General features: G+C 49.7%; 5 protein-coding genes and 1 long non-coding RNA gene across 11 annotated transcripts in view; 3 read left to right on the forward strand and 3 right to left on the reverse strand.

Annotated features, from left to right (window-relative positions):
• Positions 1-4,917: 4,917 nt before the first annotated feature.
• Positions 4,918-66,372, forward strand: RIMS4 (regulating synaptic membrane exocytosis 4). Its single transcript, XM_075018421.1, has 6 exons — positions 4,918-5,227; positions 41,879-42,020; positions 54,908-55,020; positions 55,681-55,782; positions 56,039-56,178; positions 58,105-66,372. The coding sequence occupies exons 1-6, from the start codon at positions 5,131-5,133 to the stop codon at positions 58,321-58,323; spliced, it is 813 nt and encodes a 270-aa protein (XP_074874522.1). The 5' UTR covers positions 4,918-5,130; the 3' UTR covers positions 58,324-66,372.
• A 2,822-nt stretch (positions 66,373-69,194) lies between these two features.
• KCNK15 (potassium two pore domain channel subfamily K member 15) lies at positions 69,195-75,076 on the reverse strand. The gene is made up of 2 exons (XM_075022557.1): positions 74,768-75,076; positions 69,195-71,499 (listed from the first exon to the last, which is right to left on the reverse strand). The coding sequence occupies exons 1-2, from the start codon at positions 75,048-75,050 to the stop codon at positions 70,586-70,588; spliced, it is 1,197 nt and encodes a 398-aa protein (XP_074878658.1). The 5' UTR covers positions 75,051-75,076; the 3' UTR covers positions 69,195-70,585.
• A 12,889-nt stretch (positions 75,077-87,965) lies between these two features.
• LOC142028723 (P2Y purinoceptor 1-like) lies at positions 87,966-89,009 on the reverse strand. Its single transcript, XM_075022558.1, has one exon. It carries the CDS (start codon positions 89,007-89,009, stop codon positions 87,966-87,968), a length of 1,044 nt encoding a protein of 347 aa, XP_074878659.1.
• A 1,154-nt stretch (positions 89,010-90,163) lies between these two features.
• Positions 90,164-94,063, forward strand: LOC142025783 (uncharacterized). Its single transcript, XR_012648726.1, has 3 exons — positions 90,164-90,242; positions 92,437-92,581; positions 93,934-94,063. It is a non-coding gene; the product is annotated as an uncharacterized LOC142025783 (long non-coding RNA).
• A 347-nt stretch (positions 94,064-94,410) lies between these two features.
• Positions 94,411-99,300, reverse strand: CCN5 (cellular communication network factor 5). 6 transcript variants are annotated; one of them, XM_075018460.1, is made up of 5 exons: positions 99,163-99,300; positions 96,502-96,718; positions 95,647-95,898; positions 95,251-95,444; positions 94,584-94,737 (listed from the first exon to the last, which is right to left on the reverse strand). In XM_075018460.1, the coding sequence occupies exons 1-5, from the start codon at positions 99,220-99,222 to the stop codon at positions 94,714-94,716; spliced, it is 747 nt and encodes a 248-aa protein (XP_074874561.1). In that variant the 5' UTR covers positions 99,223-99,300; the 3' UTR covers positions 94,584-94,713. The 6 variants fall into 6 exon arrangements, with proteins under 6 accessions (XP_074874530.1, XP_074874525.1, XP_074874561.1 ...); XM_075018429.1 differs by having other exon boundaries at positions 94,411-94,737; positions 95,251-95,898; XM_075018444.1 differs by lacking the exon at positions 99,163-99,300 and having other exon boundaries at positions 96,502-96,823.
• Positions 99,301-121,779: 22,479 nt separating this feature from the next.
• ADA (adenosine deaminase) overlaps positions 121,780-139,925 on the forward strand; it is a 22,642-nt gene continuing 4,496 nt past the window's right edge. Inside the window, exons 1-8 of the mRNA XM_075018474.1 lie at positions 121,780-121,851; positions 129,188-129,249; positions 132,515-132,637; positions 132,777-132,920; positions 133,780-133,895; positions 136,220-136,344; positions 138,846-138,917; positions 139,201-139,302. Of these exons, the coding sequence (XP_074874575.1) occupies positions 121,816-121,851; positions 129,188-129,249; positions 132,515-132,637; positions 132,777-132,920; positions 133,780-133,895; positions 136,220-136,344; positions 138,846-138,917; positions 139,201-139,302 (780 nt within the window). The 5' untranslated portion in view covers positions 121,780-121,815. The remainder of the gene's footprint in view (positions 121,852-129,187; positions 129,250-132,514; positions 132,638-132,776; positions 132,921-133,779; positions 133,896-136,219; positions 136,345-138,845; positions 138,918-139,200; positions 139,303-139,925) is intronic.

Here is a 139,925-nt window from a genome sequence, read left to right on the forward strand (position 1 = left end):
AGCTGGAGAACATCGCGTACTACCAGTTATGAACTGCCAGGCTCCAGCATCAGATTCGCCCTGAGGAAGGAAGGGGTAGTATGATACAGGGAGGAGCTCAACTCTCCTTACCCTTAGGGATGCTGTATTTACTCTGAGTAGATCTATGCACGAGATGTGTTCTCACTAGCAGGGTTTGTTTCTCTGCTGCATTTGAGCTCCCAGCACGTGGACTCTTTTTTGAGCAAGCAGTGGGCAGACAGGGCAGAGAGAGGAACATACACAAACCAGGGAGTTTGGTTTTACTTCCAAACAGGCACAGAACCATAGGGGAGTACGAGAGGGAGAGGGCAGCATATCCTCTCACTCCAGTATATAAAAACTAACTTCCTAGGCTGACCCAGATACCTAAGACTCAAGGCAAAAATATAAGCTATGTGACTAGTGGGAAGGGAAAGAGCCAGCAGGAAAAATCCATCAGAGCTTTCCATGGTTCAATCAGTCAGAGCCTGCTCCACTGGGGAAACAATCAATTAACCACTTCCACTAGAGCAGCCACAGACGTGCTGTTCTGGAGTTAGTAAATCTTTGAGTTTATTTGTTCTTGGTTGCACTCTCAGCTTATTTACAACACCACAGGAATCTTCCTCCTTGCTTATCCTCACTTCTCTAAGTTTCTCCCAAGGATCTTTCTGTCCATGATAATCAGTGAAGAACATCTATGGACTAACAGTTTCCAGATTCACTGCAAATCCTTATTTCCCTTAAACAGGCAGCCAAAACAAACTGTTTCCTCCAGGCATCTGGAGGGCATTACGCCTTTAACTGTCCATCTGATTTCCAGCTGTCAATACATTTTGTCTCACTTTAAGGCAGATGGTTTTGGTTTAAGAAGTTTTGGCCCAAGCAGTAATCAGAGCCCTGCAGTACACAAATTAGGCTGGTCCCTGCCCTGAGGAGTAAAATGTAGCAGGCAAATGAGAGGCAGATGACACCGAAGCCAAGGGATGACACTGAGAGCACTCAGTCCAAGCCCCTCTGTAGCAGAAGGGTGCAGGAAAGGACTCGAGCATGGCTGGTCCCACAGGTATGGTAAAGAAGGAAGTGTGAGGCAGCTTGGAAAAAAAATGCACAAAAGGAACATTGAGAAGATGTGACCAAGTGGTGCTGAGAAGCTGCGCAGATGCAAGGGGTTTGAACTGCACCTGCAGAAGGACAGAAAGCCAGCAGATGGATGGAGCCTGGAGAAAGGTGCACAACAGTGATGTGGGTGATGTTGATGGTCTTTCTCAGCACCTCATAAGTAGATCTCAAAGCACTCAAAGCAGAAGGGTCTTCAGCCCCTGTGCACTGATGAAGAAAGCAAAGGACAGAGAAGAGCGTTGGGGATAGAGATCAACTATACAAACCACAGGCCTGTGCTGCCCATTAGGCACTGGTACCTCTGCCATCACTATGCTTTCAAGATGCAATGAAACAAGAGACATTTAAATGACTACAGCATAAGGTTGAGATTAAATTTCTGTTCCCCATTTAAATTTTTCCTCGCATGCTTTAAATGAATAGAAAGCAGCTCTCAGCACTTCTAGGTAGCTCCTGTGTCTGGGAACCTGGAAGCAGATTTTGATTCGCAGATGCCTTTTGCTCCTCCAATCAAATGTGCTGCCAGGACTGGTAGACAGGAGCTGTCTTAACAGCTTTAATGCACTTGGATTTGTCCCTATAGCTGCTGCTAATGCCTTGATTGGTGCTATTGAAATCTCTTCTTAAACATATGGTAATACATTCCTCACTGATGTCCCTGCCTTTCAAAACTCAAACCTGGAGTCATCATTGTCTGTAATAAGTTCATTCTGTTCCTTCTGCTTTACTGCTTGCCCAGCCTAGCTTTGATGATGGAATTCATGTAACTCACTAACTCCAGAGCAAAATTTGATTAGTTTTTTAATGAAAAAATGTATTTTCTATTGGGAAGCCCTACAAACTCAGCTTGGCATCTGATATTCAAATGACCTCTGCTATTCTGGATGTATTACCAGTAATGAAGACTCTAGATGTCAGGGCTGGGAGTTCACTAATAGGCCTTAATTGCCCTGATGAGCCTCATCTGGGGCTTGCATTCACCCTCTCTGCCAGGAGCTCCATTTAACCTCCAGGTCTGGGGGACTTCAGTTCTTGCCTGGGCCATGTTGTAGGTGAGCCTGTTGTGTATCTGTTCCTGAATGGGTTTTTGGCTGACCTTGGAGATGGTGTGTTGGTAGGACCCATTGCCATCACCACCCTGCTCTGCCTCCTGTGGCGTGGGACTGTGCCTGGTTGCTGGGGTTGTTCCTGCCCTGTGCTGGGGCTGCTCCTGGCTCCCCTTTCCTGGGAGCAGCCCTGCTTTTGCTGCTTCCTGATTCTGGCAGCCACAAATACACTACAGCTCTGGTAGGGTTTTCAGTAGATGGAAGACTCTTAATGGATTGACTTATTAACTGTTTGAGAGAAGAGTACAGGTAATATTATGGGCTATAATTCTTATGTTGCTTACTGTGCATGGAAATAAAAACAAAAGCAGTATTTTAAAGTATGAGGCTTCTAGCTCTATTACAGCTTAGAAGCTCAAGTGGGGCTGAGCCAAGTGCTGGGAATGACTGACCCCAGGATGCTCAGTCTGGTCATCATCTGGTTGCCTGCACCTGGGCTCCAGTACTGGAGCAGGAAAACACTTTTTCACTTCAGGTGGCTGTTCTGCAGCACTCGGTGTATACTTGTTTTAGCTACGCTTTTCCTTACGGAGGTGTTGGGCTCTAATCTGCATTTTTGGAATAGCACAAACAGGCCTGTTGCTTTGTGTTCAGTGGGATGGCATTTGGTTATCGTGATGGGTAGACAGACCAAGTGCATGAGGAACATCTTCCTTTGTGCCCTGAGGGGACAGCATCCTTGCTGGGAAGACAAATCTGCTGTCAGAAAACATGCTCTGTCTCATCCCATCCCAGGTTTTGTCGCACTGAATAAACGAGGATATGCTGGGTTTCCTTCCCCAAAGTGGGAATGGGTGATACTGTGATGTCTATGCCATAGACAGCACCTGCAGACAGCTGGTACTTTTGAGCTAGTAATTCTACATAAGGCTTGTCAGAAAAGAAATGCAAGAAGCTAGCCTTTGGGAAGGATCTAAAATTCACTCTCTTCATGGAGCACCCCAAGTTCCCACTAGCACCTATCCAGCGGTGTGCTGCAGAACTGGTTTAAATGCTGAGCCAGAACAGGCAGCAGTCTTCCAATTTAATTTAATCCTGCAATTGACCACCAAGGAGAACCTCTTGGTCTATATGCTTTCTGCCTGGGAGCTTGTATACTTCCAAACAAGCTGTGTGGTGTGGTCAACATGCTGGAGGGAAGGGATAGCCATCCAGTGGGACCTTGACAGGCTTGAGAGGTGGGCCCGTGTGAACCTCATGAAGTTCAACAAGGCCAAATGCAAGTTCCTGCACGTGGGTCAGGGCAATCCCAAGCACAAGTACAGGCTGGGTGATGAGTGGATTGAGAGCAGCCTTCAGGAGAAGGACTTGGGGGCAATTAGTGGATGAAAAACTGAATATGAGCCAGCAATGTGTGCTCCCAGCCCAGAAAGCCAACCATATCCTGGACCGCATCAAAAGAAGCATGACCAGCAGGTCGAGGGAGGTGATTGTCCCCCTCTACTCTGCTCTCGTGAGACCCCACCTGCAGTACTGTGTCCAGCTCTGGGACCCCCAACATAGGAAGGACATGGACCTGTTGGAGTGAGTCCAGAGGAGGCACACCAAGATGATCAGAGGGCTGGAGCACCTCTCCTACGAAGACAGGCTGAGAGAGTTGGGATTGTTTTGCCTGGAGAAGAGAAGGCTCTGGGGAGACCTCATAGCAGCCTGCCAGTACCTAAAGGGTGCCTACCAGAAAGGTGGAGAGAGACTTTTTACAAGGGCATGTAGCAATAGGACAAGGGGTAATGGCTTTACACTGAAAGAGGGTAGATTTAGATGAGACGTAAGGCAGAAGCTCTTCATGGTGAGGGTGGTGAGGCACTGGAGCAGGTTGCCCAGAGAGGCTGTGGATGCCCCATCCCTGGCAGTGTTCGAGGCCGGGTTGGATGGGGCTTGGAGCAACATGGTTCGGTGGAAGGTGTCCCTGCCTGTGGCAGGGGGGTTGGAACTGGATGATCTTTAAGGTCCCTTCTAACCCAAACCATTCTATGAAACAAGTGGCTTTTGCTTTTGGGGTTGGGGTTTTTTTTGTGCCTGAAGAGAGGCAGCTGGGAGAAGACTGTTCTGCTGGTGGGTGGTGATGATGATGACCCTTAGGATGGGGGTGGAGGAAAGGGGAGAAAGTTTAATGCATGGAATTAAGTGTTATCATGGCCTGGTTGGGAACAGCCTTCTCTAAGAGACAGGCAGCCTTCCGATACAGGCAGTGGCTGGAACATCCCTTTGGGAGGGATACATCTCTCCATTGCTGTTGGCCTGCAGGCTCCCCGGGTCCCTGAGGACCCCCCCACCCCATGTCTGCCTCAGGGGACCAGCTGCCCCCCGAGATGGCCGTTTGTGGGGCTGGGGAGCCAGACAGCTCCTTAAATTACACCGGTGTCACTTATCTCCCCCTCCCCCTTTTGCAGAAACCTCCCTAACGTCTCAATATTCTTTTGGGGGACACACACAGGACCAGGGGGCGATGCGAGGAGCTGCCGGGCCCCGTGCAGGGCGGGGGAAGGCCCGTCCCGCTTCCCCGGGGCCTCCCCCCCTTCCACGGCCCCCGTCAGGAAAATGGCGGCGGGGGCGACGAGCCCCCGACCACCCCTCCGCCGCCGGGCCCCGCCGCGGCCCGTTCCTCCCTCCCCTGCGGGCGGCGATTGGCGGCGGCGCTGCCGGGCGTGAGGCGGGGCGGCGGGGCGGGGCGGGCCGGCCCCAGAGCGGCGGGCGGCAGCAGGTGGCTCCGCTCCGCTCCGCGCCGCTCCGCGCTCCCGCCTCGCCTCGCCTCGCCTCGCCCCGCCGCCTCAGCGCGGCCCCCGCCGCAGCCAAGACGCCGCGGGCCGTGCTCCGAGTGAAGAATGGGGCGGCGAAGCTGGCCAAGCCGCCGGCGGCGGCGGGCGAGGCCCCCGGCGGCGCCCCCGGACCGGGGCTCTTCATGGAGCGGTCGCAGAGCCGCCTCAGCCTCTCCGCCTCCTTCGAGGCCCTGGCCATCTACTTCCCCTGCATGAACAGCTTCGACGAGGAGGACGCGGGTACGGGGCGGGGGGGGCTGCAGGCGGGCCGGCGGGTCTCGGTCGCGAGTGGGGCTGGAGGGCTGGGGGTGTGCGTGGGGTGGGGAGGCCGCCCGAAGCGGCGGGGTGGAGGGCCGGGGGCAGAGTGTGGGGCCGGTTTCCAGTGTGTGTGTGTGTGTGTCCGTGTCCACCCCCGGGTGCCGTGGGAGTGGCGGGGGGGGGCGCAGGCTCTGGCGGTGTGTGTGTGGGGGGGGGTTGGAGCCTGCCGGCGCTAGCCCTGACCCCACCGTGGGTTTGGGGTGTCAGGGGTCCCCCGGCGGGTTTTCTGTGTGGGGTTTGTGTGCAGCAGGGTGGCCGGGGCTGGGGTGCTGAAGGGTTTGTGCAGGGAAGCGTGTGCCTGGGGAGATTAAAAGAGAGAATTTATTTGTGACGGTGAAACGCGTTCCCTCGTCTAATCGATAGCAAAACTGGGGTATTTGCAAATGGAGCGGCGTATGCTCCAGTCCTCCTCCTGCGCCGAGCGGTGTAAGGTGGTGAAGGGCAGCGGTTGGGGAGAAGGCATCCATTCTGCTGGGCGTTGTGTCCGGTCTGCCACTGATTTATACACGATGAACTCTCAGGCTAATTATTCTGAGGAGTCGTTAGCACAATTACACCATGCTGCTTTCGGAGAGGGGAATAAAAGGGATTCTGTTTAAATGAGGGTGAATTAGATCACAAAACATAGACAAAACCTCTTCAGAATGGATGAGGTGATTTTTGCCCACTTCATAAAGACCTTTCTGGCCTCAAAGAGTTGGCAGTGGTCATAAAATAAGACCAAGCTTCAAAAAGAGGCCCACTGGTAAGGAAAAGTAGGAAAGAAATTGGGTTGAATGGGAAAGGAAGGACACTGGGTGCTGGAGAAGGTGCTGGGAGTAGAGGGCAGCACAGCAGCTGCATGGGTAGGGAGAACGTAGGAGGGAGTGGATGGAGAGCAGTGTATAAGCGCTTTGTCCGTTCCTGGCGGCTCACTTACAAATGAGGGGTGTTTTTCACAGTACACGCTGTACCAGAGACTGAACTTAAAAGTGAACCTTCTGACTGGTAAATAATGAAAGTTGGTAACTAAGGTATATTTTAACACTGACTGTCATGGTTGCATCCCTCAAAATGCCGGCATGCTCCTTTGTCTAGCAGCTCATCCCAAGATGTGCAGATGCCAGCAGGAATACATGGGCAAATCAGCCTGCTAGCTGCTACACCTGTAATGTTGTTTTTAAAGGAACTGACGTAAGAATAAATTCATCATCTGTGTGATTAACCTAGAATTGTCATCGGCATCGTGAAGGTGTGTCAGGCAGGAGATTGTATCCTCCAACAAATGTATTTTTTTAAAACCTTGTTCTCAAAATTGTGCTGATTTATTGGCACTTCATATTTGGTTCAAATGCTGGGGAGTGTACATGGCAATAACAGGAGCTTTGGGAAGTCTCAGCACTGTTCCTTCAGAAATGATTGATAGTGAGACATGCTTGAGTACAAGAACCCAACACAATGCCTTGAACAGTGTTTCATTCCCTAGTGTCCGACCCTTGCTCTGAGCAGGGCGACAGTTTAAGTGAATGCTTTCTCTTCTAGCGCTTAGAAAAATGTTTTTGCACTGAATTGTATTTATTCACACTTACTGAATGTTCATGCATGAATGTTAATAGGCTGCTCTTAATACAACACCAGTACTTGTCTCTGAATTAAATAAATCTACAATTAAGACCTCATTCTGCAGCAGCTTATTAGTGGATCTCACCTGCCTGAGTTAGTCTCGTTAGTAAAGCTGCTTGGGGTAACATTCAGTACAGTGAGGACATTGCAGTATTGCTCCTGTATTTTGTGCCTATGAGTGTGTATTCAGACACATAGGAGCAAACAGCAAGAAAGAACGTGTGCTGCTTTGTATTTTTTGCATTAAAAATACAGGCATATAATTTTCCTCAAGAAAATAAAAGTCATGAAAGAGAAATGATAAAAGAAATGCTGAAATTGTGCCAGACAAGATTCTGTATTATTCATACCCATGCGTGCTCCTGAAATTGAGAGAGATTCTGACCAGTTTTGGTTGCAGCATCATTTGTGTCAAAAAAATAGATCTTGATAGCTCATTCAGGGAGATGAATACTGCACTTGGCAAGATGTTCTTCATAGGAGATGGCAGGGAAAAAAAAAAAATTGATCCCACGAGCATTGACAAAGTAAACAATCCTATTTCAAACAGACACATCATCCATTTTGTCTGAAGCAGAGAACCACATCTTTAAGAGAATAGTCATCCTACGGAAAAAGGAGAGGAGCTGATAAATGGCCAAGCTTAAAGGAAACGTGACGTTTTCCTCTGAAAAGGGAAAACAGCCTAATGAGAGCTTAAATCTACAAACAAGAAAAATTCTTGAGGTGTTTCATTTAAGTTACTATGGGTGAGTCATATGAAGGGAGTGTAAAAGGAAATTTGCAGGAGTACCTACGCTGACAGCCATGGTGATGTGGAAACACAGCCACATTCGGCCAATGCTAGTGATACCTGTGGGTTCTGGTATTTCCCACTTTTGGTCTTGAACAATGGCTTATTTCTTACTTATAGAATATTTCCTTTTTGAAAGGAAAGTATTGGCCTTGGCCTTTTTGTTCTTTTTTTACTGTTCACCTTCTGGATGTTAGGTGAGAAGTCTCTTCTCATCTTCCACAGCTCTTCTGCCTGCCATACCACCAGGCATGTCCGGACTGAGTTCTCGGCAATGAAGTAGATGCCGATTGTGCCCGCTTAACATCTCAGTGTGCAGAAGCAGGAGGCCAGCATAGGTAGGATAGCGACAGGACTTGGAGCAAGAAACTGGATCTCTTTTGAATGCTTCCAGAGCACGAGGGTGATTGAGTTTCAGATGCGTCCTGTGGCAAATAAGGCCACATGCTTCTCTCTCCAAAGAGGTAGATGTGGATTTGCGCTCCTATGTTGTAATGCCCTTTTCATTCCTCAGCTGCATATACAGAGAGGATACTCTGAGCAAACACTGGGCTCTGTTCACCAGTCAGCTGCAGTGGGGCTCTGAAATAACAGAAATTACTGTCTGTGCTCAATAGTGTAAGGACTTTAGGTTAATAACTCTTTTGAACTTGACATGGTAATGTTGCTGTCCTTCCTGCTAGCTGAGTGCTGCTATCTTCACTCCATTGAGGTCCCCAGCAATGTCAGTGAAGTTAAGGATTTTGAAACTGCAGTTATTATCATCATAATTGTTGGTTTAACTTATGTAAATGTCTATCCTGAGCTCTTTTTTTCAGTTATGGAGTAGTAGGCTAAAAAGAGATAAAATAATTTATGCGCTCTTTGTGTGTGCGTTTCTAGAAATGTAAGCCTTAAATCGGTGCCTATTTCTAACAGTTTAAACACAAGTCTTAGCTGTCCTGAGGATCTGCCATACGCTTGGTTTTGGTCTTGGCTGGAATCAGCCATTCAGTGTGGTGGTATTAGTGTGACGGCATGTCGGAAGGGACCAAACTGCTAAGTGGTAAGTGCGTGGGGGTTAAAAATAGGGTGTTGAGGATTCATGATGACTGTGGGGACCTGCTTTGTAGGCAGCTTGTGAGTCCTGGGTGCAGTTGGCAATTAAAACTGCGGGACTGTGGAGTGAGGGTGTATGAAATCCACTTCTGACAGTGGCCTTAGCACAGCCATGCCCAGGGCAGGATGAGGTACGTCCTTAAGGTTAAAGGGGGGTGTGTTTGCTTGCATGGAGGAGAACCAGCTTGCTCCAGGTGTGGAGGACAGAGTTTGGAGAACTGGCTAAAGCAGAACAGAAAGAGAGGTTTTGGTAGAGAGCAACAGCAACTGACTTGGAGCTGCGCATGCAAAGCGCAAAGAGCTTTGGGCAGGAGAGGGGAGGTGGTTTCAGTAGCAGGAACAGTCAGTGTAATGGTGGTGGACCTGCTGGGAGTCGGGAGGCCAGAAGCAGTCTTCTGAAGAGGTAAGAGCTTCCAGATGAGGACCCTGTGTACTACAGAGGACAAGGACTACGCCTAAAGAAACAAAGGTAGGGAAATGCCAAAAATTGCTGAAGGGGATAGGGTTTCCTTAAGCCCCTGTGCCTAAAGTTCTCAGGCCTGAGTGTGTGCTCCAGCTGTGCTGTTACTTAAGTGAGTGAGATGTAGTAATGCACCAGCTCCTTTCTGTTTCATCCTACATCGTGGTTTCCTCGGGAAGGACACCCACTTGCACTGGCAGAAGGTGCCTGAGGCATGCCTGGACAGGGATGCAGATTTGGATGTTTGGGAGACTATAGCCATGGGTCATACTGCAAATGCAGCTACCCTGAAGCTTGACTTGAGCATCTGCACAAGGGGAAACACATGTGTTCCTTAGAGGGGTCTTATAACCATGCAAGTCTGAAGAGCAGGGTTGCTTTGATCAGGAAGTGGGAGAAGGTACAGAATAGCTGCAAGGGACATGTAAGGGTCCTGCGGCTCAGGACCCCAGCACAGGGACTCTCCAGCTTGGCAGACCTCTGCCCTGGCTACGAGACAGCAGAATCAAATCGTGTCTCAGCCAGCTGGAACAAAGTGTCTGGCAGAGAGAAAATGGTTTCCAAAGTCAAAATGTCTCCTAGATAGTGACGATAAGCCTTCCTTGTGTCAGCTGCTTGTTCAGAAAAGAGTTGAGCTAGAGATAAAATTCAGTCTAGGCTGCTGCTTTCACATGCTATCAAGTACTGACAGATGCGTTGTGTTATGATCAATTGCTTTGAAGGGAAGCTATGTGAAATATTAATTTAATGGATTGATAAAAACATTTAAAACATTGGCATGGAAGAACATGCTGTAGACGTGTAGTTTAGTTTAGAATACCCTTTTGTCTGGGTTTTATCTGTTGAACTTCTCTGTAATTTTAAACATTGAAGTGTCACAAAGTTATTAAATAGAGAGAGCCCCTATGTGTGTTTTCATGTTGGCATGGATATTTCTCAATTGCAACACTATATTGTCTTGGGGTACCTATGATTTTTAAAGAAAATGATGATTCAAGTCTTAACTAGTCCATTTGTATATTTTTTTAAATGTATATGTATCAAGCATGTTATGTCTTTTTGGTGTTTAGTCTGTTTTTGCTTCATCCAAAGTTACCTTTGAAGTGTTGTAAGCCTCTAACCAGTTTTGTTAGTTGTTTGTTATGTTTGTTAGGTAGGTAACTATGTTCACATGGCAAACATACAGGGGACAAGGGAAATTACTTGCGCAGCTGGAATGTTAACTATTTTTCTTGTTAATCTTTTACAACTGAAATGATAGTTCATCCCTGTAACCCTGCAAAGACACAGATTCTAGGGCTCATCTGGCAGTGCATTACCTCAGTGATGCTGCAGGACAAATCTGAATCAGTCTTGGAATATACAAGCATGTAGAGAGTTTGCCTGTGGCCTAATCCCTGCTGTGCACCTAGCCAGCATTCTTGGCCGGTGCAGGAGGCAGCAAAAGCCATGGCTTTTCCTCTTTCTTGCACAGTAAGGGGTGTATCCTTGGCCGTAGGTTATCGTAGTGATTGTAAGAAATGCTTCTCTCCCTGTTGGGCACATGCTAGCTCTAGATAAGCAGATGTTTGTTTCATAAATGGATTAAAATGAAATAAAAAATGCGAACAATTTTATGAAGGGCTGCTGTCAAATCAGTCTTTCATCAGACAAAAGTGTATGAAACGGACCAATGGCCTAAAAGAAGATGCTGTGGATAATACCTGCAGAGGTTGGTGATCTCGCACCTGGTCATGAGTTAATCTAGATCATAAATGCAATGACTGACTCTTAAACAGCGGATGCGCCTAGTCAGGGCAGAGCTGAACAAGCTGTGCTGTTCCTTACATCCCATGTGCACTAAAGGCAGCTGTCTGCTCTATGGATCTGTTGCCTGCGTATGTGATCGGTAGACTGCAATTACGGAGGATGGGTTTTGTCTTCTCCTGTGGCTGTGTGAGACCAGATCAGAGCAGGAACCCTGTGAATGAGTCAGCACTAGGAACAAGCGATTTGAAACCTCAGCCTCGTTTGTGTTTCTCCTGGTGTTGTGGCCGCACATGAGAGCCGTAGTCCTCGGCCAAGTTCACACTGTGCCTGTAGAAATGCAAAGTAAAATGGCAGTCTCTGTCCCAAAGAGCTTACAGTCTGTGGCAAAACCCAACAGATGGGTATGGTTAGACAGATGGGAGAGCGCAGGGGAAGGGTGACGTGGTGTTGGTCAGCGCTCAGTGTGGCGGGGAGCCTTCCTGGGTCACCAGCTGCCACCCACTCCCGCCTCCCATGGGGTGCCTTGGCAGAGTTGTCCAGCATGCCCCAACCTGGAGCATCCACCTGTGCCTTATGCTGGTGCTGGCTGTAGGCCGAGGAATTGTTTTAAACAATGATGTAGGATGGGGGAGAAGAGAGGTAGCGACTAGCCCTGGGATCTCAAGTACTGTGCCACGGTGTGCTGCGTAGACATTTCCTTGGTGGTCATCTGGGTATGGATTTACAGGGGAGAGGGGATGTCGATGAGGTCATGGGCCTCCTGATGGTGGCACTGTGCTGTCCTCTTAGCACTGCTTCTTGCAGCACACACAGTCATGGGAAAGCATAATACTGTCTCCTTCCCTCGAAGGTGACTGTGTCTGGCCTGATGTACACTATAGGTGTTCAGAGGATGATGTTACGTTCCAGCTGTGTGTGCAGGAGTTCTAGAGGGCTGGTACTATGTGACTGCTGCCAGCCACACCCGGGGAAGGATATCTCTTTCTCTGATTTTGCTGTCAATTGACTTCCAAATAGAAGAGTCTATCCCTGGAAAGCTTTCTATCTAGGAGAGACTGTTTCCGTACTGCTATTTCATGTGAAGTTAATTCTAATGAAATATTTATTAATTCAAAAGCACTCTGTTCTCCAGGCTAAAAAAATTATCTTTACTCTGTCAGATTCCTACATCAGGACAAGTTGTGAAATGCTGTAACTACTTTGCTTCAACATTACTGTTTGACAGAATGTATGTATCTGCTTTGTGTAGGGAAGAATTAAGTTTGATTGGAGTAGTTGTTTTGAGGAATAATTTATCTGTACAATTATTTTCTGAAGCACTATCTGCTCATATTTGAGTGCCTTCAATTAGATTAGAAATGTGAACATTTTAATTTAGGAAACGGTCTGCAAGTTGCTAATGTGTTTTAGTGGGGCAGTGAGACCTGGCTTACACAGGCTTCTCAGCCCTGCCATCTTCTCCTCTTCCCCACAGACATCTGTCGTGAAGCACCGTTAGCATATTTGAATAAGGATTTCTGGTCTCTGCAGAACTGTTCAATGCAATTTGAATATCTGTCTATCCAAATGATGTTCCTTTGGGGGTTGGTTTTATTTTCTGGGAGAGGGTGTGAAAACCATGCTATACTGTATGGGAACATGTGTCATGATAAGGATCCTGCAACACAAATGAAGGCTCAGTAGGTGCCATTGCATAAATCATCTGCTGATGACATGCAAAAATTAGGCACACTGCTTTTGCTGTCAAACTATGCTTGCCTTGGGATCTGCATTTAAGTTATATCTGTGGCTTTGCTTTTGCAAAACAGCATGCATGTAAAAGCTGGAAAGCCCTAGTACAGCCTAACTTCATGTAGATATACAGCAAAGTTCAGCAGTCCTATTTTTTAACCAAATCCAGCCACAGTTAAATCACTGTGGCAGGTAATGTTTCAGCTTCATGCCGTTAGAGTGTTATATCACCTTTGTCCAATACACAAAGAGCTCGTACAGCCTTGCAGAAGCCAGTCTAAAATGTTTGAGTGCGCAACAATTTGGAGAGTACAGCATGTACACAGGTAAGTGTCGCATTTTTCTCAAAACTGTTTTATGACTAAGAGGAGCTCATGCTAATGTCTGTGTGTCCTTATTGTTACGAATCTAGAGGTAGAAGGGGTCCTGAGGAGGTGCTTGTGTCTGCTCCTTAAGTAACTAACCTATTCCTAATTAGAAGGACAGTTTACCCTAAAATTTAGCTTAAATCTCCATGGAAATTAAGAGGATTACTATTGTCCTGCTCCCAGCAACATGGGAAACAATTGACCGCTGCTGTCTTCAGAGCAACTCTTCACATCGCAAAACTGCTCTTCCCTGTGCAGATAATTCCAAGCCAGGAAATGGCCATAATCACAGCCATTGCTGCCTGGCATCCTTCTTCCCCCTTTTGCTTTTTGGACCAAAGAAGCCTGATTGAGTTTTTTGCATAGAGCAGTTTTCCAAGCATCATGTTGGCCTTGTTGCTGGACTCAGGATCTTGCAGGAGGAGCAGTGTGGACAGTGCTTTGGCTGCTGCCTGGCTCCTTGCAGGGAGGAATAACTGTCTCGCACACTTTATGTGTGATATTCCTATAAATACACATAGAGCTCTGCAAGAGTGTCCCCACTCCTGACTTGCGTTTGAGGTGTGATCCATGCCACTTTCCAGATCATTCTCTGCATGACTGCTGCCTGGCTACTCATTTGCTTTCTGGCATTTGTGCATTTAATTTTTTCAGTGTTCTGAAGTTACTACTTTTTACGTGTGCCTTTATTGAATTTCATTGTATTGACTTGGAGGGGTGAATTATTTTATCCCATCAGTATCACTCTGAATTCTGTATCTGTTGTTTATCAAGACCTGTGCTGCTGGGATGTTTGTGGGATTGGGATGTGGGGTAAATGGCTGTGATAAGGTGCTTTGTCCTCCACACTCCAGGAATACTGCACCATTTTGTGGATGATTTTGGCAACTGGAGGAGATCCTCTGTAACTGAGGATCCATGGGTGAAGTGCAGCATCCGTGGAAACCTTTGCTTTCAGTGCATCTCGAGTGGCCTGTTTTTTCAGGCACTTTCTCATTGCCTCATTTTGCAGTGCTCGGTTCAAGGGACTGTTGAGATGTCATTCACTGTTAGTAGCTAGAATGAGGATAATTGTGGTTAAGGGTACTTCACATTGGTGGATCTGATTTAAGAGGTTATAGTCTTCCTCCCCAAGGAACATGTGATTGTGTCCCTCTCTGGAGCTGACCATCTTCGGTGCAGCAGCTCAGCTGTTGATGGGGTCAGACCTGCAGAGTGACCCACCTTGGTAAGGAAATGGCAGTGTCACCAATAGACAGGACCGTGTGGGCGCAGCCTGCCCCTCACTTGGCTCCATGGGCAGTATGGATGAGGCTGATGTTTCCCAGTGGTGACAGTTTCCCAGTGGTGACAGTTTCCCAGTGGTGACAGTTTCCCAGTGGTGACAGTTTCCCAGTGGTGACAGTTTCCCAGTGGTGACAGTTTCCCAGTGGTGTGGGACTTTTGCCAGCTGCCCACCAGCAGTATGCATATTTACAGTTAGCAGGGAATATATCCTGCCACATGGATGGAAAACATGTTAATTGTGTTGCAGCCAAAATGTCTAACAAGATTAAGATATTTTTTTTGTTGGAAATCCAGCTCCTTGTTTAGCACTTCTCAGCATCCTGGAAGGATTGTGTGGGTGGGTGTTTTTTTTCTTTTATTTTTATTATTTACCTTTCCTTTCTTTTATTTGATGCATGACATCACAGCACTAGTGAAGAGTTAGGAAAAGTTGATTCATGATTTTAAGGTTGCTGCTTTATATCCATATTTGGGTTTTAATCAAATTGTCAGGAAAATAAATGAGAAGGCTTTTCCTCTTTCTAATGCCTGTTAGACTTCCAGCTGTTGTAGTCAGTTTGTTTCCGGATGACGGTATCATGACAAATCAGACCCAGTAGCTTTCTTTTGTCTCTTACGTTCAGTTCATGCTGCCATCCCGCTGGCTGAAGCCCTGCTACCTGCCATGAAATCTCACCAGTGGCCCTTGGGATTAGAGCAATTGCTCTGCAGCAGTTCTGCAGAGCCCTTTCACCTTTTTAGTAGTTTTAAATTTATGATAAAGGTAGATAGTGGTCCAGACTAACTTCTGAGGCTTGTCAGTATTCTGCTTTCCCCCAGTTCCCCCAAAACCAGAAGGAATTGCAGGAATTGCTGTCACAACCCAGTGCTACATTTTGATGGTGATTTTGGTATGTTTGTCAAAAAAACGCATATTTTGTGTGGGTTGATCCCCATACATCTGCCTTTGTGAATCACATAGTCCAGAGTTGCATCCCCGCCAGATTCGGGATTTTTGTTTCAATATTTTTGTTTCAATTACTTACTTTGTTTCAATATAAGTAAGCAGGAAAAGGTTAGGTAGTATTACCTGATGTGCCTTGAGATAAAAACAAGCTTTCTGCAATGAACATAGTTTTGACGAGTCTGTGCTTGTTTTAAATATTAAATATGCAAAGTTAGGCATTTTCGAAAATGCATGTGAGTTTTGGTTTCTAGTATTTGTTGAAAGTGAATGGGATTTGGGGCTGTACTTGAACTTCAGCAGTTCAGAAAATCACCCTGCAGGCGTGGGGCTGAGACTGCCACTCTGGTCATGCAAAGCCAGCTCGAGCAGAGAGGCAGACTGTCCCTTCCTTGGATTCTGCAATTCAAATGAGTTGATGAAGGAACACTGAAAAGGCTGGTCTGGAAAGCAGGGCAAGCAATGCTGAAAGCAGGCGTGCAGGTCAGTGCTCAGCCTGGCAGACAGTGCATATTAAATCAGGGTGATTTATAGAACTGTTTCTGTTAAAAGCTTCCTCGTGCACTTTAGAAAGCGGAGCTGCCAGATTGGTCAAAATCCAATACCCAGACAGTTTGAATTGGCTGCCGGCTGCAGTAATAACCGTGGCGAAACTCTAACAGCCGTTTCATGCAGGCTTTGCAGGCTGCCACATCGTTGCTGCTTCTCAGAAAACAGACAGTGTCAAAATGTTACGCGGTATGAGGACATTTCCATGGTAACGTTAGCATCCCATGACACCCGTTCTTGTACTGTGGTGTCAGCACATGCTGTCATCATTGTACTTTCTTCCTCCATCTGGGGCCTTTAGGAATGCCATGGTACTGATCATATGGATTTCTTCAGTGACTGCTCATGGTTATGGGGCTGAGGGTGGAAGAGGTGCTCTCTCTGGGCTTTCAGGTGTCTTAAATAAGGCAAGTATTCCTTCTTTTAGTCATAGCAACTGTCACATAATTCAGCTTAAAAGCACCTGGTTTTGCTTTCTGCTGAACCAAAAAAGCAGCTTTCCCTCTGTGATCAGACAGCTCACCGCAAAAGCTGTTTCGTACCTGGCATCAGAGGCACCCGCGCTCCTATCGTGCAGCTCTTTGTCAGGTGGCTCCGAGATCGCTCAATTCTTGAAGACGCTCCAGTCTTGATTTGGGTCCGATCCTTTCAGCCTGGAGAAAGCTTATTGCTGATGTCCATCTGTAGCCCGACGGCGGTCTGCTTCCTTCCCCCCTTCCTTTGCAGGAGCCATCGGCTGCTCTGCACACTGCTGACCATGGGGCTGATTTTGGACAGCAGCCTGAGGTCTTTGGGTGGAGTTTCATCCATGGCTAGCTCCTGGTTTCATTTGTGTATCGATGAATGGGTTTGGCCTGCCTATAAGTATTTCAATTCGTGCTGGTCTGCAGTAACAATGTCCTGCTAGGATTTTCAGTATTCCTCCTGTGGGTTTTTTCCCTTTTCTTTCTGTATTTCTGTATTTCCACCAGGTTATGTATTCCAAAATTAGCATCATGGTTTGTTTGTTTTTTTTTTTCACTGTGCAGGCAACACATGTTTATTGGCTCTTTTCCCTTGACACAGAGAAAGCTGTTCTCAATATTTTATTGATAAGCTAGAGCTTTGGCAAGAAAGAATAAAGGTAAAGATGTCTTCTGTATAGCAGCCCACAGACCTTCCACTAGTGCACATTTTTCACTGCTGCTTGGTACTTTGTAGGAGCAATAGAGAGATCTTGGTTTAGTTATTGTGTATGTGTAGGTTCTGAAAATTGCATGGGTAACAAGACAGTCATTTAACAAACGATTTGCCTACCAAGTATGCACAAGCTCTGGATGTGCGGTCTAGGTATGTGGGTGCACAGCAAGGCTATTTCTCACACAATGGTGCTGTAGTGTAAAGGGATCATGTATGATAAAACCCAGTGCTTGTGATTTTAACATCTGGTTTAAAGTATTTCACTTGAAGGGACTGAGAGGATAAATATGAGACTTGAGGAAGTACAAGTGGAGACTAGAGAAAGGAGCAGAACTTGACTTTTGATCATATCTGTTCCTCAGGACCCACTTCTGGACTGTTTCACAACAGTAATTCTCAGCTCTCCCGTTTTGCCCAGGGCTCTGCTTTGAGTCATGCCAGAGTCCCAAGTTATCTTCCTATAAACTTGTTTTTCATCTGTTTCCACTGAATTCCTAGCTTCTGCCTAGTAACAGGAATAGGTCTGTTCCTGTGACCTGTCTGCTCTGTCTCTGCAGAAACACTCTTACTGCTTCTGGACAGGAGGCAGCTACTACATCCTAAACTCACTTTTTCCGAAGACCCAACCCAAGCCAAGTGCCTCTAAACCTGGCATCATGTCGGCCCTATTTCAATATTTTTCTATTTTTGTCTTGGTGCTGTTTGGCTTACCTACTAGAAAGCTCTATGAAATATTGCATGGTTGGTTGAGGCAAAATCTGGCTTGCTGCTCTAGGAATAATACCAGACAAATTATCCACAGTCCATTTTAGTTAGTGAATGTGACTCTCTGTTTTCAGTCTGTTCACTGCAGCCATCTGCTGCAGAGAGACAGCAAGCTTGTAGGACAGATTGACTGTGAAAATCAGGAAGTCTTATTTCAGGACATAATTTTGTTTAATTTCCTGAAATCTAGAAAACTGTTTATTTCCTAAAACACTTTTCCCCTAGAGCCATAAGACTGTGTTTCCAAAGATCACCTGTACAAGATACTAGCTGCATAAAATGGTTCAAGGTCCTGCACGTGGGTCAGGGCAATCCCAAGCACAAGTACAGGCTGGGTGATGAGTGGATTGAGAGCAGCCTTCAGGGGAAGGACTTGGGGGCAATTAGTGGATGAAAAACTGAATATGAGCCAGCAATGTGTGCTCCCAGCCCAGAAAGCCAACCATATCCTGGACCGCATCAAAAGAAGCATGACCAGCAGGTCAAGGGAGGTGATTGTCCCCCTCTACTCTGCTCTCGTGAGACCCCACCTGCAGTACTATGTCCAGCTCTGGGACCCCCAACATAGGAAGGACATGGACCTGTTGGAGTGAGTCCAGAGGAGGCACACCAAGATGATCAAAGGGCTGGAGCACCTCTCCTACGAAGACAGGCTGAGAGAGTTGGGATTGTTTTGCCTGGAGAAGAGAAGGCTCTGGGGAGACCTCATAGCAGCCTGCCAGTACCTAAAGGGTGCCTACCAGAAAGGCGGAGAGAGACTTTTTACAAGGGCATGTAGCAATAGGACAAGGGGTAAGGGCTTTACACTGAAAGAGGGTAGATTTAGATGAGACGTAAGGCAGAAGTTCTTCACGGTGAGGGTGGTGAGGCACTGGAGCAGGTTGTCCGGCGAGGCTGTGGATGCCCCATCCCTGGCAGTGTTCGAGGCCAGGTTGGATGGGGCTTGGAGCAACATGGTTTGGTGGAAGGTGTCCCTGCCCGTGGCAGGGGGGTTGGAACTGGATGATCTTTAAGGTCCCTTCCAACCCAAACCATTCTATGATTCTACGAAAAAATGTTGGGGGGGTGGGGAGAGAGTGAATCCTGAATTGGTGACAACATTATGACCTGAAAATGTTTCACTGATCAAAATACTCATTAATAAATTCCCAGGCTTCTGTCAGTTTTGTTAAGAATGTGCCTTTATGTGTGAGTGGACCAATACAGAAGTGTTCTGTAAGTGTCAATAATGCAGATTAAAGAAGCATTTGGCCTCTGATATTCAGTAAATGGTTTGGAAACTGGATTTTGCCTGCTCTAATGCTAAACTACTATGTCAGGAAAGATTCTCAGCCTTTTATTTCAGTTTGTAAAGGGGGAAAGAAACCTTAACATTTTGATGTGAGTACGTCTTACAAGTTTAGACGTTGTAAAAGATTTAGTGACCTGCTCTCTTAAGCAGGTCTTGGATCTTAAGCAGATCTTGGACTCATCAGATTTGGGAGGAAATTGCAGTCAAAAGTGAACATTTTAAAACTTGCTGATCTAAGTGGTCTAATAGTTGACCGTTTCTTCCCCTTGATATTCCTGTGCTTATCTCTTCAGACCTGCAGGTGTTCAGTCCACTAAGGCTGCAGTGCAGAAAGGGGAAAAGAGCTGCAAAACTAGGACAGACTTGGATTATATTTAACAGTGTTCTATTTCCACTTGACAACCAGCTATCGAACACCTACAAGTTTGCAACTGATTCACTCAGAAGCTGACATAACTGATGTCACGTTGTATTAATAGCTACAGAATTGTAACTGCTTTTAGCAATGAGATTCATTAACAGCCTCTACAAACACACTGACAATCGGTTGAAAACCTGAAAATATTAGGTGTATATAAAAATGGATTATGCCATAAAGGAACCTCCCTGTGCTGCCAAATGTGTTTACAGCAACTTCTTGCGGGTGTTATGCATGATGATTCCTCTTCATCACTTTCAGTAGGTCTTACTGATAGCAAAAGGTGTTTGAAGACTGATCCACACTGTAAATTAATTAGGAAATGCTGATCTAATGGGGTTACATGACATGAGTGTATTTGGGAGTTACTGTGTCCACAGCGTTTTTCTTGGCAAGTGGAAGCTGTCCAACAAATTCCTGCATAGTGCTGATGTTGTTTTGGGAGGTGTTTGGTCCTTCACGTTTTGGCTTCAACGGGAAGTGGTGTTGTGACAAACTGTGACTAGACAGTACTCTCGAAGCTGTACTAAGTGCATTGAGTTCAGCTCCACTTTGAGCTTAGCATGCTTTCCTTGGTGTGGGCTGCTAGCTGCCTCTGAGGAGACTGGCGCGGAGGAAGTGGAAGCGTTCATTGCTTCCTGCCATCTTCTTTGAAGATACTGAATTAGTACCTAATGATGGTGGCATATACTGGTCCTCACCAGCCTCTGTTAACTGTCCTCTGGGGTGAATGAGTCAGTTACTCTTCCAGGCTCTTAGTAGAGTAATCTCCGCATTACGTATGTGTGGTTTTAAGGTTTGCGTCACCAGCTTGATAGGTCAAGATGATGTAAAAGTGAAATGAAAACTGAGATTCAAGAGAGGAAGTGTTCAGGATGGTGTTGGCTTGATATCGAGTTGTGTAGCCAGACTTGTTGCTAGGAGTAAATCTGTGGACGTGTACATTTGGGCTGAGATTTCTAATGCTCTACGTACTGCTGAGAGCTAGTCCGTTGCTCCTTACAGCAGTCAGTCATCTACTTCCCTTGCTTCCTTCTTTCCCTTCTTTCTCTTCTATACATCACAGTGCCACTTCTCTTCCTTTTGGCCATGAATAATTCAATCATGTTTAAGTTTTCAGGTGATGTCTGCTCTGTCCCATTCATCTATCACCCATTTTTGGCATCTGTCATTTGGATGTGACTTTGCTTTTACTGACCTGCAACTCTTAGGCTGGCCATGTGTGTTGACTTCTGAAGATGGAGAGTCTCCTGAGACTGGCTGGAATGGCTGGCTTAGGATGCAGCAAAATTGCAAATAACAGTCCTTTGAAAACAGTACTGTCTGTCAAGGGAGCAAAATTCCTTACTTTGAGAACATGGAAATCCTAGGCGTTTTTTCCCCTTTCTCATTGTTCTTTTTTACAAGGTTAGAAACCTTGTTTGCAAGTACACCACCAAATGGTCACTCACCCTTCCTCCCCTAGAGTTATAAGTAGCTGTCCAGATAATTAAGTACAGTTGGATCATCTTCCAGTAACACTGTTTATATTTTAAATGTCGCAAATAGCAAACGATTCATTGGGCATATAACACAGCAAGTGATCAAACCACCTCTGGCTCAAAGTGTCTGTGTTGAAACAGCCTATGACAGTGAAGGAGTGTAATTAGCAAGACACATAGAATGGGACTGAAAAAAAGATGTGAAAATAAGCAGAAGGATTTGAAAAGGATTAGAAGAGTAAATGACAAACCGGTAGTTAAATGGTGCATGATTAATGACTGTAGAAGTAAAAGGTTGACTAAATATTGTGACTCTGTAATGGCTGCCCCAAAGTAATAGAAAATAGTTTGTTCGGAAGACTCCAGAAGTGGATTTATATCGACACATATGCTGACTCCGGGTTTAGACCTGTTTCTTAGACTTGGCTTAGGTCAAGGTGAGTGTCCCCTGAGATGCTTTCCTGCTTGACTTGATGACCTGAGATTCATCTTCCATTTTTAATATTAATGATCAGCATCAAAATATCAGTCACCCCACTGAAATGCTGTGAGAGAATTTATTCCTCTTCTGAACCTTTGTACAGGTGGGAGTAACAAAACTGTCTGGAGTCACATAGGCAATTGGTGGCTCTTTGTCTGGTATTAAAGGAAATTAATCTGTACGGGAACTATTTTTCTTAGTGCTACAAAACTGGTTTGTGTATGCAAAAAGAATCTGAAGAAGGTGCAATTTCCACAGTGCTTAAAGGAGTAAGTAGGAGTTGTTCTCGGTACCATGGAGTTGCTGGGTGTCACTCTTCGTCTTAATACCAACATTGTCATGTCTTTTGTATAACGCCTGATCTGGGACTGGATTTTATCTCTGGTTTCTTATCACTGCATCTTAAATTCTAATTTTCAAGGAGGTACTGAACTCCTCCACATGTTTAATAAATACACTGTTGAGGACTTTGAGCAAACTCTGAATTTTCTCTTTTCTGTAGTACCTGTGTCTCTCCACTGTTTTAGGAATAGTGTTTGTATTGTTCCTAGCCTTCAGTCTGGGCCTACAGTCATTGTCAGATCTGCTCTCTTGTGTCTTAGAGGAAACAAAGTTAAATATTAATGTGTTTTGAAGTTCAAGATTTGTGTCAAACGGATAAAAGCCAACAGAAGTGAAAGTGCCACCCTAGAATACTGAGATGCTTTGACCAAAGATTTGTGGTTGACATAATTTTTCCATTGGGAGCATTGAAGCAGAACTGCAGGATAGGGAAATTTTGAATGCAGCTGAGTGCATGGTTTTGGCTCTTGTGAAGAACATTTGCTGTTAATATTGCAGTATGGAGGCCCAGTGAAATTATTCTGTAACCTTTGATTTGCGGTTTGTGTGCTTCCCAAAGGGTAGGGAGCTATGGAGGGCATCTGCTTTCTGTTCCTTGCTGCAAAGGATGCAGCCAACATTGGAGGCTGTTTCTCTGGTTTTTGGTGTTTGGGTTTTTTTTTGTCATTGTTTTGGGTTTTTTTTAAACAAAATCTCATTACTGTCAAAAGGAACATTTTTTCATGTTACTGCTTTTTTTTGACAACAGAGTTGGACATAAGTAATGGTATGTAATTGTTACAAGTTTCTTATTTCTTTAGCAGGAGCATGCTTCGCTTCTGTTTCCCCGCAGAAAATCTGCAGGTGAGAAATTCCCCCCAGTTCCTTTGGGGCTTTCGTGCTGTGTTGGGAGAAAAGAGAAAAACTTTTTCGAAGAGGTGAATCTGATTGTAAAATCACAGAAACTGGAATAATGTGTGAGTGGGAAGGGAACAGATTTAAGACTTTAAACTGGTTTTGACTCATTTTTGGAAGCCTACATTTCAAATGGTGCTCCTCCCTGCCTTTTAAGGACTGTTGCAGGCATAGCTGAACTAATTACGCCTCTCCTTCCCAGACATCATCCATGGCCTATTTGGATGTGCAGGCTGCAATTTGGGCATAGCCGGTGCATCTGTCCTCACCAGTCACTTGGCTCTTGCTTCTTGTGGCAGATAAGAGGCTGAACTGTAAGAGGCATTTCCTTTGATGGGGACGTTAATTTGAATCTCTCTTCTGTCCGTGGGTGCTAGTTTTCATGAATCTTTGGGAATATGCTACCTCTGAAATCTGCCCTCTCTGTCCTGTAAAGTTCAAAGGTTCAGAATTTATGGAGGATGGAAAAAGAGGAGAAAAAAGTCTTGTTTCCAGAGGTAGCTCTGTTGAAAAGGTTATCTCTCTCTGCAGAGAGGGAAACTTCTGCTCCTAGGTTGTGTGCTTAGAGCGAGAGTTGGATTTGCAAAGGTATTTAGGCACCTAAAGAGCCCCCAGAGCTTTAAAGAGTACTTCATGAGCCAATTCCCACCAATCCAGTATCTGTTGTCAAAAGGCTAAACATCTTTAAGAATTTGGCCTTTAACTGCAAGTAATGAGAGACTGGGGGATGTACTTTTGTCTGCAGGCAGCCAGTGCACACCTTCCTGCAGGGCTTGAGGGACTGTAGGCAGACTGAGCCCTCCTCGCTCACCATGGTGGGAATCCTGCAGTGTCTCCTGGAAGCTGTGGACCTCAGAGAGGTCCAGACTTTTCACAGAGTCAGAGGCCTCGTGCATGAAGTGCAAATAATCTTGAAGCTGCGGTAAATAATTAGCTCTGAATAAAATGTCTGCAGTGACTTTCATCTTGTCAGTGAAGTTGTTATTAGAGGTGCGTATTAGGAATCTGTTAATCTTCAAAGATAAAAGCATCTATATAAAATATACCAGTATGAGACATATTCTGTCACTGTGGGACAAATGACTGTATGGGAAATGGATTTATATTATACACTGCTTTATAATTGGGATCTTTGAATATAGTTCTGTGTTTGTTGGGCACTAATGTGGAAGAAAAAAGAATCTATTTAATGCAACTGCTGTTTTATTTATAATGCTTTCAGTAGGAAAATCTTTCCATTGTAGTATAACAGTCTGTACAGGGTGCTTTTGATTTTAGCAGGTAGGATTTAGAAGAGTTCAGTTCTCTCCTGGATACAGATGCCTGTGCTGCATTGCAGTAGGAGTTAATGGGAATAGCCAGGTGTGAAAGGAGAAGAATAGATCCCAAGGACTAGATCATATATAAGAAATTTCAGCAGGGATAGTCATATAAACTGAGTTTGGATGCAGAAAAGATCAGTAAATGGGTTACTGTCATCTGTCCATCATCTGCTGGACATTAGGGATTAATGAGCAGGTGATGTCCAGAAGACCAATTAGAGTCCTCCAGTGAGACTTGTGAATTATAACTAGTTATATCTTCCTGTATCCTGGCTTACCTACAGAGGAGGTCACACAGTGTTAGAGGTGGGCTTTTTGCTCCCCATTTTGAAAATGTTTACTGCTGATCTGGGATGTTCTAGGAAGTGGACAGGATAAAGTAAAAACAAGCTGATAGGACCACAGATCTACCATATCAGAAGGAGGAGCTCCAACCTCCTAAGCCGAAACCAGGTGTTAAGGCTACACTTGGAAAGTAGAGAAAGGCCACAAATGCCCTAATGTGGCTGGGTGCCAGGGCAGTGACACCACTGCCTTTGCAAGAACAGGGTGATACAGCTCCGTAGCCACTGGCTGCTAGCCCAGCAGGGCCCATTGCTTAGTGTTTCAGGGATGAATCCACCTCTTGGCTCCAGTGGAGTGAAGATGGGGAAATGGTTGTATAAAAGTATCCAGAGTCATTGCAAAGGGATAGTACTTCATTGAGAAGATTGCTGCCATTGTTTGCCGTGTTTTAATGAAGAGATGAGATGGTGTTTCCTCTCTGAGGTTTCCACTGGACTAGCAGTCTACAGTATGTCAGTAAAACTGTTCTGAGGGAAATCAGGCTCCATGTTCAGTAGCTCCCAGCTTATAGAGTTTAATTTTGTGTCTGAGCGCTAAATTGCTTTGAGTTCAATAATTCATCGCCCTCCAACTGCTTTATTGTCATTTGATTTATTAATGAGTTGGCTTGGACAGCTGTCCTAATGCTTTATCACAGCAAAGTGAAACCAAGGGTTGCGCTAAGCACAGATTGCAAATACTTGCATGTATTGCGTGAACAATATACCATTTCCCTATAGCTGGCTCCGGAGGGACAGTGTGGTTAGTAGATTGGGTGTGCAAGAACTGGAGATCCTAAACTCTAACCTTGTTTTATCCATCAGAATCCCTTCCCAACACTCACCCTCTCTCTGTCTCTCTCTTGCTGTAGAAGAACTTCAGATCATGCTTTCTTTTTTTCAGAAGTAGATTGTGATGCTTAATTAGATAATGTTTGTAGAGTGGCATACAAAACCTGCCAAGGGTTACTGTCCTCACTGGTATTATTAGAGCTGGAGGAAGACTGCCAGAAGGTATTGATTACTTGGTAAAAATAAACCCTTCAAACTTCTTTGGTCTTTATTCATTACTGCTTTTTATCTCTGCATCCTGCAAACATTTCAGAGGGTGGATTTGTTTGCTGAAAGATCAAAACAAAATGTTGACAACTACTTGTGCCAATTTGTAGGCTCCCATGTGGGCGGCATCAGAGGAATTTGTGCAGTGCTCTGGAAAGTCTTTCTAGGCTTTAAATCTACTTGGATCCTGGAACTGTTGTTTGAGCAAAACATCCAAGTGGCCAGATAGGATAGCACATCGAGTATCAAAAATAGGGAGAGAATCTCTTTGGGGCTTGTGAAACTGTGTTGTGTATAGAAGCTTATATATACTTCCTGCAGTTGACATTTGGATTTGTTTAGTGAAGTTTGTTGATTAGTTGTGTACAAGCTGAGTCTTGCAATGTAAAGTGGGTACTCTTGAGAGAACTGTGGCTGACTGGTGGGAAGGGCTTGCTGCCTTCTGTGTTTTCTAGTTCATCTCTTGGTGATGGTTTACAGCTTCTCTTATACCTCACTGTGGAAAATAAAATGTCACACTTTGAATTCATTAAGCAGCTGTGCAAAGGAGGGGGGGACTGTTGAAAGGGAAAGCTGTTTTATGCAACAGTAAAATACACCGGGAAAAGTCATATATCTGTAGCAGAAAATACATGAAAAAGACAAATACTGTGTAACATTCAGAAAAGCCAAGTCATGCTTGGTAAAGTGAATTTTCTAAGGAGAAGGGATACAACAGAAGGACACTTTGAGAAGGAGTACGGCTTACAGGATACCAGAAAGAAGTACTAGTCCTTCATGGATCCAGAGGACTGAAATTTAGTAGTGACTTCAAAATCAAGTGTGGTCTTATGGTTTACTCTGATTGACATGTGCAGTCAGAGCAAAAGCAAAATATAATGTCTTTCTCCAAATTAGGCCAAGGACAAAGCACAGACCTCCAAACATCTGCACGTGTTATGCCCTAGAAACTGCTTCAGCAGGGAAACTAAAGTCAGTCTTTGGTGGAAACTGCAAAGTGCTTTCTGTGCGTGTGTCAGGCTCGCAAATGGATTCACTTTGGTTATCACAAGTCACCTTTATGTTCATTTCCAACCATTAAGCTTCTTTGAATATTTGGGTAAATGGGAGGGTTTTTTAAGCAAATACTGATGACTGCACTTAGTGAGAGTCATCTGGCAGTGTAAGAACTGACCTGTCATGGCGTGAAGGGCACATCTTGTCAAAGCTGTGTGTTAGTGCTTGAAGGTCCTGTGCTGGCCTGGAATGCCAACCTGCTTGCTCAGGAACAGGGCACCTTCTGGGTGTGCTGACCGATGTTACTCTTTGGTAATCTTGAACAAGTACCAGCTGCTTTTCTTTTAAAATTTCAGACAATTCATGAGCAAAGGAAGGGCGAGAACCATCAGCAGATGCTATAAACTCATTTCCCAGTGCTAATTGCTTAGATTTCTTCTAGAAGTAACTTAAGATGTGAGCAAGTCTTCTAGCTGCCTGCTGCATAAAGTATGGGTGAAACAAGTTAAAAAAACCAAAAGGCAAATGATGGAATTAATGTGCAGCTGCGTAGGTATGTTACTGGTGAAAGGGAGGAGAGGTGCCCGTGCTGAGAAGTGGCAAAGAGGTTTCTTTTATTATTGAAATGTGTCATAACCCATGAGTAACTTAGAGATGGAAGAAGAGCTGTGGGGCATGGGACAGTGAAGACCTGACAATTTTAATGTTCTTCCAATGGAGCTGTTTTTAAGTAGCTGCTTGTTTGAGGAAACTGCTGAATATAGGTTTTAATGCTGGTGCTGCTAGGTGAGTTCTCATGTGGGCGTTGCAGCATCATCCCTGATGGTCCAGGCATGTGTGGAGTTAGACATGAGCATGTTCAGTGAGAGGGGAGGAGCGGATGCTCTTTGGGTGGGAAAGGGCCTGCCCTGGTGGACTGGGCACAGGATGGAGCAGGGAGACCACATGGGACATCCATTAAACTTATTGCACAAGCTACAGAGGAGGGAAACTTGGAAGCAGCTTAGGAAGTGAATGAGAGGCTACTGCAATCTGAGGACTGTGATCTGCCTTCTCTGTGTCATGGCAAAATGGAAGAAGTAAGAGGTTTTTTGTGTCTGCAGAGGTGTCTGGAGAAAGTCAGGGAGATGGTAAGAGTCTGACACTATGGAGGAAACCTGGGAGGGACTTGAGTGCTGGGACAAGGCATCAGCCTGACCTCCTGAGCGCCAGCAGTATGGGTTTACCACCATTCCTGTGTAATGCACAGCAGTATGGGTTTACCACCATTCCTGTGTAATGCACAGCTAGATGGGAGATGGTGAAACCTGAAAGCAGAAGCATGGCTTCTTCCCAGAAAGCCCCACTTCTGCTGGCTGTGAGTTTGGCCTCTTTTCTGAGCGCCTACCTTGTAACCCAGAGAGCAGTAGCTGCCCAGATTTATTGGGATGCTTCTTCAGGATGCTGACCCAGCCTCCACTGACTTGTGGCTTGGGAACTTCCTCTGCTCCTGACTTTTCCTCATTAATTTTGTCCAGTTGCTTTCTGAACCCTTGTTAATGTCCAGCAGCACCACAGAGTCTTGCAGTGATGTGATATCCACTCCTTGGCAGGGAGCAGTGTCTGTTGCCTCTCTCATCTCATTAGGATGTCTTCTCAATTGTTGGCATGATGAGTTCTTGGCTGTGGGTTGCCAGAGAGCTGTGGTAGGGCAGACCCTAATTTTAGCACATTATGCTAGTTTAATGACAGTAATAGAAAGTCATTTTATAGGCAAGAACAAATTGCCTTTTTATATGGGGAGGAGGATACTTCCTCCCATGTATTACATTATTAAATTTGTAATCTTCATTTCTAATGCTTTTCAAAAGTGAATATTAACAGAATCTAAAATACAGATCTTAAATTTATGAGCTGCATTTTTTTCCCCAAACTCCTCAAGTTCTGTAATTTGTCTTTAAAGGTGAACTTCAGCAAGGTTTGTGGGGTTTTCTTAAGTTAATAAATTAAAATCCCATACTTGCTACCTATCTCTGAACAAGCTTAAAGGCTCCAAAGATACTTACATTTTAAATAGCAATAATGGATATCTATTTCAATTTTTGCTGAGTGGTGAGTTCTGAGTTCAGGCTTATTCCCTAGGGATAAAAGACACTGGAGAGAAAAAAAAGACACATTTTCATATGCCATTTGCTAGCGAGGAGGCTGTTGTGATGCTCTTTTCTGTTGCCAAGGAAACAGAGCCCTGAACTCCGCAGGCAGGAGGAAGAGGAGGAAAGGACTTTATTTCACTCCTGAGCTTGCTTTGTAATTTTGACTCATGATCGGTGACTGTGAATGGGTTGGGACTGAGGGTCTCTCTCTGAAGTTCACTTTCAAAATCATGTGTCTTACCTCCTTACGTTTGTTTCCATGTTGAAATAAATGTGAAGGCTAGGGCCTGATGGCACAGCTCCACCCTGGTACTGATAACGTTGGGTAGGTGGCTGTATGCACGCAGGTCACTAGCACAGTTGTTGTACATAGCGGAGTGAAACGGAGTGCTCAGAGTGCAGTTGGTGAGGGAAGGGGATTGTACTTCTCTGACCTTGCCAGTATCATCTCGAGAAAGCCCAAGGCCTCCTCATGTCAGCCCAGTCTTTAAGCATGAGAACAGAAATGTAAAAGTTAACTGCAGGTGTAAGAAGGAAGCAAGTTATGCAGACACAGGTGCTTCATAAGCAAGATTAATGCAGAGTGTCCTCTTCTGACCTTGTTTCATTACTGTTTGTCAGTCATTGCCTGCACATCTTATAAAGAGGTTCCCATCAAACTTTTTTTTTTGTTAGTTATGTTAAAACTATTTTTTCACTCCTAAATAAAGATACATACTGCTCTGTAATGCATGCTTGATCTTCCTGAACTGGCAGTGTTGTCTGCAAGACTGATACTGGCTGTATTGCAAGTCTGTACTTCTATTTCTTCTTCATCTGTTCTCTTTTTTGGCTCTCATAGTATAGAGAGAGAAATCAGCAAGGCACTCTAAAGTGTTTTGTTTATCCTTGCTCCTTCTACAAAATGTATTTTGAAATATTTGGCACAAATCACGGGATTTTGGTGAACTTGCTGCCATGTACGTGTCATGGGGTGGTCATGCTACAAACAGCCATCCACTTCTTATGAAGCCGTGCTGGTGTGCGGCTGTTTTACACTAGGAGTAATTAACACAAATTCCATTTAACACAATATTGAACACTGTAGTGTGTCCCTTATTGACAAAGGACTGATTCTTCCTGCATGTAATGGCTGGTAATTGAGAAAACTAGATCTTGGTATTGTTCCTAAAATGTATTCATCTGCTGCATTGATAGATTTTTTTTTTTCCCTCTAATCCTCAGTAATCTTCAGACAAGCATGATATTTTGGTTGGTTTCCCATGTTCTCCAGTATCTTTCAGCAGAGATGAAGACATTATGTCTATTTTCCAGCTCTGGCCAAAGGGCTTTTTTTCCTCTGTTGGAAGCTGAAGACTCTGCTTAGATAAATGGTGAACTGAATTTCCCAACAGACTTCAAATAATTTGGGGTGTTTTTATATCTGAGCATTGCTTTCGTGCATGCGGAAAACAGACGTGGGAGGCAGTTATGCGTCTGCCATGTTCGTCTGTGGGAGAGTTTATCGCTCGGATGAGAGTCTGCACACATCTCTTCAGGGTTTGGGCTGTGAAAATTTTGCTTGAATGTTTTTTTTTCTTAGGAGGCTGCTAGTTAAATTTCAGCACCTCTGTTTTTGCTATTGGATGGTGTTTTCCATGTTTAATGGCTTGACTTGTCATCAGTTGAAGATATTTATGATTGGCAGGGCTGTTTGCTGTGAGATGCAACCCAGTGTTTTGACCACTTTGATTTCTTAGTCATGTGAATCACTTTACATTGTAAGGTACTGCTGCTCCTGTCCTGCTTCTGAGCACTGAAGCCCGACCCTCTCTTTCAGCCGCCCAGAGATGCCTGCAGCCAAATTACCATGCTCGTGAAGGGCAGGGTGCTCTACTTTCTTTCCACCCAAGCAGAATCAGGCACTTGGGCTGTATTAAAGTGATCCTGGATCCTGAAAAGGAATCTGTGTGAGAGAACTGGTATGAGTGCAGTGGATCCATTTGCAAGAGCAGAGCTCTCGTTTGTGGATTGGAAGAGCTGGTGAACAAGTTGGGCTGCTGCTGGGCTAGATCCTGTCTCTGCCTGCTGGAAAGCGCTGGGCTCTTCCCCAGGCTTTCAGGAAACAGCCACCCTCCGTGCTTTGCCACATCAGCATCACAGGCATGCTGCAAGCAGAGGTCTTCGTACTGTTCTTTGTACCACTTGGGAAAAACATGGTTCGCTTTAGTGCATCTATGGTGGGATGTGGTAGTTGCCCGGCACAACGGGCACTGCATGGCCGTGGACCTGTCAAAGGATGTCTCTGCGTGGGCCAAAGCAATGTGTAGAATTTGAGGGGAAAAATGTGCCGGCTTGCTTCCTTTAGCATTTGCTACAGGTATTAAGTGAAAGCACCTTTGGTGAAGCCTGACACAGATAGTTGTATCATCTGGTGAAATTGCCTGGAATTAGAAGCTGAATGCTTGAAATTGTTTGACTTCTCTGGGAAGCAGACCATCATCTCCCCCTCTCTGTTTCCACAGTGGATCAAATAATTGCTTCCAAATGGACGCAAGTTATTAAGCAGTGTGTATAATTAAAGTCAACTCCTTGTGAATTTGATCATTCATTTCCTTAAGGAAAATATGAAGTAATTACAACCCAAGCTAAACACAAATCAAATGCTATTCTAAGCACTATTCTGCACCATGATTCTAGTTTATGAATGACTCCAGGATTCTGTGGCTTCATGCCTGTTAAAGAAATGTGGCTGTGTTTTTAATTGTGTTTATAACAAATGAACAAAAGGTTGCATGACTCATTCACTGTGCCAAGACCGTTGCTCGCTCTTTGTGTTCACACACACGTGGTCTTGACAAAGCTGCTTGCTCTTAAAAAAGCATCAATGGGACAGAAGAAAAGGGAAAAATCTTGTTAAATAAATGTGGCCTTGTGAGCTCTTTCCCCCTGAATTTTGTCTGTACCAAAAGTGAACTTTACCTGCCTTAGCTGTGAATTTGAGGGAGGCAATTATTTCTTCAATACTTAAGCCAGAGCCCTGTCCTCACCCTGTCGCCTCTCTCCATCATTCCTATGTAGCACATACTTTCCAGTTTCAGCCAAATTTGGTAGAGAAGTGGAAGATATGCAGACTCTACAAATGCTGTGAAAACTTGGCTCTGGGTAGAGAGAAAGACCCAATCTAGTGCCCCCAGAAGAAAAGGTCTGATATATAATCTCGGCTTAAAAGTAACATTCTGAGCGAAAGCAAAACCCTGGAGCTGAGCATTATAAATCCCCTGGATGGAAAGGTGTGTCAGCTGCTCTGAGATGTTTCAGTGGCTTCAGGAGGTTCATGACCAGAGTCCTCTTCTGCAACGGGAAAACACAGCTTGCAAACAGGCTGCTTAAGTTATTTTGCCAGCTGCTTTCTTCCCAAGAGTTACTGAGTGAAGAGCAGGACACTGGGCCCTTCCAGGAGGTACAGTTAGCAAGCAGGCAGGTTCAGTGGGCTCAGGAAGGGCAGAACAATCTCCTGCAAATCTTCCTGGCTTAGTGAAGCGTAGGCAGGGCAGCTCTTTCATCTCATGCCATCCTTCTCTTACAGTGACGCTTTCTAGCTGCTTTATTTTTATGAAGTCGCCTCATTTTTGTGATCCTTTTCTAAATTGAGAGGTTTTCTGCAGCTCAGGCTCATTCATATTTCAGGTCCTGGACTTAAGCAACATCCTCAGAGTTATTAATAGTGCGAGATGGACGACAGAATTAGGACAGAGTGCTCTGGTTCAACTCACTTGTAATTAAGTGGAGATCCTGACCTGACCTTCATAACTTATGTTGGTCAGCTGGAGGACTTCCAGCCACAGGGACACACATAGGCTCCACCTCTGGTCCTCCTTGTGAAATAACAATAAGAAGGCCCTGGAATGAACCTGGCAGACAAACTAGCCACCCACCTTTCAGCTTTTCATGTTTTTGTGATGCACAGATCTTCATAGTTAGCAAAGTTTGAAGAGTTTCGAACTGAGAACGTTTTGTCTTAAAGCACTGCTGGCTGTTGGTACCATGTCTGACATTTCCCCCAGCTTTCTAGGAAATAAATATTACAATGTAGTAGTTTAAATAAAATCAGTTATTTATTGTTATTAATCACCTGTGGCTGTGCCAAGTGTACATGTTCTCTGAGCCCATCAGCTAAACTTTCCTTGACTTGGCATATACTCAGCAGACCCCTGATAGCAGACCCTCGGGGCTTCCCACATGGGCAAATGTCAAAGAGGGGGAGTTAAACTCTTAGTGAGGCTTAAACCGCAAAATCCACAAAGTGGAAAGATCGGATCCCCTTATTGCTGTGCAGTCAGGATGTGTGTGTGTATGTGTGGTTTATTGCATTATAAATATCATGGTGAGATTTTTTTTTAAGTCATCAGCCTTTGCCGAAGCACAAAAGAAGCAGAAGATGGAGAAAGGCCTGGGACGTGGCTGTCCCAGACATGCAGCCCTTCCAGGGACGATTGGTGCAGCATCAGCAGTCCAGTGCTTGTCTGTCCCTAGAGACCTGGGCCTGCAGATGGGGCAGGGATCAGGTTTCATTGCTAGGCTGCTGAAGAAGTGTTACATCAGTGAATTTTCTGTATGCATATGGACATTTCATTTAATCAGAATCTCCTGCAAAGCATGGCAGATTGGGGGAAGAGAAGGGGGCAGCATGTTCCATTTTCTTATAAAAATAAAAATGCAGAAGCAGCCGTCAGTGAAGCTGTTTGGATCCTGCTGCTGCAAACAAAATAGAGACATGGAAAGAATTCTGAAGAGTTGGATCTAGCTGCAAAGTAGTTCCCATTAAATACTCTGAAAGAAACTAGTAGTTTTGTTAGTACTATGGTACTGTACCTTTTTTATGGTGAAAAGCTGAATGTGTTTTTTTATGGTAGTCAAAAAACAGGTTTAAAAGTCATTGACAGTGGAATACATATGTTTACCTTTTGGTTTGTTAGTCTTCTTTTGTCGGTGAAGGAAAAAATCTCAAAGTAATTTTCCTGGCTACATGTTAGTTGCAGAACTTTTTCTTTAGTCATTTTTAAGTGAAAATTTTGGCCATTTTAATTTTTTTATATATAAATCAATTATCAAAAAGGTCAAAATTAAAAATAGTATCATGGGAACTATTTGTTTTTTAACCTCAAAAGGAGCAGAGAAAATATATCACACTTTCCTAGTTTAAAATATGAAAATGGATCTCACGAAGATAGGAAGCAAAATCAATGCTATACCAGTGCTCCACCCAACCTACAAGAGGTGATAACATCTTACTGGTGGTGGAGACCTGCTTAAATACAGATGTAGCTGGATTTAAAACAAACTGCAGCTCAGACCAGCTTGGAGGAGAAAATGCTTGCTGCTTTGAAGTAGCTGAGAGTCTGGGGCCTGAGCTGGGTTGTGGGGTTGTTAGGAACTACAGGCAAGCCTAAAAACTGATGCGTGGGTTTTGGTGCTTCCCCTGCCCACACTGGTGGAGTGGGAGAGGTATAAAGGGCGAAATGCTCTTCTCCCAGGGTTGTCTCCTTGGGGTGGCAGGAGGGAAGGACAGACTATGCAGGGGAACATCAGATCCGTGTTCTGTTTTTAGCATTTATAGGAAGGAAGAGGAAGAAGGTTAGCTTTGTCCTGGCTAAATTAAGCCACTGTTAGTCTTGAAAAATAGGGCTGATGCTCTATGAAGACTCACAGACCTCCCGTGCCATGCGCAGCTGTGTAGTGAGTCGCCGTTCTGCAGGCCAGAGGAAGTTTTCTGTTGTGCATCTCAAGCTCAGTGGGTAAAGAATGGGAGACAGATTCTGAGACTGCTGCCAGGTGCCTAATTAATAACCCTGTGAATGATTTTTGGTCCTCTTTTAATGGTGAGGAGGAAGAAAAAAGAAAAAAATCATGGGTTCGGGGGAAGTTGTTTTGATGTGCATGCATCTGGGCATGGGTTTGACTGCTGCCTGTTGGTGTGGGTGAGGAAAGGCAGGGTTGAATGCTAGGATGAGAGAAAGCTTTTTTGTGCTAAAATGCCATAGTGGCCCAGGAGCAGTGGGATGTGTTGGTGACTATGCTACGGGTGGGAGTTCGGGGGAGGTGTCTTGCTGGCATCTTAATAGGCTGCCTGTGCAGGTAGGGTGTCCTGGCCGCACTCTGCATTTATCTGGGGTCTGTAGCTGTCACAGCAATACAAATAGTTGCTAATTTTACTGTTTTCTTGCTCTCACAAGAAGAGTTGACTGACCTTTCCCAACACTGTGGATGTACTTAATCTGCACAGATTAAGAATTAACATGTTGAAATATTTTTTTTTCCATCCCATAGAAGATTTTCTGCTTAATTTGGGAAGAAAGGGTGTGATTTTTATTAGTGTCTGAAACTAGGACAAGGGGAACAGAGCAAACAGCCTGATTAGTGCCCCTGCTTATCCCCAGCCATTTTCTGTCATTTCTGGTGGATTATTCAGGCTGTGATGATAGTCTGGCATGTTCTGGAGCACGGTACAAACTGCCTTTCTTTAGGTGTTCATAATTCACACTCCATTAGGATGTCAATGTAGAGAATATTTGGCAGGATGTCAGAGCTTGCCAGGCATGATGAGATTGAGTTCATCTTGTTAAACTGCGTTCTGAAGTGACAATCCAGTATTTATATATATATATTTTTTTTTTCCCCTCAGCAGTAGCATCCCTGTAGGAGAGCGGCATGGCTTGCTCCGAACACAGCTACTGATGTAAAAGGGCCTGTGCTGCCCACCCCAACAGCCGCTCTGCTCAGCATGTGCCAGGCTGTTGCAGGTGTTGGATATTCATGCAAGGCTGTGAGAAGACTTCTTTTTTCCCTTTGAAGCCGAACAACGGAATTCTTTTATTCATCTCAGAATTGATTCATGGCACATGAATCTTAGCACATGTCTGTAGGGATTCAGCATCTGACTAAACAGAAAGCAATCTTTTATTTTTAAACCCATTAGAAACAACAATGCGGTGACAAAGTTTGAAGCAGAGAAGCTAACACATTTGCTCTTTTCTCAGAGTATTTGAAAATAAGAAGTAGGTAAAATGGTCAGCACTTCAGCAGTCCCGCAGGGTGCTGAGCAGAGACTCCCAGTGCTGCTTTTGCCCACAGAAACGCTGAATACCAGTTGTCAGACCTGGGGACCTTCTCCCTAATCTCAGCAGGTGATAATATGCAGATGGGTGCTTAGTGTTTTCCCTTCTTCATTTTCAGCTCCAAACTGACATGCAGCATCTTTTCTCTGGAGCAGATCTTCATGGAGAAGAAAGCAAGAATCAACTCTTTGTTTTTGACCTTAAGAGTGAAGTTTGTGGCTGTGGGAAATGAAAGGGCTTACAATACCACGTTTGAGCCAAGGATAGAGCAGGCAGATTTGGCGTAAACTGCTGCATAGCTCAGGGCATATCTCTTTGCAGGCAATTGGGTCCTGTCGCACCCGGCCATGTGCCCCTGGTACCCCCGGATGCTGACTGCAGACGCACTCTGCTGTCACAGACGTTCATCCTTCTCATCTCGGTTCATCTCTGCTTCTACATGATCTGCAACATGCTCTGAAGAGTGCATTGACTCTGTCAGATGGCTTTTTCTTTGTTTCCCCGCTGGGGTTGTCAATTTTCTATGCTTCATAAGTGCTGGTTTGTACTTGGGCCTCATTTTGGAGCAAAGCAGCTAATTCACTTGCTGAGGAACCCAGGTGTGAAGCCAGAGAGTAGAGCGTGCACATGTCAATACCCTGCAGCATGTATGGATGCAAATCAATGCATGCTGCTTGGCTTGGGTAAGAAAAGCAATAGAAATGAGTCTCTTTGCTCAGGCTTGGACTAGTCTTTCCTGGAAAACACGAAAATACAAAATGTTATTTTCTCCAGAGCTTTGCAGTAGGAACAAGTGCAACCTGAAAGCAAGCATCCAGCTGATTTGCTTCCTTTCCACCTTGCATCCCAAGATGAAGTTTGGGAAGGAAAAAAGCTAACCAGGCTGTATTGCTGGAGCCTTGGTGTGTATTGGGTAGCCTGTGTTGGTGATGTCTGGCCATGTGCTTTGGGTACCAACATGTTGTGTGCTTGGAAGCAGTTGGTTAATTTAGGAGCAAAGCTGATCGAGTTGAAAATCAGTCAATTCCTAATCTCAGGATTAAATCAATATCAATTAATTCCAAAGTATGGAAGGGCCCATAGCACATGCATCATGCTGGTTTTCTTTTTGTGTTGGGTAGCATCCAGCAAACTGAGTGAATGTGGAGGAGAAAACTGAAAAAGAAAAGGAAAAGAGAAGGAAGGTACCAAGTACCTGGGTGGGGGAAAGGAAGCGACAACAGAGGAGGCAGCATAAGGATAACAGTGAAACGGGCACACTCTGTCCCTCGGAAACATCTACTCAATAAACATCTATTGTAGAGTAATTCTGTGTAGGAGTAATAATTATATAATTGTGATCTTGTGATGAGCTATTGCAGAACTGGCATAGATTTTTTTCAAGACTTGATGGCCTCTGAGCACAGAGACACTTGTCAGTAGCAGAGAGGAAGGGCTTTGAAGAGTAGTGCATTAGACTGACATAGAAGAGGACGTAAGAAATGGTGATTCTTTCCTTGGGGGAGAGAAGGGGATGATGCTGTTCTTATTTTTCCCAGCCCTGTGGTTTAAGGCAAATACAATTCTTGGTGGCAGTCAGTTCTGCCACAGGAGTGGCATCATCCTTGAGGAGAGCTGCCTCTTGACGTGGTTGACAGCTGCAAATATTTAAGGAAGGGAACTCTCCAAAGGATGCTCTGTGCTATGCAGGGCACCTGCATGGTCACCTTACTCCTCTTTGTCCATTACTGGGTTGTCTGGGGGGAACTTTTGGTTAGTTGGTCTGCTATCACTCACAGACAGACTTAGGGGAAACATGATGATGGGATCCAATTAATAAAGAACAATAAAGAACAAAATGATGGAATATAATTAATACCAGTCAAGAAGGATTTAGGGAAAATGGGTCTTGTCTGACTTTTTTTTTTCTCCGAGTTTTAGCAGAAACAGTATCTGGGTAAATGTGATAAGTATGTAAGAGTTTTGTCCTAGAACAACATGACCCTAAAAAATGTGATAGTGATAAATAGATTAAAAACTTCATATTTCAAAAAGCAGTTGTCAAGGAAAAGCCTCAAAGGCAGGAGGCTCTTTTGAAGGCCTGGTGCTATTCAGCATTTTCATTTGATTTGGAGCAAGCATAAGTTTAAACCTCACTAAATTCACAGGCAACATGCACATGAGAAGGATAGAAGTAAATAGTATTGAGGGTGGGAGAGTTGTATAGAACTGTCTGGACTTTTTGCTCGCTGTCTTCAAATAAAATGTGTTTTCTTACGTATTTTTAATGTTCTACAAGGTCGTACCAGCAGGACAGGTAGGGACTGCACAGCATCCAGGTGAGGTGTGATGCTATACCAACAGCTTACTGTGGCCTTGGGAAATGCAAGTAGAAGCAGTGAAGATGAGAGTACAAGATGAGTTTTACCTCTGTACTTGTTTTTGCACTAAAATGTAGTCTCCAGTTCTGCCGTGCTTGTTCTCAAAAGGGCATTTAAAATCTGGGGAGGTCATTAAAAAGATTCAAGGGCAGGAATAAAAATGCAGGAAACATAAAGAGCTCAGTCTGTTTAACTTGTCAAGAAAGATTGAGAGATGACTTGATTACGCTGCAGAAAAGTCTTTATAGCAAGAACACAAAACAGCCCTCGCAGTGGAGAAGGGCGTTAAAAAAACTGACGGGTGAAAGCTGAAACCAGGCAAACTTAAGTCACATCTCTAAATGTCAGGTAGTAAAATAAACTGCACAGGCAAATGGCAGATTCTTCATATCTCGATATCTTCAAATCCAGAGTGGATAGCTTTTTAGAAGATACTCTTTAGCCAAACGTAAATTGTTTGGCTGAACAGAGCAAAATCTAAGTGCCTGTCAACACAAAACTTGGCAAAGTGTCTGCTAGTCCCTTCTGATTCTTGGCGTCTGTGCAATGCTGTGTATCTTCATCCTGGCTATTTGAGCAAAAAATTTCTTCTTCCCAAGGTCATTCTGAAGCAGAGTCCACTCTTCAGCTGCATGTTGCACTGCAGGCTTGACTGTCTGCTTAACCTTTGTCATTTACTGCTTAATTGGAAAAGGTGCAGGGAATAAATCTGGTGATGCTGTAGAAAATGTCGATACTACTCTTACTTGTTCCAGATACTGCTAACAATTAAATTAAGACAAATGGTTTTGCCAGGCAACACCCACATAGATGCATATCATTACCTTCATGATTTGCAAAGATGTTGAAGCACAAGATTTCAGGTAAGGGAGGAGGCACAGCCCCTATGTGATGCTCCACACTGACCAGAGAAGGTTGCTAGTAGGTGACTATTGCTTGTGAAATGTTTTCAGTCCACAGACAAGCAGTGCAGCTCTTGTCCATATTTATTTCCTTTTTGTGCTGACTCTTTCCAGGTGTGCTACTCCTGTTCTGCCCTTGTCTCCCAGCTGAGGGGGTTAGAAAACTGTTTTTTTGTTACGTGCTGACTACAGGTAAAGTTTGACTAAGGGGTTTATGTGGGTGGTTTAGGAACCTATATACCATTTCTGATGGCATCTCTGGTGCTTATGCTCATCTCTTATCCTGTTTCAGTCTTGACTCTGACTGCAGTGGTTTGGGAGCTTGCCTTTTTGGCAAAACAGGTTACTCCCCTTCTGTTCAAGGGAAACTTCTGGAAAAAAGAGGCTGGAGGGGAAAAAGGCTGGAGAAATCTTTCTCTAGAATGATGGGAGATGGTTTGTGAGATGCAGCAGTCACTGTGCATTTCTGTCTGGAAGAGGAGAGAGGAATGAAGGATTCTTATAATCTATTCCTGTCTTCTTGTTTTCCAGAGTTTCTCTGTTATATATATATTTTTTTTTTTGTAAATAGGAGTATCCATGTGTCATAGCCATAAAAGCAACCAGGATACTAGAAAACCACCTACTCGTAGCCAGCAGTGCAAAGCTGAGTGTGTGGTGTTACAGCTGAACTTGTCCGGTGCCAGCTGAATTGTCTCTGGTACAGGGCTCTGGTACTGCCCATCTTCCATGGTGCTGCCCTTCCTTGTCTTCGGGCCCTTCTGCTTTATGTCATTAGCTTTGAATTAGGAGATGCCTAATAGAAAGCAGGAAGCACTTTGGGTTGCTCTAAAGCCTTGCTCTGTCCCAAGCCTCTCGTTTGTTGCCAGATGTGGATGCATAGTCTTCTAAGTATGAACGTCTCCAGGCATGTCTCATTAGACTGGGGAAATAAGAGATTTTTTTTTTTTTTAATAGATGTTGCATAGTTGGGCAGCATTTTTGTTTTCTACATTTTATGTCATTTGCAGCCTTGACTGTGGTTGTCTACCAAGGTTCTTGTAAGGACTAACCTAAAAGGCGCAGAAGGATGCGTGTTTTGAGAGTGCATATGTGAAGGAGGGATGGGCATTGATGGATGTAGATGACTAAAAGACTGTTTGTGGAGGTGAATGTGAGACAAATTAAATGGACCATCAAGTCTGCCCACAAGGCTGTGGGATGCTCTCTGAAAGGAACCTACAAACCCCATCAAAGGATCCAGCAAGCCGTGCAAGGCTTGTAGAAGGTGCATCAAAGGGAACTGTTCTGCAGTGGTTGGGGAAGTAAGTGAGGCCGTTTCACAAGTATTTGCTTTTATTGATGCCTATATTGTTATTCTTGCCTGAAGGTTTGGATTTTGAAAGCACATTAAAAATATGTTTTATGTTTGTGTAACTTTGTGGTTGATACAATGTGCTTCATACATTGCTGTAGGCACACAAACAATACAAACAGTAGTTAATGTTAACCCGGAACATGCATATTATATCCTCTTAGCCCATAGGGATGTGCATACACATACTGCACCATATGTGGGGACAGCAGCTGGTACAGAGCCCTGGGGCCAACATGTTTGCCCAGCTGGAAACCTCATGCTACCAGAGGAAAAGAGACTTTATAGCTGTGTTTATGGGAGAATTTTTGTCTTTACATTTCAATGTAGGTGTAATTTGAGAAGTAGGATAGGAAGCATTTCTAATGTCTTTTTTTTTTTTTTAAGTGCCTGTTCACACCAAGATCTAAAGAAAAGCATTTTAGGTCAAGCAGCTTGCTACGCAAATAACAACATCGTGCGTATTTTAGACAGGTTCTTACAGATATCCTCATATTTCCAAAGTAGTTGGGAAAGACTTGTTTAATATTTGGGGATCCTGAGTTCTCTAGACTCAGTTGCTGGGTCATTTCTTCTCCAGGGGTGGTACTCAAAAAGCTGATGGGTTTCTGAAAGCACTGTGGGTCAGAGGTTTGTTACCTGAATCCAGACTAATGGGTAGGCATCTTTAAAGGATTTAGATAATTCTGCTTTGTTCAGAAAACTTGTAGCAGATGTGTTTCAGGATGAGTGTTGTATGTGGGATGAAAACTGGAGCTTCCTAACACCAGCTAAAGCAATTAATAGTATTGGTATTCATTACATAACATGGTTTGTTCTGAGAAACAGACTGCTAGAGATGGAGGATGAAAATAGCAGCTGTTAATTTCAGAGGGCTGAGCCTCTGAAGACTGCACCCAGGAGGAACCAGAACCTACTTAATTCCCTTTGTGCTCTGGCTGAGGGAGTGTACAAAGGGGAATAGTCCTCTCTGGGGTTTTCCGCTGCTGGTGCCATTCCAGGTGCCACCAGGGAACGTTTTGGCCATGCGCAACTATTCCCCTATGGTGTGTCTGGGAGGGCTTCTGCCTTTGCAGCACCTCTGGTGCTGCCTGGCCTTTTCCTCCCCTCTACTCACTTGGTGTTTATCAAGAGCTGTGGCTCTTTGCTGCTCTGCACAATCTGAGGCAGCAACATGGGATTTAGGAAATGTTTTGAGGCATGGTCAGGCTGTACACCTCAGCTCTGCCCATGGTTACTGCTGCTATGTTCTCAAACTGTGTAGCTCCATGTATAGACAGCTTGTGTGTCTGCATGCACCTGTGCTTGATGCATAATTAATTGGTACAAATGGTAGAGTAGTAGGTAGGGTGGTATGTATGTTTTGAGTATCTGCTGGGCCCTGGCTTGCTGGAGCACTGAGTTTGTTCCAAAGGTGACCGGGAGCTGCTGATGAAGCAGGGCTGAGTAACAAAATGCTGCGTGAGAGCAAAGTACTGCCTGGCTGCCAGGTGTCAGGCTGATCTTCTGAAAGACCTTCTCTGCTTCTCCTTGAGTCTGTCATTGGAAAGGCTCTGGGAACAATAGCTGACTGCCTTTTCTCCCTTTTTGTTTGTAGATGGAGATGGTCGGAGACTCAAAGGAGCCATCCAAAGGAGCACAGAAACTGGGCTGGCTGTCGAAATGCCCAGCCGGACTGTCCGTCAAGCCAGCCATGAGTCCATTGAGGACAGCATGAACAGCTATGGATCAGAGGGAAAGTAAGTCATTGAATGGGAGCTGGGTAATCACTTGTGGGATTCTTTGTTCTTCTTATTAATTTTCTTCCAGCATGATAGATGAGTTTGTTTGACTTGCCTATGCTGCGAGTGTACTGCCCATTCAATTGGAGTACAGAGGATGTCTCTGCCTGCATAGCTGGGACATGCTTCAGCTGTTTATACACTTTTTTTAGTGTCCTTGTTATTCTGAGCTGGAGCAGATACCCATTATTTTTAACCGCTTTGCCTTTAGAATAATAATTCAGGGTGACTAGCAGAGGCTCATTTCACTGGTAATAAATTATAAGCCAGTAGTCTTGAATGTTGCACAACAGTTGTCCATCTCCCCTGTTTCAAAATCACCTTTTGGTTTCGGGGGGGCGGGGGGAGTGGCAAGGTGATGAAAAGTATGCACGTAGCAAAATAATCATTCTGATATCAAAATACATATTTAGAAGCCTATGTATACTTTTGGTAACAAACATTCTTTTGTTTCATCTGAGTTACAGTGTCCTAAAAGAATGTATTTTAGAAACTGTTTTTGACACTGAGAAAAGTTATAACACACTTTGTTGCATTTAGGCTTTATACCAGAATGCAAAGCAGGGGATCCTTAGGCCAGAACTTTGGGGGCTGACTTGTCTCCAATTCTGTCTTTTTTTGTGTTTCCATTATTTGAAGCCATGTATGGAGATCATAATAATTTCATTAAAGTGACTGTTCATGGGAATCTTTGGAGGCAGAAAAACCCCCAGTATTTAAAAAAAGGAGGCAATATATACCATCAGATTCTGTGCATCTAGGTATGAGGCCAAAATGTTTGTATACCTAAAACGTGCTCTGTTTAAGACAAGTACCACACTGGGCATCTCTCTGTACACTCTCTCTAGTCCTATGTGATATTCCAAGTATGCTGTACTGCTAAAATGCTGAGATAGTCCAAAGACGCTCTCAATTAATGTGATTCTGGTGTTAAATAAGTAACAGACTGTAAATTAAGAGAGACTTTCTTTAGCTTTAGAAGTAGGCTAATCCTGGAAAGGCATCATAGATCTGTGCTGAAGGTTGGAAATAGTAATGAGGCACAGGCTGTGATAGCAATCTTGTCACTCCAAAGCTGTGATGTACCTTACCTCTTCTGTGAGCTGCTGTCTCCAGGGAAATATTCCTGCTACACCAGCACAGTCCTATGGCTTGTAGTTCTGCCTCTGCTACGAGATGCAGAGGATTAGTGATTAAGTTCAGTCCCTTGGCAATGCAGGGCAAGAATCTGCTTTCAAGCAGAGTAGAATTCTTCCCTTTTTCTATTTACATAGCTTACCCTCCTGGGAAGGGGTATAATTCTCTGAAATGTCTGTGTCCTATGATTGCATATGCTGGCTGCTTTGATTGGGCTTTCCTGGAGAGAGAATATTTCTGCCAACAAAATATTGTACCCGTACAAGTGCGGTTTTACCCAGAAGGCAGGCGGCATGTAGCTATCAGCTCAACAAAGAAAGAAAAAAAAATCCTGTCTTGCAATCCAAATGTCTTTATTAGAACAAGTCTAACATTTGGTATTCCGGCCTCAAATACTGCCAGAACATCCTTGCCAGCCCCTCTGCTGGGGATGGGACAGTTTCTCCTCTTACTTCTCTGAAAAGTATGATGAAGTGGTTCCTGGACGCTTTGTTCCTAGGTGGGATAATTGATCTCTTTTGGAAAGCTGGTGGGAATTGCAGCTCTCTGTCTGAGCTACAAGTGATAAGCAAACAGGGCTGAGAGTACAAAGAGGGTTCTATTCTCTTGAAACATGGTGGGAGGGGAGTTTCTTTGCTTTCTTTTCCTGCAGCAAAGGAATTGTTTGGGGAGTAGCTTTGAGGGACAGAAAATGTATTCTCCTAAATCAGATTTCTCTTGACCTCTCTCATTCACTGTAGTTGTGTTCCCAGGGAGGCAAAATGAAGATTCATATGACTGTGTTAGCTGTGGCAAGTTTATTTTCTTTTTAATGCTGGGTTTCTGACTGATGCAGATACTCCTAGGTCAGAGACAGCTTTCACCAGCGACTGTCAAAACCCCAGTTTTCAGCAAGACGAGGTTGCCCTAGTTCTTCCACCCATACATCTCTTCAGTGTGTTTGCACAGGGAAGAAAATGGATTCAAAACCTCATCATCCAAGAGGGCTTGTTTCTCAACTCCTGTATGTTTTTATAATCTTTTTCAATTTAAGGCCTAAAAGGACAACTTCCAAAGGTGGAACACTGAAATGATCAAAGATTTGGTGAAACTTTGCTGCAGAAGGCCTAAATACCTGCTCTCAGTCATACAAACATGCTTTTAAAAAGCGATGCTTATTGACTGCTTTCATGTTTGTTGCGGTGAGCTGGCTGCAGCTAGCTGCAGCTGCTCTGTGCCAGTGTGAAGTATTGCAGTTGAAAAATTTTCTGTAGTGTGTGATTTTGAGCGGTGCTGCTTTTCTTGTGAATACCAGAGTGCATGAAATCCAGTTGTTTTTTTATGGAGAGGCTTGTTATATAGGGATATACTTCTCCTCAGATATGCTAGGTCCTCCTTCAACAAAATATTCCCTTTAGGGTTTTACCTGAAGGTCAAGTATACTGAAGATTAGCTGGTCTAAAAGATGCATCTCCTGGAATTTAAGCTCATGCAACATGCCAGTAAGTGCTGACAATGCCAACACACTGCTTCATTTAATTTTTTGCTGTACAAAAAGTCCTCCAACCATGTTACCCAGCTTTTATACTTCACAGAGGTTGTGCACTAGTGTAGGAAATTAATATAATAAAACTCAATGTGAGAGTTTATAGAAGGGAAAGGTGATATTTATTCTAAACAAAGGTGTTGTCAGTCATTCACGCTTCTAGGTTTCACTCACTCATGCTCTCACCGCCTTGTGAAGGTGCCAAGCCTCGTGCTGTAGCCAGGCTTGGTTGTGTGCTGCAGGGAGGACCAGGGACACCATCTGTCAAGCCCTCGCTATGTCTTCGGAGTTGTTCTTCACGACAGACTGGCTCTTGAACTGTTGTTTTTTTTTTTTTAAACTTTCTAGGACTTACCTGTTATTACAGAATGATCTTTCACCTTGGGGTCGTGCTCTTTTTGGTCTTAAGTAGTGCTGCTACGTTTTTGTTTCCTTGTTTGAGGGATCTTTGTGGCTACAGTCTGCCTTCAGAAAAGCTATGGAAGTGATGTGCTCTCTGACCTTGTTGTCTTCCTCCTGTCATCACAGGACAGGTCTGCTGCTGACAAGTTGGTTGTGCTTTTGCACACACAGATGTTTCCATTCATAATTCATCCAGACCAATCTTAGCACTGGTTACAAATCCCTACAGCAGTGAGTATTTTTTTCTATGTATGTACTTAAAAATCTGCATGAGAGGACAGTTACCCACTGTAGCAAGTGCCTACCAAATAGTCTTGGGACACCAAGACTCCTGCAAGGATAAAATTCTGAATATAGGAATAACTCTTAAATAAATAAACCCCTGAGATTCCACACAGATCTCCAGCTTCATCCTGGCTCTTGCACGACCTACATCTTGTTTTGGCTGGGTTTTGCTGCAGCTGCACAAGACCATGTACAACATTCAGAAAGCAATAGATTCTGGACTTGTGTGTAACTTATTCCTGCCAGCCACTTTTCTTTCTGAAAATGGAGCAGAAAGACAAAAATGGACCTGGAAAAAAAGACTGCTGGCTGCCATAGTCCCTAGTAAGTGGTACTTGTCAGTTTTTTTGTTCTTGCTGGCTACTGCTGAGATGATTAAGTTACAGAGAGCTAAGGTGACTTTTACGTTAGAAAAGCACAGCAGGTGATGACTAGCAAAGACTTATAGGATTGTTCTTGTATTATCTGAGTCTGCCTGTCCAGCAAGGAAGCATCTTGTTGTTAACTATATCATCTCTCTTTTCCCATCGTGAGGGCAGCACCAGCCTGAGCCCTGCCTGAAGCCCCTGTTGTCACGAAGGCTGGAGGCAGAACACAGCCCAGCACGTGTGCTGCCGGCACGGGCACCTCACGCCTCTTGGTTTTGTTCTGTCTCACATTGTTTCTGCAGGCTACGGCTTGTATCAGTTCTCCCATCTGTGTGTACAGGGCTGATGTGAACCAGTGCTGGGACTTAAGCTAGGAGAACTACCTGCCCTATTCTGCTTCAGTACGGAGCAATAACTAAAAGGCAGCTGGAGAAAATACTGGCCTGGCTTGTGACCACATGGCCATCTGAAAATTCACTTTCCTTCACCAAAAATTATCCATCGTTATTTGAGAATTACCAAATGATTCCTTAACACACCATTCAGGAGATTTGTGTCATAGCTATTCACTGAATGTCCCTTTTTTGGTATCCAAAGCCAGGGGACTTCTAGACTCTTTTATAGCGAAGTGTCTTTAGGGCTCTCCTTTTATCCAAGTCCTTTTAAAAAAATGTAATGAAATGTGTTGTTAATACAGTTTGGGCTATAAGAAATCAAGGCCCTTTGAGATGGAAACCAGGAAAGGGTTGGAGATTGTTTCTGTAATATGCCAAGAAATTAGTCAGCCTGTTCAGCAACATCCTTTTGTGTTGTTAAGCTCGACCAGCATGGCTTGGAAAGGATGTGACCTTGAGAGTTGTAGTTACAGCAGTAAATAGAGTGAATCCTGCCTTCAGCAACCTCTTGGGAACACGCAAAATTGCTTTCTGAAGGCAGGTAGCTATCTTTTATTCAATGCGTCTGAGATGACTGGTGATTGCTAAAAATGTAGCTGGCCTGGTAAGGTGGGGAAGGGAATGGGGGAGGTCTTTGTACATAATCCATTGCATAGTTTTTATAGCACCATTTAGGTGGCAGAATTCATACAGCAGAAGGAACTGGATACGTGAGCGGAGTACAGTGTGTTACAGCACAGAAGACAGCACGTCACGGTGCTAAAAATGTTACAGGAAGTGGAGTGGCCAGGAGAGAAGCGGAGCTTGTTGAGAGGCAGAGACAGGGATGTTGCCTGGCAGAGGAGATCCATGAGGTTGTTGGGGTTAGGTCAGGTTTGGGTCCTGCAGGGATAGATGCTCATAGAAAACCTTTGCAGCCAGGCTCCTGCAGCACTCACATTGACTTTGACAGGGTAAGGGGCTGTGTGCCCAATGCTTTGACAATGTAGTCAGATGCGTATTGCATTAATAATTCCTCATGTGCACCATAAATATTTTAAAGATGGGGGCAGTGGATGTTAATTTAACCAGTTCTGCCTTCCTCCTTAGCTGATAGAAACCCACTTGGCTTCTGTGTGTAAGATGCTATTTAAAAGACCTTAACATACAATATGGATGAGTGTGATTGTTATACAGTACAGTCCTGCTCCCTGAAATTGGAGTTCTGATGGGCTTTTTTAATGCTCAAATAAAATAACTGTCAAATATGTTATCAGTCTCAGAGAAGACTTCCTCCCTTCTCCTTTTTTCTGGATGAAGAAAGTACGCATTGCTGTCCCTGGTTTTTAAAGACAGAGCTGGAGAACTTAGCTATGTGTTAGATGTAGATGTATAGCAAATCTGTTAGTTCAGCTGTGCAAGTCAAACCATTCAGTTGCATAGTTGTGTTTTAGGCAACTTGCTTATTAATTGCAACTTTGTGCCCTAAGAGGACAAAAAAGAGTCTTTTAGAAAATACTTATGGGAACAGAACAATGATTTCTGAACCTGGGCCCAAACACATCTCATATACATGCTAGACACCATGGAACGCCTCTTTTAAGAGTGTATCACTTCTAGAGGCTTGAGTTGATGGCAGATAGGCGGTTGTGTGGATAGTGTGACTAAATCCATGAAAAGCATAAGACAAAAAATGTTATCTTCTGAAAATAGCTGTTCTCTGGGTGTGCCAGGGGTGGCTGTGTTGAAGCTGTCTGGCTTCACCACTACCCCACCTGGTTGAACCCACAGCAGCTGGAGCAGTGCAGCTCAGCTCTGCAGAAGTCAAGATGTGCAAGTGTAATAGAGAGGCAGTAATGGGGATTTGGTCCAAGGGGGAGGACACAATCTTCTCAGAATACCCCTTCTCTTGCCAGAGCTCCTTGACAAAAAGGTGTTGTGCCCAGCCTGTGAAGGGAGCAGGAGATAAATACCTTGCTCTGCATTTCTTCTGCGCAGGCATAGCAGCCAGTGTGTGGCCATTACAAGTTGGTACAATCGAGACCAGTCCGAGTCTTCAAAGATAGAAGTAAAAAGTACTGTATGGGGGCAAAAGAAAGGAAATAGGCTGGGCTGTGCTTCGAACTGATAACTCAGAAATGATGTTGAGGACTGATGTGCAAAGAGGAAGGACTGGAAGAAGATTTGGAAGGAAAAAGTAAAGCAAAGCACAGGAATAAATTCTCTAGGGAGGGATTTTAAGAACTGGTTAGACGAGCAGCTGTCACGAATGATGTAAATAAAGCTGCTCTGGCCTTGGGACCTGGGTGTGGACTGGGTGACCTGTGGAGATGCCCTCTTACCATATTTCCTGTGAGTTTTGCAAGGTTTTGACAAGCTGATTCTGCAGATGCTTGCAGCAGCCTAATGGTATACCTGGCATAGAGAGTCCCAGAAGCAATTTAAAAATAGATTTAGAAAGGAGGTCAGACAAACTCCGCATGGACAGGAAAAGAAATTAATGATACATTTCCCTAAATGTGTCTGTGCTGTTACATGCCTTGCATGCTAATGTGCAGCAAACAACGGGTGGGGGTGCAGAAGAGGCTGAGCAGAGCCACATATGTGGTATGAGAGGGATCAGTACAGGTGCTCCAAATTTTCTTTATACCATTTTGTATTGAAGTCAGCATTGTCTATCTAGGCATTCAAATCCTCATCAGTTTACAAGAAAACTTTGGAAAGCTAGTTCTCCATCTGAATATATATATGAAAAGCAGCAGCCTTGCTTTAAAGGAACCAACTGCATGATGCTTTGCATGTGGAGAGGAAGGGCATACATCTTTGCAATGGGTAGGTCAGGAAATGCTGCTACCTTGAAAGAGCACAGAAGTGAGCAGCTGGCAAAGAGCCTTTAAGCCACTCTTAAATTACACTACACAGGACAGATTTCATATGCCCTGACCTACAGTGTGTAATGCAGGAGCACAGTCTTCAGAGACTGCTGCACAGATTTCCTAAATAATCAGGATTATGAATGTCGTGTTTAAAAGAACATCGAGGCAATCTCAGCCCCAGTTTGAGCACATGGTTCCTAAGATTGAGTGAACACACAGTTTTATTCTGCATATAAATGTGTCACAAAAAGAAATAAATTGTTTATGCAGTCAACCTTTTTCATAAAGTCGGGAGTGGTAATTAGGTACATGTTCTGCATGGGGATTGCGTACGGGCATTGCTTGCAGCTGCCTGGAGCTGCCAGGCTGGGCTCAGGGCTCTGCCTGCCAGCTGTAGCCTCGCAGGCTGGTGTCTGCGTGGTCTTGTCTCCCTCTCGCGGGTGTCCAGACCACTGCAACAAGAGCAGTTGTCCCCTGCTGTCCCGAGGTGTGTCCATGCTGCGATGCCTTCAGCGCGGCGTGGAGGCATCTATGCTAGCTGGCTGCTGTGCCAGGGACAGCTTGGGCTTAGAAATGGCTATTTTATCCGTTGTTTGAAATGGGTTTTGCAGCCTGTGCTGAGCCTTGGGGTGGAGCCGGTACCTGTACAAACAATATTAATGTTCTTGTAGGTTTCTGCTGATGTTACTTCTTGTTGCCGGGCTCAGAGACCCCAGGATCAGTAGTCTCCAGAGTGTTGTCCTGCTGCTGCCCCTGGTCTGCCTCCTTACCTACAGCTGAGGGCCATGTTCTGTGGGTCCTCCAGCAAAATGTCCTTCATTTGTCATTGACACCCCAGAGGCGTTACCTCCGTGTGCTCTCTCTGTGCCTTCAGGTCAATAACAGAGCCATGTTCAACTTCAAACCAATTCCACAGCAAAACCCACAATCTTTAACTTCATTAAAATCATTCTCATTCAGCTGTGGCAAAGCAGAGCCCATGAATCATGATTAGTGAAAGCAGAGGGCCAGAGAAGAGATAATTAATTTCTCTTTCTTGTTCAAACGGCTGCGCTGCCCTCCCTCAGTGGAGGATATGTGCCCTTTAGACAAAAGGCTGACAAGTGTCACCTGTTAATCTTCTCTGTGTGGCTGTTTGTCAGCACAAGATGGTCTTGCCGCAGCCCCGGTCCCCAGGGCCCTGCTGGTTATGACAGTTGCTATTTGCAAGTCAGCTGCAAAATGCTCCCTCTTTATTCCTCCTGCTATTTTTAGCACTTCTTTTTAGATTGCAATAAAAAAAAGACATCTTGTGTTGGTGATAACCAGGTTGTAGAAATTTCTCCCCTTAAGGGAGAGGCTTGCTTGGTGATGGGAGGGGAAGGACTTTCCAGGGTTGCTCCAGTGCATGTGAAACCCATCTGCTGGCTCTCACCCAAGGTGGAGCTGCTGCTGTAACCTGTGGTGGATGCCTTTGGGAGCGTGTCTCCCTGCCAGTACATCCAGCATGTGGTGGTTCAGCTGAAGAGCTGGTTGCTGAACCAAGGGCAGGTGAGAAATGGCTCTGTTTCTTCAGAGGTCGGGCAGGAGAAGTCTGCTGAGCATGCAGCAGGCAGCACAGTGGCAGAGGAGAGCTCTTGGGAGCACTAGGGCTGTGTTTAGGAACCTGAAAGAAATCACGGTGGTCCCTGGAGCTCTTTTCCTCCCTGCTTCAGCTGCAGGAAAAGCAAGTGAGTGAATGGGGAGGGTCTGTCCCACCGGTCTCAGAACCACACTGTACATGGCCCCCTCACCTCAGCATCCCAGCTACTCTCTGAGCACTTGGCAGACAGAGCTCACTGAGCTGGATTTGGGCATCCTAAATTTAGCCGATGCAGCTAAATGGTTCCTGCTGTTTTTAATTCGCATTCATACTAAATTTCTGCAGTTTTATTTTCCCCTTCCCTCTTCTCTCAAGGGAGAAGCAATTGCTTTCTTGGAGGTAGCTTATGATTTTTCCAGACAGAAATTGTTTCCATTCCAGGGTTATTGGCAATACCCAAATATATGTCCAGGAATTGGTCAAAGCCAAGGAGCCTGGTTTAGAGCTGCTGCTTCTAATGTCTAATAAAGCAGCACTGCAAAAGGTCAGCCTCTGTGCAATGTAGCAGCCAGTCCTACCAGCTAATGGCATAATCTATTAAAGAATTAATTCTCTACATCTTTACTTCCCGGTCAAATATAACACAACAGGGAACATTAACTGTCTAACCTAATACTGAGTTTCATATAGTGCTAGTAAACCTATTAACTGAGGCTGTTATCCAAACTGCCGGAGTCTTGACCTTGGCCCGTGTTTTTAAGCAGGCTTTTGCTGTTCCTCTCGAGATCAGCCCCAGTGCTACAAAGCAGCAGCACCTTCATTCAAGCAGTGGCTCGACTGCTTTCCTTGCTACGGTCCATGCTTGCAGCACAGCCCTGGTGTCCCTGCAGCAATGTCCTGCCCTCTTGCTGTAATTTGCACTGAGAAGCGTTCATCATTTTGAGGTCATCCCAAGCCCTCTGACTTCTGAACCTGTGTGGCGATAACAGCAATGTTTGCTTTGCTGTAAACACTTCCAGTTACTATTGGTTCACCTTTAGCCCAACAGCTCTTGTTCTTGTGCTTTTCAACACTGTTCTTCATGCTTTCCTGCTATTTTGCTTCGCGTTGGAATATCATTGAGGTAGGCTGCAGCATCAGCTGCTCTGTTAGCAGGTGCTTTTATTTGCTCCTTAGCTGCCCCAGCTTCTGGGCAGAGCCTTTGGGAGCAGTGTTGCCCAAAGGAGGGGTGAGCTGGTGTGCAAGAGCATGGGTGGTTTCTCTTCACACACACATCAAGAGCAGACAAATATTTGACATCAGCCTTCAATGATGTTCTTTCCCCAGCAGGTAAGGGGAAATGGTCTTCTGTGGCAGGTTTTGTGAATCATTTTGAGTGTTCAGGAGCCAGAAGGGTCTCTCTTTGCTGCCTTGCAGAGAGTGGAGTTTCTGTGAGTGATCTTCTCCCAGCTTTGTGTCTCCACTGCAGTAACATGACCGGACTTCACCTTGGAAAGGGATCGCTCTGAGACCTGGTTCTGGATGTGTTGTGGGCTCTCAGACCACTAGGCTTCGCTCAGTCCTGGGCTTCCCCTCCACTATCCTGGTCCTTAGCATCTTGTTAATGAGCCAAAGCATCTGTTTTGAGCATGGTAGAGAACATTTCCCTGAATGGGTGTGAGTTGTCTTGCTAGCTTGTTATTTATGTGCTCGTTCAGGTCATGTACTCCCCAGGGTAGGACTAAGACCCAAGCTTGGTCCATCTATCTTCCATAAGTTCAGGAGAATAAAGAAAACATTTACCTTTTGGCTGATGGTCCATTCATCTCCTGCTCAATCTTATGTCTTTCTCTGTCAGGTCTCCTTTTACTTGAACTATTTTGGGTTCTCTAAGCACTAGTTTTCATCCTTTTTTTGACACTCTGTGGGCAGCTCAAAATCCCTGAGCCAGCAGGCTCAAGGAGTCTCGCTGGTCCTTGTGTGCACCAGGACTCACTTCTTCCCTCCTTGTATGGGCAAATCATGAGCCTGATAAAGCGTGCCTGGCTCCGGGCTCCCCCTTCCCCTGCTTTCCCCATCACATGTCCCTGTCCCTGCAGATTTACCAGCCCTGGGGATGTCTCTCTCTGTGCACAGTCTGTCTTCAGGAGCCTGGCTACTAAATCCAGCATCTCTGCCCTGGTCCTGTGCTCGGGGCACTGCTCCCTGCAGAGGGCTGCCCCATCGGGGCTGGCAGACACCAGCTGGGTGATGGGGCAGGAGTTGCGTACCCACAGGGAGCAGAGTGCGGCCCTGCACTGCCTTTGCCCCCAGGGTGGACGGTGGCACTGGGGATGCGCCTTGTGCCTCTGTGGAGTCGGTGATACTGAAAACCCAGAAAAGTCTTAAGCCTTCTCCGCAATTAATGCAAATTATAAATCACACTGTTTCTGTTGCATCTCAAAATATCACCAAGAGTGTTTGTGCAAACAGTGGATGCAGGATGAAAAAACACCAAACTGGGGAAAATCCACCCTGTGCAGAGCCCCTCCCAAACCTGTCTTCCAGGATGCTGGGACACCCTCATCCCTTTTCACAAAGGTGACATTTTTAAAGAGCTCAAGGGCAGGTTTTTCCATGCCGATGGCTCAGCAGCTCCCTGTATAGCAGCGATAACCAGGTTTCTCAAAGAGCAAGGTCAGCGTAGAGGGGAGGTGCAGTGCTCTGTGGAAAAGTCTGGCTATTTAATTCGGTGCCCCTGTCACAGTGAGCTGAGCCACCCCATGAACCTGTCATGAGGACATGTGCTAGTGACATCCTCTTCAGTCCCATGCATAGTGAAATGCTGAGGTATGTGTGCTGGCTTCCTCATTCCTCATCTGAATAAATAAATATTCCCATGGGGCTGAGACCAGGTCTGAAAATAGCTAATGAGAGCTGAAATCCCAACCTGAAATTAACACTCTTCTGGGTGAATGGGGTTTAAAAAATATTTTTTTTCCTAATGTCTTTTAAATGTGACTGACTTGCAGGGGGGGAATCAATGAATCGTTGTGGCTGACTCGGTCTGCATGAGAGCCTGCGGTCCCCAGCCTGCTCCACAGGCAAGGTTCCTCTCTGGCTTCACTTGTACCAAACATGCGGCCTCGTCACAGCATCCTTTCTAAGAAACAAATTTGGGGCAGCGGGGAGCTGTATCATTACATGGGTGATTGTCCCCCTCCAAGGACATTTGGAAACGTGCAGGAGGTTCATAATTGTGGCTGACTTCGGCATGCAGCAGCTTCCCTGCGAGGCAGAGTGCAAAACCCGGTGCAGTAGCGTGGGTACCCCGGTACAGAGCTCCTGGTCTGTGTTTCAGCAGCTGTGTCGTGGTTTGGCAGATGCCTGCAGGACAAACGTAGGTGTCAAATGGTGCCCTCAAGCTTCCTCCTTACCACTTGCAGCAAGTTTTCCCACAACCTGTGAAACAGCTGTGTAAATCAGGGTACAACTGGGTAAATCTTGGTTTGTACCAGTGCACCACAGGGTTTGACCCTTTTGCATTGCTTCACCCATGTGCAGTGACCAGCACCTGCAGCCATGCAGTAGACCAGCCTCAGGTGCTTGATGAATAGATTTGGGGGCTCTGTCCCCCTGACAGCTTTTGGTTTGCTGCAGTGACTGCGGCAGAGGCATTGCTGGTGTTTGAGGGTGTTATCCCTTTAGCCTTGCACCAATGTCCAGGCTGTCTTCGTAACTGCTTCAGGATGGTTGTGGAAGCAGGTATGGAAACCACACAGTAGATGTGATGGGTGTTTCTGGTGTTGCGTGGTAGGAAATGGGGCCCTTTAGTCAAGAAGGAGATGCATTGCTCTGTGTGTGTGTGATAAACAAATAGGGAATTGAGTCCCAAGGGGATTGATGCTAGCACCCCTCATCTCACTTTCATCTGCTGCTCTAGATGCAGTATTTCCTCAGAAATGGGGACTGGGAAGGGACAGCTACCAAGAGAGATCCTATAAGCTGTGCTAGGAAGCTGCTTAGATTATAATGCTACCTGGAAGAGTGACAGGCTGCATATGAGCCTGATATATGGCAGAGAGTTTCCTTACAGACAATTAGTTATAGTTAAACAAGTGTTAACTAACTGGTGACTGCAACCATTACTGTTTTGTTTTGGGGTTTTTTTTTGTACAAGGAAAGGGATTTTAAATGGATTCCATGTAACTAAACTGGCCAGAAATCAGCGAGTTTTGCGAGACAAGAAGGCTTCTGTAGATGTCATTCATTTCAAAGATACATTAAATCTGGTTCTTTAGTTGCTGGGTTGCTTTAAAATGCAAATTAATCATTTGCCAAAATCAATTTCTTTTGCAGCTTGAATTTCAGTGGAGTCCATCTGGCATCTGCTGGGCAGTTTAGTGACTTCCTGGGGAGCATGGGCCCTGCACAATTTGTTGGACGTCAGACCTTGGCCACCACTTCAATGGGTAAGGAACACAAAAATGTTAGGTGGCTTTAATTTAGTCTTGAACAGACCATTCCTACAAGCCACCTAATGTGTCCAGTATCTGCTGATCTACCGCTCTCCAGCTTAGTTTCTCTGTGAAATCAAGTAAGCTTGGCTGAAAGGTTTTGCTGATTGCTGCAAATATGGCATTAGTAGGAGAGCACCAGCTTTATGCTTTCCTCTGTTGGATCTGAAAGGCATAGACTAAGTGAAACATAGCTAAAATCCTGAAAATGCATGCTGTGCATCTTCATGTTTTTCTTGCTCTCTAAGACCCACCAGACTCTGTAAAGATTTTCTTATGGTCCACCATAATTGCATTTTCCAAAGCAGCCTGCGATTCTAGGTGCTTCATTTTGGGAGAGATGAGAGGCTAGCTGCCACTGAAGAGTATGAGACTGAGTCACCAAAGCCATGTTAGAGGGCTGATAGTAGAGATTGCTTTTGAAAATATGGGCTGGAATCACTGTAGAGCTGCTTACTCCAGAGTAATGCTGGAGGAGATCAGGCACTCAGGGCCTACAGTTTGTTAGAGCTTGTATCAGGTGTGACACGAAGATTGTTTTCTTTTTTAACATTTTAGTAGCCTGTAGATGTATTGTTTTGGAAGCCTTCTGTCTATTTTGACATTTTGGTTTAGGGGATGTGGAAATTGGCTTGCAAGAGCGAAATGGGCAGCTAGAAGTGGATATCATTCAGGCTCGAGGACTGACACCAAAACCCGGCTCCAAAACACTGCCAGGTAGTATGCTTTGACCTCCTAAAGCAATTCACTGAGCCCCAGCCTCCTGTGATGCTTGTGAATACGAAAAAATTTAATTCTGCTTGGCTTCTGCAGGAACAAGCAGTCTGTATGCAGTATTGAAAATAAGGCTGGTTGAGCAAATCTTTTCACTGCTGTAAATGCCTTCTTTAGAAGTAACTGAGACATGGCACTCTGTCTTTTCTAAAGTGAGCATGAAGATTTTTTCATATTTGACAATATTTATTTTTTCCAGCTGCTTACATCAAAGCTTACCTGCTAGAGAATGGCGTGTGCATTGCGAAAAAGAAGACAAAAGTGGCTCGCAAATCATTAGACCCTTTGTACAATCAGGTGTTACTGTTTGCTGAGAGCCCCCAGGGCAAAGTATTACAGGTAAGATGAGCAAGTCTCAGGTCTGCCCATCTCTCTCTTCCACATCTGTTGGAAGATATTAAGTCTGGCAAGCAATGTGGATAATTAACATAGATGAGAAAAAGCCAATGTTTTCAACTGAACCAAATGCACTTGATCTGAACGTGACAAATGGAAAGGAAACCCTTTTTTTCATACTCAAACTGATTACCCTGCCAGGTAACATGAGTGCCTACCAGGAAAAGGTTGATTTTTATTTTTTTAATTTTTTTTTTCCTGCCCAGTTAGGAGATAGGTAGTACCTATAGATGCTAAACAATCTTGCAGCATAGGTTGTCTTCTGTGTTTATAGGTATTCAGAGCACTCTGCTTTGGCCATCACCCAATCACATATCCTACCTTTTTCTACCTCTTTTCTTTTACTGGTATACATTTTCTATCATACTCATATTTTCATTTCCGCACCTATATTTCCAGAGCAGAATGATTTGTACTGTTAATTCATACCTAAATCATTTCCATCTAATAAAGCCTAGCTAAAATCCACTGGTAATACTGATGTAATTAATCTGTAAGTTTCTATTGCTTACTTCCACTGACATATGAATTGCCAGCTTAACCTGCTGGATCCTTCTCACTAGTGAACTCTTCCTCATTTACCTTGATTAGAAGCATTTTCCACTGTTGTAATGAGACTGCACATTTTTGACTGAAATGGGGTGGGACCTGGCTTGGTCTGCTCTTGCCTTGCATGGGTTTCCTTACCTGCTGCCTTGCTGCCAGGAAAGACGCTTATTCCAAGAGAATAAAATGAGGAGCTTGGCTCTCTACCAGTGGCCATGCCACCAAACCACCTTTCTGCAGTGGCTTGCTCCATCTCGTGCTGACCTGGAGTGTTATTTTTTGTCTTTTAATTGGCATCCATTGTCTCGCCTACCTCATTTTACAGGAAGTTGTAATGTTCTGGTTATTTGGAGCCTAGGGAAAGAAGCTGTCAGGATTAGCCAGAGATCACTAGTCACCATCATAACCCATCGTACTCATCCTCTCCTCTTCAGAACATGGACTCACTCTGGAGTCAGTCGTCACCTTTGTCTTGAGCCACATAGGGCCACTTGGTCACGTGCAGACCTCCAGCATGCTTAAGCCCATGACCCTCACTACATCTGTTGTTCCACCCACTGGTCTCCATCGTGTCGTAAGTGCAATTCAGCTTTCCCTGCTTGTCTGCCAGCTCCCTTTCATTAGACCCTCCTCTGTGCCTGCAAGCCTTTCTCGGCAGTCTGTTCTGCTTCCCCTGCATGCCCCTCCATGTGTGCCCCTTGCATCACCAGTCCTGCTTGCCAGCGCTTGGCTCCTGCCCTTTCTCCAGGTGAGTAGCTGTGCCTCATCTCCATCTGCCCTGTGTCATGAGCTCCAAGTGCAGAAGTTACGACATGCTCTTTTCCTCAAACTGTTGGCTTTTACCCCAAGCTATTGCCCACCTTTTTTTTGTTGGTTTGTTTTTCCAGATCAGGAGCCCTTCCTGCCCTTTTCCCCTGGGCCACTTTTTGTTGTGTCCAAGGCCCGTTACTGTGCCAGGACCAGGTTTTACCTGCAGGAGTTGGAGCTGCAGCTCCAGGGATACTTTGTGTATGTGCTGTTCCTGCCCAGCAGGTAGAGCAGCAGGATGGTGTCTCATCCACGTGCGCATCCACCTGTTTTCCATGGAGGGGGAAAAAAAGTCTGATAGCATTAAGATTTATAAAACTGTGCTTAAAAAAATTGTAAAATCATCAGCCAGAGTTTCACGTCACCTGTTGGTAGTGTAAACTTTTCTGCTCTTCTCAGACTGTAGTAAAGCCCCAGGAAGTTGGATGAATAGAAAGAAGGATTGATAAGACTTGTGCTTCCCAAGCAAGTGTGCAAGTTGGAGGATTAACTGTGCTCCCCCCTCTTGTTCCTAAGGTGATAGTCTGGGGAAACTATGGACGCATGGAGCGCAAGCACTTCATGGGAGTCGCGAGGGTCCTCCTGGAAGAACTGGATTTGTCAACTTTAGCAATCGGCTGGTACAAGCTCTTCCCAACCTCCTCAATGGTAGATCCCACTACAGGCCCACTCCTGCGTCAGTCCTCACAGCTTTCCCTGGAGAGCACAGTGGGACCCTGCTGTGACAGGTCTTAGAGAGTAAGGAAGGGGGAACTGCTTTTGTTTTTTAAACATGCTGTCAAGGTTTTGTTTGCTGGAACTCTGACCTCAAGCGCAATGCATGTTCAATCAGTTCTTGTGGAGCTGGAAGAGGAGGATAAACCAGTGACCTTAGACAGAAGACGAGGGGGAGGGCGCTGTGCCCTCTCCGTCCGAGGAGGAGGTGCCGTGGGGCATGAGTCCTAGTTGTCAAATTAGACATACACCTCTTGTTTCACTTCTCTCGCTGTCATTCTTGGACCCTTGTTTCAGATCAGTATTAACCCTGGAAAGTTGCAGCATTTGAAAGAATTTGGGGGGAGTAAGGAAGGTATTTTTCTTAACTGTGATTTCTAATACGGATTCTTTCACAAGAAAGTACCTGAAAAATTCAGAAGCCAATATCTGACCTAAAAAGAGTAGAAGCAGAAGGTTTAAGAGGAAGCATTAGGGTTTTTTTATAAGGTCTTTTCTTCTTGAAAGGAAGAAAAAGAAAGAAACCTGCAACTCTCTCTTTAGAATCAGTTCCCTATCACTGAGTCATGTTAACTGTAACACTGTCATTGCTGTGTTTTCAAACTGTGCCAAATTACCAGCAAGTGTCTTTACTGCATTACTTGTCTAACACTGCTGATGAAGCATACTTGGTGGGAGAATAAGTAGCACCTACTTAGACCAGACAGTTTGAACAGAGTTCAAGTTTAGCAGGCTAATTAACTGCAATTTTGCTCAGAAAAAAAAACAGTAGAAGAGGGAGCTGAACATCAGACTTGCAGCTTGAGATAATGTTTTGTATTGTCAGATACAATGTTCTGCAATTTACTGACTCCCTTAATTGTTGCTGTGCATCCTTCAGTCATGGTGTCTTCTATCTCCTGCTTTTCTTCCATCTCCTTTGTACTGGTACATATCTGCTGGAGATGCTGCCCTTCCTGTTGTGCTATGGACTGACCTGAAACAGGACTGTTTTATTCTGCCACAGGAGAGGAGATTGAGGTTTCTGGGGTTGCAGAAGAAAGAAACCTCACTTTGTCACCTGACAAGAAGGTGCTGGAGAGCATGTAACCTTCCTTGTGGAGAGGAAGGTGCTTTAGGCAGTCTCGGTAGTACACAAACGTTGTCAAGTGTCCTGCAAGAGAAGGTGCAGTCCCCAAAGTACGGAGAGGTAGTGGGTGAGGAATCTGAAGACGCAGTGGTCGCAGCATGTATATTTTGTTAATTGAAGTGCAACACTAACTGTAACCGAGTCTTGTAGATTAAGCCAGTAAAGCACATTCTCTGACCTACTGAGCTACAGCAGCTGTTATCAGCAGAGTCGTGTGCTGGAGTAAGTGCGCTAGATGCTTCAGACAATTAAAAACTTACTGTTGAAAATCACAGAGAATCTCCAGAGATTTTCTGTTCATAGACCCGTTTTGGCTAGGTTTTGTCTTAGTTCCTAATGAGGATTTGATGACTGCTGTCTCAGAATAAGCTTTTGGAGATGTTTCACGTTGTGATTTGAAAGTGAAGGTCCCATGTCACGTTTAGGAATGAGCAGATTCTTGGCCTGTCATAGAGGCATACTGAACATTTATTTCTGCATGTGGACCTCAGCTTTGTTAGAATAAAAGCATGAGTGTTGAGTGGATGGTAAAGGCGGTTGCTTTTGGTCCTAGCTTGTCTATGGCATTTTAAATGATTTTGAGATAAATTACAGGATAGATGCAAAAATAATAGGCCTTACAATAATCTCTGTAAAAAATTATATAATATAAAGGAGAGGGAAGGAGGATAAGGGACATAGAATGAATAGTTTTTTGAGTCTTCAGTGGCAAAAGCCTCAACATTTCAGATAAATCTCTTAATTTCCTTGATCAAATACGTCTCTGGCCTCTCACTAATTATTTTTTCTAATTGTATTAGACAATTTCTATATATTAGCTGAAGAAAGTTTGTTGCATGCTGGTCAAACTATGTTGTGGCGCGCTCTCTTAATTTTATTTTTTAAAAAAAGCACATTTACTGTAATTCAAGTCAGCATCTTTTCCTCTTGGTATGTAGTGAGTACTAGGCAATATTGTACAATATGTGTATGAACTAGAATAGATTAGGTAGATTTAGTGGTTTGTAGCACTGGATCTTTTAATAACTATGTCTTTAAAAGGACCATGGGGAGCTCCAGGTACATGCCAGACCTGGCAGCTGAGTAACAGGGCTTCTGTCTTAAGTTATGCCGAAAACTTTATATTGGTACTTAGTTTGGACATTATCTACCAGTAATAGCTAGTTAATCATGTTTTCCTGTGTCCAGTAAGATGAATGCAACATTTCTGCAGTCTTTAATGGGGAGTAGGAGACTATATATGCCAAAAGTTCTCCCCCCAGAAAACTTTGTTTAATGACTGTCTGTTGAAAAGCTCACTTCCTGTATGCCTGACAAATGTGACGTGTCTCTATCCTACCCCTCCAAAAGCTCTGCAAGCTCAATGATGATCAGTTCAGTTACAACAGGACTACTTAACACTGAGGACTATCTTCCGTATGTTTTTAATCATGCTAAACGGTCACTGTCAGGGTAAAAAAAAAACAACTTACAGTTTTACTTGTGTTATTTTTGTTAACGTCTCAGATTCTGAAATTTGGAGGCAATTTTAATAGTCTGCTCCATCGTGTTTTCTTCTGCATTTTTTACGTGGTTGGTTGTAGTCCAGTGGTTCTCGCTTTTGTTTCTACTCACTTTCAAGTCCCTTTTCTCCCCAGTATGCAAACATTGCAACCCCTGCCTGGCTGCCACGCACAGCAGAGTCACACAAACTGGCAAGTGCAGATGGTCTTCCTTTGTAAAGCAGACTCACAGGAGCCCTTTTGAGAGTGCCCACGGGGTGCTGAGTGAGACCAGGAGAGTTGCACAGTACCCTACAGGCTAAATTGTTGCTTCACTCATGCCTGTGATTCCTGCACTGACCATGGTGTATTATAGTTAAAAAAGAAGTCTTCTAGTTATCCATCAATTTAAAGACTCCCAGTATAGCATCCAAGGCAAGTCTCAGGCTTGGAATAGCTTATTTTTCTAAAGCCTAATCCTTTTTTTTTTTCCCCCAAATTTGACTTGCCAGTTTCTGTCTAAGGTGATGTGATATGACAGTTGGGATTACCAGTGTGGTTGTGTAAAAAGTAGCAGTTTGCTAGAGTGACAAGCAGCTGAAAACTAAACTTTGGTCCTGTTTGCAAGTCCTGACTGAGTTTTTCCTGTGTCTGAGTCTAGCTGTTAGTTGTAGTCAGGGAGGGGGAGAGAGAGGAAGAGCAGGAGACTTTAAAAAAAAAAAAAAAAAAAAGGCATCATATTATTTGAGACTGAGGAGAGACAAATACCTGCCCAGCTCAGGGTTGATTCCCTGTTCCTTGTGCATGAAATACTACATTTTAATAGTAATGGAAGGATTGCTTGCCAAAAAAAAGAAAGGAGAGCCAGTCCCTAAATATTACCTGCATTACTATTACCATGGAAAACAAAGAAATCCTGATGCTGAGAGTATCCCTGAGAGCAGAATGATCTCTCCCCAGTGGGAATGCCCTGCACACAGGGAGAGCAGCCTCGCATGTGGCTTTGTCCTCTTTGTGGTCTGAGCAAAAAGCAGCCGTGACCATGGTTAGTCCTGGTTTGTTCAGGCAAAAAAATGTGGTATTTTCCCAGTCTCCTGGTGTTGCTTTCCCTTTGTCCCAACACAGCTGGGACGCCACAGAGCCAACGCAAGGTCCTCACTCTACAATTCAGTCCATGGGTCCTCATCCTGCAGCTGAAGCTGTGTAGGCAGGCTGGAGCATCCCTTTTGCACTGCCCGCAGGCGTTTGTGTCCACAGGCAGGGTAAGGGCCGGATGACTTTATTGTTTAGCCAAGTACATCCCCACTTTCTTGGCCATGGACAAGGACATTGCAGAATTACTTGCTTTGAATGAAAATATATATTTATTGTTTCTAGCTACCGGATCCTTTATCAATGTACTGTTCTAAATTTGCAGGTCTTCTGGAGTATGAATATCACAGGTTCCTGTAAAGGAGCTATTTTTAAGATGTTGAGGCAGTTAACAGAATCTCAACCTAAGCATGTTTAGTAATGTTTAGACAGCAAGACAACTTTTTTATGAAACTCATTTTAAGTTAGTTTATTACATGCTGTTGGTAATATTTTAAAACAGGAAAAATATTTTTCTTTAAAGACAAAATGATGTATGTTTTTTAACAGAGAACATAATTTAGTGTTTTCAAAAATGTTTAATGTTCTTGGTATAAAGTTTACTCATTCTTTTGATTTCTATGTTGCTTGTTATATTTTATCAACATTTTTCCAAAAGAAAAGAGGCATATGTAAATAAACACCAGAAAAGAGTCCTATAAGAAATTCTGTTCAAACTGGCCATAAAATTATTAGTAAATATTTGTTATCATTCATTAACTCTCAGCTGCTATTCAAGCCTTTGTTGAAAGAATTGATGTTGTATTTTCAAGATGAGAACTACTTAGCTAGTTTTGTCATAATCCTGTACTCTGTATAAAAATCTTTTTATAAAGAAAGTCTAATAGGCTAACAAGCAATAATATATTCCATTTGGTGTGCACAGATTGTGACTTGCAGGCTGTAGTACATATTGTTGATACAATTTATAATTGTCTTCAATCTCAATGACATCACTTTTGAAAAAGATCCATATTAACTTTGATTGTAAAAAACAAAGACTGGGCTGTTGCCTTGTGAGATATATTCATCCTATAGACTTCTCTGTGAGTATATGTGCCCATCAACATGAAATCTCCTAGGTGAATAATGAAACAGCTGTAGGTGACTTCATACTACAGAGGTAAAAAATAGTTTCAATATAAACTTCATGACTGTTTCAATCTCCCTGTTTTTCTTAGGCTATCTAGTATTTGTAACTCAATGAGAATGGTTCCCACTGCCACTGTAGCCCTGATAAAGCAAAAAAGCCTTTGCGCTCTGGGGCCACATGAGTTCTGCCTGACAGCTGCCTATTTTCCTTGAGATACCAGGGGCAAGCTAAAGGGAGGGTTTTTTTCAGAGCAGCAGATTGAGCTGTTCTTCTTTAAAGACTTTGTGGGTTATTTTGTCCATTTCATAGGTAGTATTTGTGAATTTTGTTAGAAAATTCCACCCAAGGCAGAGAGATTGCACCTTTGCAGAGGATCACGGGGGACTAACACATAAAACAGGAACAGGCTGGTTTGTGCCATTCTTCGGAAGTTGGCTAATGCTGGGCTCATCTAAAGATTTTTCCAAAGTGGCAGGATCAGGATATTGGATTTTAAGTCAGCTCTATCATTGATGCAGTGCATAAAATAAAATAGCTTCAAAACAGCATCCCAGTTCATTGCCTGTGGATTTCTTGCAGCATTTCCATAGAAAAAATCTTCACATTGTTCTCAAGATTGCCAGTCTGCTGGCCATGCAGGCAGCAGGTCACTGGCCCAGTGATACTGGGAGCCCTGATGAATGATGAAATAATTCATGTTTCTTTTGTGAAATGCTTTGAGAAGGAAAAGAGTAAATGCAAAGTGCCGTCAGTAGAGAAGTCCAGGGCATACTGAGACCTGGAGCGAGCATCTAAAATGAAATTGCAGCTACCAAATTTAAGCCAAACATTTAGAAAAGAGGATGATCAGTGAAAGCCTTTCCGTGTTTACCCCAGTGCACACCTGCCAAGGTGTGTATGTTTGTGGATGTCCATATGTGTGCATCTGTATGAATGTATACAGGCACACAGCACACAGTAGCGCTTTGGAAAATGCCAGGTTCCCTTAGGGAGGTGAAATCCTCCAAAGGGGCTGACTGGTTGTGCAAACAATGTCTCATTCTCTTGTATGAGCCCTTTGCCCGTGCAAGAACCAGCAGTCAAGTCTGTGGGACACTCGTGAAAACTGGCATGGCAGAGCCCCAGAGCTGTGCTCCTGCTGCGCCCTGCATGTATCTGACAGTCTGCCTGGCTTTCCAGCGTGCATCTGTGAACGTGGTAGTTCCCCAGGGAGTTTGCAAGTGCTTAGGTATTATCAAAATGTGGCTAACGAGTCTTAAACTCACACTGCCAGATTCCGCTGTGCTCAGTGACCAACGTCCCAGTGATCAAGCAGCCGCGCATCCATCCCTAGCCCCAGCTGCTCACCCATGACAGCAGCATCAGACTCGTTCCTGGGGAACCTCAAGCTCTTCTCGTGTAGACACCCTTCTGCCCTCCCTTCCCTGTGGTAGCTGCTCTCATCCTGGTGGAGGAGAGGAACCGGGGAGAGTTTCTTGTAGCATTTGGTTCTTTGCACTTTAGCAGCTGAAACTGAGAAGGAGCCAGCACCAGCCCTTTACAGAGCACCAGCAAACAGAGGCTACGACCTAACGATTTCCCTTCATGACTTTCCAGTAGCTAAAATGGCAACCAAAGCTATATTGTTAAACCCCGCTCTGCCACGTCAGTAGACAGCCTTTGCATTTACACTGCATGCTGGGCACCTTGTGGGCTTGAGGCCCCTATGCGTGGGAAGGAAAGGGCTTTGTCTTGCAGAGAGGCCATGTGGGCAAACGCAGCTCGTGTGCAGCAGTGAGCTCTGCTCACTGAGTGGGCATTGAGGCAGAAGCAACCCGAGGAAAGAATTGAGGCACACCTGCTGAAGCCATGCCCACAAGCTTTCCAGGAGTTAGGATTTTGTAGTTGCTTGGGTGCCACAGATTGGGATAGCTGCCCCCTGGCGCTCCAGATCCCCCTAAACACCAGCCTGGAAATTTAAATCCTGCAGCAGTTTTTTCTTTGGAGCTGTTGCTCCTTACCCAGTGTTGCTCACTGGTCTCTGCTTTTGGTGATTCCATCTCCTCGACCTGGAGCTGGTTTTGGCTTTGTTTGGAGCAAGGAAGAATGAGGTTTGGAGAGTGAATCCAAGGCACGTTCCCCCAGCCTCACCGTGCTGGGCTTGCCTTCCTCCTGCGAGCTGCAGGCTGCTCCCTGCGCCAGGTGGAAAGGGCATCCTGGGGATGCAGTGCCTCACCCGAGACCCCCTCACACAGCACTGCCATGGCCTGCCACCCACCTGGGATGCCAGTGTCCCACCCGCGTTCTGTGGCAGTCCTGAATTCAGACCACAGGGTCCTTCCTTTCCCGTACTCGGTAGGAGCTGGGGGTCTTCTGCAGGGGCTCTGCAACCCACGCAGGTGTGATGTGCCCTACAGATGGCCAGAAGAAGGCAGGGACGGGGAAGGAGCTGCCTCTGTGCTGGCCAGGGAGAAGGGGAGCTCCTAGCGAGCTTTCCTCCAGGTTCCCTTTGCTTTCCCCTGTGCCCGTTGCTCCTTACATGGGTTCTCCCTTCCCTCTCAATACGAGGCCTTATTCCAACCCGAGGGGACTGAGGCTGCCCGCAGCATCTCTTTGCACTGAAGCACCCATCCCACGCTGCCTGCGGGGAGCCCCGGGGCGGTGCTGCAGAGCTGGCCTCTGCTCGGGGATGGAGCTACCACCCCCAGCACATCCACGCTCTCACCCCCCCCGCGCCAGCGTGCCGGCGCTCTGCCTTGTACCCCCACTGCCCAGGGGCCTGGCCACGGTAGGGAAATCTGCTTTCATGGGGTTAAACCTTTTTACTTCATTAATTACTCCACGAAAACCGATGGCTTTGCAGGGGCGCTACATGTTTGCTTCCTCTCCTCTTGCCTTTCCGTAGGAGTGGGGGCAGCTGATCTGCTCTTTTTTGCCTCTGTAACCCTCTCCAAAACTTTTTTGGAGGTTTTTAACATCATCCGGTGAGATGTAATCTCCGCGGAGCCAGAGGGAACACAGGCACTGGAGCCAGGCAGCCTGCTTGCCACTGTGGCGAGTTGCTTGCGAGGTGCGTGGGCTGCCTTGGGTGGAAGGTGGGACGCTGTCCCGGCAGCGCCGGTGGGATGCCGGCTGCTCGTCTGTAGTCAGGAGAGGATTCTGCTATACTTTTTTCCTGTCTGTAGGTTTTATTCAGACAATATGTAATGATTGAGTGATTTACAATTCAGTGTTAAGCTAATGAAAATGTTGATAATGGTGATAATAAAACCTTTTTTTTTTTCCTATGGTGTGTTGGAGGTTTTTTGTGGAGTGTCTCTGCTGTCTCTGTTGCCACCACCATTATCTTCAACCTGAGATTTCAGCTGGTCCATCCCTTCTCCTTGTGCCTATAGGGAATGACAGCAGCTCAGGCTGGTGTGTCCCAGCACTGTCCCAGGCTCCTTCCCACTGCTCTCCCTGGAAGGGTCCTCTCTGAATCAACCCCAGCTTCAAACCTGCATTTCCCTGTGCCATTTCCAGATGTAATTTGGCCATGGGCATCTCCAGGCACAGAGCTAAGCTTTCTCCTAGCTTATACTCTGCTCACTACCCCAATCAGAAGGCTTCTGCTTCTGCTATTTTCTTCCCAAAACCCTTCATGGTCAACACTGGCCATTCAAAGTTGATTTTGAAACCCTGGAGGTGAAGATGCTGCTGGCAGAAAAAAGTGCCCCTGGCCCAGGCTGTTGGGAATACCGAGAGTCATTGTAGATGCAGGGTGAGCCTGGGGACCCTTGGGGAAGGAGACCCATGGGTGTTACTGGGTGTGCAGCTACTGCTGGGTCCTGGATGGCCTCAAGCTGCGAGCCCTCAGGTGGGGAGCGTTTGGGGGCTCTGGTGTGACCGCTGCTGCGGGGTTCTGCAGGAGGAGGTGGCAAGAACTCGCAGCATTCCCCAGGGAGCTGCTGCAGGCCCTTTTCCCATAGGAATTACAAGGGATTGCAAAGTCCCAGTTCACTAAGAGTTTCTTAAAGGATTTTCTCATGCCTCCAAATCCCTCTGCAGGTCATCAGGGCAGGACCGAGGGGCAGGACAGCTCCCCACCCAGCCACCCACGCACCTCAGCTACAGCCCCTGGGGGAGCAGTGGTGGAGGGAGAAGGAGGAGGATTTCTCCAGCAGTGCGAGTGTCTGGTAGGTTGGGGCAGCCCAGCCCAGCATGGCACCTGGGGATGAACAGCACCTCCCACCCTCAGACCATCACCAGCTTCCAAAAGCAGGATGGGGCTCAGACAGTCACTAGGCAACTAAGCTCCCCAGCAGCGCTGCCTAGCAGCTTGGACTGCACAAAAGCAGCAGTAAACCCAAGCAGGTGCCCTGCTTTCTGTGCCGTCAGCTCATTACCAGCTCCATCCTCCGCCGGAGACAGGCTCTGCAGATGCCACGCCACCAGTCCCAGTGCCTCTGCCGGGCTTTGCTTTTGCATCGTTGCATAGCAGGCTCTGCGGCACGAGCACGGAGCGACCAAGCGCTGGCAGCGCTGCACTGAATCCAGAGGGAGAGCGCAAGGCTGGCTCAGCCTCCGGATTGTGGTTGCTCTCCCACTTCCAGCTCCAGAAGAGGTGCGTTTCACTGGGGTGATGCCAGGCGGGCTCCGACATGTGAGGAATTGAAGAGCTGCTTCCTCCCACGAGGGTGGATGGAGGGTGAGAGGTGCCAGTTTCATCCTGGCCACTTGGAGGGTGGCCCAGGTTCAACACGGAAAGGGCAAGAGATGTCCGTCTGCTGCACAGCTCTGATGGCAAGGACACCACAGCGCACCCAAGCCTTGGGCTGACAGCCTTGGTGAGGGCGGTGGGAGGTGGGACACGGCAACAAAGGGGCTGAGATGGTGGGATCAGCATGAAATGACACCGCTGAGGAGCTGAGAAACCAATGAAAGCCTCATTTTTAAGCCTGTTTTATACGCTTACAGCTTACTTTCTCCCCCCCTGCCCCTTTCTATTTAAACCAAGGCTCACACAGTTGGTCCAGATTTGGGGCCACTGGTGCAAAGTGATGCAGCTGCTGAGCACCAGGGACAGGGGGGAACAGCAGCCAGGGCATTTTGGTGGTGGGAGGCTCTCCACCCACCTGCCCTCCTGCCTGCTAGATGCCACACACCCTGAAGGGCCCTGGGGAGCCTCCAGGCGAAGGTCTCACAAACCAGACCCTCATGCCAGCCCACCAGCGCCTGCACCATCCTCCCTGCCTGCATGCCCCGAGCTGCGCAGCCCAGGGCTGTGCTCCTGGCTCCATCGCTGTCCCTTCCCTGCCTGCACATGGGATGAGGGGACAGGCTGAGGCCAGGAAGGGACAAGCATCTTGTGTGAGAGTCCTGCTGCCCAGGGGCAGGCAGGATGGATCTACTGTGGCCATGTTTCATGCTGAGAGCGGGTGTAAAGTCCTACCTCTGCCTCCAGTGGGGTGGAGAACCTGGCAGGGAGCAGGCAGCTGTGCCAGAGAGCATCCCCCAAATAAAGGTACCAGGCGAGGAACCCCCCTCACCTACCCAAGCAGCGCAGCAGCCCCACTGCAGAACTGCCCTGCCGGTCCTGGCAATTAGAGCGCCTGCCCATCCCTGTACTTGCCTGCTTGTGTCTTGAAGCCCAAATCCCTGCCATTTTAGAGACTGGAACAAGAAAGACCCAGTTGTAACAAGCCTCCAAAGATTTGGGGTGACATCAAAGCCCAAAGCTGCCTCCAGGAAAGCCCACGCACCAGGAAAGGTTGGAAACGTGAAGGTCACTGGCCAGGGAGGGTGGAGGCGCCCAGGGCATCCCCATGGAGGGAGCAAAGACACCATCCCATGATGGGCAACGAGACCCAGATGCTTCCCAGCTCTGCCACAGCCACTCTTCCCTTCTCGTCCCTCCGATGCCCAAACATCCCAGCAAACATCCACAGGGATATCCCTGGGTATAATCATTGCCCACACCCCCGTGGCAGGGGAGCCAGCCCTGGCATACCCCTGCAGCCGGGCAGGGCTGGGGTTTGGGGCTCAGACACATCCCTCTTCTCCCCCTCGTGACAAATAACCAACCACCACCAGCTGGATTCACCTTTTATTAAACTGCCCAGAACAAAAAGAGGAGAGAGCAAAGCCTGCCCTGAGGCCTTCCCAACACTGGCACTCTACACGCCTTCCCCACCAGGAAAAGGGGATTTTCCTCCAGCAAAACCCCCTCAAGAGGGTATTTTAGGTAGAACTAAGAGTGGAAATGTCCATTTATTGGGGAAAAAAGTGAAACAGAGCTGCTGCCGCTGTCAGAGCCCAGTCCTGCTTTCTTGCAGACAGGCAGGATGGATGCCAGCCACATGACGGGGCACCAGCTGGAAACAGCCTTCCAAGTGGGGCTGTGTGGGTACTGCATCCCGCGTGGGGACACACACTGAGATGGGATCACCCTGTCTCTGATGACCCCAGCAGCAAAGAGCGCAAACCATGGGCTCGTGGGGACTGGGAGGAGGCAAGGAACGGGCATGCTTGCGGGGCTGCCAGCTGGAGGAAAGGTGGTGAAGGAATTTTAGCTAATGATCTCTTCAGGGCCAAACCCTTTGCGGGTGGCTCTATATGGTTCAGGGAGGCTTTCCCTGGGGCTGTGTCCTTAGCACAGTCCGGGCTTATCACAGAGGAGGGCTATGGCTGGGCTGGAGGAGTTCAGCTTCCCCTGCAAATGGGACACAGCATCCCACCAGCCAGCTCAGTCTGGAGGATTTACCAGTAGCGAGGTAAGGTGTGCTGGTGGGTAAGGGGGTGAGTATATGGACCTCCAGCTTCTGAAAGTCAGCCACAAGCCTGAGCTTAGACCTGGAGGGCTGGTCATGGGAGATGCAGTGCCATGAAGCTGTCCCCATGTGCTGAGTGGCAGGACTGCAGCCCATCCCCTCCTGCCCACCTCTCCCTGCCCACCCACCAACTGCAAACCTGCTGCGTGGCACCGACTTACCTGCACCTGGGGTCAGGGGATGACTTAAAAGTTCACCCACCCTGCAGGGCTCACTAACATGGGCTTTGCTTTTGATATGATCTCAGCAAGTGCAATCCAGCCCATGTAGCGAGAGGCATGTGCTGGCAGCGGCCACAGCCAAGGTTAGGCAGCGTGGGAGGGCAGCGATGCCTCCGTTTGGGGAGCAGGGAGGTGGGAAAGCAAACCTACAGCTTGCTGGACGACACATCGGGAGTCCCTCTTGCCAGACCCAAATGCTTGAACCTACTTGGGAGGAAAAAGCAAAGAAAAACTAACAATGTCATTCAGGGCCTGCAAAAAGGAATGATTATTTCTCAACAGGGCTTAAAGGCTCCTGCTGTATCCTGCGTGGGGCTGGCTGCCAGCTGAAAGGGGAGAGGAACAGAAGAAATGAGAGCAATAAGAAGGACCTGACATCTCTGTTCTTAATTTATCATTGTAGTAAGACTCGAGCAACGAGTACAGCTCGGCACGCGCTCCTAGATGGATTTCCTCCGCAGCCGGGGGTGTTGCCGGCAGCGAGGGCTGTTGGATGATAAAGTGCTCCCTGGGGAAGAGCCGGTCTGACCCCGCGTGCTCAGGGAGACCTCGTCGATTTTGTAGGAAATGGAGTTGTAATACACGGGGTTGGTGTGGCAGCTTAGGGTCTCGGGGTGGGAGGGCACCGGGCTGCCGCACAGCTGAGGTCTGTAGCACAAGCATGTGCAGAAGGAGGGGACTGCAGCTGCCGAGTTGGCCGACTGGCGCCGCTGCCTCTCCGCATCCTCCTGGATCAGCGGGATGAGGTTCATCTGGCTCGTCCTGTCCTCCACGGGGAGAAAAATGGCATTGCTGCCCCGGCTGTCCTCTTTCGGCTTGAGGTGGATGTTGTTCCGGGCTCTCCTCAGCGAGGCTCGCTCTTCAGCATCCCGCCGCTCGTCCTCAGAGTTCATCGTCAGGAACCGCAGCACCACCAGGTTGAGGAAGGCGCCGATGACGGTCAGGCCCACCAGGATGTACATGAAGCTGAAAGCCACATACGGGGGCTTCTTTTGCAAAGCCTCGTTCTTCTGCAGAGCGACAAAGTCTCCAAAGCCAATAGTGGTCAAAGTTATGAAGCAGTAGTAATAGGCATGAAAGAAAGTCCAGCCCTCGAAATAAGAGAAGGCTGCTGCGCCGATGCACAGGGTCCCCATGCAGGACAGAAAGCCGACTAGGACCATGTTCTCCATGGAGACATTGGTTGTCCTCATGCCCAGACACTTCTTGATTTTCTTGAGCAGTAGCCGCACAACGGTGTTCATGCGCTCCCCCAGGCTCTGGAACATGACCAGCGTCAGGGGGATGCCCAGGATGGCGTAGAACATGCAGAAAACTTTGCCGGCATCCGTGCCCGGGGCAGCGTGCCCGTAGCCTGCGAAGGAAAGAGGAAAGGCAGGTGTCAAGCCCTCACTGGGGTTTCCAGCAAGGCTGCCCTCGGACCAAGAGGAGCAGTAGGAGAATGAGGGGAAAATGGAAAATGAATTAGTAACAGATCTGCAGGCAATGCTAACAGGGCCATGGGATACCACATCCTTTGGGATGACGGCACATCGCAGTATCAAGCGGGCAGAACCTCCTTTGGCCTCTAGAGAGAGAAGGTACGCTCCTGATAGCCCCTGAGCTATGGTCATGGAGGTCAAGAGGAGCCCTAGAGCTGGACTGGGGTCTACAAGCCTTCTGCAGCTCATGAGCAATTTAGAGGCAATGATGCCGTGCCAGCACCAGGTCTGCAGGGTAACCTGAATCCCCACAGCGAGGGAGGATGGAGGCTCCGCAGGACGCTGAGACCAACAGCGCCAGGTCACCCCGCGGGAAGGTACGCACCCAGCCAGTCCTGTCCACAACTGCCCTCGCAGGGCCACCGTCACCTCCCGCTGGCACCCGCTCCTGCCCCCCCTCCTGTCCCCTGAGCCCTCCAGCGTCACGTGCATCTTTGACTCTCGGCTATACGATCATTTGCTGCGTGGCCTGTCGGATAGGAGCTATAGGGCCCCCGCGCTATAGGGTCAGTCCCTGCAGAGGCAGCTAAGTCTGGGAGGGCTTCTGCAGAGCAGCTTCAGGTTTACTCCGGTGTCACTAAGACTCAGACCTAAAGCACTGCTGGATCATTGGGGAGGAGGAGTTGTGCTGTTTTAAATGCAGGGAAGTATTTATGCCACTGCAGCCCTGTCAGCCCTTGTCCCAGGGACAAGGAGCTCAAGGAGGACAAGGTTCTCCTTGAGCACCTTCTGAGATTTAATTTCCCCACCTTGCTCCAAGTTTCAGAGCTGTGACTCAAGGATGCACACAATTATATCATGAGTCGTAATGAGGTATTCACCGCAATCTTCCGGACTTCAGTGATTCTGCACCCATCTCAATTATATAAGCTTAACAGATATCAGTGGCCTCTGACCTCAACGGATGAGTAACTAACTCAGTGCAAGGGAGTGACGCGGCATGGGGAGTAGCAGCATCCAAAGGCATCCAAGCCGTTCTCTTGAGTTTCTATGAGAAACTACCAGGGCTGGAAACTTCCTTTCTGAAGGCACCCACAGAACAGCCCCAGCGCCTTCCCGCACTGCTGTGTGGCCTTTTGCAAACAGCTATCTATATTTTCACTTTTTCCAGGTAACCACACGACTTTTGCATGAAGATATGGGGGAACACACACACACACACACCCTTTTTATTTCTCAGTCTTGTTCAAAGCTGTGACTTGGCTTCACCTCTGCCTGTGCTGCCAGTGGATTTCCAGGACGCTTAGGGAAGCTGTTAGCACACAGTGATGGGAAGACCAGAGGATGACAACCATGTTGTCCCAGGCTCCTGAGCACACCTCCCACTCCAGGAAATTCCTGCAATGGGACAGGGCTGGGAGGCTGAGGACAGCGTTATCCTTGACCGTGCTGTGCTCCAAACCGCAAGCAGGCAGGAAGGGACCGGTTTCTAATTGCTCTGTCTGTTCATAAACCCACGCAACCAAAAATGATAAACTTAATGCCTGCATGCCACATTTCACAGAATACAGAGCAGACATGAGACTGCAGTGGCAAAAAAACCCCCACTCAGATCCAAGCTTAATAACCGACTGTAATTATCAGGTCCTAGGCTACAAGATAATGACAATGACAGCAACGAGGAGGTAAATATAATGATCCAGAAGAGCAGCAAGTGGAAAAACAGTTGTTGCACCCTGAGAGACTGCTGAAAGAGCATTTGACTGATGCTTTCAAAATGACAAAGGGAATTAGAAAGAGTAAACACAGCTACATTAACATTAAAACTGAGATTTGGAGCACAGCCCAATATAAAGAGATCTGACATGCCAGCGTTTTAGAAATATGGCACCTGGGCTGAAATTATTTATCGCACGGGGTGTGTGGTAAGTGTAGCAATTGTTTGTCACAGTCAACAGAAAAATAATGTAAATGAAGCTATAACCTGTCACGAGATGATGGAGACTTTCACTGAAGCCATTCATCCTACCCTCCTGCTGGGGCCTGACACTAACCATGCCCTGAACCCGTCGCTGTTTGCTGGCCACGTGCGTTGCCAGCTGCACAAACCCCACACCACATCTCATGGGGGCACACGGAGCCCCCCCAGGCAGGGCTGCCGGGTACCTGCCCCTCCGCCACCTCTTGTCCCCCGGTAATGCAGCGCGGTTGATCCCACGAGCCCTTGTCCTGCGGGATGATGCTTTCAGCTACCAGATGTATTTCACCCATCCCAAGCCCCTCGGTACGGCTGAGCCCCGTCCTACAGAGAAGGAGGTGGCTGCTGGATGTGGAAGGGCAGGATTCGGCCTTGGGGTTCCTGCCTCCAAAACACATCTGCTGAGTGAAATCCCAGCATGAGCACAGGATCCCATGCCTGTCTACCCCCCTGGGATGCTCAGGGTGCATGGATTAATAGAAGTGGCTTAATTAAACAATGCTCAACTCCCATGTGGCTAATCTCACCTAGAATGAAGGCAATCCTCGTCCAGTTTAGTTTCATTCTCTTGCAAAATCGAAGTGGGCAAACCAAGCCATCGGGCTCTAGTAGGGGTAAGCGTGTCTACACGGGGGTTTAATGCGATTCACTCACTCTCCTCCGAGCTAACTGACACCCGTCTCTCCGCAGGCTCCCGTGCAGGCAGAGCGAGGTTCAGTGTCTGGCGGCTCTCTGGGCTCCCCGAAGCAGGTCTCGTACCGCCCAACATCCCGAGTTTTGAGCTGCACAGGAGCCAACAGTTCTCGCCCAGCTCTTCAGCCTGGCTCGCTGGCCACGACGCTGCGCCGGGGACGGAGGCGGCTCCCACCTCTGCCCCCCGACACCGCCGCCAACTTCTGCAGCCGCCTGCCCTCCGCCTGCTGCCGCCTCCCTGGGACGACGAGCCCCTCACGCTTCGTGGCCCCCAGCCATAGCAGCACCCCCGGCGTCCCCCAGAACCTGCCCGCGGCTTACCTCTCCCACCGCGGGGCGCCGGGGATCCCACAGGGTCAGCTCGGGGCGTGGCCTGAAGAGATGTCCGGGTCTCGCAAGGGTGAGACCTGCCTCCCCTATGCAGGCAACCCCCACCCCCCCCCAGCCCGGGGCTGTCCTGCGTGGGGGTGGAGGGATCCGGGGGTGCGGGGACGTGGGGCCGGAGAGGGGGCCGGGGGGCCGGCACTCACCGATGGTGGTGATGACCGTGATGGCGAAGTAGAAGGAACCGGCGAACTTCCACTGCCGCCCGGCGCGGTGCGGCTCGGCCTGCAGCACCAGCCGCTCCAGCTCCCGGTAGTCTTCGGCGGAGAAGCGGTACTTCCTCCGCAGCTCCCCCCGCTTCTGCTCCAGCAGCCGCTTGCGGCCGCTCTCCGCCTCCGACTCCAGCGCATCGAAGACGGCGGCGCCCACCAGCAGGTACGAGAAGATGCAGAGGATGAGCGCGGCCGTGCGCAGGTTCTGCCGCTTCATGGCGAGGGGCGGCCGCCGCGCCTCAGCCCGGGCTCCGCATGGCCCCGCGCCCGCCGCCCCCCGCCGCCCCCGCCGCGCCCCGCCCCGCTCCGCCCCCCGCCCGCTCCGCGCCCCGGCCGCCGCCGCCGGCTCCCCCCCCGCCCCGCGCCCGGCGGCGCTCACGGCGGTCCCCCCCCGCCTTCCCCGGCTGCCCGCTCCCGGGCCGGAGGGGTTCCCCGGGCCGGCAGCGCCGCTGCCCGCCCTGCCCGAGAGCAGCGACCTTCGGGCTGCGCGGACCGCAGCCCCCCCGCCTCCCCCGGTGCTGCCCCCCGGTCGCCTCCGTCCGGCTCTGGGCGGGGAGGTGCCGCTTCGCACCCCCGGCGGCGAGGGGCGCGTTATCTGCGTTCTCGCTCGCTTTTTCCAGCCGGCCGCCGGAGCGGATGGTCCGGCCTGCTGCGTCCGGTGCGGTTGTACGAGAGCAGAAAGGGACAAAATAACCAGGTTCGGGGTTTCTGCCGCTTTCTCCGGCGTGTTCATCAGATGCCGCAGGGACCGGGGGGACGCGGGGCCCAGCAGCCCTGTGCTGGCGTGGGGGGCAGCGAGCGGAGCCCGGGTCAGCTCTGGCGTGTGGGGAAATCAGCCGTGGTAGGAGGCAGAGCCCACAAAGAGAAGACCCTGTTTCTCGTTACTGGTTTCCCGAGCTTTTATGTAACCCTTATGTTTCACTTTTAAAAATAGAAAGACACTTTCCCTGCGTTGTGTGTTGCACGAGATGGTCTCTCCTTCAATAAACTCTCCTTCCTTCGACTGGGAATAAAGCAAACAAGGAAAACAAACCAACGAGCAGGCATACATCCCTCTTCATCCATCTCACTTCTCCCTCTGGAGAGGACAAGATGCTTAGGGCTTTAATTGCAGCAAAGGAGGTTTGAATTGGACGTAAGAAAAACTTTTTAACCATGAAGACAGTGAAACACCGGAACAGATTGCTTGGGGAGATTGTGGCAGCCCCGTCACTGGAGGAGTTTAAAATTAAGATAGGCAGATGTCTGGATGTCTGCTGAAAGTGCTCTGGGTACCGCTGATGCTCTCCTGGAGCAGGGGATGACTCGATGCCCTCCTGGAGCCCCTTCCAGCCCTCTCCTCTGCGTTTCCATGGCCAGCACGAGGAGCACGGTGCCCTTTCCCACTGTAATAGTGAACTCTTTTTCACCCTGGACACTTGCCACTTCCCTCCTCCTTGCCGAGCCTCCGTGCCAGCACCATTAGCACAAGTTGTTATTGAAGAAAAAATACAGGCTCCAGCATCCATCACCAGCAGCACAACCTGTCGGTGGATTGCTGTTCAACATCGTAGCACTTGCAGCCTCCTAAATCACACAGCAAAGCTTCTGCTGGAGGAATGTGTCTGGGTTATGTTCTCCATGGTGTCATTTGCGGCCCTGGGATGCTGTCAAACCTCTAGACCCAGAGCAATGTGGGGGCCGCCTGCTAGAGAAGATACGCTTCACCTGCTGCCATCCAGCTGCTGGTAATTTTTTCCACTGGGCAGCAATGACATCCCACCTTGAAGACAGGATGCAATGCTGCTAATTGAGCTCCTGTTGGTTCCATTACAAAGGAAGGGGATCTTACAGTGATCACATCACCATGTGCCTGTTACACATCTTTTTAGGTGGGGTTTGGGGCCTCCAGTGCCTTGCAGATTAAATTCTGGACTCCCCAGCTAATATCCAGAGCATTAAGCTGATGCTGTAGCTTGTTATCCAAAGCCAGCTGCTCTGTGCAGACGTTGGGCCAACATGCCAGTGCAGGTTCAAGCATGCAAAACCCTGGGAGATGCTCTCCAGCCATGGGTGGAGATAGGCACAAGCTACTTGCATAGTTTCCTTTAGCAGCAGCATCGATCTTAGATGGTCGTGGACTAATAAATCCTCCACAGTTTGTTTCCAAACATGTCTGCGATGGCAGCCAGCAGCGCTTGGGCAGAGATGGTAGAGCATGACTGTCTCAAAGTGCTACCTACGTCGGGAGGGGGTCTGTGGATGGGATCTTTGGATTTGCTTTGACCTCATGCAGGTCACAGGCTCCTGTGGAATAAATGCTGCTCCGAAGGAACGAGGCTAGCAGGATCCACCTCCTAGTAAGAAACACCCCAGTAACAAATCCAGCGGTGATGAAACCAGGACTGTGCAGCAGTAACGCACACAGCCCTGTGTTCTGAATCGGGTCGTAGGCTTCATAATTAAGATGGTGCTGAAATCAGCCTGCTCTGTGGTCTTACTGCTCACGCGTTTCTTTTTCCTGCATGCAGTGAGCGCGGGGGCATGAGCGAGACTGAACTGTGTCACATCGCTGTTGTGCAGGGCAGTCCCTCCTGAGGAGGAGGAAAGTTTCACGCTTTCCCACTGGGAAGCTCCCTCAGTTCAACCTTTGTCTTTCCCCCGACTTCGCTGCGCTTGAGAAAGGTCAGGCTGGAGCCGCAGGATCAGGCCAGGCAAGATAATGTACTTTATCATTGATTTCCAGTGAGAAGTTGCGTTATGAGATTAAATGTCTCATTTTTATTGCATGGGGAGGCAGAGAGAAAGCAAGAGCTCTGAAAATAAAATAGCAGTCGAAGTGATGTGTTTCTGCTGGAAGGTGCTTGTGACCGGGAACGGACATACCTTGTTTGTTCAGTCCTTTGGAGGTGAACTTTGAGAAGCTGCTTCCTTCTGAGGTTGGTAAACAAAGTCAAACCTCATCTGTGTTTAAACCAGTGACTAATTAATGTGTTTAATTGGCCTGCATCTACTAATTCCAGGCTGGCAGGGAATTTATTAAAAAGCTTTTCTAATTTTAATGGATTGAAATAAGCAAAGCTGCTTAACCATCTCAGATGAAAGATGCTAAACAGGGACCCGCGGTGTGGGTCTGTTTGAGTCGGTCCCATTGCCTGACGTACGTGGGGAGAGGTGGGAGGACCCCTCCAGCTTTGCTCAAGCTGCTTTGGGCATTGATGCTGCCTCGGTCTGCGCAGACAGCTCCTGGTCCCCAAGCAAAGGGGTCAACATTAGCAGGACATACGGCAGTGGCTGCCGTCGCACCTCGGGCCACGCTGCCCACCTACCCACGGGCGGCAGCCAGGGCTGAGGACGGGCTCTGGCAGGCGTCAGCCCCCTCCCCGGGTTTCGACCACGAGGTGCTCCAGCTCTCCGGGCACTTGGGGACAATCCTGGCGTGCTCTGCTTCTTTTGGTTATTTTAAACACCAAATAGATGTTTTCTTTTGCCTTAGTAAAAGCATCAGCTATTCTGGCTTTAATGCCATTTAATACCAAGATTATAGCCTCACAAAGTGATGGGATATTTTTAAAGCAACGGATTAGTTAATTTCTGAAAAGGATTGGATACCGAGATATGAATAACAACCAGCTGCAGCTGCCCAGATGAGAGTGGGACTCCAAGCACTGCTCGGCTGTCCCAGGCCAGGCGGCACCGTGAGCCGGGCACAGGGAGCAATCCCTCCTCTCCATGCAAGGGGCCACAGCGATGCCCTCTTCTGCACGCAAAGGGTCCCTGACCGGATCCAGGCTGGACATAGCAGCGTTTGCTTCTCCCCCATGATTCCGTAAACCTTCCTGTAAAATATCTTCTGTCCTACGGGCCACGGTCAGGGTTACTGCGGGCTCAGAAGCCTCACAGCTTTCTCTCAGCTCTAGGATTTCCCTGCTGCCTCCCTCCCTTGACTCTTGTAGCTCGGACGGCTGCAGGCGCTTTGCTCTGTGTTGTAACCTGGAAGCTCAGCAAGAGAATTAATGAAGCGTTGGATATAAGCTGGTTGCAAATGCAGATTGCCTCCGTGTGGCCACCATGGATGTGGCTTTGCAGGTTTCAAACCCCAGGGCAGGTGGACACAGCTCCACCCACGTATGACTGTCTTCAACCACCTTGCCTAGCACTACCCATGCTAAACCTCAGCTGTGACTCCACAGCCCATTAGTGAGCCTTCCCTAATTACCCTTCCTACCCAAAACGGGTCCTGCACAGCCCTGTCCTCCCCAGCCCTGCTCCCCCGGGCAGGCTGATCTGCTGGTGGTTGTACACGAAGCATACCTGGGCTGGAAATGCTGACAGTGCTCTTGACAGTTTATGGTCACAAACTCTATTTTCAGCCTAATAAGTTTTTTATACGCTTGGAAAGCTGTCAGTTGAACATCGGCCAGGCACAAAGTACCTGCCATAAAGTGCCTGGACCGCAACCAAACGGGGAAGGTGCTGCTCTGCTTTAGCAAGTTCTTGATCTCAGCCGCTTTAGTTGGTTCATTTCTTTGGTTTGAGGACCTTGGCTTTAATAATAAAATAATAAGATAAAATAATAATGCCCCTGCTTAATAATTTGTGGAAATATTTGGTGAGAACCTGTTAAATCAGAACTGGCAACCAGTTTGGATTGGGGCTCGGGGGTGGGAGGCTCTACGGTACTGCTGCCGGTGCTGGGGTGGACTGGTCCCTGTGAAGAGCCGCTGAAGCCCAGTGATGAAGGAGAGAGGCTCTGGGAATGTGTCTGGAGAAAGGTCCCACTCCCTGGAAAAGTTAATCTGGAGATGACCTGCCACGGCCACGACTCCAGACTCACCGTACAAACATGGTCACGTCAAACCCTTGGCCAAACGGAGAGCAGGGCCTGATCCTGAGCGTGCCTCTGCTCCCACCACGGCAGCGTCACGATGCTATAAATGACTTTCCTGCATCACAGCCCACGGGGTTGCCAGGAAGGTCAAGGATGGGGGGGCAAAAGGGTCTGGGAATGAATTGCAAATATGCGAGGCTCTTTCAGAGGGTGCCCCGGTGACACCTTCACCCCTGTCCTGCAAGGCAGCCCCTGCCATGGCGGCACTGCACTGGAGGGACGGGAAAGGTCCTGAGCTGCTGTAGGGTTCCTGTGGGACACCCCTGGGCAAGCGATGGGCTCTGACACACTGTGTGGCACATCATAACCCACGTGGCACCCGGTGAGAGCCACAGTCCCTGGTGGGAGCCCTGCGGATGGCTTCAGTGCCAAAGGCGTCTGCCCGCACGGTCGGTCCCGTGGCACCCTGCTTCCCATGGGTCCCACTGCAGGGCACCGCCGGCTGGCCAGGGCAGGAGGCAACTGCTGCCCGGTGCCGGCTGCCAGCTCCGGCAGCGCGTTTGCGTGCCTGCCTGGGTGTGCTTGAGGGAGGAATGGTGGTGGCTCCCGTCCCACCGGCGAGCTGAGACACGCTCCGGGTGAGATTTGGCCATGTCGGCAGCCGGGGCGGTGACCTCGTGGCGCGGGAGCTGCGGCAGCCCTGTCTGCCACCCCGGGGCTTCGCTTCCCAGGCAGAGAGTTTACAGCAAATGGCTCGTTTCGATGCTAAAAATAACCCGGTAGGAAACAAATTGGCCCAGCACTTCAACTGGGGAAAAGTGCATTTATTAGTAAAACTCAAGATGTCCTTTCCTGTTCTGCCTCTGAAGCTCTGGGTGCTGAGATGCTGACTGAGCTTCCCAGCCAGGCACTGACTTACTTCAATGCAGTGTTTGATTGCACCAAGATGCATTTTTCTTACCCTGCTAGCGATGCTCCACAGGCTGGTCCCAGCCGCCAGACTCCACTGGCCAGAAGCGGCTCCGGCTTTGGGGCCACAAGCGATTTCCCAGCCGAGGGAGCTGTGAATTACCCTGTGAAAATGCTCCCAGCTGCACCATGCCTGAGAGCACAGCAGGTTCCCGGTGAGGAAAGAATATAACAAAATGAAAATATTTGTTTTCTCTTGCGGTGAAAGCACTGTGTTGGGGACATATTTCTTCTTCCACCTCAAAACTGCAGATTTTACCGAGTCTTGTTTATGTGCAGAGATTTTTCCAGCTGCTTCTATCCAGGCTTTTCTCTGGAAGGATTAATTGGGGAGATGAGACACATCGTCTCTGAATTGCAAATACAAAGATGTTCCTGTGTGTGCCTGGCCCTGTGTGTGCCTGGCCCAGCTGCTTGTCCCCTGCTCCAGCCCTGGCCTTTTCTTTCCAGCCACGCTCAGGGGCTGTGCGGTGTCCCTGGGGCAGAGCAAATGGCAGCACAGGAATCACAGCTGTTCCAGGCATCAGGACGCCAGATCTGCCATGAATCAGTTATAGGGAATCAAATTAACACTAGGCTTTGCTGGAGGCAGGCAAACCACCTGAGCTAAATGGGAAAATAAACCAGAGGCTTCTCTGGGTTCTGAAACATTTAGCTAACTGGTAGGTCCCTTGTTTGAGTGTCTCTTGGGGTGGGAGCTGAGGTGCTGAGCAGTGAGAGGAGACGATGGCCATCTGGGTATCCTCCCAGGGCACCTCCACACAGGGCCGGGTGGCAGAGTCAGGGCATGGCCATTTTTGGGGTTCTGGCTTGGGAACTGCATGTGAATGGTCCCTCTTATGTAGGAAGATTGAGAGCTGTGAGCTGTCCCCCAGCCTGGGATTTGCAGGTGCTGATGTGACTGCAAGTCCATCGCTCATCTCTGTGCTGTGTCTTTGCGAGAGGATGCTGCCCCGTACTCCCACGGTAAGTCTGCTACTCGGGTTCATCCATGAACCACCCTCTGCTCTTCACCCATGCGGCGCTGGAAAGGAAAAAAACCCCTTCTCTTGCCTTCTGTGCCGCTGGGTTTGGTCCCACTGGGGCTAACCAGAGCTACTGGCAGTAAATCTGGGGATGAGGAGTTATGAAATGGAGACCTGGCAAGGAGGGGGGAGAGGCACTGACCCACCCAGAGATTAGTTCCTCCACCACCAGCTGTGGCCACAAAATCCAGCCATGGAGAGATGGCTCACACTCATCCCTATGGACAGGTGGGTTAAAGCACAGACTTCTCCCCAATATTTCAGCTCACGGGGCCCCTCTCCTTCACTGTGCACCTTGTGCCGTTGGTGTCTCTGTTCTGCAGCTGGCCCTGGGGCAAACCTGCCAGGGCTCTTCCCCACCTCCCAGCCCCGTGCGGTGGGATACTGGCTATGGTGATGGGACTGTTGTTTCTGCTTTGCATGCAGAAAGATGCTTCCCCCAGCAGCCTGGAGGAGGCTGCAGCATCTCCTGCTGGGTATTGCAAACCTGCTGGGGTCTTGGACAGCCCCAGGCACCTGGATGAGCTGCATCCCAAGGGCTCTCTGCATCCCCAGCTCCTCTGGGCTCTCAGCATGGCATGGTGTTGCCATCCCAGCATTGCACACCCTTTTACAGGGGGATTTTTGCCTCCACAACCAAATAACACTTCATTCAGTGAGAGTGCCTGGCTCTTGGCATCACCACCACCAAACCTAGCCCTGAGCTCTCCTCCGTGCCAGCAGCTTCCCATTGCCATGGGACCTCCTCACCCTAAATGGCCTGGACCGGAGGCACAGTGGTGCTGCAGGGTGGTCTGGGCTGGTAAGAGCTGACTGGGAGCTGTGGAGCACGGTTCTCCCCCACCTCTGCTGAGCGGCACCTCCACATCAGAGCAAAGGCAGCCAGGATGGAGTTAATCTGTTTCCTGACCTTGGACGTCCTCTGCACAGCACGGAAGCAACCTCTTCACGGAAGAGCTGTGGTGCTACTGAGAAGCCTGGGAGCTTTCTGATGCTCCTTAGGGTAAACTTTTTGCCCATGAACCCAAACAAGCAGAAGAATTTCACACCAGCTAGGCTGTGGCCTGGCACGAAGGGCTCTTCAGGGAGCTAGATCCGACCTGAGCATCTCGTGGTCAGGGCAAAGCTGAGGTGTTGGGCAAAATTCAAACTATAGTCTCTTCCCAGGTTGCTGAGAAGGCAGCGCAGGTCGTGGTGCACAGAGCGGCTCCCAGTGATTTCTCGTTGCCCTGCTCCCTGTGCTGACCCCTGCCTTGAGCAATGAGCAGCACTGACAGCAAGGGACACGGAGGGCTTCCCACTGGGGAATATTTAGAGAGATGGTCTGAAAAATGGCACATCTCTATTACGCCTGGCCTCACCAAGTCCTCCAGGACGGATCCTTGCCTGCACGGTGCAGCCGCAGTCACTCTGTAACGCACATACAAATGCGTGTTACAGCTGCAAGCTGCGCAGTGCTGCTGCCGCCGAGCTGCAAGTGCATTCCTTAGCTCTCACTCTCCCCAGGTCCCACGCTACATGGCATCACCTATTTATAACTGCATGCACTGCAGGAATAATATTAGACTGATGGCCTCACACAGTCACGCTAAATGTTATTCTATTTATGTGATTTGTTCTTCTTCACAAGCTGTTGGTCTCCCAGATGCCAAAACACTCTGCCTAGCGTAGACAAAGACTCAGATTTGTCTCTTTTATTAAAATCTTCCCCAACGGCACCCAGTCCCAGGTATGTTTACCATTTTTTCCCAGGTCACCTGAAGTAATTGCATCTACTATTCCTTCCTCAGTCTGATCGATATCCTTGGTAAATAAGATAACCTGCCAGGTCTGTTGTCCCTGTAGCCAAAGGTACTTTAGCAATGAAATTGTTTTGCTGAAGAAATAAATGCCTCTTGCTGAATCTGAGGATGCTGTGACCCTTCATTAGTGACCTGAGTGACTCATCCCTTTTTTGTGTGCGCAGTGCAGCCTCCCACCACACCATAAAAGATGCACCATGAAGTCCCACTGCCTGGTGCCCGGTGTAACGGGGAGCTGAGACCTGCAGGAGCTTCCTGCTCATGCTGCTTCTCCTCTGGCTTTGCACATGGTCGTCACACCTCCACCCAGGCCTGGGGGCTCTCACTTTATGGAGATGCCCTGTTTGCACGGCGGGGACCCCGTGCACAATCTCAGTCCCGCAGCGATGTCCCCGGCATCCCCAGCCCTTGTCTGAGCAGCAGCTCCCACTCCCCCAAGCTGTGGAAATCTCTGACACAAATGCATAACCCCATGTTTTCAGCACAGGGCAGCCAGCCCACCCTTATTTAGCAAATAGGGCTTTACTGGCCATACCAACCCCTCTGAAGTGAGGTGGGCAGCTTGGTCAGAGCCAGATTTGAGCCAGAGCCCATGTATCACACATCGTGAACTCTGTATTCACCGGTGGGGGCAAATCCTCCTACTCCAGCAGGCTAACATCTTGTAGCTCTGCAGTCGGCAGCTGTTAAACAAGGCCTGGCCATCATTTTACTGAACTCAAGGAGTCTCTGCGGCTCCTGCAGCACTCACTTCTCACTCCCGCACCCCACCACTTACACACGGGAGCCTCTCACCCCCTCGCTTTGCTGGGTGCCTCTGGAAACACAAAGACCCTGGAAACATGATGTGTTTAGTCTCTTTTTATAAATCTGTGCAAAGTGAAATAAAGAATTAACCAGAATTGAGTCCTATGCATTTCGCTTCTGCTGATAGCGATATTTTCTCCTTGTAGAGTGTTCTGCATGCCAAGAAAAACAGGTTTGCATTTTAGGGAAAGAAAGTGGTTGTACATCTGTGCATCTGTACATGTGCCTGTTAATTCTGCTGGAATGGCTTCCTGGGGCTGTCAGCTCAAAAATTCTCTTTAACGTAACAAATCTTGACTGTGTTTGCAACAAATCCTCAACCAAGAGGAGTTTATTTAATGAAGCAAGAAAAGCTGCCAAATTTCCAGGCTTGATCCCAATCCCATTAATGTCAGCAGGAGAGTTCCCACCATGCTTGGTTTGTTGGTTGGGTCTAATCTGGGTAAGGCAGTTTAAAATCTGTTTGGGTCAGATTTGCAGACAAGTTCATTGCTCCACTTCGCTGTGCCAGAGAGTCTGTGGGAAAAGCAGACAGTACAGGTGGGAACTCTCTTGCCTGATTTTAGGCATCTTCAAGTCCAGCAACAGAGAGTCAAGGGAGGGAGAGGGGAACATTCAGATCATCTCAAGCCAGGAGCCCAAAGGAAGTGAAATTAATGTATTTCTTCTTGCAGAGCCATCTCACCTCATAAGGATGTGCAGCTCCTGTAAAGGAACCTGACAGCGCTGGAAGGTCTCCGCAGCAGAGGGGAAAGGACCTCACTCAAAGCCAGCTCCTGAGTGGGTGGGTGCTGCCACAGGTCTTCTGCTCAGGTCTTCTCCCTGCACTCGTGCCAGCCAGGAACCGAGGCTGATGCCTGGTTCAGGATGCAATCACGGCACAGCAACTCCAGTGGGCACTGACTCCCTCCTGCTTGCAGCAAATGCTTGTGCATGGCCCTATCAATGGCTGGCAGAGCTGCTGGGACAAGGGGAAGGAGGAATATGGCAACTCCCCAGTTTCCCTGGCCCCTCACCCACTGCTGAAACACACACTATGTCCTCGCCTCCGCATGCCATGAACGGGGACGGGCACAGAGCAAGAGCTGCCCATGCTGGTTGCTCCAGATGCAATCCCACCCCTCTGCTCTCAGGGGATAAAGAACACTGGGGAAGTTTAGAGGGGTCAGTGGTGCCCATGTGTTTCGAGCGGGTGCCCAGTGGTCACCATGCACCTGCAGTGTCCCGCAGAGAGCAGCGGCTCCCTTGAGCCTCCCTTGACGGCGAGAGCTGGAGGAAGGAGGGCTGCTTTGCTGCTCCATCACCAGCTGCAAAAGCTGGCCATGCAGGCTCATGTGCCAGTGGTTGGTCCTTAATTACACATACAGCTAATAAAGGGAAGGAGCTCATTTCTGTCGTTCACAAGGGGAAGCAACGCTGTCTGAGAATTAAGGGGGCTGCAAAGCAGGAGATTAAAAACAACAACAACAACAAAACAATATCTCTGGGTCTTCAGCCCAACACACAGATCCTTAATGGCTTTTGCTGATTTGGCAGATGCAGGACACAGAAAAATGAGCAGATTTATGGCTGCAACTGTCCCTGGGGCTTAGAGATGCTTCTCAGGATATAGGTCTTTAAATCATCATTAACAATGACATGAGGGGGTACTGGAGAAGACAGAGTTGGGCACAGCGATGACACGAGGGGGTGCTGGAGAAGACAGAGTTGGGCACAGCGATGCAGGGGGTGAGAGCAGAGTTCGTTGGCACTTCTTAGCAGCGCTCCCTCCCTGGGATGCAGTGATGCTTTATTTCAATCCATCATGCACAAAGTGGGTGCAGTGATGGGGTGCTGCAGCTCCCATGGGCTGTGGGGAGCCAAGGCCAGTTCTGTGGGGAGCTGTAAAATCTTGGATGGGATCCATGTGTGATCACCAAAGACCTGGACTGCTTTTGGAGGCATGAGTATTTTTTCAGGAAAGGAGAATAGTGCAGTGCTCTGTAGAAGCCCAGATCCAGGGAGCTTGTGCAAGCAGCAGAAGCCAGACCTGCTCCTCATGTCCCAAAGGTCTTCCCTACTGCAGAGACAAAAGAACATCTCATTTGGGAATTTAAGCTTTGCCTTTTGGTTTCCTCTGGGTGAGGTGGAAAGTTTCAGGGCTTTGCTGGACCCCTGCCTGGTGCTGAGCAGACTCCGGGGACCTACCTCAGTGCAAGCCTGGCCCAGTACTCACCGCGCAGACAGGCAGCGCTCCCGGCAGCTCCCCATCTGCAGAGCCCTGGGAAAGTCGTCACTGCTCCCTGCAGCAGGCAGGACCCTGCTCCAGCCCGCAGGCCAGCTGGCTCCTGTGTTCCCATAAAGCTTTAAAAGAAGCCAGACGACTCATGGCTGAAAGCATTAGGTGTTTATTTGCACTTTAGACATTGACTCCATGTGAAAGTCAGCTGCGGCTACCTCCACGCAGCAGCAAAGATGGGTCCGTGTGAGAATGACCGTGATAAATATTGGGCTTTGATCCAAAGAGCGGAGCGTCCGTGGGTCGGGACTTTCCCAGAATGGGCTGATTTTAACTCACAGTCCACTTCCTTCAGTTGAGCTGCAAGACCTGCTGTTGCAAATCACATTGCTCCTTTCAGAAGGACTGAAATCTTCCAGCTGTTCATGGTGGGGAACACCAAGAGCAAAAACCAAAATGCCACTCGGGAGCCTCTGCTCCCCCCCGAAGCAGAGATCCCCCCGGCAACAACAGACGGACTGCCCTCGCCATCGAATCTTGCCTTCACAAGCCTTCAAACCAGCGTCGCTTTCTCTTTTTTTGCATCTCTAATTTTTAATAGACATATCTAATCCCCTTGCAAGGCTGGATGCAAGAGTAAAATGCAACCGCCCACCTGAAGATTTTGAAACTCTCCTGGCATTTGTCTGCTGAAAGCAGCGGTTCAGGCTACTGCGGTCTTTCACCTTGCAAAAAACCCCCAAACCAACAGCCTCCAGAAACTTTAAAATGCCAATTTGCTGTTGTCTGCTATATGCTCTTCCAAAAGAGAGTGAGTAATGATAAAATTCTTTTTTCTTCTGCGAAGGAGGTGGGCAGTAGAGGATAACACAGCTGAAGCAGCTCAGTCACCCAGGAGCAACTAACCCAGGAACTGGCACAGCTTAGTCATATATTTAAAACCTGATATTTTTATAAGTATTTCCATTCCAAAGGACTTCCCCCCTGCAAAAATTGACCCCTTCAGCTGTCCTGCAATGCACGTCATTAATTACCAGTGCCTTCTCTTTAGGTGAAGGAGGGAATCCTGTCTCAAACCCATGTCCAGTGGGAGAGAGGAGATGCAGCGGGGGAACATGGCGTCATTCAACCCCATCCCTCATTCACTGAAGAGCTCGATGAGTGGCCGGGGAGCCAGGGGGATGTTAACCAGCTCGGACTGCTGCACTGGAGGCTGGACTGAGAAATGCTTCAGGACTGGAGTAAATACAATGTTCATCTCTTTCCATCTCCAGGCGTACTGTAGGCAAAACTGTTGGGTTGAGTTGCTTTGCTCTAAAACCTAGTCCCAGTTTGCTCTCTGATGCTGGCAGTCCTGTTTGTCCCTTGTGTGAGATTGGAGCCAGTGAAGCTGCAGTCACCGTCCCTCTACAGAACAGGCATCAAGGTAGGGGGGCTGCTCCCAAGAAGGGGCCAAGTGCGAACTGAAGTAGTGCATCTTTCAGAGGGGGTGTTGGGTACCTCAGAGCTCATCAGAAGCCTCCTCCTCACAAAGAATGATGCTCATCTTCTTCTCATCTGTCTGGCAAGAGGTTTTCCTCCTGAAGGTGGGCCCCAGGGACTGGCTGGCTCTTTGGTAGATGGTCCTCATACGTGACATGCAGTCTTCGCTGGTCATCACGTAGAGCAGGGGGTTGAGGGCGCTGTTGAAGCTGGCCAGGCCCCGGGTCACCTGGTAGGAAACGTAGATGTTCTTTAAAGCCTGCGTGCAGGATCCTTGCAGCTGCCAGCCTCGAGACAACAAGTTGAGGTTTCTCAAGATATGGTAGGGGAGGAAGCAGATGGAGAAGAGGACCATCACGAGAATCACCAGTCTGATGCTTCTTCTCCTGAGGCTGGGGTCCACGGTGTCGTTCCTGCAGAGCACCACCACCACGTGGCAGTAGCATCCGATGATGATGAGGAACGGGATGACAAACCCGGTCACGGTGACGGCTGCGGTGTACGGCAAGTAAACGCCCAGGTTCTCGTGCCTCGTCGTGTCGTGGCACCGCGTCCCCACGTCGTCCATCTTGCTGAAGGCGAAGTCGGGAGCTACCTGCGCGATGACCCACACCCAGACCATCGTGCTGAGCCACGCCGAAGAGGTGGCCCCCTGGCACCTGCCCCGCGCCTTCAGCGGGTGCACGATGCCCAGGTAGCGGTGGACACTGATGCAGGTGAGGAAGCCGATGCTGGCGTAGAGGTTGAGGTGGAAGAGGCCCCGGGTGATCCGGCACCAGCCCTGCCCGAAGACCCACACTCTGCCCCGCAGGTAGTAGCTGACGAGGAAGGGCAGCGTGCTGACGTACAGCAGGTCGGCCAGGCCCAGGTTGCCCACCAGCGGGCCCAGGGGACGCCGGGGCCCGGTGCAGAGGTGCCACAGCCCCAGCCCGTTCCCCACCAGCCCCAGGGGGATCACCGCCAGATAGACGGTGGGCAAGAAGCGCTGGGCAAAGGCGGCGTCCACGGGGCACAGGGCCCCGCTGCCGTTGCCGGGCCACGGGGTGAGAGCCTCCGCGGCCATCGGGCGCTGCGGCTGCCCTGCCCGCCGTGGGGCGACGGCGCTGGTGGCGGCAGCGCTCGGAGGTGCCGGTGCCCGGCGAAGCGGTGCCCGTCGCCCGTGGCAGGGGCGGGGCGGCACCGGCGGCGCGGTGCCCAGCGCTGGTCCTGGCAGCACCGCGGTCCCCGGCGCAGGCTGCGGCCGCCCTCGCCTCCTGGTCGCCGGGGTTTGGGGCGCGGGGCTGTCCCGCGGAGCGTGGGGAGGATGTGGCGAGGGCCGCCTCGGCAAAGAGCCTCCTCGGCGAAGAGCCTCGGCGTCTGGCGGCTCCCGCTGCTCCCTCGGCGCCTGCTGCCAGCCCACTTGAGATATTTTGAGCCGGGCGCTGGGGACGCGCAGGCCGCCGGCTATTTCGGACGCCGTGCGTGCCTGGAGGGAGCGGGAGGAAGGGAGCAGGGAGGCGGGAGAGGGGCTCTGCCTCGGAGCGGGTGGGAGATGTCTGATGACGGGGCCGGAGCTTTCAGCCTGCTTCTCTTCTGTCCCAGTCAGGGTGAGGAGAAACCCCCCCATCCCTCCAGACCAGGGGCTGGAAGCCCGCACCCCATGAGCCGCCCCTCACTTCCCATCCCGACAGCCTTTCTCCTGGCCTCACTGCTCAGGTGGGGCTGTCCATCCAGAAACACCGGGAGTGGGGTAAGGCAGAGACCGGCAGCTTTCCACGGGGCTCGTGCTGCCAGCCCCGCGCCAGCAGGCAGCCGGTGCCGCAGGCAGTGCCAGCAGGCACAGGTGTGCCGGGCTGCCTGCCCGCGGCGTAAGCGGCAGTAAAGCTCCGCTCCCTGCCGGACAGCTGCACCTTCCCTGCAGCACGCAGCAATGACCTGCTCTGGCTGCCTACTTCTACATCCCTCCCCAAATACAAAAATCCTCTTCCCCTCCCCTTCCTTTGAGCGGTTTTGACCCACGCGGGGAGGAGACGCGAGACGGGCTTGCACCTTCCTCTCCTGCCTTCCCTGTTGCAGGGGATGTCACACAGAAGACGCCCAGACACGGTGAGGTTGGGGCAAGATCTAAAACCAGCAACCCCAGAGAGGAGCCCCAAGGAAAGCCAGCCCCTGTTTGCATTGCTGAGTAGCTGCTGCCACATAAACGAGGTCAGAAATAACTTTATCTTCGGGCACAGGAGTAAACAGGGCAGCGATCAGAAGGGAGAAGGTTTACCCTGGCAGCCACAGGGAAATGACCTTGGAAAAACAACTTCAGGTAAAGGGCTGGGCCCAGGAAGGGCCAGGGCCACCTGCTTTCCCGGAATTTAATCTGGGGCAAGGGGGTGGGAAGAGGCTGATATCTCACCTGCCGGCGGGGAAGGAGGGGTGTGAGTCCTGCCGAGCCATCCTGACTGCCCTTCCCTCCTTGGGAGCAGCCAAACATCTCTGCTGGACAGGGCTCAGGCATGGCAGGTCAGGGCCAGCATAGGGAAGCCCAAGACATGGAGTGGTGGTAGCTGCTTGTTGTGAGTATCAGTGTGTGGAGTCCAAAAAGTGCTTGCTGGAGCAGGCAAACAATGGGAAAGGCAGTATGTTATTTCCTGCCTATGTGATAAAAGCTAGCCACTACAGGTGTACCTGGAGAGGTGAAGCTTAAAAGATGTTTCCATGGGGTGAGAATATAGCTTTTCTGAGGTTTGCAGAGGCTTTGGTGGGTCTGTGCTCCTGGAGTAGCAGCAGCAGAGGAGGGGGTCCATGGGGGTTCACCCCTTAGGAAAGCAGCCCTCTGTCCTGCCCTGCTCCTGCCCCCTTTGCCTCCATGCATTTCGGCTGTTCCTGCAGCCTGGGGTTGGGGTGGCACTTGCAGAGCAGCTTTGTGGAGGTGTGGAAGTGCAGCAAGATGAGAGGAACAAAGTGGGAGTGGTCCCCTTTGTCCCAGAGCATTGGGGAAACTGAGGCAGGGACAGCAGCTGGCTGGGAGGACTGCTGTAATCACGAGAAGGGTCACAAACTGCTCTCAGCCGCATAGATAAAACTTTCTCTGTCCCCAAAATGAAGGCTTGGGGCTGGGTGCCTCGTGCCATGGGAAGAAAGGTGCAGGGCAGGGCACAGGGAGCACTGCCCATGCCTGGCTGCAGCCCCATGCCCTCCACATCTCCCGCTCCCTGGACCTGTTGGAGGCACGCACGCAGCGGCACGGCTCCTCTCTTGTGCCTGCCTCGTGTGTGTTTAAGGTGTTCACTTGACCCATGATTTCACTCGCGGTAGAGGTGCTACCGCCCAGCTCTGCCCGAGCATCCCGTATCAGGGTGCTCCCCTCCAGTGCCCAGCTCTGGCACGCAGCAGCGCTGCTGATGCCAACCCGGCCAGGGCAGTGTGAGAGCAGAGGGCTGGGATAGCTCCTGCAGGAAGCAAACACGTAACCTGAGTGATGGGCTTTCAGGCAACCAATTCAAGTCTCTTCACCAACAGCAAAAAAAGGGCCTCGATCCATTTTTTTTTTTTATTATTGAGCACTGCAGTCTTGTGCTCAGGGAGGTACCTGAAAATGTTTAGCTTTAACGAGGGGCTCATCCAGCCCTTTCTCAGCCAACTCCATGCTTTTAAAAATCATCAGTCACAAGAATGGCTTGGAAAAAAATTCTGATGCACATTGTTTACTCATGCATTACCACACAGTTTCTCCTTCCGCTTCTGCATGTGCTTGCGCTGAAATGAGTTGTGATCTGTTACTCACCACTGGTTCGGGAATACAGTTGTCAAATCACATGCCATTTATGTGTGCAGATGTGGCAGTGTGCCTTGAGGACAGGGGTAAATTGTCTTCTGTTTTGGGTTTTTTTATCTTTACAGGTGACGATAATCATCTGTGGATAGCAGAGTATTTATCTGCTGCCCCACAAGAGCAGGCAAAGCCCAGGACCTGCTGTGTCAGAGGCTGTAATAAACATGATCCTCAAATAACCACGTTTCCAGGGTAGCAGGGCTTTAGAGGGAACAGCAAATATTGTGAGACTGGCAATCAAATTGCAAGAGTTGATTTCCCTGTATTCTTAGCGAAAAATAACTCTGATTTATTTGGATTCATTAATTCATTATTTCGATGTTTTCTGCTCAGTGAATCAGGGAGAAATGACAATTTGCAGAAAAAAGAAGAAAATTATAGCAGAGGTGCGTGAGTCATTTCTGTTTGAGATGAGAATTGCAGGTTGCTGCTTAAAAAGTGACCTTTTGATTTCTACCATCACCCAGAGGTGGCTGGGCAGGATTTGGGAGGGGGTGACAGCCCTGGCAGCACTCCCTGCTGGCAGCCTACCCGGCCTTGGTGGCCTTGTCCCAACATGCTCAAACAAGAAGTGGCTTAAAAAACAGGATTTGCAGTGCACAGAACATGTCTTATCCATGTCAGTCGAGGTATATTGTGGCTTTAAAGTCTACACAAGCCTTGTGTTACCGCTTTTTTGGCACAGCTATTGCAGAGGTGAAAAAAGTCAACAAAAGCTGCAGACCGGGCCACGTTCATTCTGCGATTTGCTGCCTGCCAGAGGTTCACCACGTGCCCTGTATCAAACTGAATTAATGATTTGTATTTGGGCAGAACACCAGATGATCACAGTAAGTAATTCTCTTTGTAAGCAATGTTTTACTGCATGAGCAGTGAGATTTATTTTATTTTCTTTTTCCCCCCAACAGATGACTGAAAAACATCTTTGACTTTATTTTCAGCAATTGCAGGGGCCAGGGGAGTGGGCAAGCGGCTGCCTTGGCCTGGCTGCCTTTCCTGCTGCTTGTAGGGAGGCTTTTCGCTGGGCAGGAGAGGGAAGCTCCCTCTGCATTCATCCTTTTGCCCCTGCACCCCCAAATCTGCCCCAGTATCGCATTGGCCTGGGTTGGGAGGACAGACAACTGGTGATGATAGGCTGCCCAGGGAAGTGGTCGAGTTACCATCCCTGGAGGTATTCAAAAAGCGAGTAGACGGGGTACTCCAGAACATGGTTTAGTGGGCATGGATGATGGTTGGACTCGATGATCTTGAAGGTCTTTTCCAACCTAAATGATTCTGTGATGGTGGCATGATGCCAGGGAAATCCTGGTCTGGGGTGACCAGAGGAGGTGTGGGGCTGGTGGGAGGAGGGATGAGTTAACAGGGGGAGAATTTGGGCTTTGGTTTTAGGGAGGCTGAGAAGAAGCGTGGCCTGGGCTGCGCCTGGGGCTGCAGACCCAGCAGTAACGCAGCCTGCACCATGTTGTGCTCTCCCGCGTGTCCCGGCAGCGAGTGGAGACCCAGGCACCGCTATGGCCAGGGCTGGTGTCATCAGCAGAGCAGGTGGAGCTCATGGGTGGATAAAAGCAAAGGGACAGAATTTAATCCAGGATATAACATGCTCTAATGATGTTTTCAGTGCTTTGATTCACTGATTTTTTTTTTTTTCTCCTTATTCTAAGCAGCCTGAATTGAGGTGCCTCCAAGCTGCCCCATCCTGGGTTAGGCCTTTCCTATAGCAGCTGAGCTGGCTGTGAGCAGCAGGGCTCCCAGGGGCTCACCGGAGCCAGGCTCACACCGCACAGACAGGCCCAGACAAGCTCCACACCTAGATGAGCACATCTTTATTCTCAGTTCCACGAATACACATCTAAACTGTCCATATCTCGCCTGGACATGTCACCTAAACCGCTGCTCCTTTCCAGCTGCCCTTCTCACCCTGCCGTGGGACGCGCGTTCCCTCTGCACGCTTGTGCGAGGCCGTTAGAGGGCATTTGGGTTTCATTTTTCAGTCACGCAGAAGGAATATCTCTGTGAGAAAGTAAAGGCAGAGCTGCCAAGCAGCTCTCCTGCGCCGAATCTTGCATAGCTGGAGCAGCTCCAGCCTGTCGGGAGACGGCCCCGACTCATCTTTGGGATTTGTTTTCTCTTTTTCTTGCTTTTCTTTTGGCCTTGGCTCACGGGGTATGTGCTTGGATGGCAGGCGGTATGTCTGGTGCTGCGGAGCTGTGTCTCCTGCGTCTGAGCTCCTCACTCGCCGAAGCCCTGCCAAACCGCCAGCACTTTGGAGAGGAGGAGGCCAGGCGGAGCAGGAAGGTTCGTGTTTATTCTGGAGAGTTGCAGGGAAGGTGAATTAGAGCTGCCAGCAGGAGGATGCCTCTGCCCATGCCCAGGAAGGCGGCTGCTGGGTTGCAGGGTGGATATCGTGGGACGGCCGAGCTCGTGGACGGTTGAGCTGCTCAGCCTGGCGCGGCAATGACTTGTGGTGTGCAGCCCAACGTACCTGCTTCTTCTCTGGGGAGCCAGGGTATAACCATTCCCCCCAGGGATTTGGGCTTCCAGGTGCTGGAGACAGTATCTCTCGCAGTCCCCGCTGAGCAGAGCTGCATGTGCGACATGGTGGAGGAGCCGCACCACCTCTCCAAAAGCCCCACTGATCCAGGAAAGGACCAATTCCTGGTTTCTTGGGTGGGTTCACGCTAGGGGCAGGGTTTCCCCATTTCATTCAGCCTAAGAAACTCAGGGATGCTGCCCGGTAGCCCTGCCTGGGGCAGCAGGGTACACAGAGGTGGCAGGTGCTGGGTGACACGGGGATCTTGTTCTCTATTTCCACCCTCCTTTGCAGCCAAAATCCATCAGTTCTTCCCCAGTTTCCCAAGGGACGCATCCTCAGTCTCCACCGAAACCACAGTGCATTGGGCTTGTGCCAGACTCTTTGCCGGGATGAGGCGTTGGCTCTGGAATGTGACCGGGATGGGCACGGCTACAGGCGACCTCCTCTTCCCCTCTGGAAAGGCAGAGTGGTGAGTGATGGCGAGATGGAGCGGGGTGGTGGTGTGTCATCCATGTCTAGGGAGCAGGGGCACGTGGCAGTGCAGATGTTTGGCCCCAGAAAGCGCCGGCTGCATGCGAGCAAGGCAGTTTTGCACCATGTCTGCACTGGGGCTGTGCCAGGCTAATTAAAGGGATGGCAGAGCCCTGCCTCTCAGGTGTACCCAGGGAACCAGGCAGGAGCTGCAAATGCATCTCTGGCCATAGGGGCAGGTCGAGCTCACCTGTGTGGCTCACGATTATGTGGGACCCCCAGTGCTCTTGGATTCAGACATCCAGAGACCCCAAAATTCAAGTCTGCACCTGCCATCAGCTGTTTTCCAAGCAAAGTTTCAGGAGATGGTTTATCTCTCCCTGAGGCACGGTCAGCTGAGGACGGGTGATGGGGTGCCCACGGGTAATCAGGGGTCCCACGGCTTATGTTGGCTAGCATTTCCCTTTCTCAGTCAAACCTGTCGCCCTCACTTACCGCGGGGGATGCTGCCGGCAGAGCCGGGCAGGGTCTGGCCATGCAGAGCCGCCTCTGAGTCTCCAGCCTGCAGTAGCGGTTCTGGTTGGAGATGCGGGTCGAAAAGCCCATGCCGCAGGTGGCCGAGCAGGCGCTCCACTCCGTGGCCCACTCCTGGCAGGGGTACGGCAGCAGCAGGGATGCCGCCCCTGGGGCTGGATGAAAAGAGATGAGGGGAAAAAGGGTGGTTGGAGCCAGGTTCTGTACAGCATGCCTGGTGGGTGCTACGGGCATAGCCCTGCATGGCAGAGAAATGTGCAGTGAGGTGTCTCCTGTTGATGTTCATGGTCTGGGGTGAAGGGACCATCCCTAGAAACCTGTGTGGGCATCCCCTCACTGGCATGTCCTGCATCTTACCTGCCCCAGCATCCCGGAGGAGGTGCTGGTCCCGGGCTTCGCAGATCCACTCGGGGCAGCACTTCCCCGGGACCTCGACGCGCCGCGGGTAGGGGCAGTCCGGGGTGGGCAGCCGGACGTCCTCCTGGCAGAGCGGGACGCAGGTGAAGCCCCCGTCCAGGCAGCGGCACTGGAGTTTGCAACTGGGCTGGAAAACCTCCCCGTCTCGATAGACCCGGCCATTCACCTCACAGCCCTCCTCGCTCTCTTCAACTGCAAGCGAAGGGAAGCCCATTAGAGACAAAGTGACAGAGAGATGTGGATGGCAGAGGGGACTGCTGGGGGAAACCGTGGGGCTGGCATGAAGTGACTGAACAGGGGGGCAACAGAGGTGACTGAGAGGTGCATGGGGCAGACATGGGTTTGCAGTAGTGTGTGCATTGCCCAGGCTCTTTCCCTTCCCTACCTCCTCTCATGTCTCTTGATTTTTCAAAGCAGCAACTCACCCATTGTTGAGGAAACCTGCTGCCCTTTGGCTCTGACCCTGCCTTTCAGGGTTTTCGGGCTTGGAAAAGTTTCCCTGAGATTTCTCTGCAGGACCCCCAGGCTCCAGCCCCGGCAGGCTGACTGCAGCATCCCTGGGACCCCTGTGTCCATGCCCGCTCAAACCACCCTGAATCCCCGGCTGGTAAATGGCACAAGAGCCGGCTGGAGCTGCAGTACAGCCTCAATAAAGCTGCTTTCGGAACCTTAATCGCTTCCCTGAAAGTGCTGCGGGATGCTGGGTGCTGGTCAGGACCCTGGCTGGAGCTGGGGTGTGTGCTGGGCTGGGGGCATGGGGCCATCCCCGGGGGGAGCAGGGACCCCTGTGCTCACAGTTGCAGGTGGCTCCTGTGCCCGCGGGCACCGCGCTGTAGTCGCAGATGAGGCCCTGGCTCTGGTCACAGACGTGGAGGAAGTCGCAGGGCTCTCCCAGGCGCCGGGCGCAGATCTTACAGCAGCCACAGCCATCCAGGACCAGGGGGGACCCGCGGGGGCAGCGGGGTGGCACCCAGGGGCAGTAGCATGGTCTCCGGCACAGCTGGGCACACACCTGCAGAGGCAAAGCCATTGCTGATTCCATACATGTTGTTTTTTGGCTAACGGCTGCTATTTCACTGGGACAGCCAGGTAACCTTCTCTCAATCATGGAGGCAGACTTTTGATGGAGGGAGGCTCTGCAAATCCATGGGAATATGGTGAAGCAGCCTGGAAAGCTACGGTCCCCTTAGGGCACAGCGTGATGGGCACCTATGGAAAACCAGGGAGAATCAGGGATGCTCAGCGCTCCGCAGGATGAGGACTTAAATGCACCATTGCTCTGAATATGCAGGAGGAAGATGGAGCTACAAGGTGAACATCCCATGTAGTGGTGATCATTTGATGGGGCTGGCAGCCCCGGAGGCAGCCGCACGCTGCCCTAAGCAGCCCAGTGGCAGGGAGGGAAAGCAGCCTGCCCCCATGCCTGCCACCGAGGCAGCGGGTTGCGCCCAGCTGGAGATGTGGCTTTGCAGGGGCTGAACGCACATGGTGAGGGCACAACAGCTCGCTCCGAACAGTCTTAACAGCTCTCATTCGTGCCAGGAAACAGGGCTTCACATCAGCGGTGGGGGAACTGAAGCCAAGCGAACTTCACTGCTTTCCTTCCTGGTCCGGCTGCCTCCTCTGCCTGTCCCTGGCTGCAGCATCCTCTGCCTGGCCTGGCCCACTGGACGAGGAGCCCTGAGATAGGCATGTTTGTGAGGACTGCGAGCTACACTTCCCCTCCTAGCTAGACTGAGTAATCGCTTCGGGAGGGCTGCACACCACATTTGTTTGCCTGCTCAACCGATGGTTTGCCAGGCATGTGCCTGCAGGAGTTCACCTGTGTGGGTAGGTGTTTATATCCACGGCTCATTCGGCTTGCACGATTACCCTGGCACAAACAGCTTTTGCAGGCAGTGCTCGTGCTTCCGTCATGTCGTATCTGACAGGGCTGTGGCATACGGAGCCTGAAGCCAAGTGAGTTGGCTCTGCAGTTTGGAAGTTAATTCTTCGCCAGTACTGGCCTGGCAGCAGGTGTGAGCCCCATGCAGCAGCTCTGAGCCACCCTCTGGCAGCCCTGCTGCTCAGCACCATGCACGCTCTGCTTGCTGCACGGCCAGCACGTGCAGCATAGGCAGCAGTTCAGCAAACATGCGACCAAAAATTTCATCCTTGTGCTGGTCCAGATACTGGTCTGTCTGCTGAGACTGCCAAGAGATCGATGGGTTCAGCTGGACCCTGTGGATTTTAGATACCATTTTTCTTTCTCTTAGTTTCTTCCAGTAGCATCAGGTCTGACATGACCAATTAGACAGAGAAGGGAGGTACTGGTGTGCTATCTGTTCCCCATTTGCAGCAGTTCAGATTTTTTTTATGGGGCTGTAGAAATGTCAGTGCCAGGTACTGGAGATAAAATATATCTGAAGTGGGCTGGGCAATCTGTGTCTTGTTCTAGTTTTATCAATGAGCAGCATTATTAGCGTGGCAGAAAGCAAAGAGGGACTTGCAGCAGGGACCGAAGAACTGCCTGTGGTGGCCAGATTTGGGCTGGAGGCACGAGGGCCCTTGGTGATTCTCCAGGCACTCATGAGCGCCTGGGGCAGGAGTCATTTCTCTGTCACAGCTTACCCAGGCAGCCAAGGGCATTTTTCATCTTTCAGGAGGCTGCTATTACAAATCAATGTTTTAGAAAGATTAGCCAAGCCAACTCCATTAATCCATTTCCCCGTGCTCCTTGTAATTAACTTGTATTTAGATGACAGTGTGGGTCCTATCAGAGATCTTAACCGTCTGGGAAAGGAGTTAAATAGGCATGACACTGCCATGATATCCTTGCTTGCAGAAGGTCTGCTTTGGCATTTAAGCAGCAATTAGAACTTGGAGCTGAGATACCCCAAACTTTTCAAAACTTTCCTGTTTTCTGCACAGGCAACTATTTTCATGCAGAGTCCAAGAGAAAAAAAAAAATCACTGCAACAACCCAAATCCTGTCGGAGGCATTGGCTTTGCATGAGCATCCCAGGGAGGGGGGGAGAACTGAGTAATGCCGAGGCTGGTGCTCGCTGCTTGGCCCCCTGCCTCGGGAGCCTGGGAAGGGACCAAGGAGTCTGCAGGAGCTGCTACCGCTGAGCTGCTGCTCGCTTGCTCACTTGCAGGGACGCATACCACAGCCCCGGGAGAGCTGCAGGGATGGGGCGAGCAAACAGAGCGCATTACTGTCATTCCTGCGTGCTCCGTGGACTTGCACAACGGACGCCTTTGGCCCATGGACGTTAAGACCCTGCTGCTTAATTGCAAATGTCTCTCCCAAGCATAGCTCTGTCCCATGGGACTGCCTAAATACAGTCTGTCTGCCAGCCAGCCTCAGCCACCGGGCTCGTTGTAAGACCCCAGTCCTCCCTGCATCTCACTTTGCAAGAACCGGGTGCTTCCTCGAGTAAGGCTAAAGCCGCCCCAGGGCCCCGTCTCCCTTACCTTGGAGAGGATGCAGAGGAGGGAGAGGAAGAGGAGCTGCTTCTCCAGCTGGAGCCTCATGCTGCTCTCCCCTCCGCCACTTCAGCACATCACCCCCCAGGCAGTTTGGAGGCAGTGGCGTGTTCGCAGGTTTTAAAGCCCCGAGTAGGTCCTGCTGGTGTTTATACTCTCCCTGCTCTGATGTCACTCACAGGCTCCAACATAAACATGAGTAGGTTTGGACAAGCCTCAAGATTTTTTTTTTTTCTTTCTTTTTTTTTTCCAGCCCACATTCCAGCTGCCATTTCCACTCCCCTCAAGGTGAGAACGTGCTGTCCACTGAGACAGCGAGCGAAGGGAATGGACCCTCTCCCAGGGAAGCATGGGAGAGGGGCTGGGGAGCCAGGCTGGTGGGGTGAACCGGCTCCCTGCTGCTAGCCACGACCAGGAGGGAAGGTTCATGCCTCTTCCTACTGATCAGAGTCTGCCCAGACAGAGCCGGTATCTTCCCCCTGGGTTTTGAAGGGTTTGGGGGGCTGTCCCTGCCACCATCCTCTTTGGGACATTGCCACGACTGAGCAGGAGCCGGGGACCCACCCCGATACTTTAAGCTGAGCACAGTGCATGGCAGGCTGTGGGAGAGGGGCGAGTTGTCCATGCTTCAGAGCCCTGAAGTCAAGGGCAGGATCCTGTCCCTCAACTGCTGGGGACAGTGTGTGACTTGCTTTTGATTGCCGGCAACTGAGGTTGCAGCAGTTTGCTAGGCAAGCTCTCCAGGCAGTAGAGGGGTGCTTCCCTCTCCGTTTCTCTGGCACAGCAAGAGAGGGAAGGGATTTGCTGTTGGGGTGGTGCTGCTACAGCATCCCCATCCTGTGTGGGGCTGCGGCTGCCCAGGGAGGCTGCTGGGGCTGGGGCTTTGGATGCACATCGTGTTGCATTGCCCTGGGTACGTGGTGCAGAGAGGGCTGCAGTCTGGTCCTTGCAGAAGCACTGCTGATTTCAAGCCTTGTAAACTCCAGTTCAACTCCTGAAAAATTATGACTGGCTTAAGCGATCATGAGAATTTAAAATCCAGTTTCAGGAAACAGGAGCAGGTGCTCAGGTTCTATCTCCCAATGCTTTACTGCTTTTCAGTCTGCCCTTTGCGAGCTTTCCTCACGGCTGCTGTGTCTGGGCAGTCAAGGCTGGCTCTTTGGAAACAAAAACTAAACATCTCAAAACCTTCAGGAAACTGAGCCCCTTCACCATGTTCCCATGCCCCAGACCTTATCACAAGATGTAAGAAGGGGAATTTGTGAGTCCAGAGCTCGAAGGAAAGGCCCGAGCTCACATAAGGATGCGGGATGCCCTGCAGCTCTCCCCAGCTTCTCTCCTGCACTCCCCTTGCCTGCAGGACGTGGTCTGGGGGCCGGGAGCATGGCTCTCGCCCTGGCCCAAGGGATGGGTCCTGGTGGCTGCGCACAGACTCTCTGTATCTTGTGGCTGCAATGAGAACCGCTGCTATATATCATATATTAGGATATACGTTCGCGAACATGCAGGAGGGGCTGGGTGCCGTATAAGCAGAGCACGGACATTGTGCAACTAGGAGTGATGCCACATCCCTCCCTCCACCCTTTTTTCCCTTCTTTTGCTTTTGCAAAACAGGTCCTCGGTCACCTGAGCAGCAATCCCAACCTCATCTCACCATAGCCTGGAAGCCAGGGCACGGAGCAGGGAGGGCAGAGCCCGGCAGGGAGGAGCGCGCAGTCAGAGCTCTCCCATTACCACCCGGATTCTCTTCTTTGGTTTTGCTTCGTTAGCTGCAATCAGTCTGTTAACAAGGTCATGGCAGCTTGTGAAAATACCAGGCCATCTTCCAAAGGCTGCTGTCACTTATCCCGGCGCTGGAGCCTCCGGTCGTCGTGTTGGAGCCCCAGCTCTCTGCATCACCCAAGCCGTACCCAGAGGTCCAGGGATCTGCACCGGCAACCCTGCCCATCGCAGGGGAGACGTGAGGACCGTGCGTTGCTCTGTCCTTGCTAGCAGGGGGGTTCAGGCCCTACTGACGGGTGCTTACAAGCCACAAAGTTCAATACCGAAGGCTGGAGCCACATCTCAGGCTGCCACTTTCTCCTCTGCTCCCCGGAGCCGGTGCCGTCCCTCCGGCTGCCGCGTTTCAGATGCCGCAGCTCAGCCAGACATCCTGGAGACGGCGGCGGTGCCTCTATCAGCAATGGCTTCAGAGCAGCCAAAGCGCTGATCCAGCCTTGCTGCAGGGGAACGGGGAGTTCAGTTAATTATTCCAGGCTTGTGTTTATTGGGACTCCTCATTAACGGGCATGACTTCATTTCCCAGCTGGAAATCAGGTGACAGTGCTGGTAAGGGAAATAAAACCCGCTCGTTGCCCTAAGTGAGCAGCTCTGGGAGCAGCCAACAGCCCCGTGCGGGCCACCCCCCGGGGGCTGGGGCTCAGGGCTGCCCATGGGACCCCACTGGCAATTAACGTCCCCCCACCTGCCCTCTCCTGGGTACAGGTTCGTCTTTTTGGGGTGGAGACCCCTTCTTTACCCTCTCCCTCAGCTTGGGACAAGAGAGAACATTGATTCCCCTTCCCCCACCTGACGTCGCTGTGATGTTGCTGCAGTAAGGTGACATCGCTGTGATGGTGTGACATCGCCGTGATGGTATGACATCACCAGGAAGCCAGCAGAGCTCGGGGACCAACAGAGAGCTGCAGCACTGAGTCAGGCAGCCAGACAGGGCCCAAACCCACCAGCCCACGCCTGGCCAGCTGCCCACACTTCAGATGGCATTGGCAGTCCCTGGTGGTACCTCGCTGGGTTTTGGGGGTGCCCAGAGGATCTGGCTGGAGGGGTACCCACAAAATGTACTGTGACTCTGCCTTCCTGAGGAGGCTTTTCCGTGAGTGACACTGGCTTGATCTTCTCTTCTCCCGGCTCTCCAGGTCCCATGTGCCCGCCCAGGTCGCCGTGCCGGCGGTGCAGTGGTTGCAGGCAGAGCCTGGCAAAGTCATACAGCCCTTGCGCAGGTTTTGATTTGCGAAGCCACATGAGAGGAGCACATTAGCAGTTCATTTTATAAATATTCAGTTATAACCCTTCCCCTCTGGAGCACGTATCCCATATGTGTTCTGTACCATATGTGTGATTTCATAGCTAGTAATTAAGTCCATATGTTTTGCTCCACAGTTTCCATGGTATTATTGTCAGGATTTTGGGGGGGTTGTAATTTTTTTTTTTTGTGGTCAGTTGTGCAAGAAAATAGTTGATACAGAGATCTGAATACATCTCCTTTGAGTTAGCCGCTGGCAAGCTCTGCTGTTTCTATAGAAATGAAGGAACTGACCCAGTGAATTTACATTTTAGACAGCTGGGTTTTTTTCATGTCTGTGCCATTTAACATGCCATCGGGAATAACACTGCAAAGCTCTCATTTGGGCACCCTGCTCAGCTGAAATTGCATCCATCTGCGATGGATATAGACCATATCTCTCTCCATCCCTTTCCTTTGCATGAGACTCTCCCCTTCTTTACTCTATACCGTGTGTTAAACGCCCTCCCTCGAGCTGGCTGAAGTCAGACCAGGGTCTGGATGTTCATCTCTGCCGGGGAGCACCTAGGCTGTCCTGGGTCCTTGCTGGGTCTGTTCCTCTTCATATCAACAGTGAAATCATGGGTCTAGGGTGAGCCCAGCTCCATACTCTGATGGGGAGGACGTTCCCTTTGCTTCTGGGCACTCCTGGCTCAAATCCCCACTGCCGGGGAGCAGGGCTGTCCATGGAGGGTGGACAGCACTGGTGGGAAAGCTGGACAGACACCCATCTTGGAAAAGCCAAGAGCCCTGAGCCGAAAAGGAGACGTGTCAGGTCTCCCTCAGCTGTTGGACACTTTGGGGTGGCTGCTGGCTGTTTTTCATGAGACTTCTGGAAACACCCCGGCTTTGGGAAACTTTGAAATACCTTCATTTTTGGCAGGATGGGAAAGTTGTTTCCTACCCAGAATGAATCCAGCTCCAGTTTCAAACATTAAGAGCTGACAGAGGTGGCGATGGCCATTTCCATCCCCGTCTGGCCATTTTTATTCCCTCTGGTTCTCACACCTTAACTGGAGAGCGGAGCCAGGTTGGGGGTACCGGCCAACCAGAGGGACAAGGGACAGGGGACGGGCCAGGCAAACTTTTACCTTGAGGTCACTGCTTCCACCCCAGACCCAGGCTAGGAGAGACTGAAAGTATTTACCATCTGGTGCCTGTCCAAGTGACTTGCGAGAAAAGAATTCAGGGCTGCCGTCCAGTTTCTGATGGTCAGGCAACTACATCAGAAAACCTCGGCTTCATCTGGGACCAGCTGACCCCTCCAAGCTCCCAGCCGCTGCGGCGAGGCCGGCGAGAGAGCGAGCAACAGCCGGGCATTGCCCTCTCCAAAGGAGGAAGGGTCTTTCGGATGGGCAGTGGTGCATGGTGGTGGGGACACTTGACCCTTCGCCATTTTCCAGGCATTTTTAAGTAGGTTTCATTAGAAAGAAGCACTGATAAATGGGACTCAGTGCTGGTTCTGGTCTCAAAGTCTGACATTGCCAAGAGGAAGGAGCTGAGCGATTACACAGGGAGCAAATGGACTATCACAACTAAGAAAGGGCTTGCTTAGCCAAAACTATAGCGAGATCGAATCATTCAGACTGACAGGCTTCTCATTAGTACAGCCCAGCCTTGTATCAGCTGTTGTGAAAGGACAATGCTTTTTCTTAATAGATGTATCAAACCCTGGGCAGTAATTCTGTGTGATTTTTTTTTTTTTTGCTGCAGTCCAGACGAGAGCAATTCATAATTGTCCCCCTAAGTTAAACATTCAGATAACCCAAAGAATAAGACTTTTGTAAAACAAAACTTGGAAACTTCAGCCAGATGAGTCTTTCCGTTATTATTTGGAAAACAGTGTCAGAAATCATCACATATCAAACATTATGATCCTCTGAGAGTTTATTTTTGGTATCAACCATCATCAAACATAAACTTCTTTTAAAAAATCTCACTAGAAGTTTTGTCTTTCAGACAAGATACGAACCCCAGATCCTGACCTTGTGTGGTTACTGACAGGCCCTTGGTATTTTCCATGGAGCTGCATGGCTAACTCATGTTTCCTGATCAAATTGCTCATTCTTTTTGACTATCTCTGTTTTTCTTGTGGTTTCAGGCTAAAATAGACCGTGTTTTTCCTTCAGTTCTTGTCTTGCTCAAGTGTGTTATGTGTTCTCAAGCAGCTGCCATGTCCCTTGCAGCATCAAATAGGCTGCAAATTGAGGCGTGCACTAAGGCACAGCCAGTGATGCTTTTAGGTCTCGCCAAACTCACCTTGTAATTGCAGCCAGCTCTGCTTTAGAGTGGGAGAGGTTAGGTGATGTCAGTGTTTCCCTCCAGCCCTGTTTTCTGTGACGCTGGGAAGACCTTTGAGGATGCAAGTGCTGCACCCATGCAGCAACTAGTGTTGTGCCTGGAAAGCAGCTGGTGCTGGAAGAGGTTTGGGTGACACAGGTTGTGTCTGTTCCCAAATGGCACAGCCCTTCCCATCTCCAGGGCTGCCTTGGCTCACCATCAGCAGGAGCACTGGGAGCCGGAGCAGCTCAGGGCACTGGTGGATCCAGGATGCTGGGAGTGTGTGCAGGGAAGGGAGGGTGATGGTGTTGGGACAGGACGGTGCTGAGGAGGGACAGTGACCTGAGGCAAAGATAACCCTCCTTGGCTGGCATATCTCCACTGGATGCTCTGCACAGCTTCCTTGCAAACTCTGAGTTGTTGCCGGGACCTTCCCAAAGACCTTGTACAGCAGGCACTTCTTAGCATCCTTGATTGGAAGGAGTCTGGCTCGTGCAGGGAAGGGGCTTTCAGCTTAGACATTGGGCACATTAGCAGGGCTCGGTGTGGTCGGCTGGTCTGGAGAGGACTGAAGAACTGCCAGTTCACCTGTCTTGCACCAGTTCTTCGTTCACACCCAGCACTTAAAAAAACCAAATGACTGGGCACCACCCAAAAGCAGTTGGCAAGGGGACCTGGTGCTACTCCCCAGGGCTTGTGCCAAAGGCTTTGGGGGTGAGTCCTGCTTCCTACCTCAACCCCAGGGAATAAAGCAAGGGCTGGGCTTGCTCTCCGTCTCCTGAGCAAGACTAGAAAGGCTGAGGCCAGTGATGCCTCCATGTGCAGAGGGGTCCCAGGCCCCCAGCCCTCCCCTAGGCCCCCTCCCGATGCCAGAGACGTCTGGAGACATCTCCCAAGCATGCACTTCACATAAACCACCTCCTCTTGCCCACATCCCCAGCCAAGTCAATACAGACACGACTGAAACCGTTAGTGTGTGTGTGGGATCCAGTTGAGAAAAACAAACCTCTCGGTCTCACTATGGTTATGAAAGCAACGATGTCGCCTGGAAAGTATGTACCAGCGAGCAAAGAGAGCTGCCTGTGTTGAGGGGTGAGGGGAGGAGGTGGGCACCAGCTCAAATATGACTCAAAATCAGGGGAAATTATTTCTGATGAACGTAATTACTTCGGCTCCAGCCCTGATCAATACGAGGAGCTAAAACGCTCATAAACCAGCCGAGAATGCGAACTATGCAGAATGATTTGTAAAAGGTGTTTGGCTGGTCGCGCTCTCGCCTGGCTGTCAGGCTGCCCGTGGGGCAGGGTGACCTGCTGCCGTGGGAGCTGGGAGAGCTGCGACTTGCTAATTGCAAACCAGTGGCCCCTAACGAGAATCCCCCACGAAGGAACAGGGAGGTGGCTGCCTCACGCAGGTCCCGAGTCTAATGAAATGCAACCAGCCTGCTTGGCTGGGCTTCTTTTGTGCTCTGACCTCAAAGCAAGTCAAGAGTGGCCCTTTACAGCCGGGCTGGCTTATGCTGGCCCCCACGGTGTGGCGAGGTTTTGGTGGGCTGGCATCCAGCGCAGCCTGGGCAGGGGCTCTGTGTGGGCACTGGTGGGGGGGAGAGCTGGAGACCTGCAGGACCACAGGGACAGAGCTGGAGGGGACGGTGTCCTCACACCTCATGCTGGCTGACTCCGAGCTGTGTCAAGCGTGCTGTCAATCTGCACGGGAGGGATGCTTCCTCCTCAAGGGCATGGCTGTATCTCGGGGAACTGCACCCACAAAAGCCGATCAGGAGGAAGAAGCACAGCCTGGGAGATCCCCTGCAGCAAGTCCCTGCGAAGCTGGTGCCTGCGGCCATCTGGAGGTGGCAGGAAAATCCTCCTGAGAAAGCAAGCAGAGGCTGGGGGACCATGTCATGTGGCATGGGGGTCTCCCATGAACTGGTAGTTTCCCTGATGTGGTGAGGAAAGGGAAGGAGGAGGGCTGTGACAATCTCATTTTTGTCCCACTGTTCCCCGGGGAAACCGGAAAACCCCACCATGAAAGTCTCCCACCACCCAGGCTTCTTCTCAGGAGAGCATCCCCAGAAACCACAATGGCATAGAGGCAGAAATAGGAAAAGAAGATGAATGGAGCCCCTGGGCTGGGAGCTACATGTGCCCTGGCACCACAGGGCAGGAGAAGATGGAGTGGTGAGTGCTTCACCTTCCCCCTTGAGCTGGTCTGCAGGCTCTGTGCTGCTGCTGCCCATCAAACAAGGTGATGTCTCCATCCTCTGTGGTGACAGCTCCATCTTTACCTGGCAGAGGGAGGCTGCAGGTTACAGCCACCACCTGATGCTGTTGCACTGCAGCCACCCCACCTCACTCTTTCGAGATGCTTGATTAGCAGTTGCAGGAAAACTCCCTGATTCTTATTTAATAGGACTCCGCTGGCTTTCAGCTGTGCAAACCCTGCCTGTGTGGGGTCCCTGCACCCGCAGCCCTCCCAGCCATGGGAAGGGAGACTGTTCTGGAAGTTTTTCTTGTTCTGACTGTAGTTTTTTGATGATTTTCTTAAAAAGGGGGGAAGAAAAGGAAAAAAAAGCATGTCCATGACTCATGACTCACTGGGATGTGTCAGGTTCTGGATTAGCATCTGCTCTTTCTGGGCTGGGCCCCTTCACCATGGATTGCCTTTTCTGCTTGCATAACTGGTCCAGTTCTGTTTCTGGCACAGAGATCAGCACCTCCCCGGCTCTGACCGCACCACCAGGAACAGCTCCCCCAAGGAGCCTGCTGCTGAGATCCCTCTGAGGGCTTGGACAATCTGGGGTGAGAGGAGCCCGCCGAGCATCGCTGCCCCACAGAGCTGGCCGCAGACCTCCAGGACCATCTACAGAGACATCTCAGAGGGGGCAGGCAGGATGGTATTTGTGAAAACCACGTGTGCCTTGACAGCAGCCCTGATCCCTGCAGTCCCAGGCGAAAAATAGCAGGAGCTCCTGCCGGGGGTCACCAGAGTAAGGCTCCCAGCCCCAGCCATCACCTCTAGCCCAGGAAAAAGCCCAGTGGCTCATGGTGGAGCTTCAGCGGGACTGCCTCCTGCCCTCAGCCACAGTGGGAACTGGGACGGGCTGGGCTGTACTGGGAATTGCAGGCTATCCTTCATGTAGTCCTCAAATCAAGACCCTTTGGGGCTGGGTTTCCACCTGCTGCAGTGCTTTGGGGAGGGAAATATAGAAAGGGAGTGTTTGACCGATGGCACTATCTGCACCTGGTTGCCCAGGGCTGGCAATGGCAGCCTGACTGCAGCTCGGTTTGTCCCAGGAGCTGCTCCTGGCCAGGCTTCCCTCTCTGGTTTGGAGTCAGCCAGAGCCCCAGAGAAGCACCTCACAAGGCAGCTCCTCTCGTGCATCAAACTTCAGGAAAGGAAACAGCCCAGAAGCCCTGGCACTGTGGGCCAGGACAGACATCTGCTCTCCCTGCTCTGGCTGAGCCCAATAAAGGACAACATCTCTTACAGATACTGCCAAGGCAGCAACTTCGAGCGTGGAGAGCAGCGTGCTCGTGGGGCAGCCAGGCTGCTCTTCAGCCCTCACTAATGGCCCAGGCTGGAAGGGATGTCTTGAGGTGCTTTTGGCTGCCATGCATGCTGTCCATGCTGCATTTCTGACATTATCTCTGTCTCCTTGCTGAGGCAGGGAGCTCCCCAGGCCACATGGAGAAATCCTGGTCTCCCCGTGCTGTGATTTTGCTGGAAACCACATCTAGCACAGTGTGGTTGGGGTTAGGAGAGCCGTTTCCCCAGCAGTTGGCTGCACTCTCCACTGCCAGAAGCTGACCGCATTCAAATGCCGGTTTTCTTTACATCCCCCAGTCCTGCTGAGATGTGGTCTGCCGCCTGCGCAGGCGAAGCCACTCTGCTGGCCTGCCATCCAGAAAACATGCTCTGGATTGCCTGTATGAAAATTAAACACAAACACTTTACAAACCGCAGTCCTTGAGTGCGAGGCAATGAGCCGAGAGCTGTCAAAGCAAAGGGGAAGATCCTCCAAGCTGCGCAGGCGAAGCCGAGCCAGCCTGGTACATGTGACTGGAGAAGCAACAAGTGCAGAGGCTCTGGCTCCAAGGGACAGCAGCCACCCTCTACGTGCAACCCTGGTTTTGAGATCTCACTTTGCTGCTGCCACTGTTCGCCAGTCCTGCCTGTGATCCCCATCACAGAGGTAGTGCCTGGCATGAGAGGAGACCAGTGGTGCAACCTCTGCTGCAGACCAGCCCCCTTGTCCAGCCGCTTGGCCCAGGGATGCTCTGCTCAGCCCAGGCTCCCTGCAGTGGGGCAGAGCCGTGCCTCCAGCCACGGCTGCCACAGCCTCTCGCCCTAAACCTGTGCTGTGACGGTGCCTCTGTGCCTTGCCTTGCATTACACTCAACCTTATGCCACCTTTGATGGCACCAAAGGTGCTACAACTCATGGAGAGGCAGCTTGAAGGTTCTGCGGTGACACGAAGCTTCTGCCTGGACCTGGCCATGTCCTCCACAGCCTGGTTGTCCTCCCTGTCCCCACGCAGGGCCACGGTCACCTGCTGTGAGCCAGCTTTCCTCTCCCAGGACCTTCCCCTCCCTGGGCCGGTCTGTGGGGCGAGAGCCCAGCCTCTCTCCTCCTGCCTCTGAGCCCTGGCCCCTGGAAACATCTGCAAGGAAATAGCTGAAGGTATTGAAAGGGGAGGCAGGAAATGTTCAGAATTTTTTTTTCTAAATATAATGACACTAATGTTGTTTGTAGTGTTAAAAATAGAAATCAAGGGAACCTGCCTTTTTCCTGTTTGCTTTCAGCTCTTGCTTTCCCGCCTGTCTCTGCATTCTGGGGATCTGCGTGAAAATAAACGCAACAAAAAAGATCTCAGCAGCATGCAAAGCAAAGCCAGATGGGTTTGGCCTCAGCTCCAGCTCCCCCAAGCGGGGCCATGCCCCCCCTGTGCAGTGTGGGGAGCTTGAGGCTGTGAGCTCCCCACCTTGGGCAGCCGTCCCCGCAGGCTCCGTGCTGCGGTGGAACCGTGTGCCGATCCAGCTGCTGGGGACCTGGCCACTCTCACTGGGTGTCCCTGGGAGTGTGGCCACCCTCCTGCACTCCAGTCACTCTCCTGACTTCCCCAAGTGTCTCAGTGCAGCGAGTTGGCTCTGAGCAGTGCTGCTGCTTGTTGCAAAACTCTTCCTTCTGTGGCTGATAGAGCCGTGCTTGTGCAGGGAGCTGGGTCTACTGGTGTGCTACCACAGGAGCCCCGCGCAAAATCCCCCCATTCCCACCTCTCCTACTGGAGATGTTTCTTCAGATGCCCGTGGCTGGGCAGGAGCATATCCCTCCACCACAGCCTGCATTTGCTTGTTCCCAGGTCTCCCTGACAGCCTCCATTGGTGCACTGGGAGGATTTTGCTGTCAGTCTCTCACCAGCTCCTTCGAGAGCAATGGCCACACTCAGCACCTGCGTCACTGAGTTCAGAGGCTGATGGATTCAAACTCAGTTTTGGCAGCACTGTGCCAGACCAGGGCACCCAGAACTTGAGGGATCAGGATGCGGGAGCCAGCTCCCTGCCCTGTATGGAGAAAAGAAAAACGCCGGAGTGCAGCAAACCGGCCAGGGAGACAGTGTCTGAACAGCAACGTGCCTTTCATTCAGGAGGCGATACTGCACCCCGGGTCAGCGCAGCCGCCTGCCTGCTGCAGGTGTTCGGATGAAAAGCTAGGCGCTCATTTTTTCAGCAGAGCAAACCAGGGTGTGCGTGTCTTGGATGGAGGCTGCTGCCTGATTTATTACAGACTCAGCTCTAGGTGCCTTGGGAGAGTAAGTCCTGGCAGAGGATGAGAGGCGGGCGTGTGTACGGATGGATTGCAGCGCACAAAATGCTGCATTGTAGTAAGACTGCCTGGAACGTGCCAAAGCTAGGCGCGGGGAGGATGAATGAGTCTTCCAGCCTGGTTTGCATTCCTCTGCTCTCCCCATTCCTTTTTTGCATTGGTGAACAGGGCGGGCAGGCAGCCCTGGGCTCTTGGTCTGTCTTGGAAAGCCATGAGGCAGACAAGCGCCGGCTGGGAGCGTTGCTGGCGCTGGCCTGGCAAAGCACATGGAGCACGCTGGCAGCGCCGGGTGACCGGCTCCACTGTGCCACAGGTGCCACCCTCTGTGCAGCATCTCTCAAAAGGCTGATTTTTGCAAGGAGCGGTTTTTCCATAGGGTGACAACTTACTGGGTTGACCTCAGGTTGTTCTTTCAAAAGTCTTTGGTTAGCTGGAAATTAGGTGTTTAAAATGTCACCGGACTATCATGAGTCACTGTCTGGGCCACTTTTGTTTCACAGAGCCAGTTCTCCTGTGTGTCACTGGAAAGTCTGCACTTGAACCTGGCATGATGTGATTTTAAAAACACCTCCATGAGAAGCTTCCCTGAGTTTCCTTCCTCCCTCGAGCTGCTTTCCTGGCCCTGGCATAGCCCCGGCCCCTGGTAGCCAGCACACCTCTTCTGCAGCTTTTTGGTTGCCTTTTCCCTGCCAGTCGTGTTTGGTCCCGCTAGCGCCCGGTCTCTTTGCTGTCAGCAAATGTTCAGGTCTTTCACCAATGGTGTGTCAGCAGTATCCAAAGGGGACATTGGCTTGCAGAGTGTGACAATGTCCTTGGCTGGTGGATCATGCCCAGCTGCTAACAGGACACCCCTGCTGATGGGGTTCATTGGGGGCTCGCTGACTGTGCTTTTGGGACCCATTTGGGCACCAAACCTATGGTGGGAATGGGATCCTGACCCCACCTGGTGCTGATCAGCAACCTGTCATGGTGTTAACTGGGGCTGAACGAGAACTGTTGGCAGAGGATGGACATACAGCTGTGGGGACTGACAGCCCATCCCTGCGAGCTCCTCCTCTGCTTAATGCATTGTATCTGCACAGTCCTCCTCTAAGGCACAGTGGGATGACTGCCCCTGATTTACAGATGGGACCTGAACCGCAGGGACCTCCCAGGCTTTCCCCTCTGCCTGGTCCTGCTGCTGACCGGCAAGCTATCCCATCCACAACAGACGCCTTCCGTACGGGACACAGCCTCGGCATCTGGGCTGACGCCAGAGGAGAAAATAGCCCTTCGAAAGGACTTTGGCCATAACTTGTGTATTCAGATGCTCAACCTCTTTTCCCCATCCAGGCCCAGCAGGCGAACCGAAGGTCCCCGGGGAGGTGGGCAGCGATCTCCCTCGGGGACCACCGGAGGGGGCTGACGTTCCCGCGGCACATGTGCTCCCTTGCTGAATCGGGGCTGGAGCCGCCGTCTGCGCTGGGGCGGACGGTGGCGGTGCCGCAGCCCCGCAGCAGCCCCCCGGTGCCGCAGCACCCCCCCCGGCCCCGCAGCAGCCCCCCGGCCCCGCAGCAGCCCCCGGTCCCACAGCGGCCCCCGGTCCCACAGCGGCCCCCGGCCCCGCAGCGGCCCCCGGTCCCGCAGCACCCCCCCGGCCCCGCAGCAGCCCCCCGGCCCCGCAGCACCCCCCCGGCCCCGCAGCAGCCCCCCAGCCCCGCAGCAGCACACGGGCTCTGCCTCCCTCTCGTGGCCGTTCTGCTCGGGCTCCGCCGGGCGCAGGTGAGGGGCTGCACGCCTGACCCCGCACCTCCCTCTAGTAACATCCCTGCCCCGGGCTCCCCGCCTGCCCCCCGACCTCCCGCTCTGCCCCCCGGCCCCCCCCGCTCTGCCCCCCGGCGTGCCTCCCCGTGCCTCTTCGCTGGGTGCCCGCACGGGTTTATCACAACGTTGTGCCCGCGGGTGCCGGAGGTGGGAGCAAGGCCAGCAGGTTCGCAGGCAGAGCCTGTTCTTTCTTTGCTCAGCACCGTTCCTGGATATTTACCTTTTGCTTTTAAGTGAAGCTTTTTTACTGCCGCTGGGGAAAAACTTTTTATAGCCAGACTTGCATCACGCCTGGGGAATGATTGGAAATTAAGCCAACTTTGCTAGAGACAGCTGTCTAAAAATTGAAGCTCTTTTCTTCCCAATAATCTGTTTTCAATTTCTCCTGCAGCCTTTGAAGCCAAGAACTGAACAAAACAAGAGCTCCAGGAGATCCTATAGAATATTAATTGGGTCAAGGCCCTGGATTAGATAAATTAAAGCATCTCCAGAAACTTCCAGCTCGACACAGAGAGGATCAGTTTCTCTTCAAATATTTTTTGCTGGAGCAGGAGGCTGTGCCCAGTCTGCCCTGGGGCTTGCAGCTGCCTTTCATCAGGACAGCAGCCAGGCAGCCCCCTGTACACCCCAGCACCATCCCTGCTGGGAGCTAGTACTGGGGAGATGGGTGGGAGCACCTGGCTCTTCCCCCGCTGCTTATTCTCCCCTTGACCTGTCTTTCTCTCTCTTCCTCCTATTTCTCCTTTTAAGAGCACCTGATGCAATAGCCCCTAGCGTTGATATTTCTGCTGGTGGTTTGCAAGCCCATTTTGAGGAGTGAACATCTCCTGGGATGAGGACCCCACTTGTGAGTGCTGTGACCCTCAGCTGGGGATCAGCCAGACCCTAGCTGGCACTGCAAGGTGGGTGATCCTAGGATGACAACCTTGAGCTGGGACCAGGGACGATAATTTAAGTTACTGCTCTGCTCTCCAGATCCTAATCTGGGCATGAAAATAGCTCCCGTATCACTCAAAACCAGCTACAGGCAGGGTGGAGCAGTAGCAGGGATGGACCAATGCCAGGACCAAACCCTGCTGTCTGCCAAGTTTAACAGCTCTAGAGGGTCTCGCTGTGCCCTGGGTCAGGGTGGCAGAGGAGTGGAGGCAACCCCCCAGCTTTGCTTTGCAGGATGTGACACTGCAAGTGTCAGAGCCCTGACAACACAAATGGGCCTTAATGACCCTGACCAACCTCACCTGGCCCCACACCCATGGGCCCAGGAGCTCTATTTAAACTCAGCTCAGGGCCTCAGGCTCTTCCTGAGCTGTATTGGAGGAGTGCTGAGCTCTAGTACAGCCACAGTGGTGCCTGGCTATGGGGTCCTTGGTCCTGACTTCAGCCTGCTGACTGTCTTACTGACTTGGTGTCAGCCCTGCCCCATCACTAGGGTCCTGTGCTTGACCTGGGACCTGCCTCATCTCTGTGATATTGCCTTATGACCTGTGTTCTTGGTTGGACCTGGCTGTACCTCTGGGTCTGTGCTGCTCCCCTTGCTGACCCAATGTCTGGGTTTGGGCACAGATCCGAGTGTCTGGTCTGGACTGGGGTGGAGATGAAGGTATGGGACAATGATGGACCCTTTAGTCCTGGTCCACAAGCGCTGCTGAGAAAACCAGTGATCACCTTCAGCTCTGGCACTGCTGTGCTACAGCCTGAGTAGGAAGGCTTGGTCAGAGCCTGTACAAGTGGAACAACCCAGCATTAAAGCCCTGATGTGGTCAGGTTTTGGACAGGTGGGATGCCTTCTCCCCCCAGTGCTGAGGGGCCCCACAGGCAGCACCTTCCCACTTGTGACCTGTCCCATGCAGCAGCTCCTGCATCCCTGCAGCAGCTGACTGGCCCTGCTCCCATTCCTCTTCCTCCAGTCCCACCCAAAATGACTGTGTGGTGAAGGGTTGAGAGCTCAGTTAAAACCCCTGAAGAAGCACAGAGCTGATCCTGTGGATCCCGAGGCAGAGGGCAGGCAGAAGAAAACAAGCTCCAGAAGGTGGTACCCTGCAGAGAGGTGAGATGTGGCATCGGGTTCAGCAGGAGCTGGGAGCTCCCAAATCCCCTTGGGCCCTGCCTGCCCTGGGCAGGGGAGCTGTGCTGTGGGCTGGGGAGGTTGGGGTTTTCCTGCTGTGACAGCATCCTACTCATGAGCTGAGGCTGTGATATTAGAAAGAGTCTGAGGGGGGCAATATTATGCTGCTGTTTTCTGCTGCTCAGTCCCAATCAAAGTATCTCTAAGAAGGTCGGGTTTGGCAAAAGCATTGTCCCTTTCTTTTTCTTTTTGCCATTGCAGTGAAGATGGGGTGCGTGGTGCTGACCTGCGGCATCACAGCCCTTCTGAGAAATGCTGTCCTCTGTTCCTCTCTGTCCTTTAGTGGCCTGGGTGGCAATGTCTGGCCGAGCACTTGTAATCCAATTATCTGCTTATGCTGAGGGCTGGAGGGCAGCTCAGCCCTCGCAGTGCAACACGTGCGGCTAAAGCCCAGGCACGCAGAGTCTCCTCTGGGGCTGGAGAAGCTTGTTCCTGCAGGTCACAGCTCCCAGGTGTGCATACAACACCCTGACCAGAGGTTTCATTTGGGATCCTTGTTACACTGCCCCAATGCAGTGACTCTGCAACTTTTAGATAGTACTTGGCCATGGGACAGGGTGTGAAACCTGATCTAGCTCCCTCATGGCTGGAGTGGCCTGTGAGGATGGAAATCTGCTCCCAACATGACCCTGGATAACGGGAGGAAGAGTTGGGGAAGCACCGTGGGTTTGGGGCTGCAGAGCTTTGCCTAAGTGTAAAACTGCACAAGCCTTGGCTCCCTGGGCCCTGCCTTACAGAGGTAAAATCAGTAGTATCAGTCCATGTGTCTCCTGGTCCTTGTTCAATAAGTGGATTTGAATAGAGACGTGTTAACCAGCCACAGCTGGGCTTATGCTTCGCCTTGGGAGCTGTATCTGTGTTGCTCTGCTCAATGACCCGCTTGCTAGAGCAGGGCAGCCTGCTCCGTGTGGAATTTCCAGAGAAGTGCTGCAGGAAGGGGTGGGGGGGGGGTGTCGTTCTAGATGGGGCTTGGCATGCTTCCCTCCGCTCCTTCCCAGCAGGTCCCAGTGTGACAGGCTGTGCTGTGGGCTCAGGGTGCTCTGAGCCAGGCCCAGAAGGGCTAGTCCAGCTTTGCAGGAGAGGTCAGGTTCGTCCGAGCGGGGCATCGCGATCACGTTCCAGCCCAGCCAGGATGCCGAGCTGCTGCTTCTGTGGAGGTTTTGATCTGCAGGTGCGCTGTGCCTTTCGAGATGGTGCTAAAAACCCTCAGGGGAAGCACATTGTGCGGGGCTGGGCTGAATCAGGGTGTAAATCTTGGTCTTTGTTGGTGCGTGGTGTCTACAAGGAGAGCAGTGACTTCAGCAAAGTGAGAAGGGCCTAATCCCCTCTGTCCTGCCTCCCCACTTGGCTCCTCTGAACGCACCTGAGAGGCTTTGCTCGGGGTGACAGAGCTGCAGAGCCGAGTCCCAGCTCTGTTACACCCAGTGCCTTGAATAGGGGATTTGTTTGTTTAAAGAATAACATCACATGGGAATGTGTCCTCACCTCCTTATTGCTGGGAATTGGACCGAGCTGCACTGGGACCTGCACCAGTGTGGTGCGGGGACACATTGGGACCTGCTGGAGCATGGCTGGCTCACATCCTGCTCTTGTCTCTGGGTTTCCCTTTGTGAAAATCAGGGCCAAGGCAGGGAGGGACTGGTGTGTGCCCGGCCTGGGGTCCCCTGGGGTGCAGGCACTGCGAGGGTCTTCTGTCCCATGTGGTGGAGGTCTCTGGGCACTGACCCAGGCAGCAGGGCAGGAGGGGGGACCTCTTATCATCCCAAACAGCTACTGGTGGGAAGGTGGTTCCAGTCTTGCAAGTAGCATCAGGTTCAGTAATTCCCTGGCACCAAAGCCTTCCTCCAGAGACTGTGGCATCAACCACTGTGGTGAAAGTGGCGGGTTTCTTCCAGCGCGCTTGGCAAAGGAAGCCTTGTACCCACCCACCCCCTTATCTCCTGGCCTCCTCAGGATGATCTTGGCTGATAATGGTGTTGGCCTTAACCTGGGAAGAGGTCACATCCCAGTGAGGTTTGTGTCTCAGCTGCTGCGGCTGGTTCAGATTTCTCTCAGCTCCTCTTGACAGCGCTGGCACAAGAGGGACAGGGCCACGTCTTTCCATGGGATGGAGTCGGGTCCTTCTCTTTACCCACAGGAGAAGTCAAAGGGCAGCTAGGGGCCAAGGGCCCAGGAGGAGACGAGCTGTCTGGACCTCACCTCCATGGCATGGCAAGGTGAACCCTGCTTCTGTTCGTGGTGATATTGCCCTTGGTCTTGAACTTGCATACTCGATTTTAATACTGTGAAACAGGCTGACAAAGCGGGTAGGGCAGAGGGGAAGGGTAGTGCTCCCGCCAAGGCAAAGCTGCCCCACGCTGCGGGGACTGTGCGCTCCTCTCGCCTGTGGGCACGGGGTCCGTCTGCACCCTGTGATCTGAAGAGCTGGGTAAGAGCAGTGCTGCCTTTATCCTTGGATAACCCACAGCTTTCAGGGTGGGCTGTGGAGGCATTTCCAGGTCTGAAACACTGCCAGACCCAGACCACTGCTTTTTTTCCACAGCCCAAAGCACAGACATTGTGTTTCTCTGCCTTTTCTCTGCTGTATCACTTTTAAAACTGTGCTATACCAATGCCCTGTGGGCTCTGGAGCAGCCTGATTTCCCCATAGCTCAATTTGGGCAGCCTTTCTGGTCCAGGAGATGTTCAGAATAGGTTGAAATACATTAGCATGGACTGACGCTCGGTGCGAATTGGCCCTCTGTGTTACAGTCTTAATCCGGTTAGGGGATCAGCGTGGCAGGCTTGCAGCAGCCCACGTGGCTCTGCCGGTGGCTGCATCCCGGGATGTGCTCGTGTGCCCGAGTGTCTCTGCTGGGCATGTCGTCAGCTGGGTGTGTGTTTCTGCGCTGCTCAAAAATGCCCCGAAATGGGAAAATGCAACCTATTTACAGGATAGCCTCATCTGTACCCTAGGGTATGTCTCAGCGGGGAGGGGGGGGGGGGGGGGGCAGAGGGCATCCACTGTGGAGGTTAATAGATCTTTCTATTTTCAGGCTAGTATTGCATTTAGTGGTGTGAGGGTTGTGGTTTCCTTGGAAGCAGTGCCAGGCAGTGGCAGGCAGGAGCCCTGAGCAAGGTCTGCCCAGCGGCAGCTCTCGGGTGTACCCAGGTAGCCATCAGCCCTTCCTGGAGCTGCTTGGTGGCACTCTGTGGTTGCCCTAATGCTCCTGGGGCTGCAGTTGCATGAATATCCTTAGGAAACACCCATCACCCGCTCCCTGCCAGCAGAGAACTGGGGGAAAACCTGCCTGGGACCATGGTGCAACGCAGGACCTGTTTCTGCTTTTGGAGGCCAGTGTTGGGTCTGTTTCCAGCTCCTTTGAGAGCAGGGGGGAAATGAAGTCCCCTTGGGGAGCAGTGTGGCTCCTCAGCTGTGTTTTTGCCTTTCCCATTGACCGCAGTGTCCCGTGATCCCCAGCAGGAACCAAGCAGGTCACAGCTGAGTTCCCACCAGCGACTCCAGCACAGGGTCTGGTGATGGCTCACCCTGGGGCAGAGGTTTTCCCTGCCCTGTGGGGAAGCTGCAGAAGTTAAATGGGAAATGCTGAGATAAGTTAGAGCTTTGTCTCAAAAACAAAAATTTTGCAGAAGCAATGGGTGTTTGGACTGAGAGCGTCTACTCTTGCAAAAACAACCATTATAACAGTATGTCATGTTTATACATGACAGCAGCATTTATAATATGTTACTGCTACACTTAATCTAAATACATTTTCCTCCCTTATCCACTCAGAATGAGCTGTAGTGTGACAATCTTTGGTATCTGGTAAAAAAAAAAAAAACAAACAAGCAAAAAACCCCAAACCAAAACAGAAATGTGCTGGGGTTTTTTGTTGGGTTTGTTTGGTTTTTTTTGTAATCTAAGCCCAGCATAAGCACAATTATTTTTTTTAATTTTTTTTTTTGGAAAGCTGTTTGCAGGTGTCAGCAACCCAGACACACAGCTGGTTTTAACCTGGGGGGGGCAAGAGAAAGGGAGCAGGTTTAAATATAGCTCCTGGGAAATAAGCATTGGAATAGCTTCCAAGATCAGTTTTACCCCTACTTTGCTGCCTGATATTTTCCTAAAAATAAGAAAGATGAACAACGGACAGTGGAGACCGGAGTTGTGGGCAGGCTGTGCAGATGAGCAGTTGCTTCCCGAGGGATGGCCCTAGAGCATCTTCATGTGGTGCCTCGTACTTGGCCAGACCACCCCAAGCATGAGATGTGTCCCTGTCCCTCTTACCATCCCTGCTAGCCTGTGGTGGCTTCCATACATGGTAACGCAGCCCAGGGTGCCTCTTGCATTCCCCAGCCCTGTTAGTGTGTGCACTGATCCCTCACTCCAGCATCCCTGGGGAAGCAGCAGAGCTGGTGTTCCAGCAGCTGCCCAGATGCGCATCCTCCTGTCTGCATGCCTGGGACTGCCTCCTGTCCTGCTTGCAGGGCTCAGGAGAGGCTCCCAACTCAGGGCAGCGACACGAACTGAGTGACCAAAATCACACTGGGGCCCTTCATAACTGTGTTTTCCCCCTGAGTTGTTATTTGCTTCTTATTCATAACAGCGAGGCTCTGGGGAGCATCTGTCATGCTGAAGGGACAGAGGGGTTTGGTCTCTTCTCCACTTCAAAAGCACCGTTCCTCAAAGCTGAACTCAGTACGGGGCTGTCTGTCTTTATAAGTGACTCAAAGGTATGTCCAAAATGGAAGGGAAAGCAAATGAGGTCTGAAGTGCTGGGCTGACACAAATATCCCAGCAAGGGTTTGGGTGGAACAGAGGTCCCAGGTAGGAAGTCACCATCAACCGTCAAATAACAGACTTGTTCTTCTTGAACCTCCTGGCTGCAGGGAGTTGTGGTGTTCTCCGTAGGAAAACATTCATTTAATATCAACAGCACAGCAGTTATCGCAACCACATGATTAAGCCAGTGGTAAAGATGGATAAAGTGGATCAGGGTCAGGTCAATTAAAATCAGCCCAAGCCTTATTTCTAAGGCTCTGCAACACAGTTGCGTGCAATGCCTGCGCTATGTGGTCCTGGTGTTGACACTCCTGGAAAGAGCTGAGTCTGCAGTGCATGTATGTTTGCTAAGCAAAAAAAACCCATCAAAAAACCCCTACTGCACCATTCCCAGTCAATGGGGCCAGTTCAGCTCCATTTGCTGCTTTCTGACCTTTGCTAACAACTCTTCTGGCAGAGAATTACCCACATGCTATTTTTTTACCTTGAAATTTCCTTTAATGCCAAATAAAGACTCTAAGTGACCTCTGTCCTCCCAGTGTAGATGACACGTCGAGCAGGGCTGTGCCAACAAAAGACCATTAGAAAGCACCATGTATCCACACTGGGACAATTTATTCTACAGATACTTTGAACCAGAAGTCAGACCTCAAATATGTGATGCTGTGGGACATTGTCCAGGCAAAATAAATATTTTTCAAGTGGCTACTAAAAAAGCCTGTGATGTAGAGGCGAAATGGTCTATGTGAGCCAGAGCTCACCTTGCCCAGGAACAGTTTCATACCCAGTTGCTAATTTGCACGCTCAAGCATTTCATTTCTGCCTAGACTCTCTGTGCATACCCAGGGGAGTTTTACCCAAATTCAGAGCTTGCAAAGCTTTAGAAGCCTGGAACAATGTCACCTTTTGGTGATTCCAGAAATCACAAATTTTAGTGCAGAAAATACTTGCTGCTTATGTCCACTGCTTTCCCATAAGCCTGGTGTTGTGCTGCTCAATCCCACAGGCTCCTGAAAGCCCTGAGTGGTGCTGGTACCGTGCTTGGCAGCTAATAGTTGCTTTCCTCTGCCAGTCACTATTTTGTAAAGAATATTTTTGCCAGTTAACTGTGACTAATTTGCTTTCATCTCTACAGTATGGATGCAGTCAGGGCATCTCTGAAAGGTGGTACTTAATAAAGGAGAACGTATTGATGAACTTTCTTACCCAGCCAAGCCCTGCGCTTTTCCCACAGGCTCTGCTGCAGTGCACATACCCAAATGACCTTGGGATTCGAGCTGAAAAACTGCTGTTTTCTCAATGCCTACTTGGCTTTGGGGCAGAAATTCCATCACTGCTCTCATGGCAAAGCTGTGGAGGAGTGACAAGGGACGCCGGTGACGTTTCCATGCGGAGCAATGAGTCTGTAGCATGTCCTGCATTCACTAAGCAGTGCCTAGCACCAGTTTGCAGCCCCTGCTTTCAGGGCTGCTGGCTCCCCTGGGCTGTTTCATGTCACCTTGCTGGGGTGGCTGTGACAGCGCAGGGCTGGAGGAGCGCCCAGCTTTCCCCATCGCCGCAGGCAGGGCTCCGGCGTAGCTAATCCCCTGCTGCCAGCTTCCACAAACAGTGTCCCTCTGGTGTAAACACAGCTGGGGAAAGAGAAGAGGAAACTTTATTTTCCAACCATTTGTGGTAGCGTTCACGCCTACAGCCCCAAGGGCTTTCTCTGCTTACGTGCCAGAGCAAGTAATAATTTTACATTGTAAAGGTAATAATTTTGCTTTTGTAAATTTACATTTACAAAGCAATTTTACATTGATATAGTGTTTTTCATCTCCAAGGCTCCCTGCAGACCTGGCCTGTGGTCTGGAGATGGCCTCACCTGGGCAGGTGAACTCCAGTTGTGCAGAACAAAACTGTGGTCCTTGGCTCTGCAGTGGTTTTGGAAACACCACCTGCCCACTCGGCGCCTTCAGGGCAGCTTGGATCTCATCGCACCCAGGGCTGCACGAGGACCCAAGGGATGTTCCTCAAAGCTCATTCTGGGGAGTGGTTCCACCTTGCATATTTGCCTTTAGCTAAATGGGTGCGACTTTATGGGTGCTCCAGGACTGGAGTAGCTGAAAGCTCTGCTTTCTCCAGTATCAGAGAAGCCCAGCTTGGCAGGGAGGAGCAGGACTTTCTGCCCCACTGTCCCTCAGTGACATGGGCTGCCATGTGCATCACTGATGGGAGAGGAAGGCAGGAGGCAGAAGAGCAGTGTAAGACATGGCCAGGTCACTAAAAATAAGAAATGAAACCCTGAGCATGAGTTTGCAGGAGCTGAAAGCAGGTGTACGGTGGACCAAACAAGTCCGAAAAGCCATCGGACAACACAAGTGAGTCACCGAGCGGCAGCTTTGTGAGCAGGAAAGGGGCTTCCTAAGCTAATTAGGTCTTTTTTTAGGTGAAAATAAACATTGTTGCATCGGCTTGAGACTGCAGTCAAAGCTGGAGATGGCTTTCCAGTTCCGCGAGCCGAGCTCTATTACCCTTCGATCTTATCTTCGGAGCAACGACCCCGCCCGGGCTCTGGGCTCCCGAAGGAAAGGCGAACGGGAGGCGGGGTGGGGGTGGTGGGGGGGGGGAGCATTACGGAGCGGCATGTCGGGGCGGCGGGAGCCAGCCCTGCCCGCCGGGATGCCGCGGTGATGGGCGCGGGGCAGGGCGGGGCGGGGGCGGCAGGGGGCGGGCGAGCCCGGCGGGACGGGGCGGGGCGGGGCGGCGGGAGCGGAGCGGAGCAGCGGCGGCGGCGGCAGCATGGAGCGGGGGCTGCGCGTCTTCGGGGACCCCAAGGTGAGGGGGCGTGCGCCGGGGCGGAGGTGCCGTGGGAGCACCGCGGGTGGGAGCCGGGGCACGCGGCGGGGCTGGGAAGCGGAGCATGCACCGCGGGTGGGAGCCGGGGCATGCACCGGGGCTGAGTTGCCGCGCACCGGGGTCGCGCACCGCAGCCCAGCCGCCGCACATGCAGCCGCGGGGAGAGCCGAGGCGCGCCCCGGTGCTGAGGCGGCGTGCGGCGGGGTGGTGGGAGCTGGGGCACGGCGGCTGAGCCGTGGGGCTGTGCCCTGAGGCGTCACTCGGAGGTACCAGCCGGGGTCTGCGTTGCCCCGGCCCGGTGCTCCCCGCAGGGACACGCAGGAGTTGCCCCGAGTGGCCCGGGTATCCCGCACGCCCCGCCGCTGGAGCGGTGGTGGTCCCGGCTCCCACCCGCGGGGACATCCCAGCGCCTAGCCAGGGTCGCTCCGCTCCTCCGGGCTGGAGATGCGCTGGTAGCCGGGCTGGGCAAAAGGCAAGCCCTGAAGTGTCCAGCACTCCAATCATTTACTCGGTCTACTAAAACCTTTTCTCTTGTTTGTTTTCTTTTGGGGGTTGGTTTTGTTTGTTTGTGGGTGTTTTTTTGTTTGGGGGTTGGTTTGGGGGGTTTGGTGCGTTTTTTTGGTGTGTTGGTTTTTTTTTTTCTCTTAAGCATTTCGTTCAGTTATTCCTCAGCTAGCCGAGATACCATCTTGGTGACTGCTGTCAGATGGTGCTCCAGTCTTTGCTCTCACCATGTGCTGTATAAATACATCTCAAGTCAAACCATACAGTAACATGTCTGTTAATCAGATTATAAAAACCATTGAGAATGAAGAAAACGAAACAGATGTGCTTAGCAATAACTCTGTATCTCGCTGCCTGCGCTGCAAGACAGCTCAGCTCTTAGGTTGTGGTCTGGGTGAGCTGACGTACGGGGAGCAGGTTTTCTCTGCCTGGCTGCCTTTGGGCTCTGGTGCTGACTACCAGGCAGGCAGGGTTAGGCTCTTGATGGGCAGTGCGGGGCCGGCCCAGGGGAGACCAAGAACAGTGATGTGAGGGTCGCAGTGGTCCCGCTCTGGGAGAACTGGAGTGGTGGCAACTGCATGCGGCTTTTCCAGCGAAGAATATTGCCTCCGAAAACCCAAAAGGTTTTTTTTTTTTTTTGCTACTGTTTGCATTCCCTACCACTCCCAAACCGTTTATCTCTCAGTTTGAGTTCGCACCAGGGAAGTCTAGCGTACTTGGAAAAGCCTGTGTGCACGTGTCTGATGTTTCGTTCCATCACTACACGAGGTTTCCCTCTTGGGGAAGGTGACCCATGCAATAGCAGGCAAACCTTGATACCGAAATCCAGGGAGCGTTGACATCTGCTGATGGTTAAAGCCTTTTTAAGGCTACTTCAATCTTGGGAGCTGTTGGCATTTCATCAGCTCCACTAAGAAAAAAACTGTTGATTCACCCCAGTGATTTTAAACTTTTGGCTGAGAGAAGCAAGTTAAATTCTTCTTTGACATAGGCTTCTTCCTACTTTTGCAGTGTGTGGGAGAGTGAGATGCCGAAGAGAGACCTAGGAATAAACATGCAGGGTTTGACAGCTAAGATCAGGCTTCTGTTGTCTGGTTGCCGGCAATTACGAGACTGGTTTTCCTGAGTCAGGCAGTCCCTTTCAGTCCTGTGAACCTGCTAAGTCAGGCTTGGGGAAAAAAAATATGGGTCTGAAGTCAGTTAATGAGCCCTATTCATTCCCCTGGACCCTCTGCCATTGGGAGCGGTCAGTTTTGTGTTTTAGAGACGTTTCTGGTAACTGGAGCAGCTTCGAGCCCCAGCTGAATGCAGGGGCCGGGGCTGCCTCCACGTTTTTCAGGAACTCGCTGACTCCCAGCAACTGCAGCAGATGAACAGGGAGCTGCTGAGGCTGCCGGAGGGAGACTTTGAACCCTGCTTATCGTAGGCCATAAAAGAACAGAGAAGACTGCTGTTCCTTGGATGCCGACTATCAGCCTCTTCCCTCTCTGCTCCACAACCAGAGCAGAGACCGTGTCCTTGCTCACTGCTGGCTCTTCTCCCCGCAGGCCAGCCCCAGCTCGGGAGCTTCGGGATCCATGGCTCTTCTCCTGTGGCTCCCGTGTGCCTTGAGCTGTGTTGTGGGGAGCAGGATGGGAATGGGGGCTTCTGGGGTCAGGCCCGCACCCTCCCAGTAGCTGGTGTAGCTCTGCTGCTGGGTGCTTCTTTCCAAAATAAGCATCAGGTAACACTGGGCAGGGGTCCCGCAAGCCCTCCCAGGGCACGCTCTGTGTGTCACGGTGTTTCGGGACCTGTCCCTATCCAAAGGGAGACGGGTATCTCCAATGTGCCCTTCGTACCTGGGAATTGGGAGATGGCCAGAACAGGCTGTTAGCTGCGTGTGTCCTGTCAATGGTTAGGAGAAAGCCTGGTGACCAAATCCGGATGGCACCAAAGGTGCCAGCTCTGCTGTGCTGGCTGTACCTGGGGAGGTTTGGGTGGGCATTCCTGCTCCCTGTAACACTGCAGCCTCCCCCTGCTCAAGACAGACCTGCCCATCTGTGCTGAGCTGATAATACAGGTATTTGCCTTGGATGCAGAACTTAAAAAATTGAAAAAAAAAAATTAAAAAAAATAATTTAAAAAGGTGATCCTTATTGTGGGGAGTGCAAGTGCACAAGGGTGTGTCGAGGATGATTTTTTTGTTGGCTCACCCACTTCTTGCACACAACCTGACCCCTGACCGGCTTGGCGTGGGTCAAAGCCTGATGCTGCCAAGGCTGCATCGAGCTCAGCTGTACCTTACACGGTGAAGTGCGTACTCATTCCTTCAGTAATGTGGTGCAGGCGCACTCTCAGATAACCTTCCCAGATCCACTTGTCAAATGCGATGGCAGTAAGAGGCTGGCTTGGTGCTGCACGAAGCGCAAGGACCCTGTTTATTGCCTCGTTCCAGCCGCGTGCAGGTGTGAAGTCTGCGATGGCTCGGAGAGGGATGTGGCCCTGCCGCCCCGTGGGAGCCGTCCCTGCGGGAGGGTGACACACAGCCACCATCACCTATTAACAGCACCAGGAGCCTCATACTGAGGTCGGTGGAGGTTGAGGAGTTGGTGCCAGGAGGAATGGTGCTAAACGCTGCTCGGCACAGGAGCGTCCTCCTCCTCCTCAACCAAACCCACATATCGTACGAATGTTTCTCTAGAAAGCACGACTATATCTTGCAATAGAGCAGTGTGTCGTGTGGGCCTTGTAGTCTCTCACATTTCTCTTTTAAAGGCTCAAGCCTTAAAGCATATGGCAGATTTGTCTCCAGAACGCACTTCTGGGTGTCGTCAGGTTTGAGGATAATACTGTGCCCCTTCCACTTCACATCCCTCTTGATCTGCTCTCACCTCTTCCTTCTAAATGCGCGTTTGTGGTGAGTTTATGATGAGGATAATTTTGCTTCTGACAATGTGCTTTCTTTGGGGAACATAGTTCATTCTTTTTGCAGTGATTGGCATTTGTCTTATCTCATGTTGAATTTTGCTCTCTATTAACATTTTCCTGCCATGTGTGTCTAACAATTGACAAATGACAGCTGTAATCACTCTGTTTTTCAGTTATTGAGATCAATAGAGTGAACTTTAAATTATCACCTTTTAATGTGCTGATAAATAATCCTGGGCAAAGTCACTGCTAAGGATTTTAAAATGATGCAACTTCAGCAGCTGTCTGGATTATCTATTAACATCTGCTGGAAACCATCAAAATAAAAGGTGAGGTTGGTGTTACTTTTACCATGGTGTAGGGCTGGCTTTGTTCATTATATATATTTAAAAAAAGATCCTGAAACCACCTAATACGGAAATTCCCTCAAGTGCCTTAGCTTGGATGGTACTTTTTATGCCACATAATGGGCAAACTGAGCAGTTAACTGCTCTGCCATGGTCCGCTGAGCAAACCATAGAGTAATAGAGAAATTCCGTTGGGTTGACTGTAGCTGAAAATACTTAGAACGTTGGGTTAAATTTTTCCTCTGAATTTCACTAATTGAAAATAATCAGACTTGATCTTTGAATGGAACATACTTGTTTGCAGTATCTCATTTTGTGTTTGAATTTATTTTTGAAGCTTATAAAGTTCTAAAGAAAACATTACAATATTTTCAGAAGAGAAAAGTCAAGCCAGAGCCCTTAAAACTTCTCCTTTTTTAGAGTCTGAACCAACTTGCTGATATCTGTGCTAATGAGTCACGTGCCTTGGTTGAGCTAAAACTTTTCTGCATAAAAATGGAAAGCGCTCAGTTTGCTCCGACAGCCTTGTTGGTTGGTTGTGCTGAGGATGCACAATTTATGGCCAGTTACATCTTTTGAACTCATCCCTCTGGCTTTTGATAACTCTTTAGTGAAACTCAGAGACTTTATTGAATCACACTGTGGTTTTTTGATGCACTGGCCAGTGGTCGGTGAACTCGCTCTCGGCTGCAGTGCTGAGGAGGTGCAGGAGGAGGGCTGAAGGTGTTCCTGAGGGTCCTTGCTGCAGCTGGGGGAAGAGAAGAGCTCCTGCCCCAGGAAAGCATTTGAGAGCTCTGCTGCCTTCTCCTTCTTCATCAGAGCAAACATTACCACATCCAGCTTTGCTGTGAAAAAGGAAGGCATCACTGGTTCTGGCGTGGCTGAAGGCTCCTCTCTGGTGCTGGTGCAGCCTGTGGTGCCATTGGGGTCCTGGACAAAGTGTTGAGATCCCTATTTAATCTGTGCGCACAGGCTTCCCCTCCAAATAAACTGGAGGGTTTGAGGTGGGAGACCACATGTGTGTGGACCTCTGTGTGCCGAGGAGCAGAGCCGTGGAAGAGGCGCTGGGCTCCTGCGTTCACCTTATTTCTGCTTGCTTAAGCATCGTCTCCTGGAGCCACAGTTCAGAGAAAACTCTTTCATCTTTATCTGGGTACTTTCCTTGACCTAAAGCAAGGTCGTGTTACCCACTTGTATCTGGAAAAGGCTTGTGCTCTGTTTACCCAAAACAAACACGCAGGAAGAGAGCTGCAGTGTAATCTGCAGCGCGAGCAGCCTCCCACAGCGCTGGAAACCTGCAGGGTTTGCGAACAAGGCACCTGGGGGAGCTGAGCTGCTCGGTTATGCCTCTGCTGATTGCATCCTTATCTGGGGCCAGCTCTCGGCGGACACCCTTCTAGGCACACCTTTACTTCTTCGCTTGAATGTCCTTTGGTAATCTAAATAGCATAGATTAGTTCTCAGCTGCAGAAAACTACCCCCAAGCACCGATCTTGAGGAACCCCACAACTTTTTGGGTTGAGCAGCATTGCACAAGAGTTTCTTAGCACTTAGTTTAGGTCCCAAAGAAATGCATGGCAGGGGAGGAAGAGCCTCTTGCTGATGTTGGAGAGGAACCTTGCTGCTTTACAAGCACCTCGCCTGCAGCAGTGGCAGAAGGAGGTGGCTTGCATGGGTGAAGGACATCACTGAACTTGCTTTCTCATTGAAGGAAGTGTCATGTTGGGATGTTCTTGCAGGAAGTGCTTGAGAAATGCTTGGAGTGAGAAGACCCCAGTAGGTTTGGGTTGCTTGGTTTTTATATCCGGCACGAGTGAGTTTCAAGCCTGTAACTCCATCAGAAGGTCACGAGGGCTGTTGAAAACCTCAAGGAATGGATCTTGCATGGTTTTGAAATAGGAATCAGAGCTCAAGATTGGAAAATGTGCCAGGCGTCCATATCTGGCAATGTGGATCATATCTGTAGTCTGTTATTTTATTTGCTGCTTCTCAGGACATTTGGCCCTCATGAGCAGGATTGCATAACTCAAGGCAGGGGAAAAGATCAGGATTTGCCCTTTTAAAATTTTCATCCCCGTAGATTCAGTTGGTGTCTTAAGGGTAGGCAAAGTGACAGGGGTATCTTTTTACAATCTGCTAGTAGGGATGTCAGTGGGGATATTCGTGACCCCTGGGCCAGCTGATTGCAATGGTGCAGGATCAGCAGCTCGAGCTGCCTGGAGCTGTGGGAGGAGGTGGGGATGGGAGCGAGCTCACAGGCATCAGTGCACATCCCAGAGATGGGCACTGCCAGCCCTGCACTGGGAGCTGGGCCAGCGGCGTTAAGCTCTCATCAGCTGCTCACGGATGCTTCGGGGGAGAGCAAAAGGGTCTAGAGGTGGACAATTACACATTGCCCTCCTTGTATGGACTGCTTACTTCATTTTTCTTCCAGCACCTCATAGTTGGTTACTGTTTGATACATACCCTGATGCCAGAGGGTTTGTGGGTTTTAATTAGTAACCCTGGGTAGTTTAGTTATCCATGTAATTATCCAGTCCTCTTCTGAATCCTACTCAATTCTTAGCCTCAGCATCCTGCAGCAATCATCTACACAGGAAAATTTGCACAATGTTATAACTAACAAGAACTTTTTGTATTAAGTTGCTGCTCTAGAGTTTCATTAAAAAAATTAAATACCTATTTTGTAAGCTATTCTGTTGCTTGAAAGAAAACAGTTCTGGAAATATGAAGATCTAGCTGAAACATTTTACAGCTAATATTTTCCTTCCCAGTTCGACTTCCAAATTACATTTGTCACGTTCCTCCAAAAGGCCCAGATGTCTAATGGAAAAAACTCGCTTTTGCTTTTCTGGGGTTCTTTCTCCAAAATTCATTGTTTCAGCAATAATCGGGAAAGAGAGTTTAAGAGTGAAGAGATCTGAGTTACTGTCCCATTTTTAATGAGTCAAAATTTAAGTGTTTTGGTTTTGAAATCAGCTTGTTAGCTCTATGGGGCAACTCTTGTTCTTTTTATTTTTTACAGCACCTTGTACCATGGGACTGACTGCGTGTGTAGGATTAGAAAGCCTGTAAGCTCTGATAATACCAAGTAATTAACAATGTATCAGAAGCTGATCCTTGGAAGTGAAGTCAAAGTTTTTGTGTAATGACTCGTAGCAAATTAATTGATGCTTGGATGTCTGTGAATTCAAGAAGGAGCAAGCTGGAAAGCGAAGGTGTTTGGGGTTTGCTTTTTTCACTCTTCCCAAACTCTAAACCATGCAAGCTAAATAAGGATAGGGCAGTTCCTGAAAATTACTGGGAACAGAATAGATTGCTAAGGATCCATTAAATGTTTGAGCTGCAGCAGCAATGAGAAGATATGTGGACAATACTTGGATATTGAAAAATAAACTATATAATGATGGTATTTTAAGAATGTATTTGTGCTTCCTTGTCATGACTTTGTCCCCGTATTGGCTGCATTTATACCTGCGTTAGCACCAGCTGCTTACCTCTAAACTTTTGCTGCAGCTGTAAGAGTACCTCACCGATTTCTCTTTATCCTACTGCAGGTAGAGCTTCACGTCCACCTGGATGGAGCAATTAGACCAGAAACAATCTTGCACTTTGGCAGGTGAGTTGCAGGGGGAAGAAAGCGGTGGGAGCTGCAGTTCAAAAGCATCATCCTTTCTGCTTGTCCGATTCTCCGACAGAAGAGCTTGTGCTGGCGGGCTGGGAAAGCTCTCTCCTCCGTTGTGCAGGCAGCAAACCTGGCTGGTGCTGGTCTCATCTCTGCACAGATGGGTCCTGTGGCCGCACGGTGCGAGAAGATGGAGCACTTCCCGAAAGGCAGTGCTGCAGCGGGGCTGCGCTGGTAGCAGGAGCGTGAGCGAGGTGGTCATCGGTCCTGTGAGCTGGGCAAGCGAAGAGGAGCCACCGTGAGAAAAAGGACAGAAGAAGTCTCATAAATAGAGGTGTCTGCCTTTGAAGTGTACCTGGGAAGCGGCAGAGTCGGTGTATTCTCATTTCTTTTTCCACATTCCTAATTGCCAAAGCAAGTAAAATGAAAGCGGGCTGGGAGCTGCTTCTTGGTGGTGCCGTACCACGATCTTGGGAGGAAAAACCAGCTTGGGTGCTCCTCCCTGCCCTGTGGCCGTGTGCCTTTGAACTCCAGGCTGTCTGCCTGGTGCCAGCAGTCAAGGAGTCATGCTCCTGTGAGGGTCACCCGAGAAAGCACTTGGCAGTGACTTAAACGGAGGTTGTTTCCTTGACAGAGCCCACATGCACCTTCTTGCTTCAGTGTAGCTCGTGTGGGAAGCACCAAGGTGAATGATTAACTGGTGCGAGGACCTGGCCCCACGGTTGTAAGCAAAATAAACTGAAGGCTTCTTCCAGCTGTCGCTATTCAGAAAGCTAATGGAGACTCTAGCAGATACCCTCAGATCAAGAAACTGGCAAGCTTAAAGATTTCAGGAAATGGCTTTTAGGCACGACTCTGGTACTTGTGGGAGGAAGTCAGTTCTGAGGAGGATAGGAAGTGGTTCTGGCATCCTGTGAGCCCAGCAGAGTCCAAGGCAATGTGGTCCTAGGGGGAAATACTCTTTCTGCCCCAGCTTTTTCTGCAGCGGGTGGCCATACATTTTGCAGTGCAGTCGGAGTAAAGAAGGTGGATCAGAGATGCCCATCTCATTCGTTGCAGGATGTCAGGGTTCCTCCTGGCCCTGCCTGTGCTGCTGGTGGGCCGCAGGGCTGGAATACAAGTCCCGATGGACAGAAGAGTCAGTGCTGACTCCCTGGGTCTCTGCTGGATCCCTGCTGCCAGCAAAGGACAAATGCTGGTGTAGTCCCTCAGGAGGGTTGTAGGAGCCCTGAGGGCTGGGAGGCACCAGCCATCTGAGGCTCCCATGCCTCTCCCTTGCTTAGGACTGAAACCTTCATTGCCCAAGTGTGTGCCGAGACCTCTCTTATTTTTAAACAGCCCTGGCATCCCCCGGGGCTGGCAGCCCCAGGGTGCCACGCTTGGCTGGGGTGGAGCGAGTCTGTGCTATTCATGGGCTCTAAAACTAGCGCTCACACAAATATAAAAGCAACAGGGCACTGCAGGAGACTAGGGGACTGCCTTAATAACCTCACCCTGGACACAGAAAGCTGCTTGTGGTCTATTTTTAAAGGTAAAGAGCTAGAAATAAATTTGCCAGGTGGTGGCTGACCACGTACAAATAACCCGAAGCTGCTGGGATGCACAAGTCCCCTTGGGCAGTGGCTGAACTCTGCCATTTTTAGAAACTTTGGCTCCAATTCTGTCAGGTCTGGGTCAGGCATTGCATCCCCCCTGCCCAGCCAAACGGTTTAGAGCCATGGCAGACGCCCCGTGGGACTGGGTGTCCCCAGGAGAGGTGTCCTCTCCACGGTGGGATGGTGTGCGTGGTGCTACCTGTGGCTGGAGGTAGCTCTGGGCAGGATTCTGAGGTGCCGGCAGGCACAAGCATGTTCCCCTGGGGCAGCTTTGCTGTGGGAAGGCTCCCACCTACCAGGCGGGTTGGATGGGACAGCAGCAGCTCCCAGAGCCATGTTGGCAAGATCCACCAGCGCCCCTCAGCCGGAGACCTCACTCTAGTGTCTCTGCTCTGCAGATTATCCCAAAGTGCTGTCGCTTCTGGCTGCGTGGAGGCAATCCTTTGGGCAAGCACATGAAAGAGGTCAGGGAAATGGCTTTGCTGTAGGGAACTTTCCCTGGGCAGGTGGAGGAAGACATGGGCTGGTTCCTGGAGCAGGGACCAATGTGTCAGTGCCATGGAAAGGGCAAGCCGGGGAGGAAAACCTATGCCTTGGCAGTGATGAACGTCCCCTGCGAGTGCCAGCAACTTAATCTGTGCAGATTGCATGTGAAGGCTGAGCGCGGGGCTGGTTTCCTTCCTGCGTGAGCAGGGAATGAGCAATGTTTACTGAGCCCAGGAGCAGGGTCCTTTGGGCTGCTTCCCTGCAGATTGCTCATCGGGTTGGTTGCTGGCATTGGGACACGAAAGCTGTCTGTGGTGTTTTGTCTCTATTAGCAGAGAGATCCATCGATTGGCTGTAATTCATCGTGGCAGGAAAAAGGATTAAAACCAAATGTCTAGTTATTATTCCTAATTTAGGTTGGCATGTGCAGGGTAACAGGGTGTGGGGTGGTAAGCCTGCCTGGGAAGCATTGCAGCATCCTTGGCTGGCAGCCCCCTTGAGCCTGGCTGTCACCCCACCGAGGACACCTCCACCCACCCAGGACTCCAGGTGCTCCAGGGACAAACAGTCTTTTCCCTCTTGGAAGCGTTTAGGTGGGCTTTACCATCTCCATCCCTTTGGTGAGAGCAGTTGTTGGGACTGCAGTTTTCTCCTGCGTGGGAAGTGTCCCCACCATGATGTTGGGCTTGGAAACCAGCTCGCTCGCAGGAGCTGCCGGCATTAAACACACGAGCCATGACACTTCTGCATGCGTGATCCTGCGCCTGGGAGCATCTCCACAATTTCTAAAGCATTTGCACCTGCATAAATGGAAATTAACTTTTCTAAAGAATTCTGTCAATTCTGCTGCTAGGACTAGGAGCTGCCAAGAAATAATCCAGAGCGCCTTTAGATGAACTCCTCCTTAGGCTTCAAATGTGCTCTGGCTGTGTTCCTGCCGGGTCAGTCTGGGCTTGTATTTCGATTTGTTTGTGCTTTGCCTGCATTTTGGATTGCCTTCCTCCCTGCTGAGGCTCAGGGCTGCATCTGCGAGATTTTGGAAGGACAACGTGTGCCATATCTTTTCTGTGAAGAAATGGAGGTTAATGCTGCCAGCTTGGGATGCGATTGCTCTACGAAATGGACTGATTAAAAATGCGATAGCCTTCCCCATCAGTAATATGTGGCTTCATTTCTAGGAAAAGAGGGGTTCCTCTCCCTGGCAGCACTGTTGATGACCTCCTGAAGCATGTCAGCTACAAAACACCACTGACGCTTACACAGTTTCTAGAAAAGTTTAATCACTACATGCCTGCCATTGCGTAAGTACCCTGCATTTTACTTCTTCCCCCTCAACCCTTGGCAGGACTCCTTGGCTAAAGTTGCTCAGCCTTGGAGGTCACCTCGCCCACCCCGAGGGTGATGAGTGCCGGTGATGGGTCCCACTACTGTCCCTTGCAGGGGTGACCGTGAGGCGGTGAAGAGGATCGCCTACGAGCTCGTGGAAACGAAAGCAAAAGAAGGTGTCATCTACGTGGAAGTCCGGTACAGCCCTCACCTCCTGGCCAACTGCCGCGTGGATCCCATCCCTTGGGGCCAAACCGAGTGAGTGAACCCGCTGTGCCGGGGACCCGGTGGGTAGCCAGTTTGGCATGGAGAAGGCATGGCCCACGCCGGTCAGCTGGCGCGTGTTCAAAGTTTGGTGTAACTAAACCTTCTTTCTCCTCCAGTGCAGCGAGCACCAGCATGATTCCACCTGTCTTCCCCATCGATAGCATTTTTCATCTTATAATATCTGTGTGTGCTGCCATGTTTTAACATCCCTTGCTTTGGGCACCTCATTCTGCATGTGCAGAGCGGCTGTGCTTAAACTTCTGGCTGAAGCTGTTCTCTGCGCGAGGGAAAGCAGCGTTCATATATGGATTGCTTGCCTGCAAAATGTGAATTTGAGCTCGCAGAGACAGTGGGCAATGTTGGAGCGAGCTGGTGATCTGATGCCTTCTTTACATGTCATCCCCTCTGTGATGTGTGCCTCTGATCAAATCAGCGCTGGGACTTGTGGCCCCTTGCAAAATGTGCTGTGATGGGCGTTGAGCCCTCGTGCTCATCCCTGCCCGGCTGCAGGCAGTTGTGTGCCCTAATGAGATGCTCTGGCAAAGAGCAGGTTCCTCTGCTCAGGCAGGCTTGGCATCCAGTTCTCTGAGGCTCTTCTAAATCTTACTATCATCTTTGCATGCTTTTGTGCCCGACATCTGGTAGATCTGGGCATGGCACGGGTGTAAAAGGTGCTCTTCAGCTCTGGGCGGTCTCGTCGCGCTCCTCTGGATGTTAAGGCGAGTGGGACCCCGGGCAGCCTGGGTTTTGCATGGGGTGTCCCGTAGGGATGCTGGGCTGGACCTGCGGCTCCTGCCTGCCTCCCTGGCGGGTGTCCGGCCTCTCACTGATGGCTTTTCTTCCCCTGCAGGGGAGACCTCACTCCAGATGAAGTCGTTAACCTCGTAAATCAGGGACTACAGGATGGAGAAAGGGATTTCCGCATCAAAGCCAGGTCTATTCTATGCTGCATGCGTCATATGCCAAGTAATGTATTGCAGCTCCCCTGCTGCTCTGCTCCCCTTCCCTGACGCGTGGCGGGAGGTGACGTGCCCTGGGTTCAGGTCCCTGCAGAAATGCGGGGAAAGCCCCGGTCCCGTGGCCCTGGGTCCGATGCCAGACCAGACAGTGTTGAGAAGGAGTAGGTTTTTTCCTTGGTGGGGGTCCTCCCCTCTCTTCCCTATGGGGAAAGGGTGTGTTGGATGTGAGAGTGGGCGTCTGTGGGTACAACCAGTATCTGAAAGGTCTTGCTAGAGAGACAAAATGGGCTCTTCTGTCCTCACCTGGGGGAGGTCTCATTTCTGCTCGTAGCTCACTCCTTGCCCAAAGGCTAGAGCTCTCCTTGGGCCAGTTGAAGCCATTGCCACAGCAAACGGTTGCATCTGTCATGACCATTTGATGGGTCTGAGAGCAGACAGTCACAGGAGGAGGACCAGGCGTGACATCTCACATTTTCCCTGCTCATGGTCATGCTGCTACAGCAGCATATTCCTTTATTAGCCTAGACTGTGGGTCAGCCAGAGAATCCTCTGGCTGCAGTCTCTGCTGGTTTAAGCTGAAAACACAAGTAAAATATACTTAAGTCACATAAAGAAAATGTTTCCTATAAAATCAGCAGCTCTGAACTTTGTTGGTAAAAGGTGCTCTCACCCAGAATAGGAAGAAAACCCAATTTCCAGTGTTTCATTGGGCTGCTGAGTTCTGTGAGCATCTTCCTCTAGAGGAAGATGCAGTCAGAGCAAGATTGTATGACAGTAGCTGTTCTATGTGAAGACTTTGTTATGAATATCTTCATATCTCACAACAGTTTTATGTAGGCTTAGTAGGGTAGATGGTGGAAAGATTTTTGCTAATGAGTACATGGTTAGTTTGTGTCTAGAAGTGTGAAATATGATATTTTTGGAAACTGGGAGATTTGAGAGTGGGTTTTTTTTTTTTTCCTGCCTGCACATCAACCCCAAACAATACTTTGAAAACTTGACCTTTAAATTTCTGGTTTCTAGGAAGAAAACTTTTTTCTTTGTAGAAACTGGGAAGCTGTGAGGCAGTGTCACACTTGTCTGCAGTTATGGTCCCTGCCAACACACAAGTGGTAAAGGCAGAAGGTAGTGGGAGCGCCTGAGGGCACGTGGAGCTGCGCTTGCACAGCAGGAGGGATCGCTTGTGCAGACATCCAAGTTGGCATTTTTATGCCTCTGTCCCAGGGCACCAACTCTTACCTGGAGCCAGTGATGCGCTTGATACAAGAGTCTTTAGTGCCACATTCGGGATGTGCTGCAACAGTGGGAAGCAACCCTATAATTTATGAAGTGTTGAGACAAAGGCAGAGATGCCAGCCAGAACCAGCACATATTAAACTTGTTAATAAAATAATGGCTCTAATCTGGTGAGTTGGAAACTGGTGAAAAAAGAAGATTAATTTGCACGTGTTTTCTTATGTGTTCATCAATTTTGGGGATTCTACATGCGCAGTGGGTTCCTCTTAATTATTAACACTACAGTTTATCTCTGTTTCTTGGCCTTTTTGCTAAGGGTAAGTGCTGTATGAGCTGGTAGATGCACGTCTTTTCTCAGAGGTTATCTATCCTGATCAGAGATAACTGTGAAGAAGTTGTTGGTCATTTGTTACTCTCTCTCACTGATGCCAAAACAATAAAACTTTGCGAGTGTTAAAGGTCACCTTCCAGGGGGCTGACCAGCTCCTTCCCACCAGGAGTAGCATCCATCATCTTGTCTGGCGTAGTTGAGGATGCTCTGAGACAGGGCAGGGCTGACTGTCATACAGGGGCACCCCAGAGATCCCTCCCAGCCCAAACTCCTCCGTGATAAAACTCGACTGATGGGCCAGTTTTTTCCTTCCCTTGCCCTTGCCCAGCCCTGGAAAGCTCAGGAGCAAGTTGAGGGATTTCTCCCACGCACCATGTTACAGCACATGGGCTGTGCAGTTCAGCTTACCTTGGGCCAACTGCAGTCACCACTGTGTTCGGAGGTTTTTTTCTGTTTTCTTTTTATTTTTTCTTTTTTTTCCCCTGCCAAAAGTGAGCAGAAAAAAACCATGATGAGAGCAGCTTTATAGCTGGCAAATGAATTTGATTTCCGTTTGATTGACAATGAACTAATCAGTTAGCAGCCTGAAGATGGCAGACCTTTCTAGGAGTTTGTTAGCTTCCTTTTTGAGGATCACATTTTAGGAAAGACCAAAGAAAATAGCTCTAGCCTTCTAGTTATATGACCAGGATTTGTTTAGAAAAATGCTGAAGGTGTGTCTCTTACCAATGCTTTCCCCTGAACCCTGACGCTCTCTCTTCCAGGCTGGTCTCCGGAGGTGGTGGAGCTCTGCAAGAAGTATCGAAACAACTCTGTGGTGGCCATCGACCTGGCTGGGGATGAGTCCCTGAAGGTGGAGAATTCCTCCGAGCATAAGAAGGCTTACGAGGTTTGTTTAATAAGCTTCTTAAAAGAAACTGTGAGAAAAACATGCATTGAGGGGACTTGCATGAGTGGACACGCAGTATGTTTCTCAGACTGCAAACAGCTGGGACAGCTTAAAAATTCGTTGCAGCTATTAAAAACATTCTGTTAAATAGCAAAAGTATTTGTTTATGTTTCCTAAATGATTAATGGCAGGCATCATTGTTTAAACATGGCCTTAGAGCTGGAGCTCAGCCCACTACCCCGTTGCACTGAGTGCGATGCGAGTGACGTGGAGCCCGCATCCCCCCGGCAGCACCCCGCCGCTGTCGGCTGGGATCGGCTCCTGGGGCTCTGCGAAACCACAGCCGAAGGTCAAGAGACTGGCCTTTCCAGCCTGGCAGAAATCACCCGAGGAGCAGGGAAGCTGCACGTTTGAAGTGCTTTTATCTAATCATCTCAAATGCAAACGCTGGAATGGCTTCAGGAGCCTGATCCGAGACTCTCACCAGACCTCGGCGCTTTGCAGCGGCTCAAAGGGAAAGCTTCGCGCCTCGCTCGTCTTTGCTGGTGGGAGTTTGGGGTTGTTGGTCCCCTGCATCAGTGGGAGAGGAGGTTGTGCACCATCACTGCCAGGAAGGACGGTGGTTTGCAAGCAGCGCTCAGGTCTGGTACAACACGGGGCTTTCTCAGAGTCTTTGCCCCCGTCAGCAGGAGCTGATACAAGGACTGCCTGTGCTGCTGTGCCATGCTGGATGAACTGAGTAGTAATGAACTGAGATGCGGGCACAGGATTTTATTAGCTGACGGGCAGGTGCATCTCATCCTGCCCTGGTGTGCCAGCAGTACCCAGGTCCAGACTCCTGGGTCTGAAGGATGCGTCTTGTCTCTGTGCCGGGGGCTCGCTCAGGCTCTGAGATGCTGAAGCAAACCCCACTGCCATCCATCGGCCCCTCTTGGCCTGCATGGCAGGGAAGTACATCCCCATAAATACTGCTGCTATGATCTGTGGGGTATGTAATGCTTCCAAGGGAAACTGGAGAGACGTGTGATGTCCCTCAAGCAGGCATGTTCTGGCTGGGAGCTCTTGGGGCTGCTGGAGGGGAAAGAGCAGATAATGGTGAAAACTCGACTGTGGCTGCTGGCTGCAGAGGAGCACCGGGAAGTGTAGATCCAAGGATCCTAGGACCACCGTGTTCAAGGAAGCAGGGATCCTTGGAGGAGAAGCCAAGGGAAGCACCATGTGTCCCCGGATAAATGGGTTGAAAAAGAGATTAAAGCACTCCAGGGAAGATATGCCCATGGATGGACATTAGACACAAGCTGCCTCCTGGGTGGAGGTGCTCAGGCCTCGGCAGCTAGGAGGGTTAGTAGCGAAGGGTCCCACCACATGTGCTCTTCCTGACCCCTCTGCTTGTATCCCTGGCTCCTTTTCGGGTAGTTAGGGATGCCTGTCTTGGGAGTTGAGGGGTGAGAGTTTCTGGTTTCTCTTCACCCTGTGTAGAAACAAGTGGGAAAATCTCTGTGCTGATATGAGTCTGTCTCTCCTCTTCGTCTGGTACTCCAGCCAGAGGGCTTTTGTTATTTTGAAAAGTGTCAAAAATTAGCTGTTTGGGAAAAACCAACACTCACTCAAACGTAGGGAGCACAGAGTGCCTTTCAGGTCGATGCACATAGGGCTTTTCTGTAGACATCCCAGGCAGATCCTGGCCTGACCTTTGCTGGGCCTGGGTGTGCAGCACATGAGAAGCTGAAAATTAAGTAACTGAAAAAAAATCATGAGTGAAAAGCCCTGAAGAAGTGCCCAGGAAGAGCGTCTGCTGCAAGATGGGGCTTGCAGCCTGCCTGCCACCGCTGGCTGGGTGGCTTTTCTCCAGCAAGGCAGGAGCCAGGCTTCCCTCAAGGCTGCACGGTTTCCCAAAGCCCAGGTGGTCTGTGGCTGCCCTGGCAAGGGATTTCTCAAGATGCCATGGAGAGCATCTCGAAATGCCCCAAATCTGCACCAGCAGGGTTCTCCTGGCTGGGCTGCCTCTGTCCCCAGCCCCTTACAGGAGGGAGGTGCTCGGTGTCTGAGCGTTGCTTCATCTCTGCCCTGGGGGCTTTTAAATTCTCCCACTTGGCTGTAGCCTGCCAAAAAGGTAGAAGTTTCAGAGACAGGAACGGCTGCAGGGTTGGTGCAGAAGGGCAAGTAGGTGGAGGAAGGAGAGCTCCGAGCTTGCTGCTGTCAGGAGAGGAGACAGCGGTGAGCTCACCCGGTATTAAAAGACCCTGAGGAGTCTGGCTGGGCTCCAGGGGAAGGTAACCAGGCTTTCTAAGTTTCTCTGTGTCTGGCATTACTGAGCTCTTCTCTCACAGCCTGTGCTACAGCAGAAAGCATGCACGTCTCGGGGCACAGGGCTCGTGATTTGGGGGCTCTCTGCACAGAGCCCTGTTGCTTGCTGTGCCCCCGAGAGCGGTGCCAGCCCAGGGGTTTGCTGACCTTGCTGCGGGTGATGGGACAGGAGCGTGTCCTCTCTTGCTTTGCAGGAAGCTGAAAGATGTGGGATTCATCGCACCGTCCACGCTGGGGAGGCTGGCCCGCCTGCCATGATCAAGGAGGTACGAGGAGCTACTGGCTCAGGGCAAAGAGAGGGGCAGGGGTGGGAATTGCCCCTGCATCCCCTGCACCGGGGAGAGAGGAGCCCAAGTCCTCTCCGTATTCATAGCAGAGCAAACACTGGGGACCCAGGCAGAGATGTGGCCCCGACGGCTCAAAGAAGGATTTCCCCGGAGCTGACTCAGTGGTGTGGGCTGTACCTGTGGTGGGCAGGGATCTCTGGGCAGGCAGGAGTGAGGTGAGCTGGTGCTCAGAGGCTGTACGTGGTTTTCCCGTGTTCTCCAGGCAGTTTATCTCCTGAAGGCTGAGCGCATTGGCCATGGCTACCATGTCCTGGAGGACCCTGAGCTCTACAAGGAGCTGTTGAGAGCAAAGATGCATTTTGAGGTAAGGATGTGTGATGGGAGGGTGACAGCCAGGTAGCTGCTGTCCGAGTAGAAAACCAGCCCTTGCTTGGGCTGTGCTACAGCTAGGGACACGACCTGACACCCAAGTGCTGCAAAAATGGTGGGGACAGCTGGCTGTTTGCTGGGATCTTTGCTGTGAGGAGCACTGGAGAGCACAGCAGCTTGCAGGTGGCATGTAGCAGAAAGAAATGGATCCTGGTCTGGCTGAGGATAAATTTTGGAGGGCTTATTCACTAGTTTATATGCCTCAAGCCTGCAAGGCTTCTCCTCCCATTAAGTAGGCTGCTGTACCAGAGACTGTCTGGTTGAAGGGTGGAAGTGCCTGGGAGTTATTGTGCATGGGGAAATTTCCTTGGCTTTTCCCCAGAATGGGTGTATCCAACTAATATATGGAATATATGTATATACTTAATGCCAATGGTTTCTTAGCTGTGGTTGACACGCGGCGGGTAGCTGACTGGTCATGGGAAATATCCCACTGGCTCCTGCTGCTGCCACACAGGCTGTGGGCTCTTCACATCCGTGTCCTGGGACATGCAGTGCTCCTTCAGAGTAGTGCTGAGGGGCAGCTGTGAACAAAGCTCTAAACCTTTATCTGGCTTT

Source organism: Buteo buteo, chromosome 2, assembly GCF_964188355.1.
Source record: "Buteo buteo chromosome 2, bButBut1.hap1.1, whole genome shotgun sequence".
In the NCBI taxonomy this organism is placed as follows: Eukaryota; Metazoa; Chordata; class Aves; order Accipitriformes; family Accipitridae; genus Buteo; species Buteo buteo.

Bases quoted from the DNA above. Each gene is read 5' to 3' on its own strand.
- RIMS4 (XM_075018421.1), top strand. From the start codon at position 5,131: ATGGAGCGGTCGCAGAGCCGCCTCAGCCTCTCCGCCTCCTTCGAGGCC. The intron at 42,021-54,907 runs GTAAGTCATTGA...TTTCTTTTGCAG, and splicing joins AGCTATGGATCAGAGGGAAA to CTTGAATTTCAGTGGAGTCC. The intron at 56,179-58,104 runs GTAAGATGAGCA...CTTGTTCCTAAG, and splicing joins CCCAGGGCAAAGTATTACAG to GTGATAGTCTGGGGAAACTA.
- KCNK15 (XM_075022557.1), bottom strand. From the start codon at position 75,050: ATGAAGCGGCAGAACCTGCGCACGGCCGCGCTCATCCTCTGCATCTTC. The intron at 71,500-74,767 runs GTGAGTGCCGGC...TTTCCTTCGCAG, and splicing joins CACGGTCATCACCACCATCG to GCTACGGGCACGCTGCCCCG.
- LOC142028723 (XM_075022558.1), bottom strand. From the start codon at position 89,009: ATGGCCGCGGAGGCTCTCACCCCGTGGCCCGGCAACGGCAGCGGGGCC.
- CCN5 (XM_075018424.1), bottom strand. From the start codon at position 96,814: ATGATTGAGAGAAGGTTACCTGGCTGTCCCAGTGAAATAGCAGCCGTT. The intron at 95,899-96,501 runs GTGAGCACAGGG...CTTCGCTTGCAG, and splicing joins CACAGGAGCCACCTGCAACT to TTGAAGAGAGCGAGGAGGGC. The intron at 94,738-95,250 runs GTAAGTGAGGGC...CTGCCTTTCCAG, and splicing joins TGCCGGCAGCATCCCCCGCG to AGGGGAAGAGGAGGTCGCCT.